Here is a 144179-nt window from a genome sequence, read left to right as displayed (position 1 = left end):
TCCCTGTTGTTTTCCTTGAGCATTCATACAATGGTTGTATAAGAATTGAAGCTGAGGGAATCCACTCTCTGCAATACCATATGAGCCCCCAAAAGGCTCTGATTTCTTTGACTGTTTGGTGTCTTCATGTCTCGTATAACTTTAACTCTTTCAGTGGTAAGATGTCTTGCTCCTGCAGAGATACAATGTCCCAAAAATGTTACTTTTTCCTGTACTAGTTGTAACTTGCTTGGTGATACTCTGCAGTCTTGTTCAGCCAGAAAACAAAGTAATGACAGTGTTTCTGCTTTGCATTCTTCTTCAATTTCCGCAGCCACTATGAGATCATCCACATATGGATAAGTTGAGTAGTTGGATTAATAGGCCTTCATCCTTGGAGAATTAATGCAATTGCCTCTGAAAATTCTGATGGGCTAGTGGCTCCCCCTTGAGGAAGTCTTGTCCAACAGTATTGATTTCCATCATAAGTGAAGGCTAGAAAAAGTTGACTATCTTCTATAATGGGGACTGAAAAGAAAGTGTTTGCCAAGTCGATTACTGAGAACCATTTTGCATTTGGAGGTATCTGATTAAGCAAAGTGTGGGGGTTGGGCACAATGGGAGTATTGATCAGTAATCTTTTGTTGACCTCTCTTAGGTCATGAACCATCCGGTATTGCATCCCTTGTCCGACATCTCATTTCTTTACTGGGTATAGGGGAGTGCTATAAGGAGAGCGATATTTTCTTAACACCCCTATTTGTAGGTATCTTTGTATTTGTTTTGAGATTGCTTTGGTTTGAGCTGCAGCAAGTGGGTACTGTTTAATTGAGATAGGGTGTGTTCCTGGTTTTAGTATCAGTTTTACAGGACTTACTTTAAGTGTACCCACATCCTGTTTTCCTTTGGACCACAACTTGTCTGGTACTATGTTCAGCCAATCTGGTAGATTAACAGTCTTATCCTTTTGTGCTAATCTACTCTAGCATGTAGATTGCCTCTGTAAGCTCTTCTTGGGCTGGAGATGGTAGTTGATTTCTGAGTTTTACTCAATTTTGGGGTGTATTTGATAATGGTTTGTATCTTTGAAAGTACATCTGCTCCCAACAGATTATAGGAACAAGATGAGGAAGTGACAAATTTGTATTGGTACTTCAATTTTCTTTTCACCTACTAAAAGTGTGACTGTTTTACTTTCTGTTAATTTTACTTCTTTTCCTGCTAGGAATGTAGCAGGTAAATCAATTTCTGTTAATAGTTGTTGAGGTACCTCCTGTTTTCTTAATACAGTGCGGCTTGCTCCAGTATCAATTAGACATTCACATTCTTGACCATTAGGTAATATGACATTCACTAGGCCTTTAGCCAAGTCATCTTTCAGAGTTTGGTTATTTGTGAGTGAGAGGTACGTTGGAGTGCCATTTTCCTATGTGGGTTGTTGGTCTGTAGCTTGTTGATTTCTTCCTTCAAGCCATTTCTTATGCTTAATGCAATCTCTTTTTATGTGGCCTCTCTGTTTTCAAAAGAAACAAACTCCTTGTTTTTTCATTTCTTCTAGAGTTATGTTTCCTGTTTCCTTTATTTCTTGCTTAGGTGCACCTCTTGTGTCTGTTTGAACCTTCCAGTTTTGATTTTCTTGGTCCACATGAACGGTAATTCTCTCAGTTTGGGACTTGTCTTTGGCTTTCCTCTGCTTCTCCTTTTACCAGTCTTCTATACCTTCCAGGACTTGGAGCATGGATTGCATTTCCATTGTCGCTGCTTTTCTTATAAGGAACAATTGTTGACGATATGTTTCAGAAAGGCCGTTAAGGAATCTGGTAAACAGTCTGCGATGTTGGGCATTATCTCCAGTGAAACCTTCATCTTCATGTGCTTGAGTAGCTCTATCATAATCTGGCAAAGCCAGTGCTGGCGCTGAAGTTACTTCAGCTTAAAATTGGTTAAACATTTGGTTCTGCTCAGAGGAGAGTGTAAATGGCTTGCTATTATCCAGATGTGCTAATTTAGGAGCACAGATAAAGTCTTTTTTCATTTACGTACAAACATTGAATTCCCGTCAATGCATAACCATACCCACGATACAAAGTATTTACAGTACATGACATTTATAGTACAGTAAATAAGTGCAGTGAATGTGTTTACAACACTGATTGACTTAAAACTATTATGAGGATAAAAATAAAACTTTTTGTTTTCTACCATATTACATTGCATTACTTTCTTTCAAACTATCTAATATAAAATTTGGTTAAAAAACAAAAACAAAACAAAGACAAACCCAAACGCTATTTCATATGTAACTATGTTAGTCCATTTCTCCTCTCTTTAAAAACATACCTTCTGACCTTCTACGACATACAGAAAAAACACTTAGTTCATGCATTTGCTATGCAAATAGCCCATAAAGTCTAATATATCTTTTCAAAACACAGTAATCATTACTCAGCAGAGTCTACATAATTTAAATCATTTACTAGTTTTTACTTATGTTTGTTGTAGCTGTGGACCAAAACCATATTGCAAACTTCTATTCATTGGAAGTTGGATAAATTCAATCTGGATTGCCTAAAGGGTTTTTCTCTGTAGCTGGAGACCTTCTGTGAAGATAAAAACTTTTGCATAGTGATTAACATTTATTCATTAGAGATCACAGTAACTGCCATTAATTCACATTTCCCAATCAGTGTGTGTTATTGCATGTAACACGCTTGTATTTTTGTGCAGTGAACAGCTGCTAATAAGACACTTGTTTATGTGTTTCTCTGTGTAGCTTTACTGTGACGCTATGCGTTCCATGTTATAAAAACATGATTTCCACCAAAGGGTAGTCCCCAATATCACAAACAGGGAATGTCAAAATGAAGTGACCTGGGCAAGTATTCAAAGCCACTCCTTTCTCATCATCACCTAGTACAGCCCCCTTGAATAACTCTAATGTGTTTTCCGGGTTTAAAAACATTCAGTAACAAACAGCCCTCTCTAAAGGTTCCAGGCATTCAGCCATTTCAAAAGCAACACTGCTTCTCTCATAAAAAAGAGTTTTCTCGTTAGACACCTCCCATTGTGTCTGCAAATCACTCAACATTTTCTCAACAAAATCTCCCATCACCAATTATTCACACATATTTTTAGATTCTGTGGTTTCCGTGTTGAAAGTGCAAATATATTCACTTAAACAAGGCTCGCTCACAGGCGGCATTTTATCTTGTAACATTTCTTTATGGGCATAACAAACCCTCCTGATTCCTGAGAACATTCATCAGTGCCATTTTCACACAGATTAAAACTGCTTGTAATATCTGCATGTAAAAGCTCACTCCCACAATTCTCTTTTTTTAGTGAAAGCTATTTTCCTCAAATTCACAGACAAAATTATTTTGTTCAACTACAGAAACAGCTCGCTGGACCCCAGCCAGTTGGAGGCCAGTGTTTTCTCCTGACACTATCTGTACATTATTTACAGTCTTGTCCATCCACTAAAATGTGCAGTGATGGATCAAAGATTTTAAAACTTCTTTTGCATCTCTTCTAAAGCTTACAATTTAGCAATGGAGGCATTAAATTTACAAATATACAACTTTTCCTACCTTGAAACATGTCTGTTGTCAAGACAGACAAACACGAATCTCCCTCACAACACAGTAAGACGGAGACAAAACTCACATACAGAGGAAGAAAAAAATAACTGATATCTTCCAGCCTACAGCTGTGGAGCTACGAGTCCTACAAGTCAGCTTCAACATGGTATTACCATTCACCACTCCGGACACATTTTAGTTACTCTTGAATTATAGAAGCATACTCAAAGAACCTTTTTATCAATGTTACATACATTGCCAGATAACAAAATACAGAGTTCTTCTTATCTCAACATGCTGAAATCTTTTACACAGAATAAGTAGGGTGGGGGGGGGGGGGGCACAGTTCACTCTTTCAGCTACGCATTATCAAACATATATTTATAGTACACAATCTACTTGATTCATTATATCATTCAGCTCCTTATGTATTTAGCATATCCACATATTGACCTAATCTTCATAGTCAAGCCTTTTTATACAATGTCCTGTAAGCGGAATAAGGTAATATCATGTTCTCCTTTGTACAGACTACAAATGTCTTTAATCCTTTACCTCCTAGTCTGCCCTAGGAACATCAGATATGAGCTTTATCAGCTTTAAGTTAAAAGACTGCCACTTATGACTGATCCGATTCTTCCCCTTAAGTCCATGTGTGGACATATAGGTTTATAATCTGGTAACATACGATTTTGTGGCCAGTAAGTGATAATGTGAGACCAATCATGGCCTAAATTTTTCTCTACTAACTCTTTATTTAAATGGCAGCCTAATGTGCAGTATCTTTCATTACTTACAAAACCACAATGTATATTTGTAGTTGTAACACCCTCTAAACTGGGTCCATTACAACCTGAATATTTTCTCAGAACAATGGAGCAGGTTAAATTTTTACATACACCCCTCTTATTATCTTCTAATTAAGAAGATAGAAATCAACATGTCACGGGCACTAGGAGTCTTTACCCAGGGATCACCAGATGGTAGGCTTACCAGAGCAATGTAGATGGTAATAGGGTACTCTGGTAGCTGGGTGATCACGGAACATGAAATGATGGCCGATGAGATGCTCAGGAAAGTCTATGACTAGCAACACTGGTAATAATGAGGTAATGATACACAAGGAACTGTATGGACAAGGACACGTGAAGGTAGTCAGTGGTCTGCGGTAGCAAGTTGTACCACTGCTATAGTGAGGAGGAATGTCCAACAGAAACAAGGAGGTGATGAGAGTCAGCGGTCTGCGGGTAGCAAGTTGTACCGCTGTCTGAGTGAAGGAATGGAATCCAAGTGGAGGTATCCAGGTAGTCAGTGGTCTGCGGTAGCAAGTTGTACCACTGCTATGTGAGAGGATAATGGAACAGGTGATACCGGAAACAGGGATCAGTGGTCTGACATCAGCAAGTTGTACCACTGCATATATATGAAAGGAGGTGCACGGGGGAAGACTGCAACACAGGATATACACAGGCACCTTATACACGATCCACAGTAATATGCACAATATAGGTATATATATATGTAAATGACTGATCAGGTCTGCAATCTAGAAAGTCTCTTGAAGTAGTCCAGCACAATGATAACACAGTCAATGATGGCAATAGACTCAGCGGATAGCAGACTCCAGAGAGAACCAAACACAGTCCAGCAAGATATGCAATACACAGCACAGTCAATGAGAAGTATGCATACCGTGGTTCAGCAGTAGCAGTCAGATGGGATTGCAGCGGTACCTGAGCGGCTGGAGGCCGACTGGATAGGAAGTCCCTGGATAGGAGAAGCAGCGGTCTAGCAGGTGCAGCGCACAGGTGAGTAGACCGACAGGGACACGAATCCACAGGAGTCAGCAACACGTGGAACTGGACTCATAGGAAACCCAGGAGAATGGAGATGATCCAGCAGAGGGTAGTAGAAGAGATACAAATCCAATGCTGACAGGAGGGTAGAGGCCAGTGGAACACGTGAAGGCGTGGAGAGTGGATCAGCAGGAGATGGACGATAGCGCTGACCACAGCGGCAGGACTCAGCGGCACACGGAGGTAACCAGTAGCAACCACAGGAACCAACAGCGATGGGAAACAGGAGTGCAGCGCAGGGCAGGAACTGTAGATCACGAAGTGTAGCAGATGGTAATGAAAAGTGGCAGTCTCGAGGAAGTCACAGCAAAGATGAGATGAGAGTGTAGTGCACGGAGGCAGCGGATAGTAATCAGCTGGCAGTCACGATGTTGAACACAGGCGAGTTGCAAGCAGGAGACTGTAGTGCACAGAGGCAGCGGATAGTAGTCAGCTGGCAGTCACGATGTTGAACACAGGCGAGTTGCAAGCAGGAGACTGTAGTGCACAGAGGCAGCGGATAGTAGTCAGCTGGCAGTCACGATGTTGAACACAGGCGAGTTGCAAGCAGGAGCCTGTAGTGCACAGAGGCAGCGGATAGAAATCAGCAAACAGACTTGATGAGAAGCAGGTGAGTGAGGTAAAAGCTGGAGTGCACGGAGGCAGCGGATAGCAATGAGCAAACAGTCACATTGATATAAAATAACGTTGAAGTGGTGTAGAAGACTGTAGTGCACGGAGGCAGCGGATAGGAATCAGCAAACAGTCATGATGATACAGTTGATGGTAGAAGTGGTATGGAACCACAGTAGTAGAAGTGGTTTGGAAACCACAGGAATCAGCAGCACTGAATACACAAGTAATACAGGAACACCTTCAGAGACTCATGAGGAATGAGACTCCAAGATCAGGCAACGTGGTGTTGACCACAGGTGCTTAATATAGGGAGTGTTGCCTGATCTGCCAATTGAGTTAAAGGGGTATACACTGAAGTATAGAAAAGGGCTGCGCATGCGCAGACCCTCAGGATGGTGGACGGCCGCGGTTCCTAAATGTCCGGGAAGAGGCACTCACGGTCCGGTGAGTGACAGTACCCCCCCTTTTAAAGGTGGGCACAGAACGCCTGGAACCGGGCTTGTCCGGATTTTTGGAGTAAAACTTCTTCAAAAGGGCAGGAGCATTAAGATCTTCAGCTTTGATCCAAGAGCGCTCCTCAGGACCAAAGCCCTTCCAATGAACGAGGAAGTGGAGGACTCCTCGCGAAATTTTTGCATCTAGTACCTCGGTAATCTCAAAATCCTCCTCCTGATGGACTTGAACTGGCTGCGGAGCTGAGGGAGGAGTTGAAAAACGGTTGATAATAAGAGGTTTGAGCAAAGATACATGGAAGGCATTAGAAATCCGAAGACTCTTAGGAAGAAGGAGTTTCACACATACTGGATTGATAACTTGAATGATCCTATATGGACCAATAAAACGAGGGGCGAATTTCATGGATGGAACCTTCAAACGAATATTTTTTGTGGATAACCAGACACGATCTCCAATTTTTAGTGGTGGAATAGCCCGCCTCTTCTTATCAGCGAAAGATTTATATTTGACAGATGTCTTCTTTAAACAGGTTCTAACCTGAGACCAGATATTTTTAAAGGTCTGACAAACAGTCTCCACCGCAGGAACTTGGGTGGGCGGGAGGGCAGGAAATTCCGGAAAAGACGGATGGTGACCGTAAACCACAAAGAATGGAGTTTTGGATGATGACTCATGGTACATGTTGTTATGGGCGAACTCAGCCCAAGGGAGTAACTCTACCCAGTTGTCTTGATTGGCTGATGAAAATATCCTTATAAAAGTCTCAAGATCTTGATTGACACGTTCGGTTTGTCCATTGGATTGTGGATGGTAAGAAGATGAGAGTGCTAATCGTATGCCCAAGGTTTTACAAAGGGCTCGCCAGAATCTGGACACGAATTGTACTCCTCTATCAGACACAATCTCAGATGGACATCCATGGATACGGAAGATCTCTTTAATGAAATGTTCAGCCAGGATAGACGAGGAAGGCAAACCAGACAGAGGGATGAAATGAGCCATCTTCGAAAATCTGTCCACTACCACCCAAATAGTGTTATGGTTCTTACTAGGTGGTAAGTCAGTAACGAAATCCATACTAATATGGGTCCATGGTTTGGACGGAATGGGTAGTGGTCGCAGCAACCCTGCTGGGGTTCTGCGGGAGGATTTGAATTGCGAACATAATTCACAGGAAGCAATGAACTCTTTGACGTCTCTCCTCATTGAAGGCCACCAGTAACTTCGAGAGAGGATCTCAAAAGTCTTGTGTTCACCGGCGTGTCCAGAAAAACGAGAGGCATGGAACCACGAAAGGATTTTCCTCCTTAGAGTAGAAGGCACGAGGGTCTTCCCAAATGGTAGCGTTTTGGTGGATGAAGCAGCCAGTGAGATACATTTGGGGTCTAGAATGGTATGGTTGGAAACCTCTTCTATATCAGAGGACGTAGCAAAGGCTCTAGATAAGGCATCAGCTTTTTTGTTCTTGGCAGCTGGTTTGAAGGTAATTATTAATTCAAAACGGGAAAAGAAAAGAGACCATCTTGCTTGACGAGGGTTCAAGCATTGGGCAGACTGGAGATATGACAAGTTCTTATGATCCGTGAAGATCGTCACCGGATGGCGAGCTCCCTCCAACAAGTATCTCCATTCCTCTAATGCGGCTTTGATAGCCAGTAATTCCTTGTCTCCGATGGTATAATTCTTCTCTGCGGGTAGGAGACCCCGAGAATAGAAGGCACAAGGGTGGAATTTTTGCTGTTCCGAGCGTTGGGAGAGAATAGCTCCTAAGCCCACATTAGAGGCATCTACTTCTAGGAAAAAAGGGAGTGTCACATCAGGCTGACGAAGGATTGGAGCCGAAGAGAAGGACTCTTTTAATGTTTGAAAGGCTTGAATAGCCTCAGTAGACCATTGCTTAGGATTAGCCCCTTTACGAGTCAGGGCCACAATAGGAGATGCAATGGAAGAAAAATCTTGAATGAAGCGTCTATAGTAATTGGCAAAACCTAAAAAACGCTGGATGGCACGAAGAGTAGTTGGCTGGGGCCAATGTAGTACAGCATTTACTTTGTCAGGATCCATCTTCAGACCAACTCCGGAAACAATATACCCCAAGAATGGAATCTGGGGTAATTCGAATGAACATTTTTCTAATTTACAGAACAATGAATTTTTCCGTAGCCTGGAGAGGACTTCTGCCACATGTTGGTGGTGAGAAGGCAGGTCCTGTGAAAAAATCAATATGTCGTCCAGGTAGACGACGACACATACATATAATAAGTCCCGAAAAATCTCATTAATGAAGCCCTGAAAAACAGCGGGGGCATTACATAGCCCGAAAGGCATTACCAGATATTCGTAATGCCCGTCTCTGGTGTTAAACGCCGTCTTCCATTCGTCACCGGAACGGATTCTGATTAAATTGTAAGCACCACGAAGATCCAACTTAGTAAAAATACGGGCTCCCTTGATGCGGTCAAATAGCTCAGTGATCAACGGAATGGGATACCGGTTCTTGATAGTAATGGCATTGAGTCCACGAAAATCTATACAAGGGCGTAATGATCCATCCTTCTTTTTGACAAAGAAGAACCCAGCTCCAGCGGGCGAGGTGGAAGGTCGAATGAACCCACGCTGGAGGTTCTCCCGTATATATTCAGATGTAGCTTGAGTTTCAGGTAACGAGAGTGGATAGACCCGGCCTCTGGGAGGAGTCTTGCCAGGAAGAAGATCAATCGGACAATCCCAAGAACGATGAGGAGGAAGACGTTCAGACTGAGCTTTATCAAAAACATCGGTAAATGAAGCATATTGAGGAGGGAGTCCCGGTGAAATAGCTGAAATGGAAGCTTGCTGTACCTTGAGAGGAATGACTTGGGAAAGGCAATGATGGTGACATTCAGGCCCCCAAGACGTGACTTGAGGGGTGCGCCAGTCAATCTGGGGAGAGTGACACTGAAGCCATGGAAGGCCTAGGACAATCGGACTTGTCGTAACAGGAAGAATTAAAAACGATATCTCTTCATGATGCAGAGCACCAATCTGAAGGGTTACTGGAGACGTACTCTGGGTGATGAGACCGTTGATGAGACGTGATCCATCGATAGCCGTCACAGTAATGGGAGTTTTTAAGGTAATCATTGGTAGAGACCATTGATTAACTAACGATTTGGAAATAAAATTTCCTGCTGCTCCGGAATCAATCAATGCCTGTGACTCAAAGGTCTTGGTAGCAAAGGAAATAGTCACATCAAAAGCGCAGACTTTAGATTTCATAGACGATGGAGAGGACTCCAGGGACCCTAACTTCACCTCTCCAGAACTAGTTAGGGCCTGGCATTTCCCGATCTCTTAGGGCAGGAGCTGAGGACATGAGTGGAATCAGCACAATAGATACAGAGTCTATTCTTGACTCTTCGTTTCCTCTCCTCAGAAGATAACTTGGAACGTCCAATCTCCATGGGAATCACAGCGGGTGACACTGGACGAAATTGAGGGTTAGAGCGAAAAGGTGCTTTAGCAGAAGTCGTTTTCTCAGCCTCTCTTTCACGAAATCTCATATCAACACGATGGCATAGAGAGATCAAATCTTCAAGTGACGAAGGAAGCTCTTGGGTAGTCAGTGCATCTTTAATTTTATCGGAAAGCCCCTGCCAGAAGGCGGCAACTAGGGCTTCAGTGTTCCACTGAAGTTCAGAGGCTAAGATCCTAAATTGAATGACGTACTGGCCTACAGTATGAGATCCTTGTCGCAGACGGAGGATGCTGGAAGCAGCGGAGGTCACACGACCTGGTTCATCGAACACACTTCGGAATGTAGAAATGAATTTGGCACTATCTTGTAATATTGGATCGTTCCTCTCCCACAGAGGGGAGGCCCAAGCCAGGGCTTGTCCTGAAAACAAAGAGATAAGATAGGCCACTCTGGAACGATGGGTAGAAAAATTTTGAGGTTGGAGCTCAAAATGGACTGAACATTGGTTAAGGAAACCCCTACAAGTTTTGGGGTCTCCATCGTACTTTGACGGAGTAGGCAGGTGAAGCGTGGAAGCTATAGACACCTGGGATGGCAATGGGGAAACGGAGGAAAGCACAGGAGCTTCAGTAGTAGCTGTCACAGTCTGTCCAGATGTTCCTTGGGAGGTTAATGACTGATAACACTGAAGTAACAGCTGTTGGCGGGCATCCTGTTGCTCCACACGGCTAACCAGATGTTGCAGCATCTCTTTGGCGGTAGGTTCCACATCTGGGTCTGTCATGGCCTGATCTTACTGTCACGGGCACTAGGAGTCTTTACCCAGGGATCACCAGATGGTAGGCTTACCAGAGCAATGTAGATGGTAATAGGGTACTCTGGTAGCTGGGTGATCACGGAACATGAAATGATGGCCGATGAGATGCTCAGGAAAGTCTATGACTAGCAACACTGGTAATAATGAGGTAATGATACACAAGGAACTGTATGGACAAGGACACGTGAAGGTAGTCAGTGGTCTGCGGTAGCAAGTTGTACCACTGCTATAGTGAGGAGGAATGTCCAACAGAAACAAGGAGGTGATGAGAGTCAGCGGTCTGCGGGTAGCAAGTTGTACCGCTGTCTGAGTGAAGGAATGGAATCCAAGTGGAGGTATCCAGGTAGTCAGTGGTCTGCGGTAGCAAGTTGTACCACTGCTATGTGAGAGGATAATGGAACAGGTGATACCGGAAACAGGGATCAGTGGTCTGACATCAGCAAGTTGTACCACTGCATATATATGAAAGGAGGTGCACGGGGGAAGACTGCAACACAGGATATACACAGGCACCTTATACACGATCCACAGTAATATGCACAATATAGGTATATATATATGTAAATGACTGATCAGGTCTGCAATCTAGAAAGTCTCTTGAAGTAGTCCAGCACAATGATAACACAGTCAATGATGGCAATAGACTCAGCGGATAGCAGACTCCAGAGAGAACCAAACACAGTCCAGCAAGATATGCAATACACAGCACAGTCAATGAGAAGTATGCATACCGTGGTTCAGCAGTAGCAGTCAGATGGGATTGCAGCGGTACCTGAGCGGCTGGAGGCCGACTGGATAGGAAGTCCCTGGATAGGAGAAGCAGCGGTCTAGCAGGTGCAGCGCACAGGTGAGTAGACCGACAGGGACACGAATCCACAGGAGTCAGCAACACGTGGAACTGGACTCATAGGAAACCCAGGAGAATGGAGATGATCCAGCAGAGGGTAGTAGAAGAGATACAAATCCAATGCTGACAGGAGGGTAGAGGCCAGTGGAACACGTGAAGGCGTGGAGAGTGGATCAGCAGGAGATGGACGATAGCGCTGACCACAGCGGCAGGACTCAGCGGCACACGGAGGTAACCAGTAGCAACCACAGGAACCAACAGCGATGGGAAACAGGAGTGCAGCGCAGGGCAGGAACTGTAGATCACGAAGTGTAGCAGATGGTAATGAAAAGTGGCAGTCTCGAGGAAGTCACAGCAAAGATGAGATGAGAGTGTAGTGCACGGAGGCAGCGGATAGTAATCAGCTGGCAGTCACGATGTTGAACACAGGCGAGTTGCAAGCAGGAGACTGTAGTGCACAGAGGCAGCGGATAGTAGTCAGCTGGCAGTCACGATGTTGAACACAGGCGAGTTGCAAGCAGGAGACTGTAATGCACAGAGGCAGCGGATAGTAGTCAGCTGGCAGTCACGATGTTGAACACAGGCGAGTTGCAAGCAGGAGCCTGTAGTGCACAGAGGCAGCGGATAGAAATCAGCAAACAGACTTGATGAGAAGCAGGTGAGTGAGGTAAAAGCTGGAGTGCACGGAGGCAGCGGATAGCAATGAGCAAACAGTCACATTGATATAAAATAACGTTGAAGTGGTGTAGAAGACTGTAGTGCACGGAGGCAGCGGATAGGAATCAGCAAACAGTCATGATGATACAGTTGATGGTAGAAGTGGTATGGAACCACAGTAGTAGAAGTGGTTTGGAAACCACAGGAATCAGCAGCACTGAATACACAAGTAATACAGGAACACCTTCAGAGACTCATGAGGAATGAGACTCCAAGATCAGGCAACGTGGTGTTGACCACAGGTGCTTAATATAGGGAGTGTTGCCTGATCTGCCAATTGAGTTAAAGGGGTATACACTGAAGTATAGAAAAGGGCTGCGCATGCGCAGACCCTCAGGATGGTGGACGGCCGCGGTTCCTAAATGTCCGGGAAGAGGCACTCACGGTCCGGTGAGTGACACAACACTTTTTCTTACTCACCGTACGGAATTTAGTTCAGCAGTTCTCTGCACATCAGTGGAGTCTGACATCAGGTGTGGAGATATTGGGCCATCCCGGACACAAGCCCCTAGAAATGTTGGGTTATCGGGGTTCAATGATACGTCTATCAATCACCTTCAATGTCAGTCAGATCTGCATTGATTTGCAGTCGACTGGTGAACAGAAAAACACCCAACACGTAATTCTGATTCTGTTTCAACCAGAGCTTACTTCAGGGTCTTTATTTATACAGTAGAATATTAGTGGTATAGAAGTTTAACAACCAATTATAAGACAGTAGAATATTAGGGGTATAGATGCTTAAAAACCAATTATAAGACAGTAGAACATGAAAACAACAAGCTAATTTTACATTATGCATACTCTGCAACTTGTAAAACAAATCTTTCTTATTTATGCATTTATCTTCTCAGGCATTCTGCCACCAGTCTTGTTGTTACTTTACATAGAACGTAACGTTCAGCTGTGCGTCCTTGGGTTGTTCATGCTCTCTGTGAACATCTTGTAACATTTCTCAAGGCTTCAATCTTATTCTCTTCTCATTCTAAGTAAAATATCTGCTAATTTCTTTTAAGGCTATAACATATTATTTTATAAAGCTTAGCACATGATAGATATTAAATCAATAATCATACAATTTTACACTATACATTATACACTTAAGAAAGACTAACTATTCTATAAAAATATTTACAGAAATAGCTAAGGAGTTAACTAAGTTCTGTGCTCTTTAGCTCCTTTGGGGCAGGCTCCGCTCCATGAGCTATAAACATTTAGCTAGCACCAGATCTCCTTTTACAACCCCACCATTACTTCATCAATTCCTTTCTGCCCTGCCTATACCCCCCCACCCCTTTGCTGTGTTTTCTCACCCCTCTGCAGGACTGGTAAAACAGAACACCAGCCAAAAGGAAAGAAAATAAAGGAAAAATTATTGAAAAAAAATATGTTTCGCCCTCTCAGACACAAATTCCGACCTTCTCCTGCGGAAATAACACTGGTCTGTAACGGCTACCTGCTATTATCATAAGCTTACAGGACTATCAACAGAGGTCTTCACCTATAGCAGTCGCCTTTCCCACAGAGCTGGATGTGCTCACAGGTACTCAGAAGCCCCAAGGGCTTAAACACAACGTAGTGCAAGTTTATGAGTGATGCTGCAGCACAGGAATAGGAGGTGATGACAGCAGGCAACATGGTCAGAAACAAGTCAGGGTCCAGGGGCAGGAGCAATCAGCGAAGTCGTGGTCAGGCAAAGATCAGGGCCGGTAGCAAACAAGGGTATCTGAGTCACAAGCAAATGTCAGGGTGACAAGCAAATAATCAGAAGTCCAGGAACATAAGCCAAAGCCCAGAGAGCAATTCAGGAATAAGTCCAGTAACATGAGCAGCTCAGCAGCCAGGGACTGAATGCTAAAACCGGCAAGGAGGCTAAGCCCTCCCTGCCTTATATACAGGAATGGACCAATGGAGCCTAGCGTGAGCACTGATATCAGCTGCCACCTAATTAATTAGACAAGCCCCTAAGGGGTAATGAAAAATGTAACTTAGCCTGGGCACATGCTCGGCAATGTCAAACACCGGGACGCAGCGCTACAACTAGATGGCGCGTCCCAACTGTTGCCTAGGAGACGGTCAGGGCGACGTCACGGAAAGTGACGTCCCGGTTAATATGACGACGACCAGGGCACGGCTGGTGAGTCGCGACGGGTTGGCACTGCCGCGACTCGTAACATAGGCCAGATTACTGACTGTAACCAGCTGCATTAAGCTGTCCTTTGCATCCAAAAACATAAGAAATCCACAATAATACAGGAACTCCATACTGCACAGTAGCTGCTTATATCTCTCGTCGGCCATGATTAAAGCAATGCAGTCTCTGTCCACTTTTTATGACTCATCTATAAGAGCCTCTGCTACATTATCTATATGAGCCTCTATTGTCCCCTTTTAATGACTCAAATTAATAATGTAGGGCAGACACAGGTCCAGTGTGAAAGGTGGCGACCTTGGACCAAAATGCGTTGTGAATAGATGCAACACTGGTAAAAAGCGTGTTCATTATCCCGTGTCTGAGCCCGGATTTTGGTGAGAAAAGGGTATAACAGAGTAGGCTTGGTTGGCACCAGTTTTACTTTCAAACCCTCACTGACAGTTTGCTACTAATTGGGTAGCCACAAACCCACGTTCAGTAGCGTGATTTTCAAGCTTCACCATAAGAGCCAGTTTATATAGAAAATACCTTAAATAAATGTAAAATGATGTGTTCTTCCTTGGCTGCTGGAAAATATCAACTTAAAAATATCTCTAAGAAGTCTTAAACATTTACACACAATGCAGTGTTTACTGTCAATATTTACCGTATATACTCGTGTATAAGCCGAGTTTTTCAGCACATTTTTGTATGCTGAAAAAGGCCACTCGGCTTATACACGGGTGAACTTACCTGGTGTCCGGTCCCTCGGCTGTTAACTTCTGCATTGGACCGCATATGCGTTCCAACAACAGGAAGTTCGGCATTTGGAACGCAAACTTGTGTTCCAAATGCCGAACTTCCTGTTGATGGAACGCACGTGCGTTCCACCGCGGGGTAAGTAAAAAATCTCTCTCCGGTGCAAACTAATGCACAGCCTAACCCGATACCTCTAGAACACCGCCCACAATGTGTTTGCTTAAGCTTCTGATTGCCTAGCATCTCTCAATCTATTTCCTGATTGGCTCTATACCTCCTTTCTCAGCTGCATATTACTCGCTTTGGCTGAGAGCGCGAAGCGTTCCTTTGCGTTCACGGTGCACGCCGGGATTTGTAGTTTACTTTTCTTAGTCTATTTAAGCTTTTGATTAAGGATGGAACTACGTTTTCCAAGTAGCATTGCGAAACAGCGTGGTTCTCGGGCGGCTTATAAACAGAAAGGACGGCTGGCTGAAGCAATCAAATGCCTATTTTGCTATAAGGGTTCTTTGTAGAAGTTGTTTGGGTTTCTTAAAGTATTTTTGTTATTTATTCAAGATGAAATGAGTGTGCCTTAAATTAGTGGTTTAGGTTTGAAATATATCTATCTAAGTTTGTGACAGTTAATTGCGTTTTCCATAATCAGACATTTAAAACCAGATACAAGGTAGGTATGCAGTTGTTATGTCTCTGCAGCATGTGTGTAATCCAGCTGAAATATAGTGTCTCTCTCTCTCTCCTCTCTCTCTGCGCTGTTTTCCACCCTAGGCTTATACTCGAGTCAATAAGTTTTTGGTTTTATGTGGTAAAATTAGGTGCCTCGGCTTATATTCAGGTCGACTTATACTCGAGTATATACGGTAATACATTTAACTTGAAGTTGTATTAAAATCATTTATTTGTTTTTAGGATCCCACAAATGTCAGATATGTAGTACATTCTATGGCAAACAGAGTCCTAGAAAAATGGCACACTGGTACTTATGGACCCAGCTTTTGTGTACAAAGTAGACCAATGATGGGCAACAGGCGGCCCCAGTGCTGCTATATTATTGGATAGGCATCTCTTTATTTGATTAAATGTGTCGTTTTAACTTATTACTGAGATTAAGGCAGTGGCGGATCCAGGGGGGGGCGATCGGGGAAATCGCCCCCCCCCCCCCCCTAACTGGGGCTTGCTGCCGACAGCTGCACACTGTGCAGGTCCGTTCGGCAGTGACAGTGTGCTGCCCGGCTGCTCTGATTGTGTTTTAAACACAATCATAGCAGCCGGGCAGCACACTGTCACTGCCGAGTGGACCTTCTCATACTGTGCAGCCGCCGGCAGCCTTAGATATCAGAAAGGGGGCGGGGCCTAAATCGCCCCAGGTAGCGCAATTGCCTAGATCCGCCCCTGGATTAAGGGTAATGTGTTGACCCCAAGGTGATTCAAATTGCCCATTACTGAAATAGACTGTCTCCCAGGCCAGTCGCATGGTGGGCTACCTTGGGCTGGGTCGTTGGGCTATCTGCTTTTTTTCCTTTAAAATATTGCTAATAGGCTGCTGAGCCAAGTCTCGCTAACCAAGCTAAAAATCTTCCATCCAGGCCTGATCCCAGTCTCTTGCCCAATTGGAGGGCTGATGAGGTGATGCTACCCACAATTTCCACACTCTAGATAGAATATATAGTATAATATACTGAGTAGGCGCCCTCAAGTAGTAAAACAATGTATTGTTCGTGTAATTTAAGTTACAAGTGAACCGCGCCTGGTTGTTGACGCAAATCAATAAAAAAAAATAAGCGACCACTGAGTTTAAACCTGAATCCATTTTCCTGTAGATAAAGAAAATTCTATTTAGTTGTCTACAACAAAATGGCCGCTGAAGTGGAGACAAATCTCTACCGACCTCAATTTAAGATTAGTTATCCGAACTCTGACCGCGAGCGGAAGTGCGTCCCTGGGGTACCCAGAAGACATCAGTAACAAACATCTGGAACGCAGAAGCCGGAAATGTATGTGTAGCTGGACCTGTCACAGAACATGGGCCTGTCTCTGCGTGCTGTCATCATATGCGGAGTCTGTGTTCTGTCCCTGACACCGGGGGCACCAGGTGAGGCAAGACAGTCATGTCTCTTATAAGTGACAGTCACAGAGATAGGCAATCCGTGGCTCCCCAGCGAAGGTTGTGTATTTTGGTATCACACAAGCTAGAGAATCACAGGTTACTCATCTGCGTGTAGTATAAAGCCAATAACTATATGTGACTTTGTTTTTGTACACGCTTAATCCATGCAATCTATGGTAATATAAGGACTTGATATGGCACAAAGGTTAGTAAATTACTGCTAATTTATAGTATATATTATCAGCTGAAAAATAATCGAGTAGTAGTGTCAGCTGTCAGTAAATGTATACTCTACACATGAAATGAATTGACATTTTCACTGGTTATACTTAGGGATTGGTTTTGCTGACCTGGGGGACAAAGTTGAAAAATGGCAACATGTACTCATTCTAATTAGATGGTTTCTGTCTATTTTAAACAAATATCGGTTATGAAGACACATACATGCACTTGATGGCATAAAAGATAATACAACAAAAAGGAAATTATGAGTATGCAGTGCATAACACAGAGCATACTACTATAAATTTGTTAACACACAGCATGTGTGATCTGACGAATAAGTACTTGGCATAGAGTGCAGAGTGTAGCTGTGAAAAAGTAAATAAGATGCTTGATTTGGTCCTCAAAAAACATTGTGCATACAATCTCTCTGCCCACAATATGCAGCTTTGTGCTAATAATACAATGCCTCATGTGCTAATTATTGCCCAGTAGTGGCATATCTAACAGGTGTAATATACCCAGTGATATAACCAGCATGAAGATGTATTTTGCACAGCCAGATATAGTATACCAGGTAATATGCTAACAAGATACAAGCATGAGTATGATACCCGGGAAGGTAATATTTTAAAATGCATAATGCAGGATGCATTATGAGGTGCCCAATCAGGTGCACTGTTACAGTGGGGCTCACTGCGATGTCATGTTCTCAGGATTCACCTCCGTCTTGAGTGCATAAACCGCTGACCCCATCTTTCATGGTTCTTCTCGATCCTTGAACTGATACCTTTTGACTCCGATGCTGTAAAGTGCCAGCCTCACTGTTTCTTGTCACATGAAGTGACATGATGGTGTTTCCAGTACTGGCCTAACTAGGCAACTGACCACCATACTAGTGTATTGGTGAGTGGGCCCTGGTTCCTCAATTTCTCTCCCTCTCCCTACCACGGAAATAAGGAAACAAAAATGATGAGAAAGGGTGTCCTGGGAAATCTATCATGGATTTGATACCAACTGCTGGTCATACTTTATTATATGCACAACTGGCATACCTGCCATTGATATATATTAATTCCAATCCTTCATGCATTTCATCCTTTTAACACTACTATTATTTATTTCTTATAGTGTGGAGTTTTTTTCATTTAGTCTTTTTAGCACTGAAGTTTTTGACCCAAACAAAGGCATCTTTCCTGCCACTGAATCGTAGACCTCTGCTGATTTTATTTTGCAAACTAAGTATGGTATTTAACTAACTAGTTATATTTGGGAATTGTTATTATATTAAAGGTTGGAAATTCTTTCACAGGTTGGGTTAGAGTTTGGAGAAGGATTAGTTGGCTGGTGTTATACAAACCCTAAACAATGGCTTTATTTAGGAAACCTGTAAAACATGGATGCATCATAGATCTTTACAAGGAATGTTGTCTGTTTACATAACAACATGACTTTGTTCCCATAGGAAGTCAAAATGAAGACATTCATCCAGAAGATGACAATCGGAGAGGAATTTTGCAGAGCACAGACATTAACCCCATAGCAACAAACAATGAAGATGTCCATATTTCAGAGAGTGTTCAGTACAAGACTGCTGAGATTGCAGATGCAATGCAAAGCTCAGACGTACAAACTGACCCTGCTGTCATTCTCTCTATGGTACCTAGGGAGGTGAAGGACAACGTTGCCATTCAACCCTCTGACTCTGTTTGTGACGCAGCAAAATATGATGCAAAATGTAGCACCAATGATGTTCTGCTCAGCTCTTCAGATAACCAAGTTCTTACCAATATCCAAAATATTAATACAACTACACCAGGTACAGAGCAAGCAAGGACAGATGACTCAAACACTACTGATAGCAGTAAGCCTCTGAAAGTTAACTGTGAGGAACGCAATATCACTGGGATGGAGAATTTTACCTTGCAAGTCCTTAATGTTTCCCAGGTATGACATTTCTGAAAAAGTAAATATAGCTAATGAAAGACTGAATCTTTGTTGTATAAAGTTCATTTGCTATAGTGGTACATTTAACAGTATAATACACCATCAGTTGACAGAAGCCACTACTCTTTGTTGTTACTGACTAGATCAGGACTAGACAACTATCTAGACGCAGGTAGTCCATGTGCCTTAGGAAAAAAAAAGCTTATTATTTATGTGAATGGATGCACCTCTTCACTGGCACCTTCAAATATCCCATGGGCTCCTGATTTAGATGCATGGGTTGACTACATGTTGGCCTAATCTTTCTACTGTAAACTTGGTAACACAAGGATGGGCATGGTTTGGATGAGCCGAAGTAGATTATTTTGCTCTGATTGGCTACAAGATCTTCTAGCACCGCTCCCTTCATCTCATGCTCATTTGTATGTTCCCTCTTTTGAAGACGTAAAATGCTCTGTGCTATTCAAACACACACAGAGAGATTAATTTGTTAAGTTATGTTACGTGCTAGGGTGCAATCAAGAACTAAAGGCAGAAACAAGGAATAATTTAAAACCAGTTGACGACCGTTTAGAATGCCAGTGATCCAGGCATCCGGCTCACAGGTAAATAGCAGATGAATGTAGAATCCTGGACAGGATAAACTTGTTACTTTGCTATAGATAAGGATGGAGAAACTTGCTGTTTTTTACCATAGACTATTATTTTGTATTATACTCTAAATACTGGTATTTTACAAGATCTGTGGCTGGGATTCATGTTCTTTTACAAGCTATTCCTGTTCAGCTCTGGTGACTGTGACACGTCTCTGCCATGTTGATGTCATAACTCTGCCATTGTGTCATAGTTTTATTTGTTACAGTTTTACCGCTTCATTTTAGCTGATAATTCCATGTTCGTTTATTTTGCAGGACCTTATGGAGTTGCTAAATCCAAACAGCAGTGAATGCACCATGGTTTTGTTCTTCACCCCTTGGTGTCGCTTTTCTGCTTCTCTTGCACCTCATTTTAATGCCTTGCCGAGAGCATTTCCAACTTTGCATTTTTTGGCACTGGATGCTTCTCAACACAGCAGGTATGTGTATGTGTTGGTGACAGAAAGGCTTGCGTGTTAGTGACAGAAAGGCTTGCGTGTTAGTGACAGAAAGGCTTGCGTGTTAGTGACAGAAAGGCTTGCGTGTTAGTGACAGAAAGGCTTGCGTGTTAGTGACAGAAAGGCTTGCGTGTTAGTGACAGAAAGGCTTGCGTGTTAGTGACAGGCTTGCGTGTTAGTGACAGAAAGGCTTGCGTGTTAGTGACAGAAAGGCTTGCGTGTTAGTGACAGAAAGGCTTGCATACATAAAACATACTGGGTTCTTCGATGGGTGTAATGTAGGCAAAACAGTAATCTGTTTGTTTTATTAACAAGGTTAACATCCCAGTTCATCGAATGGTGGATATGTATTTTGGCTATACTTTCTTTATGAACTTATGTTATATTCTACTGGATACTAATCTGTCTTATTTTTTTCCTAGTCTGTCCACTAGATTTGGTACCGTGGCTGTTCCTAACATCCTCCTATTCCAAGGTGCTAAGCCTATGGCCAGATTTAATCACACCGAACGTACCCTGGAAGCTCTCAAATCATTTATATTCAACCAGTCAGGTACAGAGAGAAAATAGACTGCGCTGACCTGGTCTTATTAATTTGCTCTCATGGGCTTTGTTTATTTTTTCCAAAATATATGCAAGAAATGGGTATACGCACAGTTTTACACCTATTTTTATTCAAGAAAGTGCTTCCAAAGCCGCATTTAATGGGCCTCACTTAGAGTTAGAAGTAGTAATCCATCTACAGGGTGCAATGTTGCACCTTGGCAAACCCATGTTGTAGTGAAGGGGGGACAAATTGAAATTGTGCAGACAGATTTAGAGTTTGGGAGAGGGGCACAACTTAGCTCAACTCTAAACTGCAGTGTAAAAATAAAGCTTACATGCAAAAGCTGACACTATCTTTCCTGCATGTCACTGCACTTGAAATTCAAGTCCGGTTATCTCCATGTCAGCGCATTGTGTACATATCCACTAGAGATTAACATGAGCAATTTCACCATTGTTGTGCTGTTTTTTTTCCATTCACGCCTATGGCCCATTCATGTTAAAGGGTTTGAAATTAATGGACAATAGACATGAATAGATGTGCAGCTCCATTCATATATAGTGGAAACCTAGCCTGGGGCAGGTGGACTCCACGCTTGTTCCCATATTTCTAGCAGAACCAGCCCAGGTTGTTTAGTAAAATTGCAGGAGAGGGTTTAAGGGTGACTAATGTATGTATGTGATTCCTTTATTTCAAGAAATTATATTTTATAATCTTTTCTTCCAGGAATTGAAGCAAAGCCTGATATAGTATTGGAGGAAGCAGACCATGAAGGACCGTTACCCTGCAATCCCCAAGCTGGAATTGATTGGCTACTTGCTTTCTCCATACTCTATGTGACAGTCTTTATATTATATGCCACAATACAAACTGAGAGCATTCGCTGGCTTATACCTGGGCAAGAACATGAGCATCAGGAGTAACTATCAGGTGCCAAGACGACTAGAATTTGATCAAACCGCCCAAGACCACTCCATGTGCGCACACTGTGGTTCTTGGCAATTTAATGCCTTGTCTTTTATTAACCAGTGTTTGACTTAATGCTTTCAGGATCAGCCAGCTTTGATCTCTTCCACTGGAATAATATGACATTTTTTTGTAATTTGTTTTTATCCTGAAAGCGGAAGCTGTTGTACATATCTTATCAGCATTTATCTCTTATGGAGATATTCTGTACATATGAAATAAAATAATATGGAGTACAAAGCTTTTTAAGACCGAATTTAAGTCTTCTTTACACAAGTTCGAAACTGAAGACGCACAACTTGAAAGATGTATGAACATGTTTTAAAGGGAGAAAACTTATTTTTGTTTGTATTGATCTGGAAGGCTGGCTTGTTGACTGAGAAATACTGTACACGGAAATCGGCAATTTGCAGCTATCGTACACTGTAGCAGCTCTGAAAATAAAGGGGGGATCCTGTGCACAAAACTAAAATGATAGCTGACTTCCGATTGGATGATAGCAGCTTTGCTCAAGTAGTAGTGTAATAATTTTTTCTTCTTCCCTTCAGCACTGCCACAGTGTTACACCAAGGGCTAAAATCACCATTGATTCATACATTTGAAACTGCTACAGAACACCAGTGATTTGCCCTCCAAGCCGCAGATTTTTCTGCAGTGCAGTGGGTTTATTTCTGTTATTGATCCAACATAATCTATATGTTCTTAATATCTACTTAATAGATGGGGCAAGCAATCGGGAGTGGTCTTATTGTCAGAGGCTACTCCTGATTGGCTGCATGTCTGTTAAGTCCACCTTGATAATTTCATTGCAATGTACTCTTCATTAAAAGCAATAAATGGGACGACTACGCATAACGTTGAGTTTTGTTAAGTCCATTTTCCAAGTGGTTTTGGCTTTAATAAAAAGCACATAAGAAACCTATGATTTCCCTGAGCCACACTTTAGTAAATGTCTCCAGTAGATATGATTACTGGGAACTACTACACTGCAGCTTTCCCTACTGATGTACTGGTTTGGGCAGGAGGGGACTAGTGCGAATCCCCCCTGAATGGAAAAATACCTTTTAAAAATGGAAAAATCAGGAGATGTGAGCGCACCATCTGTTGATGAATTACAATCTCAGCAAGTCCTGTTAGTCAGCAAACAGCTGGAGAGCTACAGGTTGCACACATCTCATATAGAACACTGTAAAGATTCAGTATGTCAGAAGACATACTGAATAATTAGCAGTGATGTCAAACATGTTTCTTGAATTATAGTTAGATCAGCCAAATATAAAGGTGTTTTTTTCCTAAATATAACTAAACTTTTGAGTTCTGATTAACTTAGACAACTTGTGTGGCACACCTCATATTTATCTCCATAATAAACAAACATAAAAAGTGCTGTATTAGAAACAGAAAAATTACTGCAATAGACCACCTTTATTTCCAAGGAAATTTGTTAGCAATTACCAACTAACCTTTCATTCCATGTTTTAGTTCTCATAGGGTTGAATTCTCATGCCAAAGAGATAAGAGGAATTGGGCAACGAACATATCCGCATCCATCCCTTCCTCTCTCAGGAAGCCACCAAAACTATCATACACGCAGTCATCATCTCCCGCCTTGATTACTGCAACCTCCTCCTTACTGGCCTCCCCCACTCCCACCTCGCACCCCTCTGCTCTATACTCAATGCTGCTGCAAGACTCATCTTCCTTTCACGCCGCTCCTCCTCTGCCTCCCCTCTCTGCCTTGCCTTACACTGGCTCCCTTTCCCCTACAGAATCCTTTACAAACTCCTTACCACCACGTACAAGGCTCTCTCTCAGTCTACGGCCCCTTACATCTCTAACCTCATCTCCATTCACACTCCTGCCCGCTCCCTACGCTCAGCTAATGACCGCCGCCTCTCCTCCACTCTTATCACCACTTCCCACTCCAGAATCCAAGACTTCTCCCGTGCCTCCCCCCTCCACTGGAACGACCTCCCTCGCTCCATACGTCTCTCTCCTAATCTGTGCTCCTTCAAACGAGCACTCAAAACTCACCTGTTTCTCAAAGCCTACCAACCTTCTACCTAACCCCGCATCTCCTCCAAACGTTCTACCCTCTCTCCTCCCGGTCCCTCTCCCCACACTTCAACTTCCTCCAATTGTGTCTGTTTCGTTCACCCACCCTTAGGATGTAAGCTCGAATGAGCAGGGCCTTCTTCCCTCTTGTCTCCACACCTGTTCTTCTACTCCGCCTCTACTGCATTAACCTGCCTGGAGTTTCTAAAGCATTGGTATTTTGTTTATTGGTCTGTACTGTCTCACCCTGTATAGTCTACTGTTTGCTTTGTGTACGGCGCTGCGGAAATCTTGTGGCGCCTAACAAATAAATGACAATAATGATAATACTAATATATCTGTGTAAATCAAAAGGTAATGCACCCCGCACATTAGACACATCCCAAAATGCCCCAACATACCCTGTTGAACTTCTGTAAGCCCCTCGGATCCGCCACAAGCCCCTCTAACAATCATAAACCAGTCGGACCTTCCACCAAATCACATTTCACTGGGAATCTTAGATGTTCTGTGTAACCTCCCTGCATTGTGTGGAAGAGGTCATGTAATGTAGAAGTAAGCTGCTCCACTCATATTCAGGCTTACACTCTGCTTTATGGCCCACCAAGCTTCACCCATGACCCAGCTATTGAGAGCAGGTGAAGCTCAGCAGTGCATTTAGGCTGGAAGGAGCTGGGAACAGCAGGGTAAATCTCAGTGGGCAGCACCCTATTACCCGTCACTGAATCAGGTTTAGTTTGTGTAGCTAATCAGAGTGTGGGGAGGGATTACCTGGAACCAGACAATTTGGTGAGCACAGTATTAAAGTAATTCTATCGTTTTCAAATAAGCATTGCAGAAGCGATTGTATTGTGTTTCCAAAGCACAAAGTAATTTATTTTAGCAGATGTAAAATTTAACAATTTAATACATGATTATAATACAGTACAGCCAATACCAAAAGATAAATACATACAGCTGCGCTCGCTTGCGCTAGCTGGTACCAGCGAACAGTACTTCACTCCAGAATACTGTGGTCAGAGAAGACTGAGGCCAGTGCCAGCACAGCTATATTATATACGCTCAGTGTTACAGAGAAAACAATGCAGATGACATGGCTTGCTTCTATAGGTGGGTGGGTTCAGTGTAAACAGGTCATAGGCTAGTTCAAACAACCCCCTCCAAGGCTGAGGGTCAACATTCCAGATGATTCTCCCGCCCAGAAACCCGTTTAAGCTAGTCTATTTACACATTACAGTCAGTATCACTTTTAAGTATTTATTCCCTAACTTCACTAACTAGAGTATGCAATGTGCGATCTCTTCGGCGAAAGAACCGGACAAATGCTGATGAATAGGGGATTAAAATGATACCAGACATGACACATTTCCTATAACCTGAACCTTAAATAACACTAAAGTGTACATATCATATATAAACTAATAATAAACTAAATACTATCTGCTCATAAATCACTGTGGAATGGAATCAATATAAATATGAAATATATAAATAACTAAATATTGTAGTTCGAGTGTGTGCGTGCGTATTTTAGCGCGTGATCGCGCCATGTCACGTGTAGCGTGGCATACTGAGTGCAATCGCACAATAAAACAATATTAACTAATATACTTTCGCTCATCCAATTATACGACTTCGACAACAGTATTTCACTTTGGTAGAACATTACCTCTTTGGAATCTGAGCCATAGACTTGATGTGGTCTAATCATCCCTCTCCTTCCCATGCGTCTATAGAACTCTATCTTCTGGCACTATGAACACATATCGCAATCTGCTTTTGGCATACTTAAGGTAATGGAGGAGCCCCAGGGAAGAGACCCCTCTATTTGTTACATGGGGTCCAGATAAGAGAGATATGAATATATATACAAGTGAACTTACCTGTTAACATGATTACATTTATACATATGATTACATTTATACATATTATCAAGATTGTTGATGAGAACACCTAAGATGGATATTAAAGCAACAATGATGAATCTTGGGTAATATTATTCTGTCCAGTGATTGAGCTGCTGAACAAGCCTATATACCTCATATTCTCTTGGGAAAATAATATTGGATTATTAATGTAATTGACCATTAATATTGATATTTTGCTTATACAAATGTTCTTTAATTGGGTTTTTATCATTTTGACTTAAACACTAATTTTCCATAATGTAATGATCTACATTGTGATTTATCATGATTTTCATTCATACATTATTTATTTGTTACTACATTTGAATTGATATTAATATTATTTTTTTTTTGTGATTTTCAATGCGTAGTTTGCCAATCAAGGCACTACTTTAGCAGGTAGTTAAACTGGCTACTGGATATTTTAATTGAGATATCTATCTATATATCACTATATGGACAAAGGTGTTCGGACACTTGATCATTACAACAACAGGGACTGTAATGACATTGTATTCAAATACATATACTTTAATATGGAGTTTAATATGGAGTTGGTCCCCCTTTTGCAGCAATAATACCTTCCACTCTTCTTGGAAGGCTATCCACAAGATGTTGGGGTGTTTCTGTGTCCATTCATTCTGTAGAGCATTTATGAGGTCAGGCATTGATGTTGGATGAAAAGGACTGGCTCACAATCTCCTTTCCAGTTCATCCCAAAGGTGTTAGATGGTGTTGAGGTCAGGGCTCTGTGCGGGCCAGTCAAGTTCTTCCACACCAAACTCATCAAACCATGTCTTTGTAGTCCTTGCTTTGTGCACTGGGGCACAGTCATGTTGGAATAGAAAAGGGCCTTCCCCAAACTGTTGCCAAAAAGTTGGAAGCTTAGCATTGTCCAAAAAGACTTGGTATGCTAAAGCATTAAGATTGTCCATCCCCGGAGATAAGGATCCTAGCCCAAACCCTGAAACATAGTCCCATATCGTTATCTCTTCTCCAGTTGGCATTATGCCAACTTCACAGTTGGCATAATGCAGTCAGGCAGGTAATGTTATCCCAGCATCTGCCAGAAAAGCGTGATTTATCACTTTACAGTCCAGTCCACAGTCAAGTGTCGTTGTGCTTTATACCACTCCATCCGACGCTCGCCATTGGTCTTGATGATGTTTGCAGCTGCTTGTCCATGGAAACCCATTCCATTAAACTTTCGCCGCAGTTTTTCATCATCATCATCATCATCATCACAATTTATATAGGCCACTAATTCCGCAGCGCTGTACAGAGAACTCACTCACATCAGTCCCTGCCCCATTGGGGCTTACAGTCTAAATTCCCTAACATACACAGACAGACAGACACACAGACTAGGGTCAATTTTGTTAGCAGCCAATTAACCTACCATTTTGTTTTTGGAGTGTGGGAGGAAACTGGAGCACCCGGAGGAAACCCGCGCAAACACGGGGAGAACATACAAACTCACAGATAATGCCATGATCAGGAATTGAACTCATGACCTCAGTGCTGTAAGGCAAAAGTGCTAATCACTTAGCCACCGTGCTGCCCACAGTTTTTGTGCTTACTATAATGCCAGTAGAAGTTTGGAACTCTTCAGCTATGGAAATAGCAGAGTCATTGACCCTGCTCTGTGATTTTACGTGGTCTGCCGCTTCGTGACTGAGCTGTTAAAAAGCTGTCCTAAACGCGTCCACTTTCTAATAATATTACTTGCAGTTGACCGTGGATTATTCAACAGGAATGAAATTTCACGAACCGTCTTATTGCAAAGGTGGCATCCTATCACAGTTTCACACTTGAAGTCACTGAGCTGTTCAGAACGACCCATTTTATATCACAAACGTTTTGCAAATGGAGACTGCATGATTTTATATACCTCTGGCAAGGGGTCTGATTGAAACATCTCAATTCAATAATTAAATACTTTTGTCCATATAGTGTGTGTGTGTATGTATGTGTGTGCATATGTGTGTGTGTATATATATATATATATATATATATATATATATATATATATATATATATATATACTAAGCCTTGGAAACATTTTTCGGATTAAATCAATTTAATTTAGAGTATTCTCTGTGATTCTTTGTGAACTTACGAAGCCCATGGAGGCTCATGCTGCATGTGTATGTGATTTAAGTGTGAAACATTAATAAGTGGTTTTGGTGAACGTAAGGACGCCATAGTAAATCCTTTTTTGGCAGCAGAAAAGGTGTAATCATTGGTAAGTGACTAAGGTGACGCCGGTCACGGCCAGCTGTTCAGATTTCTGTATCTGAGACAGGCTGGCCATTCGTGACACCACAAAGGATTTACTATGGCGTCCTTATGTTCACCAAAACCACTTATTAATGTTTCACACTTAAATCACATACACATGCAGCATGAGCCTCCCTAAGCTTCGTAAATTCACAAAGAATCACGGAGAATACGCTAGATTAAATTTATATTAATCCGAAAAATGTTTCCAAGGCTTAGTTACAAAAAAGTTAATAAATATACAATAAGTTGCACAAATAACTTTCAGAAATAAAATAGGAAATAAAACCAGAGTCACTACTTACTAGTTAAGACTTGGCGTGTGTGAGGACACACAATTGAGAAATATGGGACATTTCTATTTTTATATATATATATCTATAATATAAATGTCTAGTGGCGTGTGTTAGTCTGTCTGTGTGTGTGGAAAAAATAAAACCAAGCTGCAGCGCCACCTGCTGGGCGGAGTTATACACTGACCTACTAAATTCTTAGTGTGTGTGGAAAAAAAAATTCAGAAAGGGCTGAAATTTGGTATACTAAGATGTTTTTAATTTGTTAATTGTTAAAAGTCTTTATAAAGATTTAAAAAAAAAATATATATATTTTATTGAAGGAGAAGTGACAGTTGGGAGTGGTTGGTGGTTGCCGGGGGTGACAGTGGGGAGTGGTTGGTGGTTGAGGCCTGGGCTAGGCCCAAATGCATGACAAGAACCTTTTTAACACCTTAAGTAGCTTGATTTGACTAGAATGCATGAGTATCATGTACGGGTTAACTTGTGTGTATATATATATATATATATATATATACACACACACATTAACCACTATGTGGTATAATATAAAAATATAAATTGATGCAAGGGTCCATCCTTTGTTTCTCCACTAATCCCTTATCTCTTCTATGTTTCTTCACCTATTCATAATGTCTCCTGTATTACCATATTCAATCTATGAAAGAGGATCGAAGTAAGTAGATTACTCTGGTTAAAAAGAGCTGCACCAATTGTCCACCATTGTTCTAATCAAAAATACATAAACATAGAACAGTCAAATTTATGATACATGGAACAAACCTTGGACAAGGTGCTGAGCTTATTATGAAATGACCATTGTATAACTAATTTATTTTATTTATCATGACAATTGCAGCCATGTGTGCAGCTATGCAAGTATAAAAAATAAAACGATCATGTTAGGATACATTCTAAGATTTGCTAAACTCCCTATATTTTATAGTTCTTTTTATCTACTACTGTTCTTATGCAATGCATTCTGATGTTAAAAAAAAGCCGGTGCTTTGTAAGGACATTTTGGGTCAACAGGTGATAAAGTGGAACAATATTAAGACAGCTGATCAGCTGGGGGTATACACCTGCCCCAGTATTAAAATATGTATGTACATAAAATCATATCTTCTGTTTCTTCAAACAAATCTAATGAATAATAACATTGTATATCACCTCCGCCTGCATCTCAGTGAATGGAGACTGTCGATCCTATCTTGCAGCAGTCACAAAGCAGCACAGAAGTGGGTTAAACTCTGCTGTAGCTGTGCAGCTTAGTTCAGGGTCTCACAGCCACTCAGTGTCAGGTTGACATATTGTTCCTACCTTGTGCAGAAAGAGGTGGGAGCTGCAGACCTGCTGCACTGCATACTCAAACACACATAGGTATCTCCTACTATCTCAGGGAGACGGAGGGAGAAATAAGGAGGCCTCACCATAATTCTGCTGCCTGCAGAACTGAAGATGGCAGCTCCCATGCCCACAAAGTCAGGATGTTAGGTCTGGAGAGTGGAAAGAAGAATTAAATAAAATTCATCCAGGAATTTAACAAGCATGATAGGCGAGAATTATGTGTTTGTTCAAAATAGGAGGCTGGTGTCTGTGCTACAGTAGCAGATTTACTGGTGAGTTACACACAACATTATATAGGCTGTCTGTGGGAAAAAGACAGACTTTGGGGTATATTTACTAAACTGCAGGTTTGAAAAAGTATATATATAGAGATGTTGCCTATAGCAGCCAATCAGATTCTAGCTGTCATTTTGTAGAATGCACTAAATAAAAGAAAGCTAGAATCTGATTGGTGACAACATAACCTTTTTCAAACCTGCAGTTTAGTAAATATACCCCTTGAACTTTTACCTGCTGCTGAGGCAGTGGTGTCTAGAAACTTGCATGAGTCCGGCTTCAAAGGAAGAGATGGGGAGAAGTGCTGGTATATCACACTAATACATAATGGCCATCTTCGACCATTGAATATCTACAATATAATCTGTGGGTGTAGGAGAGACAATCACCTGATAGTTCTTTTAGAGCACTGATAAGCAACCTGATACACTTCAGTGAATTTGATTGGCGGGGTATATGGGTAGGTAAGGGAACATTCAGTTCTTTAATCAGATCAAGAATTTATTTTCGATAATGTAGATTTATTCAGGGCTTTTAATGTCTATGTAGTTAGATATTTCTTTCTTTGTATGCCCTTCCATGGAGCAAGAGGCAGATTGTATCAAATGGCCCCTCGTACCTGCTTTATGACCATCCCATAGAGTCATATTACTAATCTATTGGCTCTGATTTGAAGTAAAAAAATCCTTCAGGAACTGTTTAATACCTGAAATCTGCAAATGTGACTTGTTCAAACTCCAGGTGGATGTTAGGAGGAAGGATGAAAAGTTACTTTGTTCCACTGCTAGGGGGCATGGTTGGGCCATGTTATTCAGAAAATAATAGTAACAGTGAATATGAAGATAGCTATGGTGGCTTAGTGGTTAGCACTTCTGCCTTACAGCACTGGGGTCATGCGTTAGATTCCCAACTATGGCCTTATCTGTGTGGAGTTTGTATGTTCTCCTCCGTGTTTGCGTGGGTTTCCTCCGGGTGCTCCGGTTTCCTCCCACACTCTAAAGTACTGGTAGGTTAATTGGCTGCTATTAATTTGACCTTAGTCTCTCTTGTTCTGTGTGTATGTATGTTAGGGAATTTAGACTGTAAGCTCCAATGGGGCAGGGACTGATGTGAATGAGTTCTCTGTACAGCGCTGTGGAATTAGTGGCACTATATAGATGATGATGATGATACCTGCCTAACTTAGGAAAATCATATAGATTCTAGAGTAAAGGTTGTGATCTTTGAAATAAAAATAAAAATCCTTTGCTAAGAGGTCTCATACACTCCATCAATCTTGCAGAGATTGATTTTTGAGCAGGGTAGAAAGGGCTATGGATGTACACTCATGGATTTGTATAAGCTTCATGTCAAGGGACAAGAACAAGGAATACTGATTATGAGTAGGGGTGTAGGCATTTAATAGAGTGTCAGGAACAGGGCCGTCTCTTCCATTGGGCACGATGGGCAGGTGCCCGGGGGCCCTGCAGGCAAGGGGGGCCCGTCCGAATCCTAAAAAAATACATCAGCGGTGATCCGGCTCCCTCCCATGTCCCCTCTTCTGTGCTGTGCTCGCAGTGAATGCTGGGCGTGATGTCACACCCAGCATTCACTGCAACCACAGCACGGAAGAGGGCAGAAGAGAAGTTAAGGGGGCCCCTATATATATATATATATATATATATATATGTAAAAAAAAAGTGATTATATATAATCACGTTTTTTTTTACATACATATATATTTTTTTTACACACACAATCACACACACACACACACAATTTATATATATATATATATATATATATATATATATATATTTCTTTAGGGGCCCGGTACACTGCATTGCCCGGGGGCCCATAAAGTTGTTAAGGTGGCCCTGGTCAGGAACATTGTTGAGGTTACCTGGAAGTGTCAGGAGTATTTCCATGTTATCAGTAATTACATTGTCTGGTTTGAAATGGAGAAACATGTGGTGACTGGCAATAAGAATAACTATACCTCTTTTCTTTTATCTGGATCAGAAGTATAGTGAAAACAGGGTATCTCTTGGACCATAATTATGGATTTGTTTTCCCCAGAGAAGTGAATCTCTTGCAAAAATACTTCATCCACTGCCATCATCTTTAAAGAAAAAAAGTTTAGAGCTCTTTTGGGATTATTCAGAACCTGAAAAAATTAAAGGAGAATAATAGCCCTTCCAGTGCACTGGAGGATTGTTGAGTGAGTCAAATTTAGGATTGAGAACCATTGTTGTCACTAAATTTGTTGGAAAGAATAAGGCTGGGGGTAGACTACATATAACTCAACAGTTGCCCAGTGGGGGCAAGAGCTGGAGGAAACATAACATGCCCTCCTGGGCAACTAAATATTATGGAGAACATAAAACATATGAAAAAAGAACAAAAAGGTTATTAATTTATAATACAAACAAGCACCTTGAGAACAGATAGATATGACAGGGTATTCAACTCTAACAGATTACTATTATCTAACAAATTAGGATGAATAGTTCTTTATCGTGCTGTCTAAATGGAATTTAAGATGTGGGGCTATATGTAGTAACATACCAGAAATAAAAAGACCCATTATACTTACAACAAGATTTCTTTTAGACTATTAGCACATAGTGAATATAGAAATAATATTTAGGCGCCCATTGGTCTTTACCAAAGACCCTACTGCCTATAGGTAAAGTTCACTCAAAGGCTACTGCTAATCAAAAGAATTATTATGAAAAAGCATAAATTTACAATCTAAATTGACTAACAAAGGGATTCTGACATTAAGCAAAGAACTATTGTGAAGATACCAGGGTTGGTACCTTGTGCTGGGCTACCTATTCACCAAAAGAATGGAAGAACGGTTTGGATTTATTGAAATTCACACTACATGTCAACAGCAGTTTCAAAGTACAAGTATTTTCCCCAAAAATCTGCACTAGAAGCATGGTAAAAGTTGCAGCAATAGTGATGTATAGTGGTGTTAGCTACCAAGCAATAAATGATACTAAGCAGTAGGTAGCGGCCAAGTCTTTAGCTCTCTGCGGTAGCGAGGAATAGAATGAGACGTAGGGTCTCTGGCGGAAGGCAATCAAGGCCTATACCGCATATGTATTATTACTATTTTTATGTTAGTTGACTTAAGGGTGGTTGGTATTTTTACTAGTGATGCCCATTCTGTTCTCAAATTGAATCCACTAATTTAGTCAATTAGTTTAATAATCTATCATCCCATAATCCTCTGTAATACACTTTTCATCTCATATTAATTTAGGTGGGAAAAGGCCATAAGTGATTTCTATACTTGAGAAAGGAATCCCTCCTTTTTCTATATACCATGAGAATATAAACCCAGTTGTATCACCGTCCATGCAGAGTCCCATTACATCCTGACCTAGATACATTCATTTCTAATAATTTTGCTTTCTAGGGCCTCTAAGCTGAATCATTTTATTAATCTGATAAAGGAAAATCGGGAAAGTAGATACGAGATGAAAAACCTATTGTAACCAAATGGTGAGTGTAAGTATAGTGAATAAAAGATGAAGGACAATGTGGAGGCAGCCTAGTGACAATGAATGCATCAGAATGAAAAGTGCATTAAATAGGAATGAAGGCTGGTATTGGCGTCAAAGTAATTCAGAGCTCCCGCTGTGGTATCTCCATGAAGTTGGAGGTTGGTGGTTACACAACTTGCATCATAACACCCTACCCACCACAGCATGATGATGCATGCCATGGTCGGTGAAGAGCGAAGATACAAATTGCGCTATCATAATGGGTTCTGGCCACTGCTTCTCTGTCTGGCATGGCTTCAGGAAGACTCTGTGGAACTTGGAAGACCACCCACTAGTTCAGAAGTCTCATGCACATTTCAGAAGAGTTGGCAGTTATGAGCATAGGGGTTCTTAAACTGAAGAGAGAATTCAGTCCCCGGAGATATGGTGTTCCGACATCGCGCCGCACACATTGCCGGCAATTCCGATAGAAATATTAGCTCATTTTCCCTTGCACCGCTATGGAATGTGAGGAAAAATGAGCAGAGATTTCTGTTAAATGCCTGCCACAAAGTGTCTCACGGACGACGTTCTGGAGACACTTCACGGCTAATTGACTTCCCCCCTATGGATCAGGATATAAAAAGTGAGTTTCCATGAACTTCTTCATCTCTGAATCTACTGTTTACTAACAACTATTAATACTTATTATTTTATCCCAATTTCCAAAATATTATGCACATCAATAATAATAATAATAATAATAATAATAATAATTATAATATAATATCTCCTTCATTTATATATTTATGTATATATTAGATTACAACCACTTAATGCAGGTCAAGAGGGAAGTACTTCCTGTAGCTACAGTACCTCTCTCTATACAGTGATATCTCAGACCCTCCCCTAACTCGCAGGACATTTGTGTTTGTGGATGACAGTGTCAGTGAATGAATGGATCCTAGGCACTGCTGAATGTGGCGTCTGAGTGCTGTATTCAGAGCCCGGGTGTAGGTTAGTATCTCCGGATCAGACTGTCAGTGCAGGGGGAGTGGATCAGACATGTGCAGCTTCCTGGTTATCAGAGGCACAGCCAGATTTGCTGCACGCTTTACAAACCCTGCATGTAGCAAGGAAGTGACCTCAGCTGCCTTCAGAAAAGACTTGTCCAGGATGGTAAGTAGAGCTCTCCTCTGTCAAACACATGGGTGCCAAAGGTTAATCACTACACTTATTCTATCATTGTGATAACCAAGTTGTAATAAATATTAGAGTATATTCCAAAACATTACACCAAACACCTGTTACTCTCAAAAGCACTTTAGTACAGCTAATGTGTATTTAATAAAATGTTTTAGGTATTGCTGCAGACTGTCAGTGTTGCAGTTATGAGGTATGTTGTATGTATTTAGTGCTTCACTTCCATCAGTATTAACCACTAAAACTAAGGGAATGACTATAGAACTTTAGAATTGTGCCCAGTATAAAGAATGAGCATTTTGGATATACTGAAAAATATTGAGTTATATAAAAAACAAAATATTCCAGTGACAGTTTGCTTTAGTCTACAAATACTATGTATTATTTGTGATGTGGCACCATCTAGTGGTTATATGTAATAGTAACATGCTACCTCCATAACAACACTTTAAGATTGCTGGTTTTCGCTCCTTTACATGTATGGTCATAGTAAGTCTAAAGTTGGCTTTAGACATTTTTTTCGCTGTCTAATTAGCCCTGAAAATATACATTTCTCTAACACACAGTACTGAAATTCAGTACCAATTAGTAAAGTATTTCTTAGTGCTCAAAATCACAGCTATTGTGAGTTCTTAGAAATTGAAAAATTATGTTAATCTGTTATTTGTACTTTGAAGGCAGTTGTGCTGTTATATTTTATGGTCTTTTTACTGAGCCTTGGGCTGAATTCTGCCAACATCTGCTCTCCTTTTGTAGTTTTAAATGTATTTAGAGTGTGATATTTTTCTTGTTGTATATAGCGAGTCTTATTTGTTATGACATGCGATTCTTTTTGTCTATGTTATTCATTAGACTTCATATATTCAAAATATATTGAAATTGTATTTATTGTATTTGCAATGCTAAAATATGACACTAGAAACAAGTTGGTGATAGGGATGATAGTACACAAAGTACCAATTGGACAGCACCATGTGATGTGCGTAGATTTCCTTGCTCAGCAATACAGTATCTCTGGAAATTCCTTTTAAGTGTTAGCGTTTTAAATGTATTTAGAGTGTGATATTTTTCTAGTTCTGTATACCTAGGGGTATATTTACTAAACTGCGGGTTTGAAAAAGTGGAGATGTTGCCTATAGCAACCAATGAGATTGTAGCTGTCATTTTGTAGAATGTACTAAATAAATGAAAGCTAGAATCTGATTGGTTGCTATAGGCAACATCTCCACTTTTCCAAACCCGCAGTTTAGTAAATCTAGCCCCTAGTGTTATTCTTTATGATAATGCAACTTTTTGCAATACTTGTGCATTGGTATCCATTGAAGCACATATAGCAGCATCAATTTCTCCAAGTATTAGTTCATTATAAGGCTCATTTAACTGGGAAGAAGTGCAGCAATCATTCACATTCAATATATACTGGTATATATTCAGTTCATTCATGATAGTTTGGCTAGTTTTCCTTTGAGCAGAGGCCTAAAGTTAAATTGGCTTAAACATTTTATTTATGTCATACCTATCAAAATAGTTTTCTCTAGAATGTAATCTCTCACGAGTACGGTCCTCTCTACCATCGTCCCATGTCTGTCTGCTGACTCCCTCGTATGTCCTGTCATCTCTTTTGCTGCACTCTGTGTTAGTCCCCATAGCATTACTCACACTCATCTGTGCTACTTATGTGTATTACCTCATATATTTGTGACTTGCTTCTGTATACAGTGCTATGGAATCTGTGGTGCATTTATAAATAATAATAATAATAAATACCTATATATGCTGATGTAAAGCCTGCAGTATTGAAAATCCTAACATTACCCTAAAAGTCTGTTTTGCAATGACCCGTTAGCATGCATTATGTAAATTAGCTGTTGGTGTGGGCAGAAGTTCATGATCACTTGATCAATACCATGGAAGAGCCAATGTACTGTAAGCCAGGAGCTTCATGATGTCACAGGAAGTGTCACACTGAGCATGCTCCCGCCAGTACATGGGCTGTTCACACTGCCATTAATACTCGTGAATATTCATAGCTGCCCAGAAGATGCTGGAATCTAAAAAAGTTGGTTATACAGCTGCAAAGCACAATCACTTAAACATATTTACATGCTGTCTGATATCTGACCAATGGGCAGTTATGTGAAAGTGACAGGTACTTTTGTAATTCTTATTAATTAACAGACATCACAGTTACACTTGCTGACCCCAGAGGAAAGGACACAAGCTGTAGAAGAACTCCAGTCTTTGGGGTGGACGGAGATCACTGCAAGAGATGCTATTTACAAAGAGTTTGTCTTCAAGACCTTCAACCAGGTGACTTGCTTATAACTGTATAATCAGTTAAATGTTTTCTAACTAAACTGGTATGTGTAATAACGTACCTTGGTATGATATACATGATCCCTTTTGCAGGACTTAAAGGAACCAGATCCCCCCCCAGCTAGGAGAACTTCTGTGGTCCAATAGTAAGGAAACTCGCAGTTCAGGAGAATTCGGTTTTGTAGGTTCTCTACCGCAGATTCTGTTGTAGAATTGAAACCTGGGAGAATTACTTTCTAATGCTACATACCCACCATACCCACAGATTTATTGCATTTTTGTTTAGTGTTAGTGTTTGACTTACCTTTTTACTAGCATTAAAAAGATCATTTTAGGCAATACTGATATACCTAACCATGTTAAATGTAAAAAATATGCTTCAGAACACTACCAGAATACCAGTGGGTATGGTAACACTACCATGGTTTCTAGTGTCATACCCGTTTACATGTATTTTACATGTTATAAAAGTATTCCTAGGTGGTTAGAACATTTTGCTTCAGGGGTTCCCTTCAGATTGTCTGTAAAGTCCTCACTTCTTTATAAAATATCTTGTAGACTTCCAGAGAAGCAGAAGCCCAATAATATGTGGGAAAAGGGGGCATCCAGCACTGCGGTAACTATAAACTGTGATCAACTGAAATGGCCACATTTTAAGGGCCAGTGTAGGTTTTCTGTAGGGGATTGTGACTGTTCCCATACACCAACATATTAGGCTTTCGTAGCAGTGGGCTTTATTTACCGTTTGAAGCAATCCAGCCAATTGGTGCAAATTTGCACTTGGACAAGACATGTTGTGATGCAAAGAGTGCAATTGCAAGTTGTTGTTTTTTCACATGCATGGATAGTCTCTGTTTTGGCACACTGCAATATAGAGTTAAGATCAGACACAACCCCTCTCAACTCTAAATCTGTTTGCTCATTTTTAATGCTCATACCTCTAAATGAGCCCCAATATATTTATCAGAAGCAACATAAATACATGCACCAATTTATACATTCACTGTTAATGGCTTCCTTTAACTTAATGCATTGTTACTGTTTCCTTTTCCTTTTCATACATATGAACTGGCCACAAACACATAACTGGCCCTGCATACTGAACTTCTGTGTAAAGTATGCCATTGTTGCAGTTAAGGTCCAGTGAGCATAGGATTCCTTTGTCTGGATACACAAGTTTTTGAAACACTCAATATTGAATCTCTCTGGAGACATTTTGCCAGTCGGTATATTGTGTAATGTGATTTCCAGGCCACACCAGCTTGGTCACACATGTGGAAGGTGACAGTGACAGCAGAAGTTCAGCAGCCACAATATGCAGGCTACTCATGTTCTTCACCTTTAGCAGACCTCCTTCCTATAGAACTCAATGTGCTCACAGGGATTTGGTTGCCCTCGGGTCTTGAACATGTAGCTATAGTCTCTGACCAATATAGTTAGAATTAACGACCAACAAAGGGGCAAGAGAGGTAAGGCAGAAAGTGCCATGCCCAAATAGACAAAAGGGGTACAATAGGCAAAAAATCAATGTCAAACCTGTCAATGGAGTCAGTGTAGACAACAATGAATGATGTTCGGAAGCAAAGTGAAGGCCGTCAACTGTGATCCAAAAAACGCTCAGATCAGGAAACATAACCTGTAGCATGTGCCTGTCCCCTCAAAGGGATGGGTGCTTGTAGTCACAAATGCAGAAGACTTGGTGCAGCCCACAGGAATCATCCGTGAGTGCTCCTAAGAAGACCCCAGGCAGGTAATCTTACATCCAGTTGTTCAAAGGCTCCATGGAATATGGTTGAACGATTCCTGTGTGGTCATTAGTTAGTCAAGTTTTTGGACCAGTTTGTCCAAAACAGATCCTGTTTTGATCACCAAACTGAAAGCCACCTGTGTGGGGCTTTTTAGCTTTTAAAGGACCATTAAACCCCAAAATTGAAAACGTTACATGTGAACCATGAACGTAAAATACATTAATCATTGTGACCCTCGGATTACACAAGCTCTGTTAAAAAGTAATGTACAACCTTCCTACTTCATTGTAAACCACTGAAGCTTCTCACAAATGTTTAGGACACTGTCCTGATGGTACCTGATAGAGGTCAAAAAGCTGAAACATCACTAATGTGTATGATTAAACCAATCCACACTGTACATTTCTGCACAAAATAGCTGTCAATTACTGCTTGTTTAGTTGGAAAAGAGAGAATGGGTGACATATTTAGTTAAACACTCCAACTATTTAATGTATATTATTCAACTCTGTAATACACAGTCTTTTATATATATTAATATAAAATAGTGGCTCCTCCCCTTCAAAGAATGGTTAATTGTTTAGAACCTAGAATAAATCTGAGGTATGGTTGGGTTTAAATGTTAATGTCATATTTCCTTACAACAACTTCAATTTTTCCTACAAATTAGGCATATTACAGTAGTTTAATATAAAACGAATAATTAGGAAAGTATACACCATCAGATAACTTTAATGTATTTGCTTGTATGCGTCTCCCTGCAGCTTTTACAAAATACATTGCCTTCAGGCTTTCTTTGAAGACTTTTAAAAAAGGTTATTCTGTCATCCATGCAGAGTTGTTTTATTTACGCTAACCCTGGATACAACACATACCAGCTGTATTCGCTTCACAGGATACAGTTGTATCAAGAGACCCAATGAGTGTGGTATCCAAGGGCAACATAAATATTTCTGTCTGGATATTGTAAAGCACAGGATGATGCCAGAAATAAATTAAAGCAGTGTCCTTAGTAAATGTTGTAGGAGGGCACCTACCAAAAGATGAGTCACATGAAGACGGTGGTGGGTGCCTTTTAACAACCACGATAATGTACTAGCTTTAGTACCTATTCAGTAGAAAGCTCAACTTTTACACAGCTAAAACATTTATAAAAGTGAACCTGTCATCAATATATAAAACTAAATTGCATCTTTAAAATGTCAAATAAGAATTTATCTTTTCTTCTGTGTTAAAAACAGAAAACTGTAATTTCCTTTTCTATCCTCTCCTGAAATCCCAGTGGGAAGGGCCATCTTTCTTGTTGCACTGCTAGACTGTAGTATATTCATTCTTCAGCCACTGACAGATAAAACAGAATGACAGAAACATAAACCATTCTACAATAAGTTAAAGATATCATATTTAGGTTTATGTTTAAATGCTGTAGATTAAGAAAAAAAGTTAACTCCAGGTGACTGGTGCGTTTTGTGGAGAATGAAACCGTCCCTTCTTGAATAGCATAGTGACTCCATATCTGGTCATTACACACACAGGTTTAAGCCAAGAAGCAGCTTTCCTGATGTTGGCAATCCTGACCTATCATATTCTTAAAAGGTGACAGAAGTAAATCATTAATACTGCAGAGGAAGGAATGAACTATTCTTTTTTTCAGCCAAGAAAACTTTTCCCACATTTTAGTTTCAAAAGGATATGACCCCTCTATATATAATAAATAAATAAATATATATATATATATATATATATATTTTTTTTTTACATGTTTTGTTTTTGTTCTTGACAGGAATGAAAAGTGGTAAAGCATAAGTGTTTACAGTGGGTTTTCCCCACTTCTATACTATCTCTACAACTAAGCAGTTGATTGTAAATGTCATCACACCTTGGACTAGGCTTTTAAAGGGCTACAGGAATTTGGTACTTAGTACTAGTTTTATAGGCTTAGAATGAATGGAGTATGGACCTGGTCACTGAGACTTTCCATCCCTCTTCAGTTCCACCATTTTGCACACAACTTTGAGTACATCTGTCCTCTACCAGTGCTATAGAGCCAGTGGATCATGAATATTCTGCCACAAGCTGGCACTGTGATGTCATTGGTTCTTAGTGAACTGATTGGTTGCATTATGCAGTTTGGTTCAGCTCACAAAATGGCTGCCTCTACTGTCTCTAGGTGACAGGTACAGTTTAATCTGTTCATGCCGCTCATATACAGCCTTTCTTTCATATCTTCATTTAGTCTACATAATTCAATGTCTGGTTAAGACACCTATCCATATTATCCTGCCTCGTTTGAAACAATTTCCACCATTCCCTCACACTTTGCTTTTTTGAGTTTATTCTCTTTTTCTTCCTTTATCTTTATACGCGCATAAAAGGGCACATTAGATGGACCCACCAGCCTGTGCCCTAACAAATTTATTAGACAACAACTTATGCTACCAAAAAATGAGTACATGTCAGATCGGGCACATCGCAACATTTATTGGCACCAAAATATGATTACACAGAAGCCGTGTGCCACAAATAAAATATTACACAACAGCCTATTCCTCCCAGAAATAATACACACCAGGCTGAACCCCTAAAAGACTAGATACAAGCCTGTGCTTGCCACAAATTATAACAGACCAGCTTGTGCACAAGCTCCCACCGAAAACACCCCATAGACTGGCACTGAATTCTTCCTGACCCCTCTCGCTCCAGTGCACTTGCTGGGAACCATTACATTTAGATCCTGTCATTTTGTAGCATGTACTAAATAAATGATATAGCAACCAATCAGATTCTAGTTATCATTTATTTAGTACATTCTACAAAATGACAGCTAGAATCTGATTGGTTTCTAAAGGCAACATCTCCACTTTTTCAGACCCGCAGTTTAGTAATTATACCCCCCAAGTGTCCAGGTTTTCTGGAGCTAGTTCCGCTTTAAGATGTAGCATCACTTACGATAAGTGATAGTATGATAAAAAAAATGCTGTGATTGTACAGTAGGTGTTCCTTATTTGTGCTTCACATGCGATTCCAATTACATTACTGTTTTCCATTCATTTCTGACTTGTCAGTGATAACACGCATGGAAAATTGCGTTGTTTTTTAAATGCTTGCCAGACTCTCAGAAGCTGTGTCCTGTACATCAGCAGATGTGAATCATTCGGGAAGATCAGGGCCTTGAGATCATGGACATTGAGAGGTATTTGTGTAAAAACACTTTCAGATGTAGGGTAGAACCTTTTGATGGCTTGATGAGAATAATGAATTCTGGAATGATTGCATTTCTTGTAATAGATAAAAATGTATTTATGCATTTGATTTACCTGAATGCTCTCTTGACATGAAAATGTCTCTTAGGCTTTGTACATACGGGTGTTAATTTAAGGGTTTACTATGCATTTTTAAAACCAATACAACATGCATTGATGCTGATAATAATGTATGCAAATGACCACTACCCACACCCTTTATGAAATTCATTTGATTTGTTTGCTGCGTTCAGAAGTGTTAAAACACAATAGAGTTCTATGATAATTCTCCTATACATAGCACACTATGATATAGGGAAGTTTTGAGATGGGTTAATCTGAACTGGCTTAAAAACGAGGACAATGTTCAAGGCTTTGGGCTAGATTTACTAAGCTGCGGGTTTGAAAAAATTGGGGATGTTGCCTATAGCAACCGATCAGAGTCTAGCTGTCATTTTGTAGAAGGTATTAAATAAATGAAAGCTAGAATCTGATTGGTTGCTATAGGCAACATCCCCACTTTTTCAAACCCGCAGGTTAGCAAATCTAGCCCTTTGTCTACACTTCTAGCTAACTTTGTTTTTCAACACCCGTGTGTTTGAAGCCTTATTTTGCTTATCTGTTTAAATGTTAGTGATCAACCAGTTTATAGAAAGTCCCATAGTTTGCTTTGGCTGGCAGCATGTGCCTCCAATCCGTTTGTTGTTAGAAGAAAGCATTCTATATTCTGTGCAGCTTTGCTCTTGCTATTGGGCTTTTGCTGACCCGATACAACTATGATAACAACTATTTACTGCATGGAGGCAGACATTGAGGGTGGTATGCAATTACGATTTGCGGCCGCACGGTTCCCGGTACAGCAATATCGTGGATTTTTGTGCGCACAGAAATCCGCTATATTGCGCTACCATAATGACGCTTTATACGCACAGCAGCGCGTAATCGCAGCCGTGAATCGTAATTGAATACCCCCCTATGCCTTAATTTGCAGTGGCAGCATAAGCCTCATTGGCCTGATGTCACGGTGTGTATGACCGCAAAATAATTATGCTTAGGCTGCATTTACTTGAATATTGGTTCAGACTTCAAAATGGCTGCCGCTACTGTGTACACAAGATTTCTTCCCCTGGAAATTAGGCATTCCGTTAACTGACCTTCTAGTTATTAGGTTTCATGTATATAGCTGTTATTTATGGTTTTTCAGATCATATTTTTAGACAATCAGTTTCCTATGCCCTTTTATTATGATTTTTATTAATATAAAATATTCTTATTATATATGTACGATGCTTGAGATTTGTTAGAATTTATACTTTGAAAAGCAGTGGTAAATCTATAAAATGAACCCACCACTGGTCTGCTTGCCAAGCAAAAGAAATCCATTCTGAATCACTACGTTATTAAACTCCTTTTTCAAAGGCGTCGTTGCTTTCGGCTTATTATAGCAGCACAAAGCTTTTTTTTTTTACATGGTGGCCTTGAAGAGGTTTAATAAATATATGCATTAAAACTCTCTGAAGTGAGAGATTGTAGTGAACAATTTTGTGTGTGTCTATGCTTCTTTTTAAATCAAATAAATTCTAATGCTTCCTCGCCACAATGCTGCACTGATGCATTACACAATATAGACCTGTAGTAGTGCAAGCACTGTGTTGCGTAACGTCTTTATAGATTGTTGTGTTTATTTTTTGCTTGTATATTGTGCTTGCAGACTGATCATACAGGTGGTCTAAAATTTAAAATGCATGAAATTTATATATTAAACTCTAATCAATACATTGCTCCTAAATCTAATAAACACACTATCCTAGTTAATACTAATTTAATGACGTGTTCTACATGCCTAGTGCTTTTATTGTAGAGAATCCTTTCAGTAGAAAAAAAATCTGTAGAGAGCATTGCTTGTCTTGTTGAAAAATAAAATGATTTCTCACTTTTTCAGAAATAAATGTTATTTCCCCTCCTGCCTTACTAACATTCCCCCGATTCCCCTGGAACCCCTACCCTCAGAAAGTGTCTCCTTCCCCATTCTAAGGGTCATATTCAATTCTCGCCGTTTTCCGCGGCGTTGAAACTATTACCGTTATTACAATAATATGTAATATATATAATATGCTGGATTGTAGCTCGCGAAAACTACCGTAATAACGGTATTTACGCACACAATTACCGTAATAACGGTAATAGTGCGCGCGCCACAGGATTTTTGGCTTTAACGCCAAGAATTGAATATGCCCCAAAGATTCATTCTAAGTTCTCTTCCTTATTGACATATTCTATACTATAATATTGTTTGTTGTATAGTTCTTTCTTGTGCCATGTATATTTTCTATTCGAGTAGATAAATGTACATCCTCATCCCACCACCTTCTTCCCTTATAGTTTCTTGCAAAAAAAATAAAATAAAATATGTTTTTAAAAAATAAATGTTATTTAATAAAGGAGTGGTTTTTTTTTTTTTAAATAACTTTATTTATAAAGTTCCAACACACAATGTATACATACAAAATAAAGAGCCAAAGTAGGCCAGAATAGGTGACAATGTATACACCTGGAAGGGGCTGTGTGACAACCCTTTACACAGAAGAACGTATAAATAATTGGGTGCCTTCAAAATTGACCATTATTGATTTGTAGGAATAGAAGATGGGGAGGACCTAGGGGTGACATTAGCGGACACCTGTAAGGTTTCCTATTCCTTTCAATCTTCCGACGCTGACACTCAGGAGCCTTAGGGATAGGTGAGAAGAGCCTCTGGTTAATGTGTATTCTTATTCGCTCATCTATGCTCGGCTACAAAGTCTGACTTGGTAAGCTGTTTTACAATAATCAGTCAACAAGGCGAATTAGTCATAGGCAACCCGAGGGGGGTTTCCAAGTGCCTGGAAACCCCCTCCAAACCTGGGGCACTGTATAATTGAGGTGGATCCTGCTCCCGCTTCACAAAGCTCTGCTTGAAAAGGGAGAGCTGCGTGCACCTTACAGTAGTGTCCATTGCCCATGTATATTATAGTGATAGGAAGAGTTGGAGAGCAGCAAAGCACTGTCTAAAATTATAGCAACGCCCCCATGCATGCTGGTCACGCCCACTGGCGGCATGGTGTGGCAACCCCTTTCTACAAATCCTGCATTTGCCACTGTTAGTGGCGCTATATAAATAAATGGTGATGATGATGATAATGGTGTTAATAGACTTTGCTGGAAGATAATGAGTGAATTGAGGCAATGAGTATTTTAAACTGCTGTAAGATAATGAAAACAATCACTTCTTTAATATTGGGTAGCCACTCAAATTTTTTGGGAGAAACGTTAACGTCACTGTTTGATAAGCAGGTACTTTTTATATAACCACCAGTAACCATTTTAATTGTTTAGTTGAGCACTGTTTCAATCTATTAATTGTACCTACTTAAATGTTCTAGTTTTGTGTCACATATTTTTGTGTTATGTATGTGTGTATGTGTGTGTATTTTCTATCTTTAATGTCTGATAGTGATGTCATTTTCAGACTTGGGAGAAATGATATTCCCAGCCAGCTGTGCCCCATATATTAAAAGCAACACCTGTGGCTGATATTGCAGCCGTCCACCATAAATTTACATGGTAAGGAGGATTATGCCTGTCATGACTTTTCAAAAAAAAAGTCTATGTTTAATTTTGCTTTTCAGTTCTGTTAGAGGCATCCAGTTCCCTGCTCGGTGAATATAAAGTTGAAAGTTAAAACAAAAAAAAAAAAAGGTCCCAAAACTCTTTATTCTATTTTATGATACTCAGAATAGTCATAAACCTATCAGTGGCACAGAAAGTGAAGGGTACAACATTGTTTAGCACTTTCAGATTTCTTTCTTTTATGAGCGAATTGCCTATTCTATCTCCTTTTCTACAAATCTTTTATGACAAAGCGGTTCTGTATATGAAATGACTACTTATAAACATTTAAAACTAATTTCTACTGCGGCGGTATTGTTTCATTGAGGTTCACTGAGCAAGTGTTGTACAGCAGTTGAACAACATTTAGAGGTTAGTGAACACGAGTTAATGTTATTTTCCGTATGTAGTCTAGTGCTTAAATACTGTAGTGTATCGTAGTCCATCAAAAGTAGTTCTCATTGCATTATTTAAATGTTTTTTTTTCTTACCATGAATTGCATGACTTATTTTTGAGTGGGAAACTGCCAAAGTGGACCAATAATGTGTTATGAAGCTTTTATGGGATTAAAGTTCACTTGCCACCTGCACACAGCGGAGGCAGCCATTTTGTGTTACTGCAGGATTTAGGGGAGTATAGGGGATGTGAATATTATGACAATCCCATTAAATTTAGTATGACATTAACAATTTTCAGTGACATACGGTCATTGCAAGGGTCCCTGGCCCCAATGGTTTTTGTTTATTTATTTTTCACTATTCTGTAAACTCCCAGCTGAATCTCCATCTTTATTGCAATTGACTGGAGGACTTGGCAGTAGTGGGGTGTGTCTGGTTGAGGAGGGCCTCACAGGATTGGATGCGAGCATCATGTGATCAGCTGAAATCGTAACCGGGGACGCCCTTTTTGGCCAGGTAAGCCATATGAGTTATAAGAAAGCTGTATGTAAATAGTCTGCAAAACATATATACAACATTAAAGCAGAACATCCATATTTGTCTTGTATAATGAAGTTATTATTTGCCTTCAAGTTAGGTGATAACGTCATTTTTTTTAACTGTTTTAAAAACACTGTCACTGTCCCATTGAAAATGAGAAGTTGGCTGCCCTCAACGCACTTTCGCTTTGTGTAAATATCTAAATGTGAATGCTGCTAAGACTGGAATTGTGGAACTCTCCGTCTCTCCACAGAATAGATAAGACAAAAATGGGTATATTGTCTCGGCGCACTAATGGGTATTGTAGTTTATATATTAATTACAATTCGATAGTATGCTTTTGCATATGATGTGAACCTTGGACGTGACGGGGAAGATTCAATTAGTAAAAAATGCGTGCAAAGTGTCTCCGGAACGGCGGGCAAAAATGAGCATATATTTTTACCGTACTACCAGTAAAAATGCGCAGCCGCAATGTTCTCAGGAACATCGCAGCTAATTGAATCTCGCCCTATATGTGTATTTTGTGCATCTGTATACAGCACACAATCAGTATTGTTAAAAACATTTCTAAAATCATAAATAGCTTAATAGCACAATAGCATCCCAACAGTAGCAAAAGTATATACATACACATACAGTTTCCACACAATTATTGACTGAAGATTGAATTTTGGGATGCTATTAAGCTATATTTGATTTTATAACTGTTTTTAACATTACTAATTTTGTGCGGTATACATATACATGAAACACACATATGAAGTTCAAGGTTAACATCATGTTCAAATGCACATGATCACATTTTAATTAATATATAAACTACAGTATACCCATTAGTAAACTGTCCCATTTAAATATTGGAAAATGCAGTATTTGGGTTAGCTCCAGAGATTGATTAAAAATAAATATATATTGTCATGGGAACAGGGAGCAGATGTCATCTCCTGGGTAGCTGGAGACCCTCTGTACAAATGACACAAAAATCCAATAGTCTGGTTAGGAAAGTATATAAAACACAGCAAAATAAATTCTGGCCTGTCTGGCTTTTACTACCAAATAGTTCCTCTCTATTTGTGTGGGACCTAGTGGCCAACCCACAGACACAATAGATGTAGGCAAGTGTGTCTCACTTACCAGCATACCAGGTATCTCCGTCTACATAGGTTTTTGGGCTCTTTCCTCATGAAGTAAGACCAACAGAGCATGCTGACACCCCCTTTTTAGGCCATTCAGGTGCAGCTGCTAATCAGACTGGGCCTCTGGCATGGAGGCCATCCTCTCATGTCCATTCACTCCAGGGAACCCTTAAAGTGACTCTTACTTGAGCCGAGTCATTAGGAATTTGTTCTACTAAACAATTTCCATGGAGTTTAAAGAGCATAATATAGAAACCTGGGTCATGCATACACAGCATCTACAACTTTACCAGTGTTTCTCCCACAATAATGCTCTTTCTACTGTAAATTATGGATAATATGAATCAACTGGAATTTTCATAACATAACTGCATGCTAATTAAACTTTTATGATGCTTTCTAACATCCTTATATATGTGATGTTACTGTATGTATAAACATTGAGTTCTAATGTCATCACTTACAATTGGTGTGTTTTGATGTCATTACGTCAGTGTTCATTAGAAAAATATGTGTACTACAAGGAATAATGTTCCCTCTTACTGTACATTATTATGGTTATTAGAAACCACCTAGAATTTCCGTGACTTGTATAAAAGCATATGTCCTACAACCTTGTACTTTTATATGGGTACAAAACTCCTCTGGCATTTCTAATATCCCTATCATTTACAGTAGGGAGTGTATTATCCCATATATTATACACAGTAGGGGGTACATTATCTCGTATATAAATTAAAAATTAATCATGGCAATAAACATGGCATATGTCAACTTTAACCGATTTGCTCACTGGGATATCCACACATTATATCTACTGGACAGAGGAACTTTTGGCTAAATTACTGTTGTTAACTTTATGAAGCATATGATTAGCTAGTAACCTTAATTTGATGCAGATACTAATAGAGAACTTGGGGAAACTTGAAGGCAAACAGGATTACAAAAATGTAAACGTCATGAGAATACTTGTATGTTTACTATTTACAGGTCAAACAGTTCCTTAAATATTGCAGTCCAACATTGCAATTACATGTCAAGAAACATAAAAATGGATTGAGTTAAATCCTAAATCTGCTGAATATTTTGCTGCCAGGATCTCGTATGACCCTTTATATAGGCTGTTCTTTTACCATTGTCCTTATTTAAACCCCAGAGGGCTTTGATCGGCTTAATAACTATACGCTGTAACGTCACCATCCTATCATCTTTTATATATAACAAAGATTATTAGAGAAATGTGGTTAATTATGACAATAGCCAAAGGAAATTGGATCTTAAATCTATTTTATAAATGTGCACTAAAACATATGGTTATAACTTGTTCCACACAGATTATCTTAGTTTCTTGCATATTTTTATTTATTAATATAAGAAGGAACAGACCTAGGGCTAGATTTACTAAGCTGCGGGTTTGAAAAAGTGGGGATGTTGTCTATAGCAACCAATCAGAGTCTAGCTTTCATTTATTTAGTACCTTCTACAAAATGACAGCTAGAATCTGATTGGTTGCTATAGGCAACATCCCCACTTTTTCAAACCCGCAACTTAGTAAATCTAGCCCCTAGTGCTTTCCATGTTTAGCTAATAGTTTCATTTACAAAGCATATGTGCAGTGCCCCCTAGTGACCAAATTGTCAGGAGATGATTGAATGCTTTTCTCTTGGACTAAACGTTTGTGATCTAGTAAACAATGTACTGTATTTAATAACTTTGTGGCACAATATGCTGTAATCCATAGTAACTAGGCATTTACTTGCATTAGATAAAATGACAGCAATATATAGCACTATTTGCATTATATTACTAAATAAACCAGAGATTTATTTTGTTTTAAACTCCTATTTTGTGCTTAGTCGGCAGAAAAAAATGATAGCTGTTCTCTGAAACAGCAGCAATCCGCTACAATTGTTATTCTGATAACTTATGTATCAGTTTTTCCCCACTTCTTCTAGTATGTAAAATCATTTGGCCTTGTAAAATATTTAATTGATGTTTCATGTAATCGTATGTTATTTATTTATATCGCCATCCCTCTGTATACAATTAATATGTTGATGCTTTTTAAATAAAGGATAACATGTGTATATATATGTTTTCCAGCAAAGTCATACAGTATATTTGCCATTCTATGTGCATTCCACACAGAATGTTCATTTCATCCCCCGCTTCCTTATGCATTTGTACATTTTCCTATTAAATGTTAATACGGGTTTGATCCCTTGTCAATATTTACTGAGAACTAATCAGAAAAAACTTGGGACCACTAACGTTATAGAGCTTTGTGAGGTGGTAAGAAAGGGATTATAAGGGGGTTTATAAAGACCAGGGTGTTTCTACCTGAAGGATAGTAGGTATCAAGAGGATTTCAGTACAAATATCTGTTTTATTTTCACTGTAGATTTTCTGTTGAGTATTCTAGTCCATATACTGAAAGAGGGTTTGAAAGAGTTAAACTGTGAAGATTTGTGACTAACCGCGCAAGTATGTCTTCCCCACTGTTTCTACATATGTGTGCAGTTTGTGTCCCTGTAAATATGTGCATATGTGTTTCTTTCAATGCATATGAGTTTATGCTCTATGAAAGTTTGTATTGCTGTACAAACTGTGAGCTGTTTATTGTAAGGATTTCTCTTTGAATATAACAACTTATTAAAGAACACGCACGTTGCTGTGTGTGTGATCTTTTATCAGCAATGCTAAACTTACTAAATTACATTTAAAAATCACTCCTGTCTTTTCCCACCTTACCATTCCCATTCTCATTCACATTAAATTATTTAGCAGTGCTCCTCACAGTGACTGTCTATAAGGGCACCTGGAAGCAGCTGTGATTTTATTTTTCTTCTGGTTTATATATAAATAGAATATGTTTCCACTAATAGGTCCTGTATGCTAACAACTGAAGCTGTTTAATATACAGATTTCAAGTATTGGTGTTCACTTGTCTTTTTTGTAAATGCTATAATATAACATATAGCACCATATATAGGTGTGCTAGGTTATGATGTACCTATTCTAATTAAGATATGTGCTTTTGAGAGTATTATACAGTGCATGTGGGACAGTGTAGCGCTATTTGGGATATAAGATAGCTGTGAGGGGGTAATGAGAGACACTTTGGGGAATATTTACTAAACCGGGAAAAAGATGAGATGTTGCCTATAGCAACCAATCAGATTCTAGCTGTCATTTAGTAGAATGTACTATATAAATGAAAACTACATTCTGATTGGTTGCTATAGGCAGCAGCTCCACTTTTTCAAATCCGCAGTTTAGTAACCCCTTTGTGTGTGACAGTCTCTGGGAAGTGTCATAGTGTATGGGAAGAAATGTACCTACAGCTGATCATTGTCCTTTGTAGAGCAATTAGTGCCTTGAGTATGTTATGTAGGTTGGTTTGCTCACAGTGGTGTTGGTTATCCAGTTGTTTCTTCCCTGATCTTTATCTGCTCCCTATTGGTTATAACGCCCCTAGCTGGCATTCTGCAACAACAAAATGTCAACATTTGATAAATTTGACAAATAGATATTTGTAGAATGATTTGTAACCTATACTGCTTGTAAATTTAAAAAGGGGGAACAAAGTCTCTTAGGATACCCTACTAACATTGTTCTCCGCTACTTGGGCAATGACAAAGGCAACTATCTTTTATTTTTTTTTCCAAGTTTGATTTCCAGAAAGGCTGCGGTCTGATTTCTTAAAAAGGAACTGGAATGTTTTGGTTTCATCCGTTTACGATGTAATTAGAACTTGGTAAAGCTCATCTGCCGTGTCTGTAATCAGCGCCACCAACCAGAAGTCTCTCTCTTCTCTTGCTGGAGTAATCTGACTGGTCTGCACTACAGGTTTGGGGGAAAATGAGTCTAATCTGCAGTCTGCCTTCCCGAAATATCTTGATTTGGAGCAATTTAGAACCATTTTAAGGAACACTCTTGCCTTTCAAGCAATTTAGGGGTGGTTGTTAGGTTTCTCTAATCAGCTATGACATCTCTGAGGTCTGCAAGGTATTTTCAGCATACTTGATCCTTAAAGCACCAACTGAAAGTCTCTTCTCGTATGATGCTATTTTCATCTACGTTTTCTGGAAAGGCCAACCTGTAGGAACGCCCCTTTATTTGGGGGAAAAAAAGAACACGCTTTTGTTTGTGTGCCAAAATGTTCACATTTGTTCTTTAACTCCTTAGCGTCCATGCCTGCTTCTATTTTAGTGCTAATGCGTGGATTTATAAGCAGCTCAAAAGGTGGTTGCCATGGCAGTTTGAAAGTACAATTAAAATTGGGACTGTTGGATGCTGGAAGTGTGGTAGGGGGTGAGATGCACATATTTAAAATGTTACATTTTTTTGGTCCAAAGGCACATCAAACCTCGGCGGACATCCGTTAATCCATCAACTAGCTGTTTCAAGCCTTAATGCACACTGTTTTACATGTTAACGGTTTTGATGTCTAAGTCCGACGCTGACCCTTCACATCTGCTCTTTTCACAGTAGGAATCTCCACTTACTGCGACCTGTCAGAACGGATTATAAGTGACAAAGTGCAGGACCCGCATTGGCTGCATTTTAGTTCTTGATCAGAATTATTCCTTCCACAAACAATCACATCGGCTAAAATGTTACATCTGCTCCTTAGGAAAAAAAAATTGCTGGCAGAACTGTAGTTCATCAGTAAAAGGCACATGTAATTTTTCATTTGTTTTTCATAAAAATCTAATTAGTGTAGATATATTTCATAGGTTTTGTTTCCCTCCCCCCCTTTTAGTCTGGCACTCCTGTGCTTCCTACATATTTTTTAGAAATTGTAGATAGATATCTAAAGACAAGATTTCTATTAAAAAAAAACAACTCAAAATTTGCTTTGTTGATGCAGTCAGTGGCTCAGTGGTTACCAATTCTACCTCACAGTGCTGGAATCGTCATCATGGAATCCGATTCCAACAAAGGGCCTATCTGTGTGGCGTTTGTAGGTTCTCCCCATGTTTGCTTCCTCCCATAGGGAGGTTAATTTGCTTCTGATTAAATGAACCCTAGTGTGTATGTGTTTGTGTTGGGTAATATAAATTGTAAGCTCCACTGGGGCAGAGACTGATATGAATGATTTAAATATTAACTCTTAAGGTCTTTGTAATATGTAAGCAGTATATAAAAACTGTTAATAAATAAACTTCAAACCTAGTGGTTGTTGCTGGAATTGCATGGTACAATCTGGTGTGAATTATTTCAGCTTTTACATGTTTTTTTTTATACCAAATGGAAGAGACACCACTTTGTGCATGGCTTCTTTGCCTGCTCTTCTGTACCACAGAAGACTTTTTTCACAATGTCCTCTATGACTGTCGCTTTGTGTTGCCTTTTTTGACATGATTGGTGTCTTGTGCTCTGTTTGGTCCATTTTTTATTTTTTTTTGCAATTTTAAATGTCACCATTGTTAAGTACATGTCTGGTTAATTAAAGGAGATTTTACCTTTCATGTCTCTACTGAAGGCTATCGTTTTTGTGATCTTGCCATCATTAAACGTTTATCTACACATGATCTGTATATAGTATACACATGTGTTTCGGTCATTTTGCTTTTTTGTCAGATCTTTGATAGAATGCACTCTTTGGGCTAGATTTACTAAGCTGCGGGTTTGAAAAAGTGGGGATGTTGCCTATAGCAACCAATCAGATTCCAGCTATCATTTTGTAAAAGGTACTAAAGAAATGAAAGCTAGAATCTGATTGGTTGCAACATCCCCACTTTTTCAAACCCGCAGCTTAGTAAATATACCCCTTTATGTAATTATCTTGATATTGGCTCATGGTCTGAATGACATTAAGAAGGTGATCTAATACAACATGCTCTCTTCAGGTTGCCAGGGGGAGATGGAAGCCACCAAAAGCCTTGGAGGCCCTTATCAGATTTACAGCCCTGATTTGAAAATAAATACTGAGTAAAAGCAACATAAAATATTGAAAAAATATGCAAAACCCCCCAAAAACCTAAATCTAATATTCAAGTTGGCTTATATAAAAGAGCTAACAATAAGATTCACAAATCTATAAGTTTCAGGACCTTATCGGGAGTAAAGCTACAGTATGTGGGTCAAGTGAGGGGAGATGTTTTGCTGTACACGGCAGACTTCCTGTTTGTAATTCTACTGTAAGACACTCCTTCAGCTATTTATTTTTCCCCAGAGAACGTTAATTTACATTTTTGGCTGTGTAGCAAATATACGTAGAATGTCAAACACCTGAAGTATTCTTGACGCCTAAGCATTTTTATCATATTTGTATTTGTAGCTCTTTTTATATAACTTGTATTTTAGATTAAATGGTCCTTTAATTTGCTGTAACAAGTGATTTTGTCCAAAGCAAGCAAATATGCCCTGTTGTTAAATCAACTCTCCCGAAATGTCCGGGAGAATCTCGAATTCCGGTTAGGACTCCTGTAAGAGCTGGCAATTCTCTCGCATCTGCACACTCCCCAGTGAAGTGGCATAGTTTTCGCCCGACCCTCATTGTAAAATTACCCGTTTGCATTATTATGTCAAGGTGGGAGGCAGAAAAACGCAATTTACCAAATGCACCAATCCAAATCCAAATCTGTATATTCAGTAGGAGGGGCCTGAATGATGAGTCTTGCCATAAATTTGAGCACTTGGCAGCAACCCTTCTGATTCACATGAAAGTCGGACTTTGGTTGCACATTAATCTTACTGAAACCCTTAAGATTCAGTGCTTAGTTATATAACATATAATAACATAGTAAATTGCATGGCTGCATCGTCCTTATTTTTAGAATTTTGTCAAGCTGGTGATATAAACCATGTCATGTATAACACACAAACAGTAATACAGTAACTTACTAGGACAGTGTTCTATGTTTCCATTGGTTTTTCAGGGTACACATAGCTGCTGTCAAAGCACTGATAATGAAGTGTTAGGAATTTACCAGTATGCCCTTTATAGGTCTATTAAATAAATATAGCCATGGGTCAAACACTATACTAACACCAGTTATTTCCATTAACATGTTTCTTGGCACAATTTCAGCATGCGTGCGCTAGATCTTACCTGCCGTATTAATGTTGTGTCACAAAATATGAGTTTTTTATATACTATTCATTGTTTTCTACTTTGATTGAGAAAGTTTATTGATTTTTATTTTTTTTCATATTCTGCAACTTTACAGTTTTTTATTTCTTTGCTCGCATTACAAAGTGGTTATGGTATTTCTGTCACTGCAACCAGTGACAGAAATACCATTGGTGCGGCAGGTATCGTGCAGAGGGTCAGGGGCCACGGTTCCCTCCTCCCTGCACCAAGGCCCCAGGCTCGCTATTTCCACCTCTAATTGCAACAGAAATGCCTAACATTCATAGATAGTATAAATTAGCATAACCACTTTTAAATACTGAAAACGTTGAGAAATATTAGCAATAGTTTCTGTGGACATCTCCTTTTAACAAAGATCCTCACAAAGTGGCATCATGAACAGATGGGAGCTTTCAGTAAAAATGAGGACAAAGTGACTTGCCAGTGAGCCACTATATAATCAGCCAATAAAAAGCAAGTGGTATTGTGGAATTGAAACCTGCTGATGTTGAGTAGATGATGCACAAGGTAGGGACGGGTATTTAATTCCGGGTACTTTTAGATATAACAAATTATCACTGAGGAAACAACTGTAATTCTATATTAATATACCTTAAATGTAGCAGGTGAAATACTCATAAATGCAATAAAAAGAGAGCTAGGACCAGGAAACAGATCAATGCTAATAATGTTACATTGGTACAGAGGGTAAATTGCTTTAAGGTTCATCCAGCCAGAAAGCACCTGCTCCATAAAGGAGTAACTTTCTGTATGGTAAGTAAGCCCGGTGGATGTAGCTGGGGTCCGTAGATTGTAGATGAGGGAGCATGGTGGTATTATGTAGATCCAGGAGAAAAGTGCTTGAAGGGCTATGAGCTGTAAAAGGTATTCATGCTAGTTGTGGAATGAGCACTTGAATAATTAAATACTTTGATGTATTGTGATTGAGACTATGGAAATATGCCCCCTGTCCCTGGCTTGTTTATAGGATTCTACTATCTTCTCTACTCCTGTCCTGACTTAGTTCTGCCAAATACATTTTGGTTGCTCACTACCTATTACCTTGAGATGTCTACTCCATCAGACAAGTGCCAGATTACTGCACATTATCAGAGAACTGCTAATATATCCTGATTGCTCATTATCTCCTACTGTGTCCTGTCCTCTCCACCGGACAGGTGCTAGATCAACAACTACCTGAGCCTAAGTCCTAGGGAAAACTTGGTATTGTGGAACATAACAAGGTCCTTGGGAAGGGGGCTGCTAAAGTTGAACATCTCACAAAGCAGTTGAGCATCTCACGCTACTGTCCTTAACACAACTGCCCAACATTGTGCATGCACTGAAAATCTTTATGAACCTTTCATTTTTTTTGTCTGTTCACCCTGGATTCTGTTCAGTCCTTTTGTTCTCTCGGCCCATGTTCACTACAGTCCTTGATCCTTGGCTCTGAGCTAGGTTAATTGGCTGCTAACAAATTGACCCTAGTCTGTCTGTTAGTACGTGTGTTAAGGAATTTAGATTGTAAGCCCCAATGGGGCAGGGACTGATGTGAGTGAGTTCTCTGTACAGCGCTGCGGAATTAGCTTCGCTATATAAATAAATGGTGATGATGATGAGCTCACGCTCTCCTCCTTTATTAATGTTCACAAAAGAAATATTGTTTAGCACAGGTCTGAACTTATCAAGGATGCCTTTGCTCTGCCCAACTTTTCCCAATGGTCACTGTAGAATTTTGCTCCCTTGCAAATGTCGCCATGTTGCTGTTTTAATTTGTGCCGCAAACCCATGCACTTCTGTGCAAATCGTGCACAAAAATAAGCAATTGGCGTCACCTAAGCACATTTTGCATTGTTCCTTGGCATTTTGCATTGTTCCTTGGCAGTTTTACAATTCGTAATAACTTTAGTGCCATCATCTTTGATTCTGTCATACATATGTAGTTTGGATAAAGGTAACAAAACACTTCACAATGGTTCAACGTGTATTTTAGCCTTTATGACTCTTAATTTTTATAAAAACCTTACTGCTTAAAAAAACAAAAAAACAAAACACTTCATTTTGCAGAGTATATATAAATATTTCAAAGCCACAATATGAATGTGTCAGTTCAAAGTTTTACAATTACTCAGAGTAACAACAAATTCAATTCTTACAATGATAAAGAGCCACAGGTTTAGTCTTCATGATTGCCTGTTTTCTATTTAATTTTTAAATAAGTATGCAATAGACTTGGTTGTCAAGTTAACTATGCCTATAAAACCTAAAGGTTACAAAGGCAAATCTTCAATAGTTCTTGATGATATTTTATAGCTGTATTCAGAGAACTGGCAATATAAATCCTTCTGAGGCACAAAATACTATTTGGAACACAAAGCTTTTCGTTAAAAATGATGTTGATATATATGGTAACCATTTACAAAGTAAGCCTATGCCCGTCCATGTTCTTGGGGAGGAAGAAAAGAGGAATGTTGTTAGCTGGGCATTAAAAGCGTGGTTACATCATAATTTATTTTACAGAGCTGCCCATATTCCCAGACAAATTGGTTTCTAAATTGTAGTGTTCCATATTTTTGCATCCCTGGTACTGACAGGCCTCAAACCAGTGGTTGAAAACCTCAATCGCTGCTTATATTAAAATTCCTCAAGCAGGCCATTAGAGTGATAGTCATAGAGGTTATCCCCTGTAATGACAGGCAGTATTGTTAGCAAAAGCTAAAAATATTAAATACTGTATATTTCATCAGGAAATATCCGCAGTCTGCTGCTCACGCTGCACTGTAAAACAGATAGTCCTTTTTGCAGTATGAACATGTCGCTTCCATTCATTTGAGGGTAGCTTGTGGATTTCATAATCCTGTTTATTTCAACAAGGAGGATCTTACTCTCTCCTAGAAGCCAAAGTGTGTGAAAGTTAGCTAGCCAATAAACCTGTAATTTAGCAAGAGCAGTTTATCTTGGAGCAGTTAAGTTGAGTAATAGACTCTCTTAAGTTTCCCCAAGACAGATGGAGCTATGGGACAATATAGTAGTATAAATTAATATATGTGACATATCTCTCACTTTTCTGGCCAAAATGGGGGGCTACATGCCTCTACACTAGCTTCTGTAATAAAGTGTGTGTGTGTGTGTGTGTGTGTGTGTAGATATATGTATATGTATATATGTGTGTATATATATATATATATATATATATATATATATATATATATATATATATATATATATATATATAATTTATTGGGAAAGTACAGAATTCACAGGAATAGGACACAGGTGTGCTGAACCATTTAGCTGTTTATTAGCAGTTTTCAGGATGGTAAAACAGCTCCAATGCTGGTACATCATATCCAGTAACAGTACACTAAAATCCCCACCACCTACATATGGCTAGACATTACTTCCCTGTCTGCTCGCCGACCACTTACTGGCATCGGTGGTCCCACCCACACATACAGACAGTGGGCCTGATTCATTAACGATCTTAAATGAAGAGGTATCTTATTTCAGTCTCCTGGACAAAACCATGTTACAATGCAAGGGGTGCAAACTAGTTTTCTGTTTTGCACATAAGTTAAATACTGACTGTTTTTTCATGTAGCACCCAAATACTTATTTGTACACTGAAATTTAAGGTTGATATTTATGTGCAACATGAAAAAACAGTCAGTATTTAACTTATGTGCAAAACAGAATACTAATTTGCACCCCTTGCATTGTAACATGGTTTTGTCCAGGAGACTGAAATAAGATACCTCTTCATTTAAGATCCTTAATGAATCAGGCCCAGTGTCTTTATCCTCCACCCCGAGCACTACAACAAATCACAGCAAACCAATCACACCCATGTGGAACACACGTGTGGTGTGTGTGTGTGTGTGTGTGTGTGCTAAGAGAGGAACCTAGAGAAAACTTAACCCTGTCTGCAGCCTGCTGCTGCAGACTAACTGCGTTCCCAGCTATTCACTTACAGGGAACTGTGGCAAATATCACTCTTTGCCACATAACCCTTCCCTTAGCGTCGCCAACCTTGGTGACGCTGACACTATGGAGACCGCATCCCTGACCTGGGGACAGATCGTCCCTTATGGGAACTTTGTCACCTAGTTGGAAAGTTCAAACTACAGCTGACTTATCATAGTTTCTTTTTCTATTGTGCCGGACTTTATATTGTGCCAAGGTATAGCCTCGGGATACCTGGTGGTATAGTCCACTATGACCAATACATACTGATGGCCGCAGGCCGACTCCTCTAATAGGCCTACCCAAATCCATACCAATGTGCTCAAACGGGGTCTGCACCACAGGGATGGGAACTAGCGGGGCCCGATATTCTGGCCTCGGACATGTTCTCTGACATACTGGACATGTCCGGCAAAACCTTTTTATTGCCACGTACACTCCTGGCCAATTGAACCTGAACAATATCCGCTCTCTTGTTTTATCTTCCCCCAAGTGCCCCCCCCCCCCCCCCACACAGATGTGTATGTGCAGCTTTGAGAACAAGTGATGTATGTATTTGTGGTACTAACAATTGCTCCACAGTTGTACCCTGTACATTAGCAACTCTATACAACTGATCATTCTTTACCATATAATAGGCAATACCCAACAATAGGCAATTTTTCCAATGTCGAACATTTACTTCACTAATGTCAAAATGTCGACTTTCAGCTCTATTTCCATGTTCTTGTGTTACACAATAACTTTTTGTTTCAATGTGGCTTTATAGTGTAATCTTTTTGACAACCTTTCGATTGAAATGAATGAAATACAGCGCCACCATAATGAAATAACGGCGGCTCCACTTGTGCAAAAAGCGCCACTATTCAGAGGGTGGGGGGGAAGCGACAACGGTCAAACTTCTGCCTGCTATTCTAAGACACACTCGTGATTCTGAAACGCACCCCAGTTTTAGAGATATTTATATGGGAAAAAAGGTGCGTCTTAGAATCGAAGCAATATGGTATATGCTATTGTGAAAAGACGTAAAAATGTCACTGAGGTCAATAACTATTTTGTTACTAATCTCATTAGCCATAATCACATCACACAGCTCACAATAACCATAATACAATAAAATCCTTGCCTACAGTGGTAACCCATGCTTTGTATTACACCACACTATTGTCCATGTGGTATAGGATAGGGGATGAGAAAGTGGATGTATAATGTTAAAAGTACATCTGTAAAAGAGAAGGAAAAGCTTTGTGTCTTTAACTTTTGTTAACTATAAGCTTTGTGGAGGAAGTGGTCATTTATCTATTTATGAGCAATTTGGTTTCAACCCTCACACAGTTAGAACAAAGCAATCCTTTGCCATTTAAAATAGGGGATGTGGTGTCCTTTAACAACTCTACTATAATGACTTGTTAAGGACAAGGTGTACAAAATCCTCAACCGCTAGAACCGCTTGAGATGTTCGACTTTATTAGTCCCCTTTCTCAGTTGGCCCAAAGACTTAAGCTCGAGTATCAGTAGTTATTAATTTAGAATTGCCCAGTGGAGTGGACAGAACAGGGTAGGAGTTAATGTGCAACCTTGGTGGTTTCGGAAAGTAGACCGAGTATTAGACTGGCACTTGACTGGTGAAGTGGACAGCACACGGTAGCAGGAAGTGAGCAACCAGAAGGTGTAGTGTTGCAAACTGACATTCAGACAGGCAGGGGTTAATGCAAATAACAGACAGGCCACGGTCATGAATAGAGAACACAGCGATTCCAATAAGCAAGCCAGGGATCATGACAGGTAGAGATATATATGCAAATCCGTTTAACAAGACAATATTCAGGAGTGGTGAAGACTGCAAAATCCTTTAAACAATCTGGGTCAAACACGGATAGTAGAACTGCAGAAACTATCGCCAGCATTGGTATGCTGCCAGTAACAGGTTTCTAAATGCAACAGCACCAATCAGAAACGGCAGGATCATCATCATCGCCATTTATTTATATTAAAGCTGATGGCCGTGGATGAAGTATTTTTGCAAGAGACTCACTTCTCTGGGCAAAACAAATCCAGAATTATGGTCGAAGAGATACCCTGTTTTTACTATACTTGTAATTCCAGATAAAAGAGGTATAGTTATTCTTATTGCCAGTCACCACATGTTTCTCCATTTCAAACCAGACAAGCTAATTACTGATAACATGGAAATACTCCTGACACTTCATCAGCATCATCATCACCATTTATTTATATAGCGCCACTGATTCCGCAGCGCTGAATCAGTCCCTCATTCACATCAGTCCCTGCCCCATTGGAGCTTACAGTCTAAATTTCCTAACACACACACACAGACTAGGGTCAATTTTGTTCGCAGCCAACTAACCTACCAGTATGTTTTTGGAGTGTGGGAGGAAACCGGAGCACCCGGAGGAAACCCATGCAAACACGGGGAGAACATACAAACTCCTCACAGATAAGGCCATGGTCGGAAATTGAACTCATGACCCCAGTGCTGTGAGGCAGAAGTCCTACCACTTAGCCACCGTGCTGCCCCAAGGATAATTAGCTGCATGGGTTTGGTAAGTAATAGCACAGCTGATGCAATCAGACCGAGAGCTAAAGAGAAGCTTTTTGCTGTTTACCTAGCAACCAGCTGATTCCGCGAACTGCAGGAATGATCATACACATGGTACTAGCAGGAATTGTACAGATGAAAGATCAAACAAACAGGAGAAATCCTTATTTCTTAACACTTGTACCTTGATTACGGTTCTGGTTCTCGCTGTGCCTTCCCTCTCTTTCTCCTCCTTTGAAATGTACTCCATCCGTCTCTTCTCCCCCATCCACGCCCATGTTTAAGTCATCTACCGTCACCCTGGCCCCACTTCCCTCTTTCTTGACAATTCTGCAGCCTGGCTTCCCCACTATCTTTCCTCTGACCTCCTCTCCATCATAGTAGGAGACTTTAACATCCACATTGACAACCCCACACTGACCATGCCTCCATCAAACTTTTCACCCTTTCTTCCTCGTTTGGTCTGACTCAGTGGACCTCTTCCTTCATCTACTGTCTTGGTCACTTCCTTGACCACGTTTTCTCTCATCTATGTGATCTCTCTGATTTCTCCTTCTCTTCCTTCCCACTCTCTGACTAACATCTCCTCTCCTTCACTCTGTCCTCTTCTCTTGCTCCCCCCACCTAAAATTATCCTCACTAGGCGCAATCTTGACGCTATTGACCCTTTTTCATTCTGCTCCTCTCTCGAAACTCTCCTCACCCTTCCTCCCACCCTGTCATGCCATCACCAGGCGACCTCGCTCTACATCCACTCTCTCACCACTTCCCTGGGCGCTGTGGCCCCGCCTCTTCTGCCCATCATCATCACTTGATACCCCAACCTTGGCACTCCAAACTCACCAGTTTCCTTCAGAAGTGCACTCGTGCTGCTGAGCATTTCTGGTGGAAATCTCGTTCCCCGGCCAACTTCCTTCACTTCAAATTTATCCTGTCCTGCTACAGCTCCGCCCTCTCACTCACCAAACAATCCTTCTTTAAGTACTTCATATCTTCTCAGTCCTCCAATCCCCGACACCTCTTTGCTTTATTAAACGCTCTCCCGCTCAGCCACCAACTTAGCTTAGCCTCAGTTTTGTAGGAGATAAAAGGAGGCAATCGGACTCTATATCTCCTCCTTTCATTCTCCTGCCACTCTCAATGCTCCGCCTTCCTCTAACAACCAACTCTGGTGCTCTTTCTGCCTGCCTCGGATGTAGAATCCACTCCCTTATTCTTTTCTCTCCCCCCTCTACCTGCCTCCTGGATCTCATCCCCTCTCACCTACTTTTCTCCCTCTCCCCCACTGCCTGCTGCTATCTTGCTCAACTCTTCAATCTGTTACTCTCCACTGGCATAGTCCTCTCTTCCTTTAAACATGCCCTTATCTCTCCCATTCTCAAAAAGCCCAATCTTAACCCCTCTTCACTCGTTCACTACAGCCCTATCTCACTTCTCCCCTTTGCCTCTAAATCACTCGAGAGGATAGTCTGCAACCGCCTCACTAGGGACCTCATTAACCTTCTCCAGTCTGGCTTCCACCCCCTCCACTCCACTGAAACCACCCTGGTCAAAGTTACTAATGACTTTATGTTAGCTAAATCTAAGGGTCACTTCTCCCTGCAAATCCTCCTGGACCTCTCCACGGGTTTTTAACACCATCGACCGTACCTCACTGGGTGATATCATCTCTTTCAGTTTCCAATATCACCTCTATGCCGATGACATTCAACTCTACATCTCTTCTCCTGATCCTCACCCCCTTCGACTCTCGTGTATCTGACTGCCATTCCACCATCTCCTCTTGGATGTCTTCATGTATTCTCAAAATTAACGTTGATAAACCTGAGATAATTGTCTTCCCTCCTTCTAGATCATCTTCCCATCTTGATCTCTCCATCACTATTAACAATACCACCATTTCATCTGTTCCCCAGCTCTGCTGCCTGGGCATAGCCCTTGACCCCTCCCTCTCCTTTGCCCCCATATTCAATCTCTCGCCCAATCCTGTCGTTTTAAACCCTGTAACATCGTCCACATCAGGCCCTTCCTATCTCATGATGCCTCTAAAACCATTATCCATGCACTCATCTCCCATCTTGATTACTGTAACCTTCTCCTCACCGGCCTCCCCCTTTCTCACCTTGCCCCCCTCTCAGGTCTATACTTTACCCTGCTGCAAGACTCATCTTTTCAAACTCATTTGTTCCTCAAAGCCTACCAGCCATCCACTTAACCTGCTCTCCATGCCTGATTTGCTCAACTCTCTCTTCCCCCGTCCCGTCACTCGCTTCTCTTGAGATTGATCCCCTCTCACTCCCCATTGTGCCTCCTGTCTGTTTGCCTTCCCTTCACGAGCAGGGCCCTCTTCCCTCCTGTCTCTCTACCTATTCTTATGCTCCAACTTCACTGTGTAAGCTATGTTTGGAGCTTTTGAAGTCCTGGTAATTTTTGTTTTGTACAGTTTTACCCTGTATGGTCCACTGTCTATATTCTGTACAGTGCTGCGGAAATCTTGTGGCGCCCTATAAAAAAAGATTAATAATAATGGTTTTCTTTTAAACCATGATTTTAATGTTTCCTGCTTAATGCCTGGAGTTGAGGGGTAATCTTCAGGAAGGTTGTGTGTGGTATGTCAGAACTTATAGGTAATTACTTATTTATGTTATGTTACAAATTCACCCCGAAAGTGTCCTGTAAATGATGATAATTAAAGACTTTGTTTTTTGGGGACTTCAATCTAAAGGCAGAAATGAAACTCTGTTGTCCATTACAATGAGTCTGTTTTAATCCATCTAATTTTGTATAACCAAGTTTAGAGGGAACCTTGTTCATTGTGTTGCCATGCTCATATTTTGATGTAAAACTTAGCGGGTGTAATTCATACATAAGTACATATGAAAACAAATGACAAATGCCACTCTACCATGCGGAGCAGTGTGTCCTGGTTCTTTTCCACAGCAGGTTGTTGTGCTCTGTAAGAACAGAAAATGAATCGGATATAAAAATAGGCATATATGGTCCTTAGGGCTGGTATATATATATATGTGTATATATATATATATATATATATATATATATATATATATATATATATATATATATATATATATATATATATATATATATATATATATATATATATATATATATAATTAGTCTTTTGCACATTTTATTTTCCTACATTGTGGAATCATTATGGGAATTCTTACCACTGATTAATACAAAATACTATTTAATATCGAAACACAGAACAACTCTAAAACTATTAAGTAAAAATTAAAGCAGACAATTTATCACTTATGCGTTGACTACTTTTGCAAATACACACCTAAATACACCCTGTTGTCATCAGTTGTACTTAGAGGTCACATTAATTGATTGATGACACATGTGTTGGTATCAAAATGAATATATCTATCTGTGAAAGGTTTCACAGTTGATTAGTACATCTCCAAACAAGAGCTTCGCCATTAAATCAGGAACATTCAAAATACATCAAAGGAAAGGTTATTGAAAAGCATTAAGTGGGGAAGATATTAGGATAATTCAAATATTCCCCAGAGCATGTGGCACAACTGATTTTGTTTTCAACAGATCAGCCTCCAAAACTGAACATCTGTGCAAAAAGAGGGCTACCACCAAGTCTATGGCAACTCTGATGAAGTCACAGTCTTCCATGGCAAAGATGAGAGAAACTGTTCACTGTCTTGTAAGGGAGGGTGGCAAAAAGAAATTTATTGTTGCAAATAAAATCTTGACTAGAGTTTGCAAGAAAGCATGTGGGGAAACCCACATAACAATAGGAGTAATGTTCTAAGGTCCGACGAGAGAGAATTTTTGCTAGGCCTTATGTTTGGCACAAGCTCAAGAGTGCACATCATCTTGAGAACACTATCCCTAGTCTGAATTATGTTCCCACCATCATCATTCAAAGGGGATGCTTCTGTGCTTCGGAGACTTGGAACGCTTGTCAAAATAGAGGATAAATGAATGAAGAAAAATAAACATTTTGGAGGAAAATCTGATACAGTCTACAACCTGGCTGAAGATTTATTTTGTAGCAGGACAATGACCCATATCATTCATCAAAAGCAACACTGGGGTGTCTTTAACAACAACAATTCGACACTATTTGCCGAGTTTGCAGTGAAAATTTAAAGCGACAATTTCTTTAAAGGCATTCTAATGCCTTTAAAGCCATTTATTCCCTGGCGTGATCTAGTCAAAACCCAGACTCCATCCAATTGATGGTATGGTGAACACAGTGGTCGAAGTGGCAGTATGAAAAATGTAATGGGATTGTAAGTGAGCGGAATTTGATAGTTTTACAGTGAAGGCAGTAGGAGGAACGGCAGTATTGCATAACACTTTACATATTCCACTTCAACCACTGGGTGAACACCATTTTTCAAACCCTTCCACAAAGATACCATTCAAAGAAAAAGTGCGAAGTAGGATGGGTGAAAATTTTCAGTGTCCAGAGGGGCAAAACTGGTGGAGATTAACCCAAATAAATACTCATGGCTGTAAATGCACCTAAAGCTCCTTCTACCACGTATTAAAACAAGGGGGTGGGGGGGGGGGGGGTTGGTAAGTACTTTTCTATTCAATGGTCTGTTGGGTTTTGTTTTTTCTTTTTGGTAACTGTTAAAAAATTAGAAAATAAGAATTTTGATTGAATTCCTGAATTAATTTAATGTGATTCCATGATGCAAGAGAATAAAATGTGAACACTCCAAAGGGGGTGAATACTTTTTACAGTGACGGTATAGTAAAGATAAGAGTATGCTTTACAGTGTGGACAATATTTCCCTCTCCATACAATACCTTTTGTGTTTACTGAATTTTTGGAACAAAGAATTCCGGGTAAAGAACCAACCAGTGATCTTGCAACATCTATGAAACACAGTGGAGTCAATGTGGGCCAGCATCCCTATGCACTTTTGATACTTTATTGAGTTTGTACCACCGTGGGTTCATGCTTTTCTTCATCAAATTGGGCAGCAAAATCACTATTATGTAAACTTGCATAAAATGTTATTTAGTGTATGCATAGTAATACAATACATACTTTAAAAGAGACCATCATGCAATCCCCAGTCAGGAAAACTAAAATTGTAAAACTGATGTAAATCATTTAAATTGAACATAAGCCAATGAAATGTGATCATATTGATATTGATCAGCCCACTACAAGCCACAATAGTCAGTTTTCATCTTTTTATCATGAGATGAACTATGGGTCTGATTCATTAAGGATCTTAAATGAAGAGGTATCTTATTTCAGTCTCCTGGACAAAACCATGTTACAATGCAAGGGGTGCAAACTAGATTTCTGTTTTGCACATAAGTTAAATACTGACTGTTTTTTCATGTAGCACACATATACTTGATAGCTTATTTGTACTAGGGATGTGCACCGGCCACTTTTAGTGTCTCGTGTTTTGTGTTTTGGATTCGGATTTGCTTGAGGTTTTGGGTTCGGATTTGTTTCGCAAAACACCTGACGAAAGGTTTTGGTTCGGATTTAAGGTTTTGGATTTATTTTGAAAAAAGCATAAAAAGGGCTAAAAACCAGTTTTGTGGGGGGTTTTTTTTTCACTCCTACGCTATTATTAACCTCAATAACATTCAATAACAATCATTTCCACTAATTTCCAGTCTATTCTGAACACCTCTATATACCAACAATATTGTTTTTAGGCCAAAAGGTTGCACCGAGGTAGCTTGAGCACATAATGCCAAAAAAAGAGGTACAAGATGGAATTGTTCCCACCCCTCGCGAGATTCGACGCGAGACTTGGCCGACAGAGCCTCGTTTTCATTTTTTGCCCGCCGGAAATATCCGAACAGTGCTCGGATCCCGTTCGGATCCGCACTGTTCGGGTGGGCTCGGATTAGCGGAATCCGAGCCCGCTCATCTCTAATTTGTACACTGAAATTTAAAGTTGATATTTGTGTGTTACATGAAAAAACAGTCAGTATTTAACTTATGTGCAAAACAGAAATCTAGTTTGCACCTCTTGCATTGTAACATGGTTTTGTCCAGGAGACTGAAATAAGATACCTCTTCATTTAAGATCCTTAATGAATCAGGCCATATGTTATTTGGATTACTTGAAAACTACTATTGAAAGTACTATGGAACATCTAAACACCACAAGGTAAAAAATAGCCCCTGTGTCCTATGGCTTCCAGTTAGGAACTTGCCACTCACAAACAGGTGAAGAGATTTGCTTGTAAATCTTGGTAAATATGTATATTTTTCAAACAGGCCTTTGAATCACCCATGCCTGCAATATACACTAAATTCCTCTTTTGAAAATTGTGGATAGAAAAGTTTTTTTAATCAGACTTGGAATAAAACTTTTATAATGAACACTGTACTTTGAACATTAAAATTTAAGGACATTAGAAACCACTGAAAAGGTTCAGTGAACATATAAAGGCACAAAGCAACGTGCTGGATGCTTTTATCCAGATCATCGAATGCCTCAATGCTCGAATATCTTTCTTATTTTACATTAGTGGTGTACTATTTCTTATAAAACTGTTACAATTATTAAGTTGCTCTTTCAAACCTACCAAGTTGCTTGTATAAGGTGATTCTTATTTCCAGGTGTGTTATGTTCACCGACATTTAGTATAGTTATAAATCACTATCATAATGATTTAACAAAGTGACAACAATGCTCTCAAATATAAGAATATAGTTCACAGGAGTTATTACATCCATTCATGTCACTTGTGTCTTTGAAATCCATGTTGACAGTCTTGGGAATTGTATTTCCACTGAAATTATAAATTGGCTGTACACTGACAATGCTTAGTCAGATTGCGTGCATATAATTACTCTTCTGTACTGAATTCAAAGAACTTCACTGTAAATTTTGTTGAAGGACACAGGATGAGAATGAGGGTCTCTGTCAAACTGCTGCATGATGAACTAGGGTCAGATCTATACGTGGATAAAATCACTTTTTAACACATTTCTGGATATCTGCTACCCATCCAACATTTGTTTGCAATGTACATTAAATATTTATATGCCTGTCAGTTTGAGGCTTCATAATATCTTTTCAAAAGCTGCTGTTATAGTGTCAGCAGAAATATGTAGTTTATGGTGCTGCACCTGGTCTAAATTGCAGAGGATGAACTCAGGATTTACCCTCAGCCAGAAAGGATTTTACAGATGAGATTGGCTGAGAGCAGAGAGAACCTTGGGTAGATCACTGGTAGCTGAGTCTATACAGTACATGTCTTCCTGGGCTTCATGCTGGGAGAGGAAAACCCTGAGTCTATCGACTAGTGGTTTGACAGCAATTATTGGCAAGATTCTTCAAATTAACAAATGACACAACAATAAACAGAAATACCGTCTGCAGAAAGAAAAGGGAAACTTTTGTTTATCTCGTCAGATGGTTTAGATTAGCTGTGATGCTGGTCTGTATTATGTTACTTTAAATCATTGTGTCCCAGCAGGATATAAATTATGAAGATTGCTACAGTATGTTTCATCCAATGTAGAAACAACAAATTGGAATATTTTTTACGGGCATATCACAGCGTTTTGGCAGAGATCTGTGCTGCATTAAATTTAACACGAGCTGTGGCTCATATGTTATTCCTGAATACACATACAGTTATTTGCATATAGCTGGTTGTAAAATCAAAACAGTTTGGCTGAAAATCTGTTTGAATGAAAGAGGAGGGGAAAAAAATCAGAGATTACGTATAAGCAGGAGAAGCTGGCCAATTCACAAGCCGTGAGCTGTATGCAGGACTATTTCTAGAAGGGAAATTAGAAGTCGGTACATATTTTTATTGCTACCGATAAAAAGGCCCCCATTTTAGTTTATATGCTCCCATGATTCCTTTTTATGCCTCTCCGCTGGGACGGTACTACTGTTATTGCAGGGGGTGGAGCGGCCAGGGGCCCAGAGGTGAGGGGGACCTGTAGCAGCCTCGCACCTTCCAACAGCGGTGGTTCCACAGGGCTCCTCTCATACCCAGAAGAGCAGAGCGAGGGTCATGGGAGAATGGAATACATCATCATCACCATTTATTTATATAGCGCCACTGATTCCGCAGCGCTGTACAGAGAGCTCATTCACATCAGTCCCTGCCCCTAGGAGCTTACAGTCTAAATTCCCTAACATACACACAGACAGAGAAAGAGAGAGAGACTAGGGTCAATTTTGATAGCAGCCAATTAACCTACCAGTATGTTTTCGGAGTGTGGAAGGAAAACGGAGCACCCGGAGGAAACCCACGTAAACACGGGGAGGACATACAAACTCCACACAGATAAAGCCATGGTCGGGAATTGAACTCATGACCCCAGCGCTGTAAGGCAGAAGTGCTAACTACTACGCCGTGCTGCCCACAACATCTGATTGGAATATGATCAAGAATATAGTCATTAATCAAGTGTTTTAGATATGAGCTTCAATCTCCATAAATATGGGAAGTTTCACTCTTGCCCTACCCAGCTGATCTGCCCTATGATATCACAGTACCCATCCAGAGCTGCACAGTAAAAGTGTTTTCCACACTCCAAAAACATACCGGTAGCTTAAATGCAGTGGCGGATCCGGGGGGGGGGGGGGGGGCGGCAATCGCCTTCCCCCCCCTAGCGGGGGCTTTCTGCCGACGGCTGCAGACTATGTGCAGGTCCGCTCGGCAGTGACAGGCAGGGACACAATCGGAGTAGCCGGGCAGCCTCAGAAGTCAGAAAGGGGGTGGGGCCTAAATCGCCCGGGGTACAACCATTTTCTAGATCCGCCCCTGGTTAATTGGCTGCTAACAAATTGACCCTAGTCTGTGTGTGTGTCTGTCTGTGTGTGTGTTAGGGAATTTAGACTGTAAGCCCCAATGGGGCAGGAACTGATGTGAGTGAGTTCTCTGTACAGCGCTGCGGAATTAGTGGCGCTATATAAATAAATGGTGATGATGATGTTGATTGGTATCAGCAGCCATAATAGCTGTGATTTGTGGCCAGTTAGATAATCACTGACCCCACAAAATATGTTAACTCACTATATATTAACCTTGATTAAGGATATCCTCAAATCGTGACCTATTGTGGGCAGTTGCGGAACGGAATTGGTCTAAAACAACCGAATTGGCTGGTAGAAGCACAGTATGTATGGGCACTTTTACTCTAGTTTGATGAAAATGATGTTCCTGGAGACAGAATTGTGGGCGCATATCCATATAATTTTATATATAAAAGTCGTCACCACTCTCTCCAATTTTATTTTATGGTGTTATAGGATAGACACCCAAAGTGCAAATGTAATTACTGCCAACTTTTTTAGCTCCTAGCAGCATCCTCCTGTGTTTTTAAATAGTCTTACATTATGACTTACTCTTGCATGGATACATACTCGTGTGGTTTAGTATTAGAGTATAATGTGGTGAACAGGTAGGTACATTCCCGAAAGGTGAACATAGCCACTTGGGAATCATAACGGAACTTGTTATAGTTATCTGTTCATTACTATTTTGACAAGTGCTCAAGCTCCATTTAAATCCCATTAAACATAAGAGGATGCACAGCAGGAGATTTTAAACCATATCTGACTATGTACCATATAGAACAGATAGACAGGTATAGATATGCTGCTTCACCAACAGGACTCATGCCATGCTGAAACATTTTGAGTTCAGACAAGATGTGGAATAGTTTACACATACAAATGAAATTTTTGAAGTATTTTTTTTATGTATGACTTTCGTTGCCTATGATGTAACATTGCAGATGTTCTAGCTACAACGCAGCAACTTTTCAAAGGCTATAACTGTGTGATGGTAATCATAGGTGACACTATAAAGTGAAGATAGAACCTTTTGCAGAGAGCACAATGGCACAATTGACAGCAAAATTCTTTAGAGCTTATAGGACCAATAACACTAAAATATAGTGGCTTTGTAAAGGCAGAACAGTGGTCATATTCAAAGATCTAATGCTGGACACACAACTGCAATATCTGCAATGATGTTGGTAGTTGGCCCTAATGCTCTAATAATCTGATGTTAATCAATTGGGTCGTTATGAAACCTATTGATAAATGTGGCTGGAATATAATATATAGGATTTCTTGACCAGTTTGTGTGGTCACCTGGAGGCTAGATAATTGGGAAAATGTCGGGAAGTTATAGGTTTTTTGACTAGACTGGATTACAAGAGGGTGCCAAAGAATGATGGCTTATAGGTATGAGAGTATGACGGGAGGAAGTGGACCAGCAGGTATACTGTGGTAAGGAGTCTCCTAAAATGTGTTAGGTGATGGTGCAAGAAACGGAAAAGAAGAAAAACAGAACATGGAGAAAGGGATTAATGGGTTTATTTATCATATGTCAATAAAGTAGCTGTTAAACAGCATTATAAATCACTGCACAGCACTAATTGTTTTACATTTGTCAAATGATGGTAACCCAGTATGACAGGTCAGATAGAATTCTAAAAAAATTCTTGGATATTTATAACCTCATTCGCGGGCCATACAAAATCATCAACTTAAAAATTAGTCTGCTCTATTTGGTCAAACATTTAATTAACTCACCCCTAATGTGATGGCTGAAACTGCTTCTCTTTGATAAGCTGTACGATGTTAGCTCGTATAAATGATTTTTCTCCCCTCTTTTATACTGCACCCATCATGCTGGTTTTTTCTCGCCTTCACTTTCCTTTCAAATGCTTTATTCTCTTCTGTTTTCTTTTCTTCAAATACTCTTCTTCCCTTCAGTGTTGTTTGCGGCTCCTCTAAGAGGAGTTGCAAACAACTAGCTAAGATCCTAGCATGTTCTCAATAAAATCACTGCAAAAGTAACTTATTTACAACCTGAGAGAGAAAAATTCAGTTGTTTTATTCTATCCTATATAGCTTAGGGGTATCTTCATCAGGCCCGCATTAAACTACTACCAACAATGACAATTACTTCACCTTGTGTCAACTGCCATGCCTGTCTCAAAGCCAATGGGCTACTTTCTATGCTGGCATCTAACTGAGGAAGTTTCCCAAGCCATTAAATCTCTGAAATTGGCATCTGATCCACATGGATTCACAGTGCATTATTACTAAAAATATGTTGAGATCCAGTTCTGGCGGGTCAATTCCTTTTTCCAAGGGAGTGTATGTGATCTGGCATCTACATTATCTAAAATTGTGATTCATAAAGCAAACTCCACACTCTGCGGAAGTTACCACTCTATTTCTCTACTTGGCGTACTGTATATATTTTATTCCCTGGTAAATAAGTCTAAGGATTTGCACTCTAGTCATCCTGATGCCGGGAAGGCATTCGATAGGACCGATTCATGCTCAACTTGCTGTACATTGGCTTTGAGGGTAATTCTCTTAGTGGCAGTCAGGCTGTTTGTTTCTGTTAATGACTGCTGGCCAATTCTATTAAATATAACTAATAGTACCAGACTGGACTGACCCCCACTCCCCCCTCAATTCTTAACTTAGCATAAAAGTCAAAGCCATTCAGAATAGTTCCATGATGGGGGGGGGGGGGGGGTGATGGTATCCTGCTCTCCCTCTCCCGCCCACTGACCTCTCTTCCTAGTATTTCGATGACCTCTAAGGATATAAAATGAGCTTAGACATAATTGAGATACTTGACCTGAACATTGCTCCACCCATTAAAAGTTTATTGGAATCCAAATTTAAATTTAATTGGCAAGCCTCAAAGTTCATGAATGTAGGCATCTTCATTACTAAGCATTCTAATCAGCTGTTTGCAGCCAAACTCTGTTCTAGGTTTAAAAACTTCAACCGTGATCTTATATTTTGGATAGGTCAAATCATGCTTGGCAAAATGAGTTTACTTCCTCGTATGCTCTTTTTGTTCCAAGCACTCCCAATCAAGGTCCATGAGGACTATCTATATAAGTATCAATGGCTGATCACTGGATTTCTCTAGGTAGGCAGGGAACTGAATTAAATATCAAACAAAGAGAAAAAAAGAATGATCATCTGGGGCACTCAGAATGAAAGCAGCATAAACTTAAACTTAATGTTGCTGTATATTGAAATCCTTAAAATTATTCTTTATTAGAAAATGGATTAAAATTGGTCTAGTAGCGAAATATAAAAAATGTAATGAATTGACACACTGAAATAAACAGAATACTGATAAAATAGACAATAATTCCTTGTCTAACCGCTATCCTGCTCAGAATAAATTGTCTTTTTATTATTAAGTATATCAAAAAAAATTTTATTCTTAGATAATTCCCCTATTTATAAATACTGATAGTCCTCTGATTCTAAGGTTACACATCCTAATACATGATTGGTATTACTTTGTGTATGTTCAATATAATGAGGATAATGAGTAATCTATCGCATATAGCTTATAATTAATCTTTATTGATAATATTCACTAGGACTGATAGAATTTATGATAATCCCTCTAAATTGTATTCTTAGTATAAATTGGGTAGATATATATCAGTCCTATTACTCATGATAGGATAATTCCCATTTTCAGGTACTCCTAATAACATATCATTAACCATCTAGTGTTTTAAAATTATGGTATAGATTGAGGCAGTATCGTTTCTAGTTTTCACTCTATATAGCTGCCTGCATAATCTATTAGGGTTAATCCTTTCAGTGAGGCTAGGGTTTTTGTTACATTGTATTCTAACTGTTTCAGTTTGCCTCTAACTGTCGCTGTACTACTATGCCTCCACAATTGACAGGGCAAATGGACGCTAACCTGAGGATTGAACAACTACCATCTGTGCTTAGTAATTTCTGGACTATTCCAGTTTTTTATGGGGAAAACTGAGCAGCGATCGCGGCGTCCGCCGACGCGCGTTTCGCTATTAGCTTTAACGAGGCTCGTTAAAGCTAATAGCGAAACGCGCGTCGGCGGACGCCGCGATCGCTGCTCAGTTTTCCCCATAAAAAACTGGAATAGTCCAGAAATTACTAAGCACAGATGGTAGTTGTTCAATCCTCAGGTTAGCGTCCATTTGCCCTGTCAATTGTGGAGGCATAGTAGTACAGCGACAGTTAGAGGCAAACTGAAACAGTTAGAATACAATGTAACAAAAACCCTAGCCTCACTGAAAGGATTAACCCTAATAGATTATGCAGGCAGCTATATAGAGTGAAAACTAGAAACGATACTGCCTCAATCTATACCATAATTTTAAAACACTAGATGGTTAATGATATGTTATTAGGAGTACCTGAAAATGGGAATTATCCTATCATGAGTAATAGGACTGATATATATCTACCCAATTTATACTAAGAATACAATTTAGAGGGATTATCATAAATTCTATCAGTCCTAGTGAATATTATCAATAAAGATTAATTATAAGCTATATGCGATAGATTACTCATTATCCTCATTATATTGAACATACACAAAGTAATACCAATCATGTATTAGAATGTGTAACCTTAGAATCAGAGGACTATCAGTATTTATAAATAGGGGAATTATCTAAGAATAAAATTTTTTTTGATATACTTAATAATAAAAAGACAATTTATTCTGAGCAGGATAGCGGTTAGACAAGGAATTATTGTCTATTTTATCAGTATTCTGTTTATTTCAGTGTGTCAATTCATTACATTTTTTATATTTCGCTACTAGACCAATTTTAATCCATTTTCTAATAAAGAATAATTTTAAGGATTTCAATATACAGCAACATTAAGTTTAAGTTTATGCTGCTTTCATTCTGAGTGCCCCAGATGATCATTCTTTTTTTCTCTTTGTTTGATATTTGATAAGTACTTGTTAAATGATCGGGTGCACCCTTCCTCGCTAGATACCATATACTTCCAACCAGAAAGTGATATTAAAATAGAGGAAGATGAATGGATAGCCTGGTGCAGTCCTAACCCTTTGTTAAATCACTAAGGGAACTGAATTAAGTTGATCACCTTGAACTTCCATATGAGGTATGGTGTCCCAGGTCAATTTTTTTTTTATCTGGCCACCCATCTCATGCAGTGTATTCAAATGCGCTCCCTTGCAGGTAGAAAAGTATGGGCGAACTTAATGTCAGCTGCACTAGAGATGGTTATGGTTTCCACTATCCTGTGAATTCTAAGAAACCTGAGGCGGGCCTGTCTAAAATTTAACCCACTATTGATTTCTCATATCATATATGGACACAGCTGCCAACACTCACTCGTTCCTCTCTGCTCCAAATACAGGGACTGATTCATTAAGGCACCCAAAACGCAAATTGTGTTTTTTTTTCAAATGCACGTACTTTAGGCATACGCATGTCCACAGTCTGTTACAAGCGAATCTGAAGATACATCTCTTGTTGAGTACTTGTCTAGGTACACTCTGATTTGACAGACACAATACACTGCAGGATACGTCCAATACATATGTGGAATATAAAGCAAAATACACATCAAAATAAAAATTAAATGATTACCACCTGTAAATAATAGTCATTTAATGGAAAACATAAATCCCCCCCCATGCAATACATTTTGATATTATTAATGACTACTGTACATGAAATACATTTTCATAGTTGGTTGCTCCTGATTGCAAACATGTTTTAGCTTGCATACGTGTCATCGCTATCGGTTGGCACTTACATCTGCCCGTAGCTGGTGCAAGGGATATGACAGGAAAACATGTACCGTTTGAGATGCCCAAAGCTTGAATCAGAAGTTGCTGCATGCGCTCAAGCATGACACGGCCTTACTGTACATTTACGAGGTGCATACGCCCATCGTAGGCTGCCATAAATGTCCTTTGTGCTCGAAGATGAATTGGTTGTTCTTGCGTTTACTGGTGTATATTGTCCGGTTCTGGGCATACACAGAGCGAGTTTAAGCAAAATATAGACTGTATCTACATTTACGTTCCTTGATATATCATATCCACAGTCTGTTCATTATGGAATAATTCGCTCTTCCCTACTGGTCTATTGCCAGGGATCTTTTCTCCCTGGGTCCAATATAATATTAGATTTCTAAATGAGCCAACACTTAAGGGGAGTCTAATTACATGGACCTACAAATGATGTCCCAGTTAACTTACAAAACTTTCTACCATTATCTACAAATTTGCCATTTTTATCTCTTTAGATGTCCTTCACTGCCCATAATCTCTCCCATAAGTCTCTGTCTTTTCAATGTCACTTCGAAAAATTGATCACCACACTAATATGGTAATCTTAATTCTTCTATGGGCACAGACAAATACACATACAAACTGAAGTGGGAGCTGGAGATGGGAATGGTGCTAGATACGGAGTCCTTTCATTTCAATGCTACACTTGAAGTTTGAAATCTTTTTAGTTATTGCCTTATTTTTATTTTTTTAGGCCATAGCTATCATTTTTGGGATTTTTGCCCTACTTTTCCACTGTTTCATCTGGGAACAGATGAGCCCTTCCTGGTTCCACCCTTCCTCCTCCCCTGGTATATCTTCTCCTTCCATGCCCCCCCCCCCCTCCCCACCATTCCACCCATACCCATCTATAAGCTGGTACTTTATATAGCATTTGTATTCTATGATTTTTATGTTGAGAGCCTTCTGTCTTTTATCATCCCTAATATGCATTCTCTGGTGCTCCTGCATTTGAATGTCTGTACCAACTATTTAATAAAATGTTTTATTAAAACACAAAAACAATCGAAACCATGTTACCTGACATTTGCAACCACATTGTTTGCTTTGGGTTACGAATACTGTAAAACAATTAGAGGGACCTACTCCCATTGATTCTGGCAAATTGGTTGCATTAGGAATATGAATTCTAGGAAAGAACTACATTTTTACAGATTCCTGGCAAGGAAAACTGGGACTGTCCTCGGAGAACCTGAACGCGAGAGGCCATCACAGAGTGGATAGATTGAATGAAGTAGCCAAGCAAACCTTTTAAGCTAGCTAAGCAATAGGTATAACATAATCACTGCATAGCCAGAAAATGAGCATTTAGTTCAACTTCCATTCGTGCACACACACATTAATGATATTTTGCAGGATTAGCCGCTTTGCCCTTTCAAGAGAATCTAGCTCACAGTGTTACAATAAAGTGCTCAGCCAATCTAATTAAGTACTTAGGCTCACAATAATAATATGTTATTAAATAGATTTGGCTTGCTGGCTGATAAATGGTGTTCATACAGTAGTTTTCAATAGGATTATTATGCGGATTCATTTCTTAATAAGACCATGCTGGCCAAAATGTGTGTTACAAGTACCGTATCTCTTACCGGGCATGGGATCGGCTTTTGGCTGCATCCTTTGAGGAAGTGTGAGACCAAAGATATTATGAGATTATCTATGAGACAAGTTGTCTTAAGCTTTTCCAAGTTACTTGATCTGAGGTGCAGTGTATAGTTTGTCACACCCATTCCTGAAAAAGTGCAGAGTCTTAACAGAACATGGTCAGTTTCTAAAGTTACAGTAAAAATTAGAATTCATTTGACGCCAGTCCTGGGTTAATGACCTAAAATATGGCAATGAATAAAGAGATTAGCATCCGTTGTTATGTATACAGTTGCATTGAACTCTGATTATACAGCTGTAATAGGGAATCTGTTCAGTTCTGATACCAAACACTTTTTAAGACTATAGAGATGGGTCTCTGCCGTAAACAAACTACAATAATGAAATTTTAATTATCTAAACAAGAAGTATACATTAGAGCAGTGTTGGCTAACCTGTGACACTCCAGGTGTTTGTGAAACTACAAGTCCCAGCATGCTTTGCCACTATATAGCAGCTTATTGCTGGAAGGGTATGCTGGGACATGTAGTTTCACAACACCTGGAGTGTCACAGGTTAGCCAACACTGCATTAGAGCTTATGGGGAAAATGTAAAGTTACTTTTTAACTTATTGCTGTATACATCACCAGCAAATGACCATGGGTGAGAACTTCTCACTTGGAGAGTTTAGCAGTGTATTACAATTATCGTATCAAGGCAATTAATGGCACTCGGTGTAGGGCTTATCGTGGCATGTATTGCATATTTCAATGCATGTCACAAAATCCTTATAACTCCACCATGGTTTTTGTTATTTATTGTGATGTTTGTCCCTACCTATGTAATTACCAAGCGTAATCTACTTCTGGATGAGAAGTTCCTGAATGACATAGCTTACACTTCGCAAGGAACATTATCTGCCTGCTTATTTTCATTAATAATATGAGTGGGAGTTGTAGCGGTCTGCTGCTAACAGAGAAAGGCTGCTTTCTGGGGCAGCAAAATGATGGAAATACACTTCTGAAATGCACATTTTCTTGGTGGCATAGCATGCACTTCCAATGGTGAAATTGACAGATATCGCTGTTCTTTGGGGTTTTTTTTCTTTGGTATTCTCACAAGTGTACCACTGCTGTTGTGAAACAAAATCAATGTCCTTGATATAGTCTTCCAAGTCATATATTGTTGGTGAGAACACTAATGAAGTTTTATTTTCCTTTCAGTTTAAAAGTTGATCACCTGAGATGTGTTGCAGAAAGTTCAAATGTACCGTATATACTCGAGTATAAGTCGACCCGAATATAAGCCGAGGCACCTAATTTTACCACAAAAAAATGGGAAAACTTATTGACTCGAGTATAAGCCTAGGGTGGGAAATGCTGCAGCTACTGATCAATACACGATGAAATTAAGTTATTAAATTGTAAGCATACTTGTTTTCTGTTTTGAAATTATTTATCCCTGTGTATTTATCTACCTATATATGTATATACTCAGCCACTTAATTTTGTTCAGCTTTTGTCAAGTAAACATTTGTATATTTAGCAGACACAAACAGAAGTTGAGCGTAAGTGGCTGAGTGTGACAATGGGCATTTCTTGTCGGTACAATTATCGCAGGAACACACTGTGCCTCTTTCTGTCATCTATATTGCATGCAAAGCTTTTTCCACTTGTGATTGGCTGATTAAAAAGAAGAAAATTAAATAGGAAACATTCCAGTTTGGAAAAAAAGAGAATGGGAAACTATTATGAAGTGCTTATTTTCTATGCTTACACCTTAGTAAAAAGAAAAACATACAAAAACTATTTATAGCCCCACAACCCAAAAATAATGCAATTGTTTTGTCAAATTATATGCTGTAAATGCAAATGATACAAACACAGATGCAGAGGTTTATAATCTCTAAGTTATCACCCACCTGGCTCTTTCATAGCTGTCCACTGTTAATATGGGTTTTGTATCCACTAACGACAGAAAAGCACATTAATAATAGGATGCATGTTTTCAAAAGAGCGCCTTCTCTCCATTTAATTGGTAACTTCTGCAGCGGAACGCATATGCGTGTGCGTTCCACTGACAGGAAGTTTGGCAGTTGGAACGCAAGTTTGCGTTCCAAATGCCGGACTTCCTGTCAGTGGAACGCATATGCTTTCCATTGCGGAAGTTAACAGCGGCGGGATCGGAGAGCAAGTCGGAGAGATCGGCGGGATCAGGTAAGTCACTCGAGTAAAATGTGCTGAAAAACTCAGCTTATACTCGAGTATATACGGTATTATGGATTATTGTACTGTTGGCCTGCACTACATTCTGTACTAACATTTTGTATAGTCCCTCCCTAGTATAGGCGCATCATAGTAATTGAGAAGGCAGCAGAGTGTCTTGTACCTGACACCTTCATGTATCTGAAATTAAGGCTTCATCTAGTAAAGGAAATCACGATTCCTCTATGAGGCTTTTTATAAGAGTTTACTATGTAAAATAAATATGTTATTAGACCAGTTTGGTGTTTGGAAGGTTTTGTTTCGGACACAAAGCTCGTATAACTGTTACGCCTTGTAGGCATGAATATATTATCAGATAGTGAGCATGAACCTTTTATGGGAATACCATGCCCGCTAACAGATGTTATATAGCTGCCAGTTACAGTATATTTCATCCACAGAGCAGGATTTTGCTTGGTTTCTTGTGGCATTAAAATAACTTTTGTTGCCCATTAGATCCTACAAACGCTATAAAAGAAACCTGTGGGATACCGCATGATGATCAAATTGAGCATTTGCTTGCCAACAGCTAAACACATCTCCCAGCTTTTAGTGGCTGGCTAAATCCATCTACCCTTAAAGTCTATCAAGTAACAGAGAAACTGCGATAGTGTACTGAAGCACTATGGTGGCAGATCTATCTCGGAAAGTGACTGCCAGTAGTTTTTTAGATGGCCTGTTTCTTTCAAGTTACTTTATCACCGTATTTAGCAATTCTTTTAGCCTGTCTTCTTTTTGTTTTTCACGACCTGTTACTATATTGCCATTGTATGTTTAGTTAAGCTTCAGGATTCTACAGACAATAGTGACACATATATTGTAGTATGGTAATCCCATTAACAATTATTGGCTTATTTATCGCCGTTTCCGGGTTAAACGGAAAAACACCAGTTACCAACTCCATTACATTCCAAAAAGAAATTGGTGCAGCCAGCTCCCAAATAGTTCTTATTAAGGTTACTCAGCGGGGTTATAACAACATTATAAAAAATAAATCTTATGCTTGTCCGGCATTTACTGTACAGCTGTTTGTAGTTTTTGACTACCAGTGAGGAGGTTTGGTGTCTAACATACAAAATACATCTCAGTCTGCACTCATGCTTCTTGTCATCTCTGGCTGGTTTTCACAGGACCTCTGTCCATAGCCTATGTTGGGAGCAGATACATGCATTTTGACAGATCTTGCACAGCTACAGCTATAATTAAGACTTTTGGATCAAGTCTATGGCATGGATAACACACTTTATCTTTTACATAACCAATACTTGTGCCTGCAGCCATACTCTATACTGGAATGCAAGGTCTGCTGAACACATACTTCTGTTAAAACAATTATGATAACAATCCCAACGGATCCAAAGATACATACACCCACATAAAATAGGCAGGTCCACGGCCATCTTTGGCCACGTTTTTCATGTCCTAGGCATCTTCAGAGGATACAGAAAAGTCTTTATCAGACTGTTGGGAGGACTTGCATCTGAGTGACAAAATCCTCTTTTAAATTGGCTAAATTCCCTCTTTTTTTTCTAACTTCTTTTGTGTTTGTAGTTGTCGGCTACCTTTCATCACATTTGTTGGTCCTGCCCTGAGGTGGTCAGGTTCTTTTCCCTACACCTCCATGTACCCAAACATAACAATGGGCGGTGCAGCAAGACCTTCTCTCTGGTGGTGTGTGTATTGATATATTTCTACCAAAGTGAATTGGTTTGCACAGTATTTTGTGGCTTACATTTGGACTTAGACACAGAAGCACGTTTCTAGTCCACTTTGCAGAATGTAAGCAAAAAGCTTTTAAGTGCACAAAAGTGGCAGATGTAATGAAGGCAGTCCCAATCTGCTCCCGTGGTCATTGTTAACTTAAGCTCAGCTAAACTGACCAGTATTATAAGGATAAAATGGAAAAGTTGAGTAAATAAAAGGGTGGGTGCAAAGTGGTAGGAAGGTTACAATTTTGCACTGTGGGTCTTAAGATTTTACCACCTTCCTGCAAACCAAGGTGTACTGGGCTTGAAAATATTATCCTTGGCATTCCCCTCATAGTGCAAGTTAGCAACATATATTCTTAATGCAGCTAGAGAAATGGTTCCCAGGATTTGGGATGCAAATGATATATGGTCAATTGCAGCTTGTATGGCGTTTAAACTTACCACAGTACGGATCCCACTGAAATTCATAGCATCATAATAGGACATGTTCGAAAATTAGATAGGAAGCTGACCGTAGATGGCCCCTTTCGTCCTTTATAGTTATTGTTCTAACTGGTCTTAATGGTTCCAAAAGTGATCTGATTAGATCTGTCCAATTTGACTAGACACATAGATGGCCAGATGGCCATGAATGGCCTGTGTGGCAAGCTTTATTGTATTAGTCCTGCTATGGCCTCTGTAATCTATTCACTTCATTCTTATCCCCATGTTTCCTTCTTTTGTGACTCATCATGTCTTTTTATTCTGTTTTTGCAGTAACATGACATGTAATGAATTTATTTTAACTCCTATTTGTCATCACCATTTATATTTTGTTCAGTGTTCTCCCCAGAAAGTTTTGCCAGCCAGGTGGCATTAAGAAGTAGCCGGGTGGGGTCAGTGTAGTACACTGACGGCTGTAGTGCTCACATAGTGCCTGTAATTATAGGAGAAACACTGGTTTATTCCGTTAAACTAGGACTCTGTTGGGCTTCAAGAGCTGGAAGTAAATAGTAAAAATAGCTGGGTGGAGCACCCGGGAAATATTCATTGATATCCTGTACTTATTATTATTATTATTATTATTATTATTATTATTATTATTATTATTAATTAATATTATTAGATAATATATAGTTAATCACATACGTCCCTGCTCCATTGGAGCTTACAGTCCAATTAACACACATATACACATACTAGGGCCCTTCTTAGACAGTGAACCTATCAGTATGTTTTTGGAGTCTATGCACAAGCTAATATTAAATGCAATTAAAATCATGTGCACTCACCTTACCTATGGCAAGTAGAGTAGTACAGAGAGTTAGTACAGTAATACTCCATCTAAGGAAAGTGGACTAATGTTTAATTTACACTTTTAGTGGTGAAATTGAGTTTACATTATTTTTAAAGACATTCTAGTGTAATTTATCATATATATAGTTGAGTTTATGAGCCTACAAGAATACCTAGCATACCTTCCAACATTCCTCATTGGAAAATCAGAACAAAATAGGCCAGGTCCCAATGTCATACATCACACTCTATCTCATCCAAGCCAGGCCTATTTTGGAACAATACGATAAACCACCCGGCAGGACACATCCTTTTTAATATGCCAAGAATCAGGACAGTCTAATACCTGTTAGAACGTATGGAAATGATGACCCTTGGCTTGCCAGCTTGCTTGTTTTGGTCAAAATGTGGTACTATAATGTTGTATCATTTTGTTGTGTTTGATATATACAGATTTGTACAAGTGAGGACAAGTTCTAACAACTTTGGTTTTTTTATTTTCAAGTGTGAAGGGGTCAAATACAACTTCACCTTTTACATTTTACAATAATGTGACTGACTGCTCACATGTTTAGTGGGGGGGGGGGGGGGGGGGTCTAGATTCTTCACCAGGATCTACAAATATGTTTAAAAATTCTCCAGGAATTTAGAATCCTTTATGAAAAAAATAAAGTCCCATATATGTGAGCTGGTCCACACATGGTGCCAGATTGATGCCCGAACACAAGACAAAATCTGGATCTTTACATGGGTGACCTCTTCTCTTGGTAATCTGTAGACACCAAGATGATAAAATGTAATGGGCAGTGTTAACTGCACTAATGAGCAGTGAGGGGCAGCGTGAAAACCATGGTGGGCTGCATGTGCGGCCCTCCAGCCTTTAACGGGGCAGCACGGAGGGAGAGCACAGTGCACTCTCTGTTCCGAGTATGTGCGTGATCTCCCTGCACGATGCACAGGGGGTCATGTGACGTGGAATTCGGCTGCTCCACGTTCTGATGAGATTGGGAGAAGCTAGCTGGAGGGCCGCAGATGAAGGCTTTGTGGGCAGTTGCTGGGCCGCCTGTTGCCAACCGCTTGTATAGGGTGTACTACTTCGATTTGGGTCTTTATGCAGCAATGAATTTGTAAATGTACAAAAACTGTCTAGTTGCTATAGGTTAATGCACATTTGTACCTCTACATTATAATAATAAATAATTCCCATATATGACTTATATTGTCATTTCAATTGCATTTAATTGTTTTTCTATTGGATTTATCATTTCTTATCTGAATATTTTTTTAATACACTGCCATTAAGTGCTGTTATTGCAGATATGATTTCTAATTTTGAAACAGGCATACATTTTGTTAGTCATCGTTTAGAATGTTTTTTTTTGATGATTAATGTTGCACACAGTGGATGTGACTTAAGAACTACACTGGATGTGCACCTGAAATTATTTTGTTTTAGCACTGGTTTGCCTAGATCAGTGTTTCTCAACTCCAGTCCTCAGGACCCACTAACAGTGCAGAATTGCCAGGTGACCAGTGAAATAATTATACCACCTGCTACACTGTGTCAGTCAATAATGAATACACCTGTGCTCCAGCAAGGAGATATGGAAAACATGTACTGCTAGGGGGTCCTGAGGACTGGAGTTGAGAAACACTGGCCTAGATGGTGCACTCATGGGACACACCTCCATAAACTGGAAGTTTGCCAGGTTTGCAGGAAGATGGGAAAACCTGAAGAGCACTTCTAATGATACTGCCCATCGCATTCACAGTTAAAGGACACTGCCAGTTTCAAGCAAGTTGTTTCTATTAGATATGCATGTTTCAACATACTAGATTTGACAATGCAACATGTGACTGTGAGCTGTAGTTTAGAATAGGGGTATACAATGTTTTTTGGATCAAAGGTCACTTTGGGGGATTGTAGAAATTTGAAGAGGCCTCAATTTTATTTTTATAAAAGTGTAAAATACATTGAATATATTTTAGGAAATGTAATGCAATACCCATGACCATTGTTGAAAAGACACTGCTGGGATAGAAATGTGCATGGTACGCTGAGTGGCCCTATTTGGCCTTTTCCCTGCTGGTCCAGCCCTTACTCTCTGCTTTAACACCTGACTAATTTCACCGCTGTCCCAGCTTTACGCGATCTGAGGAGCAGGTGAAGCTCGGCGGGTTATAAAGCAGAGAATAAGACTGAACTGTAGTTCTTCCTTACATCATTAAAGTGAGGGAAGTTATTTTTAGGCAGGCAAAGTTATCCACTAGTGTTCTACATATGCGGCCCTTCAGGTGTATCAGGTTGCCCAGCACTCTGTTACTGTGACTCATAGAAGCTTCTACAACAAGTATTTCTGGGACAACCAAAATAAAACAAAAGCACAGGCATACTTCCTAGACAAATATTACCATCTTTACAGATTTTAATATGCAATTACTCTTTAAGACCTTGACATGGGCTGAGTACATAAACGTGTTGGCAGCTTCACTGCATGCATGCAGCAGGATTATTTTACTATTTTTTTATTTTTTTTTAGAACCCCTTCTTTTTTTTTTTTTTAAACAAACCTGTTGATAGCAGTTAAAATGGTGACTACAACTGATGGAACAAAATAGTTAAATGACGTTATCCCCTTTTCTTTTTATTTTCCATAGCTCTTCTTCATATAATCATCATCACCATTTATTTATATAGCGCCACTGATTCTGCAGCGCTGTACTCATTCACATCAGTCCCTGCCCCATTGGAGCTTACAGTATAAATTCCCTAACACACACACACACACACACACACACACACACAAGGGTAAATTTTTGATAGCAGCCAATTAACCTACCAGTATGTTTTTGGAGTGTGGGAGAAACCAGAACACCCGGGGAAACCCACGCAAACACGGGGAGGACATACAAACTCCTCACAGATAAGGCCATGGTCAGGAATTGAACTCATGACCCCAGTGCTGTGAGGCAGAAGTGCTAACCACTTAGCCACCGTGCTGCCATATCCATAGTTTAGCCATATATTACACATACTAAATCATGTTACATACATCTAAAGAACATTTCCAGAATCCGCACATATCTCACACAAGACACTGCTAAAACCTTAATTCATGCACTAATCATCTCCCGCATTGACTATTGCAATTCCCTCCTTACTGGTCTTCCCAAAAACAGACTCAAACCCCTAAAATCTATTTTGCATGCTGCGGCAAGACTGATTTTCCTTGCAAATAGCTATTCCTCTGTTGAATCACTCTGTATGTCTCTACACTGGCTGCCTGTCTTCTACTGAATCCAATATAAAATACTTTTACTAACCTACAAGGCCATCAACAAAGCTGCACCAACATACATCTCCTCTCTTGTCTCAAAATATCTCCCAACTCGGCAACTCCGTTCTGCAAAAGATCTGCGTCTCTCATCCACCCTCATTACATCCTCCCATTCCCGGTTACAGGACTTTTTTCGGGCTGCACCCACTCTATGGAACTCTCTCCCTCGCACAATAAGACTCTCCTCTGGTCTACAAAATTTCAAGCGTTCTCTGAAAACCTACCTATTCAGACAAGCTTATAATATTCCTCAACCACCCTCTTAACCTCACTACCTTTAGCCTGTTACACAATTTCACACAAGACAACTACCCCCTGACCAACATTGTTGTGTGACAGGATCATTTAGCTTATGAGTCACCTTACCTTTGCAGTCTGGCTGGGCCAAGATGCAAAATGTATACTTAACCTCATGTGTCAATCTCCCATTGTCCCATAGATTGTAAGCTTGCGAGCAGGGCCTTCTCACCTCTTTGTCTGTTTTACCCAGTTTGTTTATTAGTTTATTATGTTTGTCCCCAATTGTAAAGAGCTACGGAATATGTTGGCGCTATATAAATAAATGATGATGATACTTGTATCTGCAATGACTGATGCCACTGATCCCTCTGAGCATCTTCTGATTGTTATACATCTAACCTTTGACATCGTTTCCCTGGTTCAAGCTTCCCTTAACTACCACTTATGCTAATTTGTTATTCTACAACATCACATTATTATGACATATTATATCTCTACATTTTCATCTACATTAGTTTTATATACATACAGGCACTCTAACCTCAAAAAGTTTGCTATTCTTTGTTCTTTTACTGTATAGGCTTTGAGGAATGTCCTGGAGACTCACGAATTTCCAGGAGTTCTCCCAGACTTTGGAGAGCAGTGCACTCTCCTGCATCCCACTTCCCTAGTGGAGCTTAATGATGGCTGCCCCCACTGCATGGTGCCATGAGTTGCGGCATTGAGCGGCAGGAATGGGGGAGTGATGCCGCAATTAGCACCAGGATCTCCCAGAGGGTAGATCCAAAATGTTTGCAAGTATGACTTGGAAGATGCGTGCCTCTCCCCTGTGTCTACCTACTGTTTGTAGTCAGTTGGTCCGATTTTGACCATGCCCCCAATAACCCCAAATGATGATAAACCATACACCTGTCACTAGATCATGCCCAAATCAGCTATATTGTGATAAAGGTCTAAATACTATCGAGCACATGCTAACTTCAGCATCTAAACCTAGTAACAGCTTTGTGAAAACTTTGTGAGTCTTGCAACAGGAATATTATTATTATATACAAAGTCACAGTGAAAATAAAAAGTTAGATAAGTGTGTCTTTAACTTATGTTGCTTACCTCCAAATAACTCCAGGTTAAAGAGAATGAATTTTAGAGTTTGGGTGAAACTTGAAGTAGCTAGTACCGGTTCCCACAGTACACATATTGTAGTTTGTGCAGAAAGCTAATCAAGTGTACAACAAAAGGTAACATGAGAAGACTTATTTATCAGAGTTTGTGTTTCTAATTATTCACTGAGCCGTAAATAACTTTAAAAAGAGCAGAGATGGATGTTGTGTGGTATTGAATGTCACTGTTAGTGAAAGGAAATCAAGCTCTAAGGCAGAGGAAATAAGTAATCTAACTAATGGACATACAGCAAATAGGAGAGGTATGTGTAAGTATATTCCAGAAGATGTCAATGAAAAATTATTTGGAGGATGGTCTTTAATTTACTTTGCTCCACACTAATGTCCTGCGGATCTTAAAGTGGTTGTGTCACTTGATCTGTATTTCATATTTTTATGTAAACTTACAGTTTAGTAGTCTGAAGTTTAGGCAAAGTCTTATTTTACAGGTGAGTTTAATGCACATATATTTCTACACTTCAGACAATGCCATATGCTGTAGATTTTCAGCTGTTACTGTACTTCAACAGCCCGTTTCAATGTCTGAATAACAACTTATTTCCAGTGATTTTTGCTAATGTATGGACTAAGGAGAAAGCATTTAGTTTCTGTTCCACTGGTATTTTTAATAGAAATTACAGGTGCCTGGAATCCCTCTAAACACAACCCCCCTAAATTAGTAAGATAAAAAATAAGCACTATGTGTGGCCACTAGGAACCCTTCAATTCAACAGTATGTTTACTGTGCAATATAGTTTATAGACTGTACTGCTTTTACATTTGGGGGTAAGAATTTACAAAAGTCGCTAGTAGAAGTTTCTGCTTATCCACTTTTGAACAAACCACTTTAGTTAGGTAGCAACACCCCAAACACAACCCCCCCCCCCCCCCCCCCCCGCAAGAGGAGGTTAGAATATCAGTGCTGTTAGACTGAATCCATCCTAGATTTTCAGCTAAGACTGGGTTGCAAGTAATGCAACCTGTTGTAAGACCAGAACCTACTGCCGCATCATTGGTGTTCCCAGAAGTGACTAATGCTGTGGAGTTGCCTGTTGTTAAAAGACCAAAGAAATTCATCAGTCTTTATTAAAAAGCTCTATGCATCTACAGTTACGTTCGTCCACCCTTCAACTAATGGAGTCGATCACCACCACTTTTACTATAAATCTAGGCTTCCATAGAGCCTATGCGTAGACTTTTCTTAAACAAGGTCTGGGAAAGGTGGTTTGGTAGGAACCCTTTTGTTGCAATTAAGAGATGAATGAGTGTTGTGCAGATGATATATCGTACTTAATGACCACTGAGTGTACGACTTATAATATGGAACACAAGTTATATATTTTTCTTCATTTCTTGCATGTTGATATGTCACCAGCTTTGAAATGGGTGGGGATATGACACCTGTAGCTGACCGTATTGTCAAAATAAGAAGAGCAGAGCAGATTATATAAGGCGATGAGTTGACTAATCTTGTGAGAGACAGTAAGTGGCCTGTCAACTCATGGGATTTCATTACAGAGGACAGGGCAACATGTAACAGTGCCATGATGGGAAGGGAATCAAGGTAAGTAGGAGAGGAAGGATTGCAGAAGGTGCAGGGACCCCCGCATAAGTCCAAAGTATAAGATGCCTGTCAAACAGATGCTGGAAAATGATGGTGTCAAATAAACCTCTGTTTGAAACCAATGTCATACATCCAAAATGTATTGCATGTTATCTGGGCTGATATTTATGAGTAGGTTTCTTTTAAAACTTGTGACATTATTTTGCATTGTTGCCATCAAATATGGTTTGATTCTATTAGTTATACGTGTTCTTTTTAGTAGCGATGCAGAATAAAAGTCACTTTTGAGCTTTTTTGTGTTTTTTTTTTTGCATCTTCCAAAGTGCCGTGCTAACCGTATAGGAAAAAAATGCAATTATCTTGGATATGATCCCACAAACAAACGTGATCTGACTAAACCTTGGGCTGATGCCGTATGACATAAATGTGTTTGACAATAATATTGCTTTGCAAAACTGTTTGATAATTTTCATTATTGCTAATTAAACTTGAAGAAGCACAGACGTCTGCCAAAATGAACATAGGTTTTGCAGCCGGAAGCTCAAAATTACTTTAATTGATCTTAAGATAGTTTCCCTGATCACCAATTAGACCAAATTAGTGATCAGATTTCAAGATGGGAATAAATACCCTGACTGATGAGGAATAAAAACAAGATTACATAGTGTAACATAAATATCATTTCCTTTTATCACCATTTGTATCATGGCAAATAAGAAGGTTGCAGACCTTTTAAACATACAAGGTTGGTCAGGTACAATACTTTTCAATTAATGTAATGACAGGGGAAGTATTTATGAGTGTAATGGAGATTGCACTGCAATTACCTCCAAGTCGTGTGCATTTTTTTCCGAATTTGGAATAATTTCTTTTTTTATTTATTTATTTTTATACATTTTTCACAGAACACCTAATGTTCTTCAAGCACACTGTTTGAAACCGTTATGTTCTGAAAAGCCTTCATGTTGTACAAAATGTTCCGTTCCTATTTAATATTATAAATATGCATAAATGATTGTCTACAAGGTGAAACAAGTGTTTTAATCAAGAATTTGCGTGATTGATTTTCTTGGAAGGATAATTTGTCCTTCAGAGAGGATGCATTAATTTCCATCATTTTGATTTACTAATATTTTAATTACTTATATAAATATATGAATATTTTAGTTAATATCTATAGTGTTATATCTATCATCTTGAAATTTTGAGTATTTTCTGGATAAGTTTTTTTCCTTTTACCTGGAACCCCATGCTTAATATATATAAGGCACATTTAAGAAATTCCTTTGTTTCTCCACACTGCCCTTAGCTTTCCCCTTTGTATTAAATTGTTTAGCAGAACGATCATCATCATCAGCTATTTTATATAGTGCCACTAATTCTGCAGCGCTGGACAAAGAACTCGCTCACATCAGTCCCTGCCCCCATTGCAGCTTACAGTCTAAATTCCCTGACATACACACACACACACAGACCGAAAGAGACTAAGGTCAATTTAATATCTGATAGTTAACCTACTAGTATGTTTTCGGATTGTGGGATGAAACCGGAGCACTCGGAGAAATCCCACGCAAAACATTTAGGGCTCTATTTATCAAAATGAGAAAAGCGCCATCTCTAGCGAAAATGGGTTTCTTAGTCAGAGATGGGGCTTCTTCCTATCTATCATGGGCTTAACACTGTCGATACCACTGTTGGCATCTGAGGTAACCCCTGACAGTGAACACGTTTGCCAGCAGATGTTAACAAGGATCACGGTGGTACTTGTACTGCTGCAATCTATAACTGCAGAAAGTGGCAATAGAAAACTATCCCTATTGCCACTTTTTCATAAATAGCACAGATGGTGATCATATCTTTGTATTATTATTATTATTATTATTATTATTGTAGATTTCTAAGGCGCCACAGATATGACAGTCAACAAACAGTAGCTTTATTTTACATTTTCTTTATCGGATATTTGTAACTTTGTGGTTAACCAGTTTCCAAATGAGATTCCATGCCTGTATGCTCAGGTACATTTTTTCACTCTATATATATTTATAGTTAATAGTTACGAAAATATTTATGTAAAATCCCCCTATATGTTTAATAAATATAAGTGAGTGTATTTTTTCTGTGTAAAATTTTTGCCTTACGTTAACTTTACAGTTAAAGTTAAATAATACAAGAAATCAATAATAATAGCTTTAGATTCCTTAGTAAAAATCCAGGAACGCACACAACACATTTTAAGATTTAAAAATGTTGCTTAATTATTGTCCTACAACAGTAGGTGGAATTAATGCTCCCTCTGCTGTAAAATTTCTAGGTCTCTGAAGAGTTCTCTGACTATAATGGCACATGGTCACATGCTTTTCTGTGGCTCACGGATATCTGTGGTGTTACATGTATTAGCATTACTTGTGTAATATATATTCATACAAGCAGGGAGGTGATGGCTACTTTTGGCCTGGGAAGAAAAGCAGGTAGCCTAGACAGCAGGCTTGCCTTAGGCTGGGTACACACTGCAGGTTTTTCAGCCAATCATCGGGCCAATCACCCGATAAATGACAGTTCAGCCTGATAATGCATTAGTGCATACACTTGGATGAAGAACAATAGTATTTCCAAAGGACCGACTATAGTTTGCTTTGATTATTCAGCAGAATTATAAATCTCGTTCAGCTATGAAACAATGTCCTTCCAAACCTGCAGTGTGTATATACTCACAATCAGGATCTCCATACAGTTTAGAGTCATGATCTTTTCAGCCGAGGGTTATGACAGATGAAGAGTACAGATCTGAGGGTAAATATTTTAAAACATGTATATTGTATACGCATGCTGATCGGGACTTTTTTTATTTTCTTAAGTCATTTGTAATATTGTTATAGATAACACATTGATCAGAAAATGCTGTAGTGGGTACCCAGCCTTACAAAGAACGATCACATTGAAGCTTGATCTCTTTTTTTTTTTTTTTTTTTGGTGGATGTAATTTGTAATGAAAGTGTGTGCAAAAATAAAGGTTTAACTTATGCTACAATGTTCTACAAATCTTTGAAGACTGTTGGGGACCAGTACCACACCTAATTTAAATTTAGAATTTCCATTTATACTGTACACAGAGTGAGATCAGACACTGAGAAGTTTGTTCTGCATGCAAATCAAGAGAGAGTAGAACTGTGCAGTTGGTCAGTATTAAAGAAACAAGTAATTTTAGGAGTAGGAACTTTCACAGACAAATTGAAACATATCCAGGTTTTCATGTTCTAAGTGCTATTAATTTCTATACCCAAATTATGCATGCACTGTAGTCCTATGTTAACATTTTCAGTAAAAACCTAAAATAACCCCATACTATGTGCAGGGTGATTTTAAGAAAGCTGCTTGTTTAAAGCACACAAGAGCAGTTTCAACCGCAGCATGAAGAAACTAGAGAATATTATATATTTATAATATAATGTGTATGTAATGTGTATGTGTGCATGTATATAATGTGTGTATGTGTGTATGTATATATATATATATATATATATATATATATATATATATATATATATATATATATATATATATATATATATGAAAACAGGTACTTGATATAGCATTAATTATGTGTTTGGAGAGTGCAGAGTATCCCTGTTTTCTTGTCTATACAATGTGGGCAACCCCCTCTTGCACCCCAGTCTGTACATGGTGAGTGCAGAGGACCTATGTCTGTTTTTGTTTATACAATGTAAGTCCCATGACTCTTGCACCCCATTCTTTACATTAATTAATTCCAACTTGTGTCAGGTGAGTCCCAGGTCTCCCATGGCTGCTAGTACTAGGGAAAGACTTGCCTTTAAAAGCAGTGTGCAGGTAAGCCTTAAGCCCAGATAAAATAGCATAGCATTTCATCATGTTAGGACTGACCAGAATGGGAAGACTTTGGCGTGAGTTGGTCAGCTTAACATATATTGCAATATGTGGAACTAACATTCCCTGTTTTTAATATAGAACAGTACTTGATATAGCATTAATTATGTGTTTGGAGAGTGCAGAGTATCCCTGTCTATACAATGTGGGCAACCCCCTCTTGCACCCTAGTCTGTACATGGTGAGTGCAGAGGACCTATTATATATATATATATATATATATATATATATATATATATAATGTAAACAAGGAATACAAATCTCCATATTGGGTGGTACATTACGGGCTTGCTGTATATTTTATTTTATTATTAGTTCCATACCTACCATCCCCCGCCCATAAATGAGCAGTAAATTTACCCATAAATAAGGAGCTAAATTTCTATTACAGTTTGTAAAACATAGATTATGAAAACGTTTCTAATGTTTAGGTAAACATAATAGCACATTAAATACTAGCATATTGTATGACAAATCCGTATGTAGTGAACATTAGATCAGTCTTTTCTGGGCACTATAAATCAACACAAACAATATAGGTAGTCACACTGGACATTTAATGACAGCACATGCAAAATATGACCATATAGCATGATAGTAATCCAATATTATGTGGACAGATGTTATAAATAAAAAGATATATGGAAAGTATTATAATTTCAATGTTTTTGAAGGAAACCGGAAGAATGACTGTTTAGCTGTGAAGGGACTTTGTAGTAAGAAAAAAATGATTATGTACTGTTATCACAGAGGACTGAAAGGGCTGATGTGGGCATTTACGTTTTGGGTTGAATAGAAGTAGAGTTGGCTAAATCCAGGGTCAAAAGCTTTAGTAATCTAGAGGAAGCCAGATGAGTTTTTGGAGATTAGTTATTAACCCAGGGTAATTAGTGCCAGATTAACCTCAATCTGAGGATAATCTCCAATAGGATAGAGCAGTCTCAGACAACTGTGCCGTTCTGTTGCTATCAAATTACATGTCCCAGCCAAAAGCTGTCCCCTGTCATCCCACACTGTACCTCCAGACATTGCATTGCAGTCCATAGCTGACTGACAGCATTCAAACTGCACTTCTCTGGTTGGAACCTGCTTTTTAGTAACTAAGGAAAGACAGCAATTTAAGGAAATAGCTTTTTGGTAGGGCAGCCAATCGAGGACAGGCAGCTGGGTTAGCCAATCAGGGCGAGCACCAGGGAGATCTCATCAAGATCAGGAAGGCGGGACAGCCAATCGTAGGCAGGCAGCTACTTCCTGATGTAGCTATTATGTCACGTACCCTGATGATACACTTCAGGGGCTGCATGGCCTGTCCTCTAATCTTCAAAAGGTTTGAATGTTAGAGGACAATAAGTTAAAACAATACATTTAATCAAAGAGCGAAAACCCTATCTGTAATAGTATCAGCAGGCATTTTAAACAAGTGTTACAAGCTATAACAAACTAATATGTCAGTAGGTGAAGGCTCGGAGGGCTTCTTCACTCATCAATGTATTATGCAGTCTGCAGTGCACAGTTATCGAATATATAATTTACTGGGTTGGCCATGGCACTTCACTGCGACTGGTCCTAACTGACAAGAAGAAACCGGACCAGAGAGAAAATTTTCCCTGCTTGCCTGCCTCTGTTGGCATTGGATTTTTAAACCAGAGAAGTAATATACAGAAAGCTTTTGAAAACCAGAAAGAAAAGGTAAATAGCAGCTGCTTAGTCATTAGTCATGTTGGCGAATAACATGATCAACGACTACCTTCACCTTCGGTCACTTAGGTCTATTTATCATTAACTGGTGAAAAAATCTTCTGTTGTCGGAACTTAGCAATAACATTTCTCCGGTACAACTTAGTGATACTCCCCGGTGATACTGGCTGACAGCGGTAGGGCTGAATTTACTGTTTCCCCAGGCTAGTGTGGGAGCATATGCCCAAATTACAAATAGATTTATTTTACCGTATATTTAAATAATGAAAACATGCTTTATTTGAATAAAAAAATTAAAAAAATTAAAAAAAATTCTTGTACTGATCCCCGGTTATCATCATCTTGAAATGACTATAGTAGTGGGAGAACTGCCGCTGTCCTTGATAAATAGGTTTTCTTGTGCTTTCCAGGTGGAAACCTATGCTAGATACCCCCGGCAAATACCAGCCCAGGGGTTTTGGTAAATGGGGTGAAAGCCCTATATCCAGGGAAAACTTCCTTTCTTTAAATAGACCCCAATGCGAGGAGAGCTGCTACGTAAAGTAATGGGGAGAGGAATGTTGGGGATATCAGTGGATAGTATAGGTTTTTTTTTTTACTTGTTTTAGTTGCTTTTAGACATGGTGCTACCAATTACTGAAAACTACCTAACTTATCTCCAACACTGAGTAATACGTTCTATAACTATAAACATTTATCTAAACTAATTAAGCATGCTATATTGAGTTGTTTATTGTGAAAATGCTATGTAAAGTTAAATGTTAGTAATGATATATTATAGAACATTCCATATATATTAACCATAAATATGTCCCTGTTTGTTTAGAAGGCCAACTATTGTTCCATTTTTTGGAACTCCTGATTAACATGAAGAAGGAAGTGCACGAGTTGGTGACGTTAATAACTTCATGACAAGGGCTTTGAGAGTTTACTTGATGCATTAAACACCTTTTGATTGTGTAATTCCACCCATGCCTCATACCATTGAATTGAAGCCTTAAAATCTATAATAGTTCACTGTGCACCTGTGGTGCCCCAAAATCTGAGTACCCTGGGGTGTATCTATATGTTTTTAATTTGTTAATTTAATTTGTTAATTGTTAAAAGTGTTTATAAAGATTTAAAAAAAAAATAAAAAAATATTCTCTTGAGGGAGAAGTGACAGTTGGGAGTGGTTGGTGGTTGCCGGGAGTAACAGGAAGGAGGAGTTTGCGGCATAGCAACAAGTCCACTGAGTTTGGTAATAACTGTGAACTCCCAGAAGGCAGTGGGAAGAGGAAAGTTCTAGACTTCTGAGGGAGAGAGATCCCTGTGTCTGCATAGACTGAGAGAGAAAAATAGGAACAGAATGAAAATCGGACAAAGTGATATATAAGCAGATTAAAAGTGAAGTAAGTGTAAGAAGAGAAGAAGATAAGAAGTGAGCCAAAGAGAGGTGTGAGTAAAAAGGAAAGTACTGAAAACAAATAAGCAGTATAGAGATCTGTGACATCACACTAAACAGACTGAGCTATGTACTGAGAACAGTGTGAGAGGAGAGAGAATAGAGAGGTCTGTGAATACACACAAAAGAGACTGTGCAATACAAAAGATCATCAGTTTATTTGGCGTGAAAAAGTAATTTATGGGCCCCAACCACGTGCAGCACTTCTACTAAATTCCTGTGCACAGTTCAACCCAGGACTGAGTGTAAAATATGGTAACGTTACCAGGGATAATATTGGTGCACCAAATGTTTTAGTTGAATGTTAATGTTAAGTGATTTACCTGAAAATTGATTTATTGTTATTATATGTTAAATGCTATTGTGCTCTATGTTGATCAAATTAATATTTTGTCATTACCATTGAGTTGAACGGGTCAGTGACGCGGTGGCTTACCAAAATTATCTTTACCGCATTATTAATAAACCCAAGTTATTTGACCAATCCTTGTCCCTCTCATTGAAGAATTTATCTCCTGACCACCGGATGTCCGACCAAAAAAGAACCTGACTCGTGTCTGGAGGACAAGGTAAGGGAAGGAAACCCCATCAGTACTCGGCCACCACACACCTCATACAGAAACTTACTGGGGAAACATTTCTAAAGACGCTAGCCAGTAAAGGTTAAGTTGGATTACATTATTAACTTTCAGATTCTACAGGTAATATGCCTGAAAAAGAGATTGTGATATTCTTAAATGTGATCTTCTGTAATTATGCACTTTGACCCATTTTCAATAAATGTTGACCATGCGATGCGCGTGTCTCAAAGTTATGAACCTTTATTTTTTATTTGAAAAGATCATCTATTAACCCATTAACATCTGCATCATATAATAGCAGCATACATATATTAATGTATTCAATAGGGTTGATCATTTAGACCTTGGTTGTGAGAACAGCTCAGTTTGCTCTGGAAATAACTTTTAAAATCATTACAAGATTTTACCATGGTACTGAAAGATTCCTTTCCAAGACACATGAGTTGAGAAAATAAACTGCAGAGTTAGCAGCAATGTGCTGTTGGAGAGCAAGCGCCTTCTTGGATCCTGCCCATTTCAGTGAAGTGGGCAGAGACAAGGCTTGATGATGCGACTTGCCTCATAATGGTGCCGCTGGGCGATGCAGTGAATCATGGCTTTGCTAGTAGTGGCTTAGGACACGGTGACAGATTTGTGTCAAAATCATACTTGCCAACTCTCCCGGAATGTCCGGGAGACTCCCGAATTCGGGTAGGGCTCCCGGGAGAGCGGGCAAATATTCCACATATGGCATCTTGCTCCTCAAAATAATGCGACTTGTGGTGAATTCCGTCATTTTGGCCCTGCCCCACGCGACAAAAACAGCATTTTGTCGCGGGGGTGGGGCCAAAATGACGCCAAATACAGCGCCCCACCCCTTCCACCCTCCTACCACGCCACCTGCCTGGGATCTCCCGGGATTGACTTACCAAAGGTTGGTAAGTATGTTCAAAATGCGCCCTCCTGAACTTGCCACTTGACCACCCCTCTGGGATCTCCTGGAGGGGAGGTTTTAAAAGTTGTCAAGTATGACTTTGCACTTCACAATAATAATACTGTGTATACCAGGAGTAAAGCCCTCTCCATTTCCACAAATGTGTCCTTACTTTCTGCAACACACTGCTCCCCACTTTGGGGACCTCAAGCCAGCAAATCTTGAAATCATAACACTGATTCAGACCAGTGTATAACCATACTCCTTTTACATAGTTTTATAGTACATGCTTTATGTCTCTGTGGTACATTTATGAAAACTAATGCACATGGAAAAGGGGCTTTAATGTTTAGCAACTAATCGGATGTTTGCTTTTATTTTATAAACTGTACTAAAGATATATCAGCTAGAGTCTGATTAGTAGCTATGTGTTTCAGAATATATTTATTTATTTGTTCATCAGTTGCTTGTTAACTTTTAATCAATAGTTGTATTGTTATATTTTGTTTCTCATAATTCTTTGCACATTAGTTCTAGAGTTCAGGCAAAAAAAAAAGAAAAAAAAAAAGAGATGAGCGACCAGTGATGTTTGAATCATCCTTTCCAGGGTCTGAGTGTTGTGTTTAGTGAATGAGCCGCTTGTACTCCCCAGTGGCCTATGGATCGGTTTTGTTTCATGGAGGAAAACATTTTAATTGCTGACACAAATGACAAACTTCATTGGGATCAATTGCAAAACCCTCCCCCTTTCTCCTCCCTGGCAGATTGATTCTTGATTCATTCCTGCACAAAGTGTTTGTGAGTTCCCTACACGCAGAGGCATGAAATCATTATCTACCATTACACACTATTTGCTTGTGGCCAACATGTGGGAAAAGGCTCATTTTCAATAAAGAACCAATTAAATCTGTGCTGCTCTACTGAGCAGCTGTGCAAATGTAAACAAATAGGTAGTACGTAGACTTAATAGCACATCCCTGGTCTCATGAGGGTTTTTCAGCTTGGTTTCATACTTTCAGTTTCACAAGAAAAAATAAAACAACAATGTATTAATGTTTTTCTATAACTTCATCTATTTAGGGACCTAGGGCCTGATTCATTAAGGATCTTAACTTGAGAAACTTCTTATTTCAGTCTCCTGGACAAAACCATGTTACAATGCAAGGGGTGCAAATTAGTTTTCTGTTTTGCACATAAGTTAAATACTGACTGTTTTTTCATGTAGCACACAAATATCAACTTTAAATTTCAGTGTACAAATAAGCTATCAAGTATTTGTGTGCTACATGAAAAAACAGGCAGTGTTTATCTTATGTGCAAAACAGAATACTAATTTGCACCCCTTGCATTGTAACATGGTATTGTCCAGGAGACTGAAATAAGAAGTTTCTCAAGTTAAGATCCTTAATTAATCAGGCCCCTATTTATTAAACTTACACCTATCATGGCGATGAATGTAGTCTTTTACCATCCCTTACCACGGCAATAAAAAATGACTTAACGCAATTAAAGATTATTTTTTTTGCAGTGGTGATACTGAGCATGTGCAGGGGCCCAATATGTAGCCAGGTTTGAGATTCCAGTCCGACTGCCATTACTAAAAAAATAAAAACTTTTAATTTTTCTTTTTTAAAAGAAAAGGTTTTTATCTACATCTACCCCCATGGGGCCGGGCAATAACCTCATACATGTCAGATTGAACTGTCCTGAAAAAACAAAAAAAAGAATTTAATCAATACTTGATAAGTAGGCCTTCCATTTAAAAGCATGAGAGATCCTTTGCCAGTAGGAGCCCCATTCATATATAGGGCAATATATAAAAACTGGTCTTTGATAAATCAACCCCATAGTGTATGTTTTTGTACTTAGTCACAGCAGTGCAATTTTTATGGTGTTGTAAAAGCTGCTGTCTTTATTAGGATTAAGGTGTTATTTCAAGGAGGCCAGACAATTTATTTTTTTCGAACAAAGCACACGTTTTTCATTTGTATCCATCTTTTTGCAGTATTCCTATAATGAGAGGCACCAGGGCAGAGAAAAGTTATTAAAGAATATAATACTTCATTTTCATAAATGCTCTCTCATTTTTCTATTCTTATTATAGGGCTTCAGGATATAACAGTGTTGCAGGTTTAGTATACTGCTAGTGTGAGCATAATGCTACTGTGAGAATCTATGTGGGAGATATTGGAATGTTATAAATTATTATGGGTAGTGGGACTCTACACAGTGTAGAAGTAATTTCTATGTGGTAGAAACCTACACATAACACTACAACTGGAAGTTTTGGGGAACAGTTTCAAAGAATAAAGGCCAAACTGCCCATTATTTTTAAATAAAAAAATGAATGGCCTGAAAATGCGGCTGTTGAACGGGGCTAGAGGGATGCATTGTAAGCTTTTACAACAGTGTTTTGACCTTACCAAGCCATAACTCGTAAAGTAAGCATTCCTGACATAATCTTGGTTTACTCAACAAGAAATGTCCTAAAAGTACACATAAGTCAAAATATTTTTCAACACAATGCAACTTTATGATTACATTGATATATTTTTGCTTGTTTTCTAGCTAAATACATAAACCACACCTCTCAATATCACAAATCGAATAAAGGTGCCCATACATGTTGTGATATCATAGCCAACATCGTGCAGGTGGCCCAAACATCCGCCAACCCATGAAAATGATCCTCACAAAATCTCTATTGGAGAGAGCATATTATTGGCTGTGTGCATGAGAAGATGGCACCTGTTTGGTGGCCAGCGCAATAGTTCTTTTCACAGACTGAATATTTATGCATATCATTACAGGATGCTCCCACGTACAAAGCATGTATGCATCCATGCACTGCACTTGGCAAATTACTGTAATTATGTCTTAAAAGTTTACTTTTTCAATATACTGCGCATTAGCAAAACCTGCAGGTTATTGTTGAGAACTTCTGTTCAGCACCCAAAATGTCAAGGTGCTTCTGCTAAGAGTGGACCTATCGCTAGACAATGAAAGTCCCTATAGTGGGTCACATATTAATTTGTTTTAAAATTGAGAGCGAACTTAACCAGAGATACTCCAGCGGCCCCCAAAATGGCAATAGAAAGATCAGCACTCCCTGTCGGCTACTGATCCCATGCTTGCCTCACAGTCAACAATCCAGAAATGGGTGTTGCTCAGGTATATTATATAAAAGAGACATGCACAGAAAGTTATGCTTGATAAATATTAAGGTATGCCATATAGGTACATGTGGTCCCAAGCGTTTGATACCTTGGTGAATAAATAGGTCAATGCAAAATTTTAGCCCTGTTACTGCCATAAACTTTGCATTCTGTTGATGAATAAGCATGTAAGCTCTCATGAGCAGGGCCCTCTTTTCTTGGGTGCTCCTTCTACTGTTCCTTTACCCTCTGTACCTCTTGGCCTGCTTCGCTAGCCCTGTTTTCTTAAGCTTTGGCCTTCTTCTCGCTGATTTATACCATCCCTTTCACTATCTGTCCCAAACTTAATCTGATTTGCTTTACCCTGTTACCTGTGTTTGTATATATTTTTTGTATCATGTTGTGTCTTGGTTCTGTTTTCTGTATATGTAATGTACGGCGCTGCGGACCCTTTGTGGCGCCTTATAAGTCAAAGATATTAATAATAATAAATAAGCTCCTTAACAAATACATTTTGGACTTCTATTAAATTATTTATAAAAATATATAAATTAATAACAATTTACTTGTAATACAAGGCTTATGCTGACCCACTTCAGTCAGAAAGACTCTCATTCTTCTTGCTGTTTCCTGATATTTGTACACATATTGACTAGTCCGCCAGGTGTAGCTCAGACTCGCGAGCAACAATGAGTCACCAGCAGGCATCCAGAAGGTTAGCCAACCTTCTGAGGGAATCGCCCATTATTTCAAACACACACAAACACCATTTTTTGCAGGCCACATTTTTCTGGTAAATAAAGGGCATATCCTTTTTATACAGTATAAATCTAGACCTAAATATCACTCTTATATTTCATGTGCAGGGCAATCTCAATAGCCAGTTAACCAGAGGAAACACTGGGGTGCAGGCTAAATTATGACTACAGCTGTGTGCTGGAGAATGGTGGCCATTTTCTTGTAGTACAGCAATATTTACTGCTAGATAAATACATTTCTTAGGCTCATTGTTATATTCTATATGTAGGACAATCTTATAGGTTACTTGTCTAAAGTAAAAATTAAAGGAAAATGAATCACATAAGTGTATTAAAACAACTGTCCACATTTATGAGAGCAGCAGCCATTTTCTTGTAGTATGGGGACACAGCAGGGATCCATGAGTGAGTTTACCTGCCCGGGAGTCCCGGATTTAGAGAGCGAGAGAGAGTAGGTAACTATGCTTTGTATACCTGCAAACTGTACTTGTTGTGCCATGGATTTGAAAATATTTGTTGCCGCTTATAATGCAATACTTTCAGTTTTGCATACATGTACTTCACAATATTCAGTATTATTTGGACTGTATTAATATTTGTTTTTCATTGCAGGTTTGCAGCTTCATTGTGGTTTTAATATCTTGTCAGCGATTACAATTTCTGTATATATAGCCCTATACCCTTGCAGTGCTGTATGGGGGAATTACTGTATTGCAGAGACGTTGCATAGTAGTACTTGCAGTAAAAACGTTCTCTTTTGAGTGCAATGACAAATACCTGTGCATAGCAGTTGTACAAAACAAATAACCAGAAACACTCCCACTAACAGTGTCTCAATGTTAGCCAAACGTCTGTACTATTTTTGTTTCTTTTCCTTCAGGCCTTTGGATTTATGACTCGTGTGGCCCTGCAAGCAGAGAAAATGAATCACCACCCAGAATGGTTTAATGTGTACAACAAGGTAATTCATTACATTCATATTCCATCACCTGAGCGTAAACCACCGTTGCATTTTTTCAGGGTATCACTTTACTGGGTTTTGTTGCTCAGATGGGAATAAGGCTTCCTGCTAAGACTTACACAGTGTAGACTTGCGAGGCGGTCCCTTGCTGCTACTCGGCAAGCTTATGACATAGGAATAGTTGTCAAGTGTCATAATGGATTTGTCCCTGCTGCACTATCATCATATACAATCGCTTGTTATAGCAGTGCAACAACCTCTAACAGTGGCACAGTGTTCACATATTCCTACAGAGTAGTAGCTAGAGTGTATTTAAGTAAACGACAAAGCCAGCCTTCTTGAATTTCATGAGCAGTGCTACTGACTGTATAGTTCATATGTAGGTGTACAGGTTTCCAGCCAAAATGGGCTAATCAGAAGCTGTGAAGAAAAGGGAAAGAATCCCAAATATTTAAATTCTTTCCCCTATCGAATTACTTGTGATGTCATTTCATGTTCCTCGATTTAAACAGTTTTTATTAAAGCATGAGCGCACATTTATTTTTAACTTTATCTTTAGAGGTTAAATGCGAAAAACAGACCCATTCAAATTTTTAGACTATTATATCGATTGATTGCTCCCATATTGCAGTGTTTATATTTGGTCTGACAAAATACTCATGTAGCATCTTTTACTTATTTTTTTTTTTAGTTTTACTAATTAAAGGCTGACTTTGCCTTTTTTGCCTCGTTTTGAACTGATATTTAACAAATGATAAAAATGATTTTTTTTTTCATATTCTAAAAATTATGCATAATATTTAGTGGGTCTTTCCCTAATTTGGAGCACCTTGCCTAAAATATGCTAAAGTACATTTTAAGATTACCCTGGTCTTTCACCCCATTGCCCTTGATATTTTCAATTTAATCGTTTAGCGGTGTAAGACAAGGTACAATGCGATTATCACAAAATTGCAGCTTCTTTTTCTTTGTTTCTCTGGCTTTAAGAATTTTTTGGATTATTTTTTTCAAATAAAAGATCTCATACCATATCTATGTTTTTCTGTATATTTTAAAGGCCATATAATTCTGGCATTGATTTCTGAAGGAGTCTTATTTTTTTTATTTTGTATGTGTCCTATAATGTCTATATAGTCGCTTGTCTTTATATATATATATATATATATATATATATATATATATATATATATATATATATATATATTAGAGCGAAATTTACATTTATTATTATTTAAAACAAATACTGTATATAAAGGGTGCATTATCTTTGTGTGTCCTTTAAATATGTAGCACTATAAAACATGACTCCATAGTTGCTAATTTGTTATTGGTGGACATTTTAATAATCATATTGTTGAGGCAGATCCATCTTTGGTGTACGGTGTGGGGGACTCCCAGCATCCATGTCCGATTTTGCAGCCTGGAGATTTTTTTGAGTGTGTAATCGGTCTCCTTGGACATATTCACTCTGCAGAACCATTGCTGTGGCCCAGTCAATGGAAATAGTGAGAGTAATGCCATTCATTCTATGACGTGAAACAACCTACAGAGCTTTACACTGAGCTTGTGGAAAATGTGATATTTTCCAGTATGATAATTCACAAAGGGCTTATTAATCTGTTTAGTCAGAGAATACATCATCATCCAGCAATTTAGGCTTATGTTAGTGACCTAATCTGGCTTTGTGATGTCAGAGTCAAAAGATAGAAGGTAAGCAAACCCAGGAGGTCCTGATACCATCCTTGTAATCCTCATGCCCCCTTAAGCCACCTGGTGGCCTACAGCAGCCTAGAAAATTAAAAATTTCGGGTGTTTAGGCTCATTACTGTACTAATTGAAGTGAAATCCCCCTACCACACCCCTACGAAAATGGTTTTTTTTTTTGTTACAATTCTTAACACCTGTAAAATGCATTCTGCATGCTGTCCACATAGCATAGATATGTCAAAATTTTTAATAGTTTATTTATTATAACTCTATACACTAAAGTACTATGCTAGAAATTATTCTGATATAATTCATGCTTATGTTTCATCCATACAGGTTCAAATAACTCTGACGACACACGATTGTGGCAAATTGACCAGAAAAGACGTGAAACTTGCTCAGTTTATAGAAAAAGTTGCAAGTCCCTAAAAATAAATAAATTTATGCTTTTGATTCTGTTTGTGTGTTATTATGTTTTTTGTATCCCTATTTTTTAACTGACATTGTGCCCTACAACATGTGAAGAGGGCAGCAGTATATGTTTTGGGATTGGTTTAGTTAGAGAAGATTAGACAGTCTAACCTAAGAGAAGATGTACAGTACATGAACACAGAGAAAAGATCTAGATGGAACACAGGTTACCAAACAGCCCTGCTAGACCTACTGTTTACAGCTCTATATGACTTATTTATTCAATGAATACTACATCACTTAACTTATGCCAGCTGCTATTGACCTTTCTACCAAATCATCTCTGCGTATTACCCTGATGAAATTGCATCTTACAAGAGTGTCTGGTTGGAGAAGGAAATAACATTAACTGAAAAGGTTATTGATCCTGTTACACCAAATAATATTTTTTTGTATGATTTGCACTGCAAAAAGTGTGTCTACATGTTAACATAGTGTATCTCAAGGTGCAGGCCTCCTTCACCTAGGAACTGCCTCTGAAAATGTGCACAGACTATTCGACTAAACGATTCTGTTTTTTTCCTACTACTAGGTTTAGTTATATCGATGTCTTAAATGAATCATGATGAGGGGACTTTGGATCTGTATTTGTTACATGTGTCACTTTTGTTTGTTTTAAGTTATCAGTGCAATATGTGGAGAGTGCAAAATACATCCCATTAAAACTATAAAAGTATAGGGCAAGACCCAATTTCTGGCACCTCCGGGTGGAAAGATCATGTTGTTTTGCAGAAAGAAAATGCTCTGCCTTAAAGAAGGGAATGTCCTAACTGCCCCATCTACATCCATCTAAATCAGGGGTCAGGGAACTTTTTTACCTTTTACCCCCAAATATATTTAGATACGCCGACGTAACCCCCTTGATTTGAAAGGAAGGTAATCATATATTATTAATTATTGGAAATCAAAATTTTATTGAATCTATTCAAAATTTCTTTGAAAGCTTCAACTTCAAAACTTCAGATTTTGGAGAAATGATGTTGCTTCATTTTTGATAGGAGAGCATCAATATTGGGGCATTTTGATGTCAGAGCAATTTGGATACAATCTTCAGCGTCCAATCGATTTCTCTGCTTTGTTTTTATGTTCGTTAGAGTGGAAAATCCTTTTTCGCAAAGGTAGGTTGTGGTAAAAGGCAGCAACATTTTGACTGCCTCCTCATGTGCAATTTTGAATGCCTTTGCAGCTGTTGACATCCAAAAATATGACAGATCTGCTTTGTTTTCAAAAGCAATACGTGCTTCATTATTGCATCGAAGCTCAAGAAGTGCCTCTGCCAACCCTTGAGGCTCTTCTGGTACAACAGCAATTTCACATTTAAAGGGGTCTACAATCCAACTGACAGCATGTGAATCGGCAGCATTACCCCCAGGAATTTCATTTTTACCCCATTTGGGGTAATTTACCCCTGTTTCCTGACCACTGATCTAAATCATCTCTTCCTGCAAAATTAAATCTTGTTTTGTATGTTTATGTAATAGTAGGCACATTTGTCTGCCTAAACTGTCCTCTACAAGGAAAACTCAATACAACCCCTCGCATAGGACGGTGGAAACCTTTGCTCCATCTTGGCCCGCTAATCCTTGAACTTGCCTATTACACAAGGTGCACTTGCAAAAAATAGGCACGTGATGCAGAAGAGCATTTGTATTGCAGGTTTACACATTTGTACTTTGTAAATTAACCCTTTTTTTGTCTTACAATGTAATGATGCATATTGTAGCTGATCTCTCGCCACGGTCTTCTTTTCTAATATATATAACAAATTGTTATTTGGTCTACCTATCAAATGTATTTTTTCACTCTATTAACAATCAGTGGGTTATGATTAAGGATAAATGGCTTCCTATAGCACAGACCTTCTCTGACTGTTTAATCTACATTTACATTTCTAGAAAGCTTAATTGTGCTCTATCCACAGACATGAAGATTTGGGCTACCAGTGTGATGATTTTGGCAGAAAATTATTATATGTGGTCCCCAAAAGTTTTTTCTGTATCAGAATCTGTATTGTTATCATCCGACAAGTAAAATGGACATTCTCAAGATCTGTTTGGCTCGCCTACCAAATGTCTGTTTGATTACATTGTGAATTTGCTAAAGATCTGGTCCTTTGGCAGTTGAACCAAAAGCCTAGATGTCCCCATGTTGCTATGTTTAGACAAATCTCTTGGCTGATTTCATAACACAACAGTAGCCTGTCCACAAATACCCGGAATCGGCAGTCTACTTAGTTGAATCTAATTTGGCGATGAGTTCTCTGGCTTCTACTGTTGAAAACTGTAGCTCAGTTTATGGTAGAAATAGTAGCAATTGTTCGATATTAGAAGCGATCAATAACAGCAAAATTAATTAAAGCACATTCCACAGTGACATTGTAGGTTTTATTTTGCCCTCCTCTGTATCAAAGCATTAATAATATAAGGTTGAACTTAATGGACCAGTGTCTTTTTTTTTTTTTTTTTTTTTTTTCTTTTCAACATTACTATGTGTATAGCAGTAAGTGCCTTGCAAATACCATATTGCTTACAATGCATTCTAGGTGCTATTTGTGTATTATGTGGTTTACGCATTCATACATTTTAATGTTTGCTTAGTTGTCATCACATTATCAACGTAAGATGCAATCAAAGTTGGTTATGATTAAATACTAATTTTCAGGAGCTATTTTGAACTCAAGTAAGATTAGATCCCAGCTGCTGATAACCTCTATCTCTGGCACCAAGTAGTACAATAAAATGATAAAAGATAAGTCTTTAATTTAAATAGCAGGTTATCTCCAATCCTCCTCTCATAATATAAATCAGAACTGCAACTAGGCTTGAAGCATAGTTGAATCTCGGAGAATAGATAACAATGTAGCACTTGCCAAGAATTAGAAATATATAGATGTGTATATGCACTGTTCATATTCATGACAGGAGGACGATAATTCCAAGAACATCAGTAGTTGGAATTCATGTAGCTAGCAGCACAAGTTCGTGCTGGTCAAAACACATAAGTTTATTTTAATACTAAATCAAACAAAATGCACTCACAGATCCTGAATGGAAATCAAAAGTCTCAATGCAGATGGACGCTGAAAGGCTGCTGGAGCGGACAGCGTCACTTGCGTTAGAATATATCCAGCACTTGAGTAAAGAAGCACTGAAATGGACAAAACCAGAGAAGAAATAAGCCCATGCTCTATTAATCCCATATTATATATGGTACCAGCTGCATGGTAATATATAGGCCTCTTGGGGGTACAATTGGGATGTGTGCCCTATCCATGGCTCCATCACATTGCGGATATCCACGTTGTTTGAAACCTTTAATGGTGTCATCTAGGCTCTGTCCATGTGACATGCAGATAAAAGTAAAATCAATGGATATCTCTACTCCGAACAATCATGAACTTGTGCGGTATTCTCCCGGGGTTGCATTCCACCACAACTGAATGGCTAGTCTTCTACTAGGTTCAATGGATTTTTGGTAGTTTGTTTTGCTGGAGCTGGGGTGATGAGTACTAACAAATGGTTAAATGTTGCATGCGACATGCATAAGTGTGCCATACTCTGCTTGTCATCAAAACCTTCCACAGTAGCCCAGAAATCTTGTCCATGACATTGTTCTATGGCCCACATTCTTTTGTTTGTCACCGTGCTGAATTTGAGTATGGTGCCAATTGTGGACAACATAAGGGCTCTCGTTTTGTGTAAGTATTGGCGTTGGGTTTTAGCGCTCTCAGCCAAAAATTATTTCTTTCTCCTGTGGAAATGTCACTGGGCCGGATTACAGACTGTAAACAGATGCGTTAAGCTGTTATTTGCATCCAGAAATATAAGGAATACACAATAATACAGGATCTCCATACGGCAGAGTAGCTGCTTATATTTTTCGTCAGCCATGATTAAAGCAATGCTGTCATTGTCCACTTTTTATGACTCTATAAGAGCCTTTGCTGCGTTATCAATATGAGCCCCTGTTGTCCCCTTTTAATGAATCAACGTGATAATACAGGGCAGACACAGGTCCAGTGTGAAAGACGGCAACCCTGGATATACCTGGGATTGAAGTGTGGTGTGAAAAGATCTCTCTAGACCACTGCAAAACATGTAAGTTTAAATCACATATGTGATTTTCACCTGTTTACCTTTAACTAGGTGCACTGTTGTGCGAACCTTTGTCACAATATATATATCTCTTGGGCAAAGTAGAATATTTCATTGTAAAGGACAAAATTTACAAAAGTGATCGCTAATAAATCGTAAGTTAAATGGTTATATACTAGTTAAAGGGGAAGAACTTCATATTATTACTCCAGTAAAATACATTGTATAGATATAATCACATTTATAATTCAGATCTAATTTTTCCTCTTTAATTTGTTGGCTAATACTGACCCTCAGATGTAACAATTGTTAGTGGCGATATTTTTGTGTTTATAATAAACAATTTAGTAAGTAGTGATGTCATCAATTTTATTTACAGTTTAGTGATGACACAACTTTAAATTTAAGAAATGTACAGCATAACTGTTAATGAAAGAAAAACATAACTCAATAAAAAGATCACCCCAACTTAGCAGTTTGTTTTGTTGCCAAATTTGTGCAATACAATAAATAATGTGCACCTTATCATGAAACTAAATTATTAGAAGTTGCCTGTATAAAAACACTTGGGCTAGATTTACTAAGCTGCGGGTTTGAAAAAGTGGGGATGTTGCCTATAGCAACCAATCAGATTCTAGCTGTCATTTTGTAGAAAGTACTAAATAAATGAAAGCTAGAATCTGATTGGTTGCTATAGGCAACATCCCCAGTTTTTCAAAAGCTGTGGACAGCAGATGTCACTTAGAGTTGGCAGCAACTCTCTCTTATTAAAAATTAAATAACAATTATAAAAATTTTAAAAAAATCTTAAGTATAAACAATGCTAATTGTTGACTCCAAATTATAAGTCTAGAATATTTTAATTATATTGCTCAATCACAAACAAACATTAATAAAATATAGAGCATAAAATATGATGTCATATATAGTTTAGTTGGAAGATGACCAAGATATATATTATTACATTTATTAAAACCAAAAGACCCTCAATCAATACCATATAACTGAGATTAGTGCAATTGTGTATTTCAGGGAACTAATGAATACTCCAGTCCCAAGAAGTTACTTTTCCAGTATGTAGCACAACATTGAAAGTAAGTTGTAGCACCAGATCATATGAATGTAACTTCTGTTTTGGTAATAAAAATATGTGGCTATTCAATAATAACACTGCTAGGTCTGCATACCTCAACTTGACATTTGAGGTTCAGTTGGCTGACTAGTTTCTCCACAATTCTTAGCATATTCTCAGAGGCATATTCAACAATAACACTGCAGAACTATCCATGTTTTTATTGAATAGCCGCATAATGTTTGTATTACCAAGACGGAAGCTACATGCATATGATCTGGTGCTACAACTATAATTACACCCATTGCTTCCTTGACCAAAGGTCCCTAGAAGCTCTTTTGAAAAGTTAAAATCAACCTTTATCACAGTCCCTCAAAATACAGTACTGTTTATTTGTTGAAATTGACACTTTCAAAGCTGGAGCTGTACTTTATCAATATTCTGGTAATCCCCAAAAATTGTTTCCTTTTGTCTATTTTTCCAGAAAGTTCTCCTAGGCCAACTATGATATAGGATATTGTAAGTTATTAGCTATCAAATGGGCCTTTTGGGAATTGAGACCCTGGTTGGAAGATGTGTTCCGCACAATCACAGTATATACAAACAGCCAAGAGACTTCATCCTTGCCAGGTAACATAGTTGATGAGGTTGAAAAAAAGACACCAGTCCATCAATTTAAACCTATTTTGGATCTCCTGCGATCCCTCACTTATATTTGAAATTGATTCAGAGTAAGCAACCGCCAATCTGTTTCAATTGTGAAAATCCCCCCAGATCCAATATTGCAGTCCTATTTTTACCCTATATTCACTACTATCCTTCATTTTAATTAATGGTCGTATCCCTAGATACAGTTTTCCGCTAAAAATTTGTCTAACCCTTTCTTAAACATATCTATTGAATCTGCCATCACAACCTTCCCTGGCAATGAATTCCATATCTTGACTGCCCTTACTGTAAAAAATCCCTTCCTTTACTGGTTGTGAAATTTCCTCTCCTCTAACCTTAGGGGGTAACCGCGTGTCCTGTGTATAGTCCTTGGGGTAAAAAGTTTCCATGAAAGTTCTCTGTATTGACCCTTAATGTATTTGTACATAGTAATCATATCTCCTCTTAGACACCTCTTTTCTAAAGTAAACATGCCTAAACTGGCTAACCTTTCCTCATAACTTAATGACTCCATACCCTTTATCAATTTTGTCGCCCTTCTCTGAACCCTTTTTAGTTCCAAATTATCTTTTTTATAGAGTGGTGCCCAGAACTGTACTGCATATTCAAGATGAGGTCTTTCCAACGATTTATACAGTGGCAAAATTACACTGTCTTCCCTTGCATCTATACCACTTTTTATGCATGCCAATACTTTGTTTGCCCTTGCAGCTACTGCTTGACATTGAGCACTATTGCAAAGTCTACTTTCTATGAACACTCCCAAATCCTTTTTTATTATAGATTCTCCTAAATTAATTCAATTTACTTTATAGATTACGTTCTTGTGTTTGATCCCTAAATGCATAACCTTGCATTTATCTATTTTAAACCTCATATTCTATTTGACTGCCCAATCCTCCAGTTTAAGTCTCTCTGTAGAGAAGCTACATCTTGCTCTGATTTTATTACCTTACAGATTTTAGTGTCATCTGCAAAAATATAAACTTTACTCTCTAAACCATCACCAAGGTCATTAATAAATATATTAAAAAGGAGTGGGCCCAGCACAGAACCTTGAGATACTCCACTTAAAACTTTTGACCAATTACAAAATGTTCCATTTATCACAACACTCTCTTCCCTATACTATAACCAGTTTTTGATCCAAGTACAAATGTTGTTTCCTAGAACCAGTTCCCTTATTTTGTAAACCAACCTCTTGTGTGGCACTGTATCAAAGGCCATTGCAAAATCTAAGTAGACCACATCTACTGTGCTGCCCTGGTCTAAGTTCCCACTAACTTCCTTGTAAAAACTAATTAGATTAGTTTAACATTACCTATCCCTCACAAATCCATGCTGATTCCCACTAATAATCTTATTGTCAAGTAATACTGAATACTATCCCTTAATATACCCTCCAGTAGTTTCCCCACTATTGATGTCAGGCTTAAAGGTCTATAATTCCCTGGTTGTGATCTTGTCCCCCTTTTTTTTTTATTTTTAAATACGTTTTATTAATAACATCTTATCTTGAACAGTATTACAGAATAGAAAAATTCTTGAAAGGTATTATAGTGAGATGACAAATGCACATATAAATTTTAACAGTATGTATGACACTTTCTCACATAGCTTTTACAAAACAAATTCAGCTTCATATCAGCATGGTATCATGAAGATGTTATTTTGTTTTCAATTATGCACGCTGGTGATGTGTTCCATCTGATAGGTGTGCCAGATCTGACCACAGACCATTTGGAGCGTTGGATCGTCCCCTTTTTAAACAATGGCACCACATCTGCTATTCACCAGTCCCTTAGTGATTCGATGAGATCGAATCTATGATAATTAAGAATAGTGGTCTAGCTATTTCTGAGTTTAGCTCCATAAGAACACTTGGGTGTATGCCATCTGGACCTGGAGCCTTATTTATCTTAATATTCTTCAGTCACCTTTGGACTTCTTCCTCTGTCAACCAAGTATTCATTAATGGCACGGTTTCATTTCCATTTTTATGTATTATTCCTACCATTTGTTCCTCTCTAGTAAATACTGAAGAAAAGAAAGTGTTTAATACCTCTTCTTTTTTCTTAGTACCATTTATCAATTCACCCATCTCACTTCTTAGGGGTCCTATATTATCTTTTTTTAATCCTTTTGCCATTTATATACTTAAAAAACGTTTTGGGGTTTTTTCTAACTTTGGTTTTCACCATTTATCTTCATCATTAACTTCAGACCAGGGTTTCAAGCCATGAAGGCTGATGCTCTATGCAGAAGTTTTCAGAGCATAGTGATCCCATGAAGATATTTTCTATGATACCCAAATTGTAGCAGCCTTGTTGCAAAACTTTTCTGTCCAGATTCAGAAAAAACCAAAGTCATAACCCAGCAGAAACCCCTTCCTCTACTGTTATATGTTCCAGGAACTCTCCAACAAGCTGTTCTCACAGGTTTATGATTCTAAATTAGCAGGTCATCTGAGAATGTGTATGTCCACTTGGTCATCAACTGGACTGGTCTGTTTGCTTGCTCTGGGACTTTATGTTGACTTCAGAGGTATACAGTGGAAACATTTTGTGTCACTATCTCAAACTCCACTGAGGAATTTGCTTCTTTTTTTTATTTTGCACAGATATTCAATTGTTTTTGTATTAATTCAGAACCGTTGATTTTGTTTGGACTCTGTTGGTAATTGGACACAGTTTTGCTAATTCCAAAAACTACTGATCTAATTCCTGATCCCTGTTTCTTTTGGCTTAATTTGTCTTCTGCCTCTGTTGTCTGATTTATTTATTTTTTTAACCTGAGTAATAAGCACAATAAATTCAATAATGTACAAAAGTCTGGGGACAAGAATACCAGGGGACCGATGCACCCAATCCCCCAGCCCAGTTAACTCCTGATGGGTGTGGTCTTTCTTTGGCATATCTAGGTATAGGTCAATATTCTAGTTGTGCCGTGAAGGGGGGAGGAAATAATTTCATATAATTTTTCAATATGAGCAGATAGCTTTCTCCATTGAATATCCACTCTTAGGTGCATGTGGCTACTTGTTCATAAGCAGAGCAGCGTGAAGTGATACATACCTCCACACTGTCCCTGCAGCCGGGACATAGTCCCCCAAAATTGATACTGTCCCATCATAATCTGAAACCTAGTGCTCCCTTCCCCCAACCAGCTCCAACATTAAATCAATGTACCCCAGCCAGTTCCAATATTAAACTAGCAGCATTTGTGTTTAATCAATAGACCTCCTTTCCTCCAAATCAGCCCTGACATTAAATAACATTCATATTTAATAACAGACCTATTTCCCCTGAACCAACCCAAACAATAAATTAACAGCATTTGGATTTATTAAATAGGCCTAATTTTCCTCAACCAACCCAGACATCAAATACTAATATACGCATTTAATACAGAGACACCACTTAGCATGAAAAGCACCTAAACTAATAATAGCCTACACTAATCCTCCATACAGTAATATTAATAGCCTCCATATAATATCAATTCCGCCTACCAGTCCACATACCCTTAACCTCCCACACCAGTCCCCACATAACACTAAACCAAGGCAGCACAAAAGCAAAAGCATTTCCAAGAACCAGAAGAGGAATGAGAATTAGTTGAGAAAAATGGTGAAATACATTTATGGCTGTCACAATTTTTCTTTGCATTTATTCAGTGACTGGTTTATCTTTCATGTCTCTACTTTCCATTGCTTCTCCTCAGTCCAAACCACTGGTAGCTGCACAGAAATACCAGTCACCAATGGTAACTTTACTTACATTCCTGATAATGCTTCTGCCATACAGCAGCCTTATAGTCTTTTTCCACCACCAGCTACAATTGTTAATTCATCAATTTATGTTACCCAGACCACTTGTATGCTCATTTGGGAAGGCACGTCTTTACTTTCTTCTTCATGTTGTTGCTGTATGGTATTTATTTGTATTATAATATGTTGACACATTACAAATAAAGGATAATAATAATATTAATAAAAAACAAAAAATTGTGACACTTCTTATTTTTGGCATCAAGAAACGCTTGGCCCTGAAGGACTGGAGTAAGAATTGTAATGGTAATAAGCGATGAAGAAGTCGATGACCAGGGTCACAGATGAGGCTGGGTTAAGGCTAGGTACACACTGAAGGTTTTTCAGCCAATTATCCAGCCAATGACCCGATAAACGACAGCTCGGCCACATATCGCGTTAGTATTTATAATCACACGATAAATGACAATCGCTCCAAAGTGCCGATTTTTATTTAATTTGGTTGGTCATACTGTTTAATAATCTCATTCCAATCACCTTCTGATTATGTTACGTGTATGCACTCACGATCACATTCTCCATAGAGTTTACAGAGTCATGGTCTTTTCAGCTGATGCCAGCAATGAATATGTCCCGGTGAATTAAATGTAGAAAGTGCTGTAGCTGGAATAGTTTGTTCTTTCGTTCTGAGACTGAAAAATTTGTTTGAGTCACAGAAGCTAATGAAATCTGTAAAAACATGTGGATAGCTATAATAAGGCAGTTTTAATCAGTGTGACAGGAATGAATGAGTGCCTAAAGTGCTGTCATTCTCTAAATGACTAGAGGACCAGATGAAGAGCACAGATCTGAAGGTAAATCGTGTCAGTGTCTACGCATGAATCACCCGAGCGATCGGACCTTCAGTCGTTAGTAAAATTGTTGTAGTTAAAACGTCGGTCTGAAAATTCTTCAGTGTGTACCTAGCTGTATCCATAACCAGAGCGGAGGACAGAGTAGTCTGTAGTAAAAACAAGGAGCCTCTAGGGTAGTCCGGGATAGCTGATGACATGCACAAGAGTCAGGATACAGAAAAACACCGGGTCACGGCTAAGTAGCACAATAATCTGTCAGTTGGTGGAATTCATTGCCAGATTTATATACCCCAAGAATGCAGGGTATTGGGTTTGTGGAGGTTCAACTGAGCCTGCTGCAGGCAAATGTATAGGGTACATGTTCTCTAGAAGAAGAACATTATGGATTGTATATCATTTTACATTGCATCACAGATGAGTTTACCACAAATGTCATCACGGCAAAATTTAGACAGATTTAAAATCCAATAAAAAAACCTCAACAGCCTGACACTAAAAGGTTCAGAGCTGAATATCTCGCAGATGATATATCTCGGTATGTGAGTGTGTAAGTTTTAGATTGTAAGCTCCAATGGGGCAGGGACTGATGTGAGTGAGTTCTCTGTACAGCGCTGCGGAATTAGTGGCGCTATATAAATAGATGATGATGATATAACAAATCAGGCAAGTCATGACGGATTGGCCGGATCAGCTTGACACCGGCATTGTACAGATGATTTGTTGGATACCTTGCAAAATGGTTAATTACGTATGGAGTGAGTACTGGCTCAAAAATACAGCATGAATTACTTAAATTAAGTTCTGACCCTGATGTAGATTTACATGATACAATTATTTTTTAATTCAGTGGTAGTCTTTTAAATGTTATGTAAAAAACAAAACAAGATTTAGGAATGTGTTGTGTCTCAGCACATTTTGTTTTTGACAAAATTGATCTAAAAATTTGTAAAAAAAAATGTAGCATATAAGAACCAACATCTGAACTTACTTGCTCTATATGATTTTTTTTTTTTTTTTTTTTTAAGACCAATAAAAATGAATCTAAATTATGCCTCAGTTTAACAAAAGCACAAGCATAACACACATTTAGAATACAAGTACCCTGAAAGGCACTTTCTTTTAACAAAAATAAAAAAATTGCTTTTATATTTCACTAATAAAATTATTTAGATATGGATAAACAGTAGTTTTCTTTTTCTTTTAAATCGGGTATATTTTTCGATTTTATATTATATTGTTTTTTGAAATAAGAAAACAGAAATAAAACAAACTACAAACAACCCAAGGTATTAAGAAAACACGTGAAAATGGCATAAAAAAGCATAAGAAAAATATTTAGACTGAGATCTGAACAAGGTGTATCAAAATGTATTTTCAATACATAATAAAACAGTGCTATAATAACAACAAATGTGTTTCACACATCCTGTAGCTCACAGGATGTGTGAAGCAGCTGTGGACCCTTTGACATCACAAAAGAGAGGAAGAAGTTAAAAACAGGAGGGTCATGATGTTGTCTACAATCAGGAGGTGGACTCTGCTTGTTTGCTAACTATTGTTCCAGAAACTCTTAAACTTAGACTTAATGGTGGGTGGGAGACCACTGATGTCATGCTCTACCTCCACCCCTCTTTCCACCCAAGCTCTTCATACCACAAGGGGACAATGAGCAGGGTTGACCCAGGGAGGGTGCTAGCATTGGGTGTCTTTTGAGAAGGGATAAAAAGTGATGCCTGGGGAGGGAGAGGGGGTTGTTGGAGAAACTTGAGAGAGCAAGGACTTGGACTGATTTAGAGTAACTATTCTCTCAGGACTAAAAAGTATTGCTATAGCAGGAGCTTCTTCAAACAGTGCAGAATGCACCTCTAGGACTGATTCTGTTACCACTCCATCAGGAGAAACTCCTAAATTTTGGAGAATTAGTGAGCTTGCATCGTCGGGGACACTAATACCTAGGATCCCACCAAGCTGATGGAGAGTTGGCAGAACGTCCGGGATCCTCAAGGTACTAGGACCTACCTACAGACTAGAACTTCTAGCCCACTTGGACTGTCTTATGTGAACTGTTATTGCTGGGACGTTGTGCCTGCTAGGATGTAAATGGGGAGGTAACCTGCTGGGAACTTTGCTGGAGAATTTACTTGCACTGGTGATTATCTGACACTTGTTAATTTTGGTGAGGTAACAAGTTTCTCCTTGGGGAGCACTGTTGTATTTTACTAAGTGTGTACATTTTGTTTAATAAAAGGGATTATTATCTCTTTCCTGTTTCCTTACCTGTGTGACATGTGAACCTAGAGGACTGGGTATCTAGAGAGCTTTGGTTCCAACTCTGCTGTCGTCACATTTTTGGTAGCAAGCAGCGGGGTCACACAGTCACAATATTTGGGTAGAGCACAGAGACTCGTATCCAGACATGGTCAGGTTTTTTAAGAACACAAGGAAACAGTTTGTCAGCACCAGTGTTAGTTAAAAACCTGGCCACAGAGAAATTTGATATGAAAGCCAAGAAACAGCACTTGCAGTGATTCTACAGAAACAAAGGAGACTTTGAGGATACAGACCTGTGTGAAATTCTGGTGACCAAGCTAGTAGAGTGTGAAACGGCCCACCCTGAGGAGATGGAAGAGTCAGGGGAGGAGGTGAAGGTCGTAGGCCAGCCATAGAGATTCCCCAGTGGTACACAACCCAGACCACCATCTGGCACCACAGCAGTGCTGCAAGTTTGGCTGTCAGTGCTGGGGGAATGAGCAAGCCTACATCAAAGGGCAGGAGTGCTCCCAGCAATGTTGGGGTAGCGATTGGGTTAACCCAGATACAGAGAGAAGAAGGTCGGGGAGAGGCCCAGTGAAGATATCAGGTGGGATATAGTGGCGTTCCAATTTTTATAGAGGCAGAAACAGAGACTGATACCCACCTCCAGGTTTTTGAAAACTTGATGGGAGTACATTGGGTCGAGGAGAATGGTCCAAATATCTGGTTCTCAGCCTGACCGGCAGAGAGCGCTGGAAGTTTAACAGGCTCTGAGCCATCAAAAATGTGGGGATTATGGTATTTTGAAAAAGGCGGTGATGGTGAAATTCCTGTAAAATGCAGATACCTTCAGAAACAAGTTCTGGACTTTGAATAAAGGTGGGTCACTGTCGCACCATTTGCCAGCCAGCTACAGCGGGCCTGAGAGAAATGGCTGAAGGAGAAATGGGCCCACTCTGCTAAGTGTTATGTGCGTATTGTCGCTAACCAATAACGATTGTCGAACCTCGATTTGTGTTTCCAAAGCACAAAGATTTATTCGCAATAAGTGGAAAAATATGCTCAAGCGAAGTAATAGTAAATACAGCCGTTACTTATCGCAGGCGCTCTGGATCCAGTGCAGTCATTCAATCCTGAAGTCTGGGGACAAGAAGTCTGCACTCTGGATCACAAGCTGCTGCTTATATACACAATCAAATATAGTAATACAATGAAGATGGTATAGCTTGCATCTATTGGTCCGGGTCTCAGGAATGTCCAAGGGGTCGTCAATCATTGGCTGGTTCATCCTAAGGAATCCAAAGGAGGGGGGTCATCTCTGCAGGGGGTATGCTCTGCTCTTCCCGCCCGGATTCCTTAGTCTTAAGTAGTTCATAATTCCCTATCATTCATAACTTGCGTATGCACTCTGCGATTCCCTCGCAGAGTGAACCAAACAGTAGGATATGTAATAAGGTTCATTATGATACCACTCATGATGTTATTCCTTTAACCCATTCCGTGTATTTCACTAATATGCATGTAACTCTGATATAACATATAAATACTACTATATTTCGACATAACTGACTATGTGTTGCAACTACCATTAATGTGTACTATTTTATAAGTATGCGTGTTTGTGCGAATGTACGGTAAAAGACCGATCACTGTTGCTGCCACGTGTAGCGGATGCGTACGCCCTTTCACGCCGTAGCGTGCCCTTGTACGTCATAGCGTACCGTACGCATCTTTTCAGACAAAGACAACCAAGTTTGCTAGACTTTAATTGAAATGACTTTATCCAATTTGCTGACTTCGACAGTTCCACCCTTTGATAGTGTAATAAACTATCACCCAATCACCGTTTCAAGTTCAGGATTATACAATACTTCTTCACAGACCATGATCTCAGTATCTGGTACCACCCTTTCAGTCTCTTTCTCAGTGTTACTCCCATGAGACCGTTTTCCACACTTCAACACAGTAGGAACACATTTGACAACTAAACCAATTGCTAAGATGACACCCAGTATAAGGAGAAGGAGCTTACCTACACTCGCAATCATTTCCTGTACCCACTCCCCCAGACCGGAGAACCATTTTGCTGGGTTCAACCATGAGAACCAACCCGCCACCTTTTCCCCGACCTCATATAACGAAGAATTATGGCTCTTTCGAAATTCCCATTTCAGCTGCAAAATTTCATCCATCTTCCGGTCTATAACCTCTTTAGGGTCTTCCGTATTATTAGTAATGTACGTGCAACATTTGACACCGAACTGGGTGGCCAGTGTCACACAGTACCCACCAGTAATAGAGGTGAGATAATTTAGTACCAGTCTATGTTGCACCAACTCCTTCTTGTACGCTTGTAGCTCCCTTCCAGTATACCTGAAAGTGTCATCATACATCTCGGTGATATTATCTATTAATTTAGCTAGGTCTTGGATATATTTAAAGTTGAATGTTCCCCGAGCGGTCCTGGTGAGATCTAGAGCAACCATAACTTGGAAACCAGCAGTTTCACTAATCAATTTTGTAGCTATGGGTTCCTCACCAGGAATCATATTTCTCTTGCCACGGTGTTCATACTGTGTGTGTATGTATGGTGGTGATGTAGTCTTGTGAATATCTACCATTTCTTCATGAGTAATAGTCATGATTTCAGGAACCAGTTTAGCTATGAAACACAAGCCCTTGGAACTCGGAGTCACCCAGGAATAAGCTTTCCTTCCACAAACAAAATACACATCATCAGGGAGAACATAAGGAGCAGTATGCCCATGAATTATATCACACAGAGTTTTGATAAAACTACCCATGCCTAGTGTCTCCATCTGCTCTAGACACGTGTCGGCATTAATGATATTTTCACATTTATCTGTAGAGACTTTTCCAATAGATACCTTCTTATGTTTGGTTATACGCCCTAACTTGTGACTTCCATCAGCATTCCTACCTAGTAGTGACCTTGTGAGTCTCTCTCTAAAATGAGTGTGGCGAGCCATTGTCTGATCTGATAGGTCAGCCTCCCAATTCTCCAGGCGCTTTGCATGAGATATGTTTAGGCACAGCAAAGATCTGCCTATGGAGTATTGTCGAAGCGTCAGACTAGGGGACCTAGTGTTATTGTACCTCCCTTCTATGGGCCTCCCACCCCTTAATTCGAGTACTTCGGATATGTTTAGCGGGAATGGCACTAGTCCTATGTTATGCTGCCCTTGAGGCACGTGAGAGCACACCCAACACTCAGTTTGGTTTAGCACCTTACCCACCAGGGAGTGATAATCCTCCAAAGGATGCCCGCCTATATTCAGAGTACTGGGGGACTGGCATTGTTGGATGCATCTCTCGTCTACTAGGGAGTTGCAGAACTTGCAGATACAATACTCATCAGACAATAGCCCCTCACACTGCCTCCGAGTTCCTGAGCTAGCAGACCTTTTCATAACCCCTGGACCAAGTTTGATAATGGGCTGCTCAGGATATCCTATTAACTTTTCTTCGGCCTCCATTTCATCCGTATCACTCCCAGAACTCTCCTCCATCCTCCATCCTCCTTCACAAAAATAGAATGTCCTAGAAAAAGTAAAAACAAGGAAAATCCTGGAACAAAAGAAAAACAAAAACCGCCACTCCATCGCTGGAAAGATAGTTCTGAGGCAACGTCTCTGGTTCAGGTGTCTCAACTGCAGGCTTTAGGTCTCCCGGAACAGGCTCACAAGTGACAGCTCTATGTCGTCGGTCTGAGTCTTGTCTTGCACTTTCTCCGGATTATGGACTCTCCTGCAGTGGGTGGAATGGACCCAAGTGTCTCTCTCTGCAACCTTCAGTGATGTAGTACTGGTCAGCAGCACTTGGTACGGGCCTTCCCAACGGTCTGTTAAACAACCTGAACGTAAGAAATTGCGGATCATAACATAGTCTCCAGGTTCAACATCATGACAGTTCGTCTCTGGCATACCAGGTGACAGCATTTTTAGTTTTTGTTGTTGTTGTTTCAGCTGTCTACTCATTCTTATAAGATATTGTACAGTCACTTCATTATTACACTTTAAGTCGTCTTGTGGACTCACGATCAAATGAGGTTGTCGGCCGAACAGTATCTCAAAGGGGGACAGATTAAGAGGAGGTCTAGGAGTGGTTCGAATGCTGTGGAGGACCAACGGCAAAGCCTCAGGCCATGCCAACCCAGTTTCAGCCATTATCTTACCTAGTTTGTTCTTGATAGTACCGTTTACTCTCTCCACCTTACCACTGGCTTGTGGTCGGTAAGGGGTGTGAAGTCTGCTACTGATTCCCATGAGTTTACACATATTTTGGAAGACATCACCAGTAAAATGGGTACCCCTATCACTTTCAATGATTCTAGGGATACCGAACCTACACACAAAGTCTTGTACAATTTTCTTTGCAGTGAACACAGCAGTATTAGTGGCTGCCGGATATGCTTCTACCCAACCGGAAAACACATCAATACACACTAACACATACTTTAGATTCCTGCACGGTGGTAATTGGATATAGTCAATTTGTATTACCTGAAAAGGTCCGTCTGTAGGAGGGATGTGGGATGGCTCAGTTGGAATAGTTTTCCCAACATTTTTCCTCAAACAAGTAAGACATGACATTGCTTTCTTACCAGCTTGAGAGGAAAATCCGGGAGCACACCAGTATGCTCTCACCAGTTTGCACATACCTTCTTTACCCAGGTGAGTCAGGCCGTGTGCTGCTTCAGCCAGGCTTGGATAGTATGTTCGGGGAGCTACAGGCTTACCTTGTCCATCCCTCCAGAGTCCTGAGGACTCTTGACCACATCCCTTCGCCTTCCAGACCGCCTTCTCCTGCAGGGAACACAAATCTTGCATTTCAATTAATTTCTGCGTGTCTAATGTCTGAAAAACCATCATAGTCTCGGTCGATACAGTCATAGGTTGCCCTGCTGCCCATTTAGCAGCTTCGTCTGCCCTGTTGTTGCCCAATGACACTGGGTCTTCTTCAAAGGTATGGGCTTTGCATTTTATGACGGCTACTGTTCTGGGTAACTGTATCGCTGTCAGAAGTCCTTTTATGTGTTGTGAGTGTGCCACTGGTGTACCTGCTGCTGTCGTAAAGTTTCTAAGACGCCAAAGGGCCCCAAAATCATGCACTACCCCGAAGGCGTACCTAGAGTCAGTATATATGTTGGCTGATTTACCCTCTGCCAATTCACACGCTCTCCTTAGTGCTACTAGTTCCGCCACTTGGGCTGAGTGAGGTGGGCCAAGGGGTTCAGCTTCTACCACATCCTGATCGTCTACAACAGCGTAACCAGTACATAGCTCTCCTGTCTCTGTCTGTCTATGGCAACTTCCGTCTGTATAAAACGTAAAATCTACATTTTCTAAGGGGGTGTCACGTATGTCGGGCCTTGCAGTAAAGGTCTGATTCAGGTGTTCCATACAGTCATGCGTGTCAGTATTCTTGCCTAACTCATCATCAACCAGGGTCTCCTCACCTCCCACCCTTTGTGTCTCTTGAGACACATACGGAAGGTATGTAGCTGGATTTAGGGTGCTACATCGTTTGATGGTGATGTTTGAGGGTGCCATCAGGGCTAGTTCCCACTTTGTGAATCTAGCTGAAGAAACATGTCTGGTTTGGGCTGAATTTAACAGAGCTGATACAGCATGGGGTGTATAGATGGTTGAATTATGTCCTAATACTACATCCTCGCTCTTACTTACTAGAAGGGCCGTTGCTGCTACACTTCTGAGACATGTTGGGAGTGATCTTGCCACATTGTCTAATTGTGCACTGTAGTATGCTACCGGTCTGCTAGCGTCACCATGTTTCTGTGCGAGGACACCTGCTGCACAGCCATCAGCTTCTGTACAATATAGCTCAAAAGGCTTTTCATAATCAGGTATTCCCAATGCAGGTGCTCTTGTCAGACTATCTTTAAGATTAAAGAACGCTTGCTCTGACTCTTCTGTGTGTACGACACGTTCTGGTTTTGAGGAAGAGACTAGCTCCTGCAATGGTAATGCCAGAATAGAAAAACCTGGGATCCATGACCTACAGTATCCACACATCCCCAAGAAAGTACGAATCTGCTTCTGGCTCTGTGGCAGGGTCATGTGTTGTATGGCCTCAATTCTGTCGGTTGTCAGGTGTCTTAGCCCCTTAGTGAGGCAGTGTCCTAAGTATTTGACCTTAGTCTGACATGGCTGTAATTTATCCTTTGCCACCTTGTGCCCTGTTTGTGAAAGATGAAGCAACAACAATTTAGTATCATGTAAACATGACATAAAAGAATCAGAGCACAACAACAAATCGTCCACATATTGAATTAGAACAGACCCATTGTGGGGTTGAAAGGATTGCAAACAGTCATGTAAGGCTTGGGAGAAAATACTGGGGCTGTCAATGAACCCCTGGGGTAGTCTGGTCCATGTGTATTGCACTCCCCTGTAGGAGAATGCAAAAAGGTATTGGCAGTCAGGGTGAAGAGGGACTGAGAAGAAAGCAGAACATAGATCAATGACAGTAAAATGACTGGCAGACGGTGGAATCTGCATGAGGATGACAGCTGGATTCGGCACTACGGGGAATTGGCTCTCAACAACTTTGTTAATTCCCCTTAAGTCCTGGACTAATCTATAGCCCCTCCCCCCATTCTTCTTCACAGGGAAAATGGGACTATTTGCTGTACTGGCTGTACGAATTAAAATCCCTTGTTGTAACAGCCCCTCAATAACAGGATATACCCCTAGTTCCACCTCCGGTTTTAATGGATACTGTGGGATTTTTGGAGCTATCCTACCACTTTTTAGATTGACCATGACAGGGGCTACGTTTGCCATCAGTCCAGTGTCCTGTCCATCTCTGGTCCATAGGGAACCTGGTATTTCCAGCAACATCCTCTTTACTTGAGATGGACTTTGTTCTATAACAGGAGAGTGTAACATTAACCTTTGAGGGGTGTCCAATATGTCCTGTACCTCATGTGCAACCTTCTCTGGTATATCTAGGAACACACCATCTGAAGTACAGTATATGACACATCCCATTTTACATAACAAGTCTCTCCCTAGCAAGTTAGTAGGAGCCGCTGCAGCCAAGAGAAACGAGTGCTTAGTATGCAGAGGCCCGATAGTAACTTCGGCGGGTTTAGTTAGAGGATAATGTAACACTTTTCCCGTTACCCCCATAGCTGGAATAGTTTTACTGGTCACCTGTAGATTGAAAGGAGAGGTTATCACAGATCAGGCCGCCCCTGTATCTACAAGAAAAGTTTGTTTCCTGCCAGCTATGTCAACCATCATTGTTGGTTCCTCACTCTGACTCTCAGTTAACCTCACTGGCTGTAGACTACAGGTATGACCTGACCCCTAGCGCTGACTATTGATTTCCCGCGCAGCATTTGCTGCCGTAATATGCGCGGGTAGATGTGAGTCTTCTAGTCTATGTGAATCCTTTCTTGGAGGATATCTATGTGACCCACCCCTATGTGTATTGAGTCTTTCTTTATTACACTCTCTAGCGTAATGTCCTTCCTCGTTACAGTTGAAACACCTGATCACTTTAGGTTTCCTGTTATATGGGTTGTATGCTGGTGGTCGTGTGTGCACCCCTTCTAGAGCCTGTATACTTACCGTCATTAACTTATCACTTTTCTCTTCCCTTTTCCTAAAAAGGTTCTTGTCATGCTCCACAGCAGACTCCCTAAGGAAGTCTACCGTGACGCCTCTCCAATTAGGTAATGTGGTTTGTACTCTCGTCTTTAAATTTTCCCTAAGGCCATCCATCAGTACCCCTACAGCTACCTCTCTGTGATGTGGGTCCTCACTTATGTTGGATATCCCAGTAAATCGTGCGATCGCTGTTATAGCTCTAGCAAAGTAATCTGAGGCAGTTTCACTATCCTTTTGTTTAATGGTGAAAATCTTACTCCAATTTACTACTACTGGAAAACAGATGGCTAAGTGTTTGACAATTTGTTCTATATTCCGTTGGTTAATCTCATCAGTCAAGGTGTCATCTTCCTCCAACAAACAATCTCCAATAAATTTTTGTATGTTAGTATTGGGAGGAAGACACGCCCTCAACACTACCCGCCAATCCTTACTGGTTGGTTCGTGAGCATTCCCTAAGTCTTTAACAAATTTCTGACATTTAGCTAACTCTTTTCTAGGATCTGGGAATTCAGTCATAATGGAACGTAATTCTGATCTAGTCCAGGGACAATGCATTGTAACATTTCTTAAAGGAACTACACCATCCTTATCCGGTTTCCCATTGGGAACTGATATTGTGCGGACCGGGAACACACCCTCTGGTACACTAACTTCAGGGGACGCTATAGGATTTACAGGCCCTAGATTTAGAACACTTTCACTCCTAGTGATCACGCTACTCTCACCTATCTCAGCCATTTTCTCATACTTGCGCTGAGCCTCTAGTACATTAACAGCATGGGCAATGGCCGAAATCACAGTGGGTTCATCTTCATTTTCAGATACACTTGATTGAAACTGATTTAAAACAGGGTACAACTTAGTAATTTTTCTATTTTCAGTTTTAACAACGGCTGTACTTACCCCTCCCGCCACATAAGGTGGCGGGGGCGCGTTTGCGCTGAGTTCGCCACGCTTCTCAATGGTTACATCCGCCTTGCGCGCGCTTTTCGCCACGCCTATTTCCGGTTTGCATTCGCTGCTCTGCCACGTGTTACCTTCCATTTGCCACAATTTTAAACAATCATTATGTCTATTTCTCTTTTTCGTTGACTTGATCAACCATATTTTATCTTTTACAGTATTCAGTACCTCTGCATTAAAACTCCCTATTGTTGGGAAAGGCCTATCACGGTCTTTGGTCATCCCGACCCACGTGTCACAATACACAGTTGCATATGCACCATATTTCTTACACATGAGAAACCTCGCTGAACCAATAGGGCCTTCCTTAGGCAGTACACTGACCATCTCTAGCGTATGCTTAGCACCCATGTTGAACAATATACCTTCTATCCGGAACACAGACACACCGCAATGCTCTGTTCCTTCCGGCCAAATGTGAAATACAGACACACCTCAATGCTCTGTTCTTTCCACCTAATAATTTCAACTCTGTTGCTATACTCACCGCTAGAGATCTATAATCCTCGGTGAACGTATTTCCTTTAGCCGCGCTCACTCGCTTTTCTCGCCCCTGGCGAGGGTCCCTAATACAGAAATATCACTGTGGGCCCCAAGGGCTATCAGCTCCTCGATACCCTGGCTCAACCACAAAAATCTGCTGAGTTTATTATCGCTGGGAGCGCAAAGTCGATACAATCAACCTGCCTTTCCAGTATAATTCCTCCTAGCTGCTTCACCAATTCGCACTAACGGTGCGACCGGATCGCACTGCCTACCAATACTAATTATTAGCAAACCTTGCGATCTATTGGTAGCGCTTTGCGAAAACCCAGTTTTCGCATTCGGTATACCTGCCCTGTATACCGTCCTTCAGTTGGGCAATCCGCCTCGTCAGACAGCAACTGAGCACCTCAACAATAAAACAGTGTATCTACGTTACAACATCACACACTATACACCTTTTCTGCACAGAAAATCAAAAGTTCCCAACAATAGTAATAATGTCTCAGAGGCTTTCACAAGTAATTATACTATGCATGTATAATAACTATCAAAACGATTGTTTAACCACGTGGCAAGTTTACCGGAAGTTCGCGTACGCACAGCAGGAAGTACACATACGCTAAACAATGCAATACAGTTAAAACGCACAATGACAGAAAAAAGAAACAGTTTTCTCTTTTGTCCCTAGGTTCTAGTTAGCGTGCCTTAGATAATGCAAAACGGACATTCGGTTTCGCAACACAGAGTAAAATTCAGGTTTTGAACACCATGCGTTCTTACCCGTTTATGACGCGTCTCCACCCTTTGTTGAGGAACCGAAATCCGTTGGTCTTGCGTATCATCGGCAACGAAACCTCCAAAGCTCACGAGCCCCCAATTGTTATGTGCATATTGTCGCTAACCAATAACGATTGTCGAACCTCGATTTGTGTTTCCAAAGCACAAAGATTTATTTGCAACTACCATTAATGTGTACTATTTTATAAGAATGCGTGTTTGTGCGAATGTACGGTAAAAGACCGATCACTGTTGCTGCCACGTGTAGTGGATGCGTACGCCCTTTCACGCCGTAGCGTGCCCTTGTACGTCATAGCGTACCGTACGCATCTTTTCAGACAAAGACAACCAAGTTTGCTAGACTTTAATTGAAATGACTTTATCCAATTTGCTGACTTCGACATAAGCATATTAAAGAGCTTGTTATGCTGGAGCAGCTAACTCTAAAAATGGCCTCAGTGATCCGGGAATGGCTGGCAGACAGAAAACCTGAGACCTTGGAGGAGGCAGCAGGACTAGCTGATGAATATGTGGCTAGCCAGCCCAGGTGGAGAGCCCCTAGTATGCCAAACCAAGCAGCTGCAGGAATGGGGAGCCGACCAATCCCAGTGAGCCAAGTGCGGCCAGGAAGTCTCTTTTATTAAAGAGAGCTCTGCCAAAAATTCCAGAGATGAACCAGCATGATCCAGACCCTGGGATTTAAATCCAAAGTGGTGCTATCAGTGCAACCAGGTGAGTCACTTCCAGAGAGATTATCCCCAAACTAGAGGCACTATCCCAGGAGCCAGAGCTGCACCAGTGGCCTCTGTACAGAATGCTCCAGGAGATTTTGAAATCAGCATTGAGCCTGTGGAAACCTTTCCTGATGTGCCAGAGGCAATAGTTATGGGAGGACTACAGGTCCGGATTTCCATGGTGGGGGGCCATCTAGCAGTTATTCAGGTGGCCTGGGTACATTTGGATTGAGGGTGGGGTTTGGCATGGTGTAGGTTGGCATCCTGGACCAGCTACCAGCGAAAGTGATTTTGGGGAGAGGATAAAGAGATTAGTGCAGCTGGTGCAAGGCCATTTAAAGGGAGTCCAGGCTAGGCAGAAAGAGTGGTACAATGTCCATGCTCAGGATAGCAAGCTGACTCCAGGACAGAAGGTGATGGTGCTAGTCCCAGTGAGGGGGAATAAACTTCATTGGCCCATACAATGTGGTGAGGTATTTTGGGCCGGTCAGCTATGTAGTAGCACTGGATGATGAGGAAACCTGGCTGAAAACCTTCCACATCAATCGACTAAAAGGTTATGTGGAATGGCAGATGGCAGTAATTGTAGTGTGTTGTCCCCCCATGGGTCCCACAGAGGTAGAACCCCTACTGGAGATGATAGGGGAAGTGAGAGAGGAAAAAGGGGTGGAGACATTGACAGTGGGAATGCAGCTAGGAGAGGGGCAGAGGCAGGAAATGAGGGAGGTGCTGGAGAATGAGCAGGCACAATTTGCCTGTAAGCCCGGGCATACCCTCCTGGCCACCCACCATATAGACACAAGGGAGGCGAAAGCCATAAGGCTTTCACCTTATGGCTCAGTACTAGCCTGTACAAAAGGAGGTATATGAAATGCTGGCCTTAGGAGTAATTAAGAAGTCCAATAACGGGAACACTCGCTTCTGCTTGGACTGCCGCAAACTGAATGAGTTCATCACTACTGATGCTTTCTCCATGGCCTGAATACATCAGCTACTAGACAGGCTAGAGGCTGCCAAGTTTGTATCCACCTTGGACCCGAGTAAGGGCTATTGGCAAATTCCAGCCAGCCTGGAGGCCCAGGAACACAGCCTTTATAAAAACACTGGGATTGTTCGAGTGCATGACAATGCCCTTTTTGGGATAAAAATGCTTCAACCACATTCCAACGGATGGTTGATGACCTGTTGGAGGGATGTCAGGAATTTGTCCAGCCCTACTTAGATGACATAGTGATCTTCAGCCAGACGGGGAGCATCACCTAATACAAGTGTCAGAGTTCTTGTGGAGGATTAAGTAAGCAATGTTAACCATTTGCCCGGACAAGTGTTTCATGGGCATGGCGGAAGTGCAGTAATTGGGGTACTGAGTTGGTGGGGGAATCATACGACCTGAACCAGAGAAAGTAGAAGCCAATGTTCAGTGGCCCCGACCCACAAACCAAAAAATAAGCATGAATGTAGAGTACTATAGAAAATTCATACCCCAACATAACACTGTTGCCACACCCGATTGACTTGACAAAGAAGAAGTATACGAGGCAGATAGAATGGACCCCATAGTGTGTGGGTGCCTTTGGTGCCCTGAAGGCATCATTAACCCAGTCCCCAGTGTTAACCGCCCCAGACTTTAAAAAATGTTTTCTGGTGCAGACAGATGCTTCTGGGTGTGGACTTAGTGCTGTGCTCAGCCAACTGGAGGAGGTTGGGCATGAACACCCAGTGGTCTATTTATCCAGAAAGCTGGTGGACAGAGAGATGGCCTATGCCACCATTGAAAAAGAATGCCTGACCATAGTGTGGGCCCTAAAGAAATTGCAACCATATCTCTATAGGCACGAATTCATGGTCATCACGAATCAGTGGTAGGCATCATTACGATGACCAGAATTGCGACAAGAGTTATAGTGAAACTAAAATGCTGATCGATATAATACCAACATGTGGGAATTCCAGACTTACCTAAAAACTGATAAGCAACATTTGCAACAGCAGTGGTATAAACGCTGATAGCAAAAAATGCCGACAGTATGATTGTCAGCACTTAAAATGGCAACAGTCACATTGCCAGTATTAATGGGGCAGTGTGAGGACACAGAGGCTTAAAAAAGTCCAACCTTTAGTAAAAAAACATTTTAAAAAAATGTACAGGTCCCCCCTTCTAACATTATTAACCCTAGTGTTGGCAAGGTTAATAGTGTGTATAGCAAGCACCCCCACAATTTTTTTATGGTTTTTACTAAGGGTTTGACTTTATACAGCAGCTGGGTCCTTCAATTATATCAGTTTTGCACATCTAGACACTGGAATTTTAACCCATTCTTCATGGCTAAATTGCTCAAGGTTCATTAGGTAGCATGGTGATTGATGGTGGACAGCAATTTTTAAATGGATTCAGATCTGGGCATTGACTAGGCCACTTCAAGACAGTAACCTGTTTGTGTTAAGCCACTCCACTGTGGCTCTTGCTGTATGCTTTGAATCATTGACATGTTGGAAGATATATCTTCTTTCAAGTCTAATCAGTCTTGTAGCCTGCAGCAGGTTTATATCCAGTATTTCTCTGTACTTTGCTCTGTCCATTTTCCCATCTATTTTTATGAGCTTTTCAGTCCCTGCTGTTGCAGAGAAGCAACCCCATAACATGATGCTGGCACCACCATTCTTCACTGTAGGAATGGTGTTTTCAATGTGATGTGCAGTGTTCGGTTAGAGCCAAACATAGAGCTTAAAATTAAGGCTGAAAAGTTCCATTTTGGTCATGTCTCCCACATGTCTTTAGGTGAACTGTAGCCTGGCTTTAAAATGACTTTGTTTCAACAAGGGCTTTCTTCTTGCCCCCCTCTTATACAACCCAGATTTATGAAGCACACATGCTATTGTTGTATCATGCACACTTACCCCCATCTCTATCATGGAAGCTGTGTGGAAGTCGAATAATTGGATGAAGTCGTTTCAAATTAATAATCATCAATATAATTGGCTTTATCAGAAAATATGCGAATAGCACACTACGGCGTGGAAGGGCATATTTATCAACACGTGCAAACACATTTGCATACACATACTATCACGCGCCGGGTGTTCGGGCAGCGCACCCGACACCCGGCAGACTTACCTTTCCTCGGCGCTCCGCTTCCCGCTGGGCGCCGCCATCTTGATCCGGATCTGTGCATGCGCAAACCCGGCGACTACACTGATTGTTCTGCTTCCTCCTCATTGGTCCTTCTCCTTGGCGGAAAAGTTTAAAAGGCACCTCCTCTCTTTCTTCAGTGCCTGTTCTTTGAGTCACCTCCTGGTGATAGAAGTGGCTTCCTGTTACCTTCCAGCTATTTACCTCCATTCTGGACTGCAGAGCTGACGCTCATCTTCGGACATCTCCTCTACATTTGTCTTCAGAGCTGACGCTCACTCTCCCGAACTTTTCACCACATAGTGGTCTGCAGAGCTGACGCTCACTCTACTGGACTCTCCGCCACATAGTGGTCTGCAGAGCTGACGCTCATCTCCGGACAACTCCTCTACATTTGTCTTCAGAGCTGACGCTCATTCTCCCGAACTTTACACCACATAGTGGTCTGCAGGGCTGACGCTCACTCTACTGGACTCTTCACCACATAGTGGTCTGCAGAGCTGACGCTCACTCTACTGGACTCTCCGCCACATAGTGGCCTGCAGAGCTGACGCTCATCTCCGGACAACTCCTCTATAATTGTCTTCAGAGCTGACGCTCATTTTCCTGAACCCTACACCACTTAGTGGTCTGCAGAGTTACACCGAACTGCATCATCTTCATTGCCATTACTTATCGTATTGACCGCCCTTCCTATGGTACTACTGCCTGTAGTTTTCCCAGGGACCTCCGTACAGTGCTCCAGTAGGGACCGCGACCTGCGAGGTAGACGCAGCTAAGCCCATACCGCTTTGCGGCGGTTCCTGGTGAACACCGTCTCATCGTTAGACTCCGCGCCCTGTTGGAGTAGTGCTAAAGTGTTCGATCCCTTGGTCTCGCTACATCTGCCGAGTCTCCACGTAAGAACCGTGACACATACACTCACACATTCATTTGTAAATAGTTCACCTTAATAAAGTTCCAACACACAGTCTTTTATAATTGAATGTAATAGATTTAATAGTTTAATATATTAATGTTAAAACCACTTTGTTGATATCTAAGGTTCAGAATACAGAAAGCATATCATGTTTAGTGTCATTCTAATTCACTTTCACCATCAAACATCTGCTACTATCGGCTAAGCCATCGCAGCTTGCGTGTGCAAGTTATAGATGATAGAGAATGGTCAAAATTATATTGTGTTAGTAATGTTAATAGACCAGTTTAAACCAGGTTTTCAGAGATTAAACATATAGGCAGCTGTTGGAGAGTTGACCCCCACCTTTGGAGGGCATTGTTTTTTACCGACCTATGACCTGCATCATACTGGACTGTCCTGAATCCTGAACCAATGGAAATATGCCATGACATCACTACTGTTTGTTATGTATCACAAACTGTATATAAACCAGGCACTGGGACCACCATACAGTTTACTTTGACCACAGACTTCAGGATTGAATGACTGTATGCTGGATCCAGAGCGCTGCGTATGTATCGGTTATACTTTATTTTATTCAATTGTTATTTGTTGCATCTTGCTATTAAATCTCTTTGTGTGTTGGAACCACATTGATCGCAGTGCACAATTTTTATTGGTAGCGACTAGACGAACATAACAGTTGACATTGGCCTCTTGTTGGACTTCCTTACTACAGCTCTTCTCACCCAGACACTCAGTTTTGGAGGACTGCCTAGGCAGATCACTGTTGTTCTATATCTTTTCTATGATGGATTTAACTGTGCTTCGTGGTATAATAAATGCATTGGAAATATTTTTGTACTCTTTTCCTAAGTGGTACTTCTCAATGACCATGTCCTGGAGTTTCTTGGAATGTTATTTTATCTTCCTTTTGTAGTCTTGGCTTGGAAATGCAGTAACTACCTGGAGGAGGTCACAGAGATAGGTGTATTTATACTTGACACACCCTAACTTCACACAGGTAGACTCCAATAAAGTATTAATGTGACTTGTGAAGAAAATTGGTTACTTCAGAGGAAATCTAGTATTGATATAGCAAGGGGGTAAATGCTATTCCAATCACTTTCTTCAATTATTTGTTCATAATAAATTTGGACAAATGGTTGGATTATTTTTTTTGACACATTATTGAATACTTTGTGTTGAATAGTATGAGTAAATTTCAAGTAAATCCATTATGACTCCATAAAGGTGAAGAGGTGCAAGAAGAAGTTACCTTTTATAGGGATTTCATGATACCTTCTTATGATTAAATGTTAATGTAAGATTGTTCAACCTTGCAATAAATGTTTGGGACCCATTAATTGAATGTGACGCTGTTTGGGGAAAATGACGTCTATTTATTAATTGTGATTATGAATTATTTAATGCCTGGGATGGTTATGGGAAATGATTATATTTATTAAACGTAAATGCTATTTAATTTATTACTGGGGCTGTTTGGAGGGAGGGAAATAGGTTTATTTATTAAACGGGAATACTATCAATTTAATGTCAGGGCTAGTTGGAGGGAAATAGGTCTATATTCAAATGTGAATACTGTTACTGGTTGGCGTTTTCTAAATTTCATATACCCATTTTTTTTACCCAATAGTGCCCCCAACATTCCAGGATCCAGACAAGCATCAACTAATCTAAAGACATAAGCAGCCACAGTTAGTCAAAGTGACAAGAACAGGTAGGAGAGAGCAGGGCAGTCTACCAACTGTTCTGAATCTGGTGGGACAGTCCTGAATTTGGGTGACTGTCTCGCTTAGTCAGGATTTCATCCGACTGCAAGGATAGTTGGGTGGTATGTCCCGCTTCACACTGTACTGTTCGTGAAGGCAGAGCTGCGTTTGACTAATAGTATTGCACACAGATTTGCCTGTGTATTTTCTAAAATGATAACCATGTTACATCATAGGGGCCTCCCTGTCTAAAGTACCCCAGCCCCCCCAAGAGCCTTAATCCAGCCCTGGGCCATGGTGTCAGATTGACACCTAGTGCTCTGCTTCTTCTCCTAGTACCAACCCTCATATTATTTGTTTTAGGTTAAACCTAAAACAAATAATAACCCTATTAGTGTATAGGGCAAGGCATAAACAAGTCCTTTTGCTGGAAAACACATCAGGATTTAAAGCAAAATGACTTTTTGAATTTTGATAAATCAGCCCCTGTGTTCAATACTGTAATAGAACATTATTATATGATTGATTGCTATAATATGATTTATGCCCCATTATAATCAGCCAGGTATGTGTAAAAAAAAACAACTTATCATAGCGCAATACTGTAAAACATATGGAGCAAAGTTTTATGTGAAAAGGAGTTGTGTCTTAATCTGTGGGTCACCACCAGTCACCCGTGCTCCCCTTTCACTTCACACCCCAATGCTTTGCTCCATATGTTTTACAGTATTGCGCTATGATATTTTTATGTTTCAGTAAATCACCACAGATGCTGATGTTTATGTTCACACACAACAGTGACGTGAACTGCAGTGCAACTAGGAGAGCGCTTTTTTTGTATGTACAAAACCATTTTATTGTCTGTCTAATGTGAGTGAACCTAGTGGAACTCTCAGTACATACTATAGGCTGCTATACCAAACGTAGCGCTAGACACACTGGTTGTAATTTAATAAACATTGAGCAATTGAAGATATCCCAAAATCTGAACAAATGAACATATTTGATATATTTGTGAATGTTCGTAAGAGTCCTTTAACTTCACTTTCTGTTAATTGTTTTCTGTACATATTGATTGGAACACCGCGTACAATAAAATGGCAGCTGTATATTTTCCCATTGGCTTGTATCCAATACATTATAAATGTAATATCCAGGATATTTTTAATATGTCCCACAGAAACATATTATCTGAACAAATGTTAAATCTAGAGGATATGTGTCTTATTCATATAAAATATTGTAAAAAGTTGCAGATGTGAAGGTAATCAAAATGTCTTTCAAATCAAAATATCATGTGTTCGAAAAAATATGGTCAAATATTTTTCACAACTATCTTGTCATATATGCTTTTAACCCCTTTGTGACCAGGAAAAATGTATATGTTTGTGACTAGACCACATTTCATAGTTTTTCTATGTGTTTAGCTGTGAAGAATTTCTGTTTTGTGTACCCTACAACCTTTACATTGTTTTATTTTTTTTCAGGTCTTTCATTTGTTAGCATAGTGAAATTGTGTACATTAATATACACTTTCCCATGATTCTTGCTGTAAAGACCCATAAATTAATCTACAAACTCTCCTGGATATACAGAATACTATTTTTAACTTCAGAACACGGTACAGGCTTTGCTATAATTTATGTGCTCATTACACATCTATCTAGAAATTTGATCAGAACGTGGCTGTTGTTATTGAGTCACTGGGTGTACTGAGTGTAAAATATCACACCATTAGCTGCCTTGTGCAAATTCTAAAGGCAGGTAAGTGTGTTCAGAATAGCTGTTTATAGTAAAACTAAGTTTCTTATGTCTTGATAGTTCTCCTTTCCATAGGAAATGTAAAACAGTGGATAAATGCTAATAATAATAATAATAATAATAATAATAATAATAATCGGTTACTTGTTAATTATATGGGCACAATGAAACATAAATAGATGTTGGGTTATCTTGGATATGGGTACCACCAATGATTAACAAGTACCAAATAACTTACATTGACCCTTTTATACTTCAGCCAAGATTCAACCCTATACCTCCATCATCATCAATATCTATTTATATAGTGCCAGCAGATTCCGTAGCACTTTGCAATTGGGAACAAACAGTAATAATACAATAATACAATACTGGGTAATACATACATACAGAGAGGTAAGAGGGCCTTGCTCACAAACATACATTCTATACTTCCTCTGTCCTTTACATTCTCTGCACCACTTAGCCAGTCTCCAGTTTCAAGACCTGCATCTAACCCTGGATTGGGCAGCCGGTAAATGGATTGCAGCCCCCTCACTGACAGGGCTGGCGGAATGCGGTAAGCTGGTTAAGCAAGCCGGGGGGATGCGCCATGCCAGAGAGGCTCTTACCTCACCAGCCATCCCTGCTGTCCACCGGCCCTGCTGCAGAAAAAAGGAAGAAGAAAATAATCTTGTTGCGGCGCCCTCCTTTGTGCTCACTGATAGTGGTGGGGCATGACGCTATCACGCCCTGACACTATCAGTGAGGAGCCGCACAGAGGAGGGCGCCGAAGAGAAGAATACAGAAAAGTAAGAGAAGAAGAGGAAAAGACCAGAGAAAGGTAAATTAAAACAGAGGGGATACTGTGAAAATCAAGGTGGGAGAGAAACTGTGAAAATCAAGGGGGGGGAGAAACTGAAAATCAAGGGGGGGAGAAACTGAAAATGCTGGGGGGGGGGACTGGAAAAATCAAGGGATGGAGAAGCTGAAAATGCAGGGTTGGGGAGAGTGTCAAAAGAAGAAAAGCATTAGTGAATGAATAAATAATTTATAAAAGAGGAGGGCGCAAATTTATTTTTTGCAGCGGGGCGCCAGACATGCTAGCACCGGCCATACTCACAGGCATCAATTAATGTGTGCCCATGCTGCTAAGTCCCTTCTCACCATGATTGGTTAGCACTGCTTCTTCTTAGCAAGAAAGTGGCTATGTTGGCCTGCTATCAAGGTGAACAATGACTAGGATTGTCAGAGTCAAACACTTATGGTCTGGAAATGCAAAATAAATAGATGGCTGGTGGGGATGATTTGAGTGCCGCTTGAAATTTGGCCTCTGTTCATCCAGAGGTTCAATCAGCTCCCCAGACTCGCCCATGCCAATGTTTCAAGTGGTTCATGTATGATTAGCAACCAATAATTGCAATAATTGGTTACATACCAGCTATTTTATAATCCTGAATCCTTTTCCTTCATTTTCAGTTTATGACACATGCATACACTCCAAGAGCAGCCAATTTGCAGCCCCTGTGGTACCTGCATAATTAACTAGGGGCCTATAAGACCCTTGTTCATTATACTTATAAACAGTGATCGAAGTGGAAATTTAGAAGTGCTGGCATGGAAATTTGAAATGAAAGACTGAGCTGCCTTGGGGATTTTGATAGTGTGAAATTAATTTTAGATGCATTTGAACACTATGTAGTATAATGTAAAACATATTAAATAATACAAGGCTACCCACCCTGTATCCCCCACCACTCCTGTGTTGCTTCACCGATCCCTTATGTCTTCATTGTGACCCTTTCCATCTGTTATTTTTCCATTCTCCCCATGTGCCACTATTTTCATCCAAGATAACCACCTCCCCCTCCCCCCACCTGCTCTCTTCTGTGCCTCACCCCTGCTCCTCTCACCCCCTTGCTTCCCCTATGCTATGTATGTAAAAATAATGACATTTTAGATGGTGATTCCCATTATTGCGCAAACAAATCTGGATGAAACTATTTGTTCTTACTTATTATACCGAGTTGCCAACTCTCCCTAATTTTTATGTCAAAGGTATGGGTGTCAGTAAACCACTCCACAGTTCCCCTTGGCACAGAAGGTGCAGCCTCAGGCTCTAATGTGTTGGTTATCACCAGCTCCTCTTGGTCCCCTTAGATTCAGTTGAGCTTCTCTACACAAAGATTCTAACATCCCTTCAGAATCATTTTCATCTTCAAACTAGTTTTCTGTCAACATGGAATTACTTTGAGATGGGCTACATTTTGTTAAGTGACAGTTTAAGGCCTTCCTCCTTCTTCCAATTTAAAATCTTCAATAGTCTCTCCTCATGTTGTTTCAATGTCTTTCCAAATACTATGAGGTAATCTAGGTACATCAAAACCTCTCAATTCCCTCCACGGTGTATTCTATTAATCTCTGGAAGGAGGCAGAATAATATGATACTTCCCGTGGCAGACATTGAATCTGAGAGCCACAAACAGGCAGATAAAGGCTATTGTTTCTTTATCATTCTCCTGGACCTCTCTCTAAAGAGTCTGTCTTCGCTTCACCAAATCTGATGCTGCACACTTTTTAACAATGGAAAATACTTTCAGCATTTTTCCACACAATCACATATTCAATTCACAGTGCACATGTCGCCAAAATAAAATGTCTGTTACCTGATTCTGCGTCTCAGTAGACAGGATATATACAACATATACCTGTGCCACTATTGCCCTTTCCTTTAGGGTAACTTTTCTTGTGATAGGAATAAGGATCTGGATAATCACTTGGGACACCTTCTTTAAACCTGAAGTGGACCAGCCTCCCCTCCAGCCAGACCAACATTTCTCCTCATTCACCCGACAACTAGAAGGATCTCATCATGCACTTTGCAAGAATCCAAGTGGTAATAGTGTGGGTGCCACCAAGGCAATAGTGTGGATGGATCAATTTGTTATTTATAAATCTCCAATAGTCCTAGATAAGCAGCGAATATATGGTTCACTTCCTTTCTAGGTTCTTCCAGTAGCCAAACATTTGTCTCAGAACATTGGTGTCAGTATCCAAAGAACAATTAAGTTGTGGAGGATTTTGATAGCTCAATGCTGAAACCAACAATCCCCTTTCACAACTACTAGGAAATCTATTTTCACCTGCACATATTCAGAATATGAGTACTTCTTGACAATCATTCCCCACAACTCCAGGCAGTCACGATTCCTAGCATGAATTCCAGTGAGAGTAATTGTATTTGTCACGGTATCCACGGGAAGTAACTGGATCCTTGCAGTTCAGTTGGGATTGGTGTGACTTCAACTAGGGGTGCAGAGTCTAACTGTTAGGATCTTACCTGTTCCCCGCTCCGCTGCACTGTCGGGTCTGGCAGCTTGTCCTCTTCAGCGGTGAGCGCTCTCCCTGATGGTGCCGCTGCACTTCCGTATTCTCGCAGCAGGTGTCATGTGACTCTGGGCGGGGAATTCAAAAACTACTTATTCCTGCTCTGACACGCTATCTGTGTCAGAGCAATGTGTTTCCTGTTCCTGGCTACCTGTTCCTGTGTATCTGACTCCTGTGACCCTGCTCCCTGTGTACTCCTATATTCCTTTTACTCCTGTGTATCAACCTGGCTGTGACCTGACTATTCTTAGGCTTAATCCCTGGCACCGCGAATTGGACTGACATCACGTGTACCGACCCGGCTGTCTTACCGACAACTCTCTGGATTTCCCTCTGGCACCATATACCTGATACCTCCTGTGTACCGACCCGGCTGTGTTTCAGCTCCTCTGGGCTCATCTCTTGCTACGTACTCCACCGACCCAGTTTATCTAGCCGGTTACTGCTCCAGACCTTTAAACCCTGGAATTCACGGTTAGTGCCTGTATTTACCTCACTTTGTCATATTGCCTATTTGACTACCCATCACTTAAAGCCTTCTCCCTTACGTCAGTAGGCTAACCTGGGGGCCGCGACCTGCGGTTCTTCGGCAGCAAAGTCCACCCTACCTTGCGGTGGTTCTTGGTGAAGACTGGAAGGCCGTTAGACTCCGCGCCCTAGGTAAGCCTGTGCAAATACTGACTAAGGCATCAGAACCGTAACACTAACAAAATGGAAGGTATTCACCAAGGATCCCCGCAAGGGAATTTGGACTTCGCGACTTCCACTCTGCAGGTCGCGGCCCCCTGGAAAAGTTACCAATGAACCGTGAGAGCAACAGATTGCGAAGGATTTACGGGTATTCACCCACAGAGAGATGATGAAGAATTAGAACAGTGGGGGTCTGTAGTTGGCAGGGCCTGATCAGCCAATAGGCTGACCAGGCTGCAGCCTGGGGTGCTGGGTCCCGGGGGGCGCAGTGTTGGGCACATTAATATCTGTTTTTATATTTTAATTATTTTTTTTAATTACCGATTGGCACCTTTTCCTTCAATCTCGGGGCCGCCCCTTAGTCTGAAGGGGGGCGGTCCTGACTGTCAGCGGATCCAAGTAGGAGGCAGGCAGGCAGCTAACAGTAAATCCGAGGATGTTAGCTGTCCTGCCAGAGCGGGCGCGCTGTCACTGCTTAATGTGGTCACATGAGATTCAGCTAGCAGGGGAGGGGTGTTAATGGATTGGCTATGGAGGGTTAATGGATTGGTTAAAGTGAGGTGATTAATTGGCTGTGGGGTGGGTGAGCAAATAAGTGGTTGGGTGGGAGAAGATATGGATGAGGTGTCAAACTTTATGTTGAGGATTTACAAAAATGGCTGGGGTAGGTGATAAAATAGCTTGTGGGGGACATGATCTCTCTATTGTGTGGTAGTGACGTGGATGCTTTCTGTAGTCTCAGCGATCACTAGAATGTTAAATACTTGACAGATGTGGCTGGTAGATGTTAGTATATGATTATAAATAATTTGTATATATTTTATTGTCTATATGTGCCTGTACTAGGAGGTTGTTTTATATGGTCATAATGGAGTGTTGTGTTTGTATCATTCAGGGTTTGTTAACATTTTTCACTATAATAACATTTTTGCACACTTTCAATACAGGACTCCCAAGTTTCCAGAATCCAGCCAACTAGCAACAATGCTCCAAGTACAAGCAAGAAAAAACATCAGGTAGTCTACGCTGCAAGATCAGGTAAGAGAGAACGGAGCAATTTGTCTAAATTTCACTGCGGAATCTTACTGTAATGATATTTTAATACGTTTGCAGAATTAATTGTGTTCTATGTATTAATTTATATTTTACAATTTTGTGTGTGGTGTGTATGTATGTATGTGTGTGTGTGTGTATGTATGTATATATATATATATATATATATATACATACGCACGCACAGTGGCCATACCGCCAATTCTACTGTCTTCATTGTAAAACTTTGCTGAATTTCCACTTTGATCACTGTTTATAAATGGCGGGCGGGTTGGGTGGGGGGGGGCGGCAACCGGTGTATTAGCCTAGGGCGGCTGGAAACCTTAATCAGGCCCTGGTAGTTGGTACCACTGGGGCAAGGAAATAGATAAGATGATCTGCGGAGTTACCACTGAGAAGTGGAGAGTAGAGATGATCCGCGATGCTGCCACTGAGGAGTGGAAATGCTATGATGATCTGCAGCGTTACCACTGACAATGACAGGAGGAGAGCAGGATCACCAGGACGCCACACAGAGAGAGACCCAGGAGCAGGCAGGAATCACTAGGGAGAAATAGTAGGCAAAAACCAAAGGAGTTGCTTCCAGCACAGAGGTTATAATTGACTGAAAGAACCGCCCTGAATCAAAGGAAGGAAGGCTAGATATATGGGCAGGTAAATTGGCCAGACAATGACAGGCAGAGAAAGGGGAGAAAGGCTGGCGGTTCTTCGCATGCGCAGAACCCTCGACAGGGAAAGAATCTGGCCAGCTGGATCAACACCGGTGAGAGCCCCCGGGGAGCCACTGCAGAGGACCAGAGGAAGTGAGCTGGCAGGGACGGAGCGGAGGAGTAGCAGGTAAGTGTGCCAGCTCCCAGGCAGACAATGCGGGAGACCCGAATTGTGACAGTATTTGAAACAAAGTGCATTTATTCTAAGCAGAGATTACACAGGTAATAAATAGGCACAGTCAATGGTTAACAGCAAGCATAATCTATTGCAGAAAAAAGTACAAACTGCAGGATAGGAATGTGAGCCAGAGTATGGGACTGGAATCTGCTGTAGCAACACTCTGGAACTGTTTGTGGGAAATCACCCCCGACCACCTATAAACAGGTGCATGGAACTGGAACACACTATTAAGAACTCAGAATGTGCAACACACGGAAACTCTGAATAGATTGAACTGGGACTGGAGACAGGAACTCAGGACTCAGAACTGTGACTAGAAATGGAGAACTCAGGACTGTGAGACAGCCACAGACCTGGAACCCACACACAGATACACAGAACTGGTAATGATCCCTAGAGACTCAGAACAAACTCCAGCTACAGAACAGGTGATACCGGCAAAATTTCAAGTACTGCAGAATAAGCACTAGATAATACAAATATCTTGCTGAAGAATGACCACTCTTGAAGAAAGCAGAATTCTTACAGAAAGATGAGCAGTTTGGAAAATGCAAGGCACTTGTCAGCAGTCGTGGCAGTGCCCGCTGCGGCCTCGGGCACTGCCACCACTCTCTGGGCTCTGCTGGTGGCGTCCCGGCTGTCTCCATGATGACCGCGGCATGCCTGGGCAACAACCGGGAGGCATCAGGCTCCTTGCACCCGCACGCGGCCAGCTGTCAAACAACTGGGCGCGCGTGCAGGGCTGTTCAAATTTAGCCAATTATGGCTAATTAGGTTACGCAGCTGGGCACTCTGCTTTTCCATTGGCAGCATGCCAGCAGTTTATTATACAGAACCTGGGAGCACTTGCAGGGTTGTGCCCTGATTGGTTATCACCACTATTTAGAGCAGTGAGGACTGAGCCTCACTGCCGGTTATAGCGTTCTGTTCTCAGTATTGCTGCCTGCTTCTGTGCTGTGATGGTGTTGAACCTTATATTGTTCTCCCATGTATGACCTCTGCCCGTTCCTGGATTCTGCATATTTGCCTGTGACCCTGACCTTCTGCCTGTACCCGGATTCTGTACATTTGTCTGTGACCCTGACCTTCTGCTTGTACCCGGACTCTGAACCTTTGCTTGTGACCCTGACCTTCTGCCTGTACCCGGACTCTGAACCTTTGCCTATGGCCTTTATCCAGCTAGCACCTGTTATCTCCACCTGTCTCTGCCACTCCGCAGATCTCTGGCCGGTCCCTACTCCGTGTATTACCTCCTGTACCTGTGCGCTGCCGTTTGAACATAAACTTGTACTACACTGAGTGTAAGTCCTGGGGGCATCCGAGTAACTGTGAGCATATCCAGTCTCTACGGGAAAGGCGGCTGCTATAGGTGAAGACATCTACTGCTATAGTTCTACAAGTTTATGCCGCACTGGTTGCCATAACAGCACTTGCATAAAGTTGCAGAGTGTTTGCAGAAAGATGTGCGCTTTGGAAATGCAAGATACTTTCAGAGAGATGATCATTTGGCAATGCAGGGTACTTGAAAAAATATATGTACTTTGGAAATGCAGGGTACTTGTAGAGAGATGATCACTTGGAAATGCAGAGTATTTGTAGAGAGATGATTACTTGGAAATGCAAGGTACTTGCAGATGAAGTGCAGGCACAAGGAGACTGGATTACCAGATTTAGCTACTGGAGCAGGAAAAAATGGTGTCCAGGTATAACAAGTGAAGTGCAGGCACAAGGAGATTGGGTTATCAGTTTTGGCCAGGAGGCACAAGGCACTGGATGATTCACAGGAGAATCAGGCAAAAGGAGGGTCAGGAAACCAAGGTATCAGAAGCTGGGAGATCCACAATATACCAGGGAGTAAGCAGGAGCAAGGAAAAATGCCTTCCAGTGGGAGATCTGTATGTTCTTTTCAGAATTTCCATTTCATTTCAAGCATGTATTTGTATTTAGGCTATATTCACAGTGAACGCTAAGATGTCTCAATTTTTTTTTCTAATTGAGAGTAACTCATGAAAAATGTATCTGAGTTATTTTCATGACCTTGGATCTCCTATGCAGTTGTGCAATAACAAAACCACATGAAAAGCACTTTGAAAAGGGCTTAGATGTGATTGAACTATTACTTAGGAAAGAATATCCTTAAGATCTGGTCTGTGTGTCGCTCCTGATATTTGGACTTGAGGACTCATGCGCTAGTAAAGAAAATACAAAAATTAGCAAACCCCCTCACCCCAAAACTGTGCTTATATTACAAGTAATCACTTCAATGTGATTTAAATAGTGTGTCAGAGTAGTTTCACAGTCTGTTTTGTAATGTTGAGAGGAATAGAGGTTGATGGTGCTGTGTTTTATAGCTATTTAACATGAAATTTGAACTAAGAAGCTTTTGAAAATGTGTATA

The 144179-nt window shown here is 40.0% G+C and overlaps 2 protein-coding genes across 2 annotated transcripts; both read left to right on the top strand.

Moving 5' to 3' along the window:
- Positions 1–17167: 17167 nt before the first annotated feature.
- On the top strand, positions 17168–22344 carry TXNDC15 (thioredoxin domain containing 15). Its single transcript, XM_075209855.1, has 5 exons — positions 17168–17310; positions 19013–19494; positions 20406–20569; positions 21010–21140; positions 21861–22344. Exons 1-5 carry the CDS (start codon positions 17241–17243, stop codon positions 22055–22057), a joined length of 1044 nt encoding a protein of 347 aa, XP_075065956.1. The 5' UTR covers positions 17168–17240; the 3' UTR covers positions 22058–22344.
- Positions 22345–34608: 12264 nt separating this feature from the next.
- On the top strand, positions 34609–104911 carry PCBD2 (pterin-4 alpha-carbinolamine dehydratase 2). Its single transcript, XM_075205367.1, has 4 exons — positions 34609–34913; positions 37116–37247; positions 102666–102746; positions 104790–104911. The coding sequence occupies exons 1-4, from the start codon at positions 34800–34802 to the stop codon at positions 104880–104882; spliced, it is 420 nt and encodes a 139-aa protein (XP_075061468.1). The 5' UTR covers positions 34609–34799; the 3' UTR covers positions 104883–104911.
- The last annotated feature ends 39268 nt before the right edge of the window (positions 104912–144179 follow it).

The sequence above is a fragment of the Mixophyes fleayi genome, chromosome 4, assembly GCF_038048845.1.
Source record: "Mixophyes fleayi isolate aMixFle1 chromosome 4, aMixFle1.hap1, whole genome shotgun sequence".
Taxonomy (NCBI): domain Eukaryota; kingdom Metazoa; phylum Chordata; class Amphibia; order Anura; family Limnodynastidae; genus Mixophyes; species Mixophyes fleayi.
Note: the sequence above shows the minus strand (reverse complement) of the source record. Positions and strands in the feature narration are given on the sequence as shown.

Coding starts and splice junctions, on each gene's coding strand:
- TXNDC15 (XM_075209855.1), top strand. CDS start 17,241: ATGGGCCTGTCTCTGCGTGCTGTCATCATATGCGGAGTCTGTGTTCTG. Junction 20,570..21,009: donor GATGCTTCTCAACACAGCAG/GTATGTGTATGT, acceptor TTTTTTTCCTAG/TCTGTCCACTAGATTTGGTA. Junction 21,141..21,860: donor ATTTATATTCAACCAGTCAG/GTACAGAGAGAA, acceptor CTTTTCTTCCAG/GAATTGAAGCAAAGCCTGAT.
- PCBD2 (XM_075205367.1), top strand. CDS start 34,800: ATGTGCAGCTTCCTGGTTATCAGAGGCACAGCCAGATTTGCTGCACGC. Junction 34,914..37,115: donor GAAAAGACTTGTCCAGGATG/GTAAGTAGAGCT, acceptor ATTAATTAACAG/ACATCACAGTTACACTTGCT. Junction 102,747..104,789: donor GGTTTAATGTGTACAACAAG/GTAATTCATTAC, acceptor TCATCCATACAG/GTTCAAATAACTCTGACGAC.